Genomic DNA, 144,179 nt, shown 5'->3' on the forward strand with positions numbered 1-144,179 from the left:
CTATCCATCCATCCATTCATCCATCCATCTCTCCATCCATCCACCTGCCTATCCATGCATCCATCCATCCATCCACCTGACTACCATGCATCCATGCATCCATGTATGTCCATCTAGACAATTGTCTAGACATTCCTTCCTCTGGGGGAGGTCCTTTGTTAGTTCTCCTAGAGTCGTTTGTGCTTTGATCTCATCCTGATTGCTCTGATTGTAAGGTCTATCCTCTTGTCTGATCCCCTTTCTGCTATGTCCTGTGACTTTCATGTCTGTGTCCTACCAGCACGAGCAGAGGTCATTCCTCAACAGAGAGCTTCCTGTGTAAAGGATCTGGGGCCCAGGAGACTCAGTAAGTACTTGTTGAATAAAGCAATGGTGCCCAAAGTGGGAGCTGGGCACTTTAGGACTCCTGTAAGCTGGGATGTGGGTGGGGGGTGTTTTTAAAACTTCTGTTTGCATTTAAGATTTGAATAAATAACAGGCACACAGTTAATCATCTACCAGCTTGATAATGGTGCTCATCACCCCTGGTACATGAAATCTTGAGAGGAGGACGGGAGTTCTGGTCTGTGAATGCAGTACTGTGACCCCCTCTCTGGTTTGAAGACTTTTAGGCAGTTGCAACACAAAACTTCCTTACCTGCAAGATTCACCAAGGTTGATTTTTTTAAAAAGTGAGATTTTCAAGTATCAGAATCTCTGTGTAACTTGATAACATGGTCCTCAGTGATTTTGAATTAATTCTTGGTTAAGTGTGTTTAATATCATACCCTGACTTGAATGCCAAATGGCACACTGAGTATTGTGCTTAGCAAAGAATGAATCCTGGGACTCAGGGCATGGGGGGTCCCTGACAACCCAGCAGGACAGGAGAGCTTTCAGGGCAGCAGAGAGCAGTCAGTTCACATGGAGCTGGTAGAGGGAGGGCTGGGGAGCGGCTTGCAGCAGGCCTGAAGCATAGTAAGGATGTGCCAACTGAAGCACTTGAATTGGCTGGCAAATAGCAGCTAATGGGAGCCCCCCCCCTCCCCCCCGCCCTTCTTCCACTGCTCAGTCCCTTCTTAGGATCCCCTCCTCTTCGTCCAGACCCAGACTCTAAGGAATTAATGGCTGGCACAGCAGGGGGCTTCCAACATGACTAGTGCCTTATCTATTTTGATTGTTCTCTGCTTTATTAATCATCCCCACACATTTGATTAAATTGGGTCAGTTGCTAATTAAATATTTTAGTATGATTTCCTACTCATTAGAATATGTGATAAGATGCAATTTTGAAAAATCTGAGGATATGATGTAAACAAATAGGATAAGAGAAAAGAAAGGCAAATAGAATCTCCAGGAGAAACAGAAAGCTTACAGGAAAGGGGCTAAGCTCATAGTACATCACAGGGGCTGGCTAAACTGCCATCAATATTTGCCTTTCAATGTGATTCAAGTTTTAGATTAAGCCTGTAAACAAAGAAAAGAAACCTTACTGGTAGTTAGGGTACAGAATATTAATTTTGAAAACATGAAGTTAATAAGGGTTCCAAGGAAGGGAGAAACATAGTAACTCCTAACCAACAGAGTTAATAGACTCTTTGGAAGGAGAGTGGGCCTAGGAGAAGAAGAAAAAAAGTATAAAGTATTTACAAAGGCATCTGAACGAGGAGTCTGAAATATGGGTATGATTATCTAAACTCTGATTAAGCAGGAAGTTAACATAATGCCCAACATCATTAAGTCTAGAAAGTATGTTCAAGTCCCCTTTCTTGAGGTATGGAGTGAATCACCAGAGAAACACCTGGCAGAGTCCAGAGTGTCCTTTGGGCCCTTGGGGGAGGGTGGCTGGGCCTTTCCTGGTAAGCTCTTCTGTGTGCCTTGATTTTCTAAGCATCCATGGCGTACGCGAAGACCTCAAAACCAGCAAAAAGAGTTTTCTTGTGATCGAAGCAGATGAAGTGCGTCTCTTTGACAGTATTCCATGCACAGACGATTCCTGGAATCTGAAATTTAAGGTAGAGATGCTTCACTGAGAGATCTGTGGCCAATTCCAACCCCTACCCCCACACAAATCCCTTGCTCCTGTCCCTCTTGGGCCTCCTCAAGTGAGGGCTGACGAAGATGGTCAGGAGGGCCCCCTGGGGCCTCCGAAGGGGCTGGAGGGCCTGACCCCTCCTGCACGCCCCTAACTGGGATAGAGGACAGCAGGAGGGGCTCTTCTAGACCTGCTGGAACAGCGGCCTGTGGTTCCCAGCCATTCTGTGGCCCCAGCACCCCTCCCTGAGGACAGAGGAGGGAGCTACACCCCCATCTGCGGGTGGGAGGGCGGCTCAGCCTTCCCTACCCTCTTGACCCTCTTTCCCGGTCTGGAGAGCTAAGGACACTAGTCTTCAGGGCTCCCTCCCACCCCTCCTCTGACTCCCCCTTCTGTCTACCCCAGATTCCCAGCTTCCTCTCCCATCAGGTGAAGGGCCCCAGTTATTCCAAAATAACTCACCGCGACTCTGCCAGGCCCCGACTGTCAGGGTCCTGCTCATCAGTCCTGCTACTCCAGGGGGTTCTGGGGCTCACCCCACAGGCCTCACCCAGGAGCTCATCAGAAATGCAGTCTGGGGCCCCCCTGCAGACTCCCCGCGACAGCACCCAATTCTAGGAAACGCAAATTATCCACAGGCATGCTAACGTTTGAAAAGCAGTGAGTTACAAAAACTGACCTGGCTCATTACTTTCTCCTATTCCCACTGCCTACTTTAGTCCCTCTGCCCCAGGATGTGCGCTGAGACTTTGCACATCTTGTCCTACTTGACCTTCACAAGACTTTACAAGGTGGGGACTCCGCCGAGCCCATTTTACAGATGAAGAAGCCAAAACGGAAGAGATCAAGCTGCTTTGGCAGAAAGGGGCTTTGAACCCAGAAGAGTCTTCTGAAAACTCAGAGGTCTCCCTAGTGAGGTTGGCGGTGACGTCATCCACCCTGGGAGGGTTTGGGCTCATTCCAGAGTCCTAGGAAAACAGTTGAAGATGCCATTCAGCAACTGGGAAGAGCTGGGGACCGGGGGAAGAGGGCTGGGGACCGGGGGAAGAGGGCTGGGGACCAAGAGCCACTTTTAGCAGAGTGACTTTTGGCCAAGTCACTGCATGTCCTCTGTGGATCGACACCAGTCATGTGATTATCCAGTGAGAACACAGGTGCAAATCCCTGAGGAAACAGAGAGCACCCGGCCTGTAGCTGCTGCATCCCGCCCCGTGCCAGACTCTGGGGATGCAGAGATTGGAGATGAGGCTCTGTCCTCTGCAGTCTCAGAGCTGGGGCTGGGACAGGGACCGATCCATCATCAGATAGCACAGTGTGGTGGTTAGGACAGGGAGGCACGGGAGGCTGCGGGGAGGGCAGAGGAGAGTCATAGCTCAGCCTGTGGGGGTGGACACGCTTCCCAAGAGCAGGTGCTGCCTAAGGGCAGTAGTGACGTGGGGCTGGTGGAGCAAGATATTCAATTTGACAGGAACAGCATGTAACCAAGGCTGGACCAGCGGCGAGGGACTTTGTGCTACCTGAGGGACTGGGGAAGACAGTTCCTGCAACACGAGGCAGGCAGGGAAGGGCCAGTGGTGGATCAGAGAGCAGATGGACAGGTTTCCTGCTTTTTGGGAATGTGGGATCCCCAGAGCTTCACCATTGAACCCCAAAACTGACCTGGCTCATTACTTTCTCCTATCCCCACTGCCCACGTTCAGTCCCTCTGCCCCAGGGTGTGCGCTAAGATGCTCTTGTGCTTCTCCTTCCAGGCTGACAACTGCGCACCAAAGTTCACAGCAAAGCATATGAGTGCTGACTGGCTGGGCCCCTTTAGTCAGGGCCTTTGTGCAGTGCTCAATCGGTACAACCATCCATGGTGGTCCCTGATGCTTAAGACCCAGCTCCACTCTCTGCTCAGCATATTGCCTTGCTCATCTCTAATAGGATCTGGCACTCACTGAGATGGGAGGCCTCACATCCATGGCCTCTCGCCCAGTTGACAAAGTGAGAGAAAAGGAATCCAGGGACTGCGGTGCTTGGCGGCTGGGTGGTGCCAGGACTAAAATGGTTGTCCCCAGCTTGGGCTCAAAGCCCACAGATGAACCCCCTTTCTGGACTCCAGTGGGACCCAATCTGGGCAGCGTGTCTGAGGCTTGAGAGGTGAGTGGGGTCTTTAGATCCTTCCGCACAAAGAAAGGCCGAGGAGGCTGGAGGGGCCGGTTCCTGCCGGAGGCAATTATAACCAAGATCAGGTTTATAAAAAGGGCAAAGAATGAACAATTTAAACAGGCAGATCATTTCAGACTGCGGGACACGGGCTTCCCAGATCTACCGGCGACGGCATTGGGCTCCCTCTGAGGGTCCTACAGCTGTGGCAAGCTGGAGGGCTCTTTGAATTACCTGCTTCATCTTAAAAATTCATGATGATTTTTAAAAAAATATTTATTTATTTTTTTAAGTTGGACACAGTAGTTTTGTTTATTTTGATGCGGTGCTGAGGACCGAACCCAGGGCCTCGCACGTTCTAGGTGAGCTCTCTACCGCTGAGCCACGAGCCCAGCCCATTAAAAACTCCTGATGGGGCTGCAATTGTGGCTCAGCAGTGGAGCGCTCGCCTAGCACGGGCGGGACCCGGGTTCGATCCTCAGCACCACATCAAAATAAAGGCATTGTGTTGTGTCCATCTACACCTAAAAAATAAATATTAAAAAAAAACAACTCCTGATGATTTTGCACCCCACTTCTGGGCTCGTTTCCATGTCACATCGATGTCTTAACATGACTTCCCATGAGTGGAATGGAGACTGCTGGCTAAGGCCTGGGTTTACCCATAACTTTGCACACTGCTGGCCCTGTGGGGTCAGGAGATGCTGTTCTGCTCTTCCCCTGTCCCTTTCTGGGACCAGTGGCTCCATTTCTCTTTGGGGGAACCAGCCCTCTCCACTCTCCAGATCCTCAGTTAAGCCCTACCCTGTCCTGGGTGCACCCACACCTACCCCAGGTTGCATCTCTCTGAGCACAGTGGTCTCTTCAGGAATGAACGTGAGATTCAAGCAGAACCAGGGAGTCTTGAGATTTCTGCAGTTACTGCTGGGACCCAGAAGGTTGTTTTCAGCTGGGATGTAGCCAGGCCTTTGAGGCCACCTGGTAGAGAAAGACTGGGTAGGCATGACCTAACCCAAAGGATTATAGAGCTGGAAGATGATGGAAAGAGAAAGAATCCCAATGACATCTTCTTAGTCCCTGCCCGGATCCAGCTATTCCTGAAGCCCTGCTGTTTTTGCTTCAACAGACTTACACTTAGTTGCTGGCACTTGTAACAGAGTCCTGATGGGTTCAGTTTGGAAATACACCCTTAGGGCAAAGAGCTTGGGGGCTTGGGCATGGGAGTTAGCCAACTGAATTTGAGTCTTAGTGTGTCCTTCAATTTTGCTATGTGATTTTAGAGGGTTGGATTAGGTCATCTCCAGGGTTTTTTCCCATTAAGATTCTATGCTGTAGAATCTTGCAGAAATTTAAGGAAAGGTAAATTTCTTGTGGAACTTGGGGTGAGATTCATGAGCTACAAATCTGCAGAGTCTGAGTGAAGCTTGGAAGTCTATGTTTTTAGCACAACGTCCAGGTGAATTTGATGCACGGCCAGGTCCATGAACCACTCCGATTCTTCAGTTCTTCTTCCCAAGGGAGCCATGTGGACTCCACCAACAAGGATTTATTGAGCACCTACTATGTGTCGGTCGAACCCTCCTCTGACAATGGCCTCCTTGTACGGTGGCGAGACTGACCTCTGTCCTTATGCTAGACTTTCTGTAAAATCCTGAAGCTGGTTCCAAGAAAAAAAAAACAAACCTACACTACTGGGGAACACACTTCCTCCAGTCATCGAATTGCTTCATAAACAGAATTTAAAACTTTTATTGATGAATAAGCCATTCACTGTCCAGTTGGTGCCATACAACAGCGAGCAGATGAACGTGCGTATTTATGGGTCCGTTCCTGTTGATGTCTCATTTAAGACCTTAACAAGGCTGCGCCGTGGCAACCGTAACTCACGCGTTCCTAGAATTCAAATAGCTTATTATCGAGATAAGCATTTATGATATTAAGGTACGCAATAGGAGTGTCATATTTTATACATGGTTACTTATAGCATAGTTCAGCTCGGGGCCAACACCATATTGAATTATTTAAAGCCATTTCTCCCTGGGTTATTAAAAACTTCAGTAAAATATATATTAGTGTATAAAATTTTAATGCACGGTTCACTTCGCAGTGTTTGTAAGCTCTTGGCCTTGAGCAGAGGGAGCCAGAGACGCAGAGCTGCAAACAGACAGTGGCTTTGAGAAGGGGCCTGGGCACGGCCAGACACAGCCCTCAGTGCCTCATTTATGACCTCTGTCCACAACAAGTCCCAGCCAAGAAGGCCAGAATGACACGAAGAGTCTGGGAGTCCTTTGGGTCCCCAGCCCCAGTGACTGTGACTCTTGCTGACTTGAACATGGCCGCGGCGGTGGGTGGAGGTGGTGTCTCTCCCTTCTCTCTTCTGTCTAGGACCCTTACATACTCTAGTGGGCAATGCCAGGTGTTGGCCACAGTGTTGTTGATCCATTTCTTGAGTGTCCCCTTCTCTTCTCTGAGTCACACCTTCCCTAGGAGGACCTGGTGGGGCTGCAGGTGAGGAAGGCTCACTCCAGTTCTGCCAAGGTCCCCTCCTCCTAGCTGCCCAGAGCCGCTATAGTGGGCACAGGCCTTGCTGGTCACCATTAGGTCACACCAAGTTTGGCCTGGGTGACCTGAAGCTTGAGCAGGCTATTGCACTCCTGTTTCCCCAACGAGTACCCGAGGCTGGGAATGACAGGTGCCAGACAAGGTGTGCCAGGAACATTGCTCCAGGAATATTGATTTCCCTCGCCTGGGATTGGACCGTCAGCACCGTCTCATTCTTCTCTGTCCCTAGATGGCGGTGCATTAGGCTGGGTCTGCAGGAGGTGTTGGGAAGTCGTGGCTCTATGCAGGAAGACGTCCTGTGCTGTTGGTTTCTCTCCTTCTCCATGGGAGGAGGCTCTGTGGAGGGCGGGCTGGGGCCTGCTCTCAGCAGGGCCGGAGGAACTCTATTTTATAAAGCAGGACTGTGTCCTGAGCTCCTCCACTGGTAACTTATCTGGGCAAATTGATAAGCACTGAACTCACTGAAAAGAATAACCCTCAGCTGCATAGCCCAGGCGATGAATAAGTCAATCATGCTAATCCAAGGTGACCACCTGGGAACTTATCATATTAAATCACATAAAGCACATCGATGCAGAGGGGGTGTCAGACCCAAATCGGAGAAACCAGGCCTGTGAGCTCATCAAACACACCAGGCCACCGAGTGACACAGCCCCTGCAACCTGAAACACACTGAAGAAGAGACACCTGAGACCTCGGTACAGCGGCACATGCCCGGCATCTTGTCAGACCACCTGGTGCACATACCTCGGGGTCACGGGCACCAAACTCCTGACTGTCCCAGAGCTTCTGCTCAGCTTCATCTCCCTGCTTGAGGTGACCCATTTCAAAACTGCCTGCCACCTGGACCCTCGCCTAGAACATGTTCTGGGCCCCGAACAAGTTCTTTGGCTCCTTTGTCATCTGATCTAACCACCTGTGTGAACTGAATGGTATCGCTTTTCTGCCTTTGCTTTCACTTCTGTCTCTGTAAATCCTGTGGGCACTGTTGACCCTTTCTTAGCCCTTCTGGAACCTATGTGTCACTACATGTGACTTGAGAATTCCAGATACTATAGATACTGTCGATGGCATAATGTTATAACTATTAGTAAATTACCTGTTAAAGATATTAGTAATTAAGATTGAAATGGAATAAAAGATCCTGCCTTTGCCCTGCTCATGGCTGCAAGTGAACCATGACTACTTGGTGAATGGATGCCAATGAAAGTGATGCTGAGTAAGAGGGCACCCCCAGGAGATGAATTTCTAGGCACTTCTCGTCTGTGACATCGACCTCCCACACCCCACACAGCATGGAAGTCCAAGGGCCTGCAGGAAGCTGTCCTGGGCTTCCCCAGAAAGGTGAGTTCTGGGGTCAGGAGCATTTACTTACACTGACTGCTACAGCGAGCTGCAGATGGAGAGTGACCCCCAATGGCCCATGTGTTAAAGGCTTGGTTACTAGCACGTGGAGCTTTAGGGAGGTGCTGGAGCCTTTAAAAGGTGGAGCCTAATGGGAGGAAGTTAGGTCTTTGGGGAAGTGCCCTTGAAGGGGACATTGGGATCCCAGATCTATCCCTGCTCTTTTTGCTTCCAGTCACCATGAGGTGAGCAGATTTGCTTCACTCTCACACACTCGCCACCATGATGTTCTGCTTCATTACTGGCCTGAAAGCCATGGAGTCAACTGACCATGGACTGAAGCCTCTGAAGCCGTAAGCCAAAAAAATAAACCTTTCCTTTTTCTCAGTTGTTTATCTCAAGTGTTTTGTTATAGTATTGGAAAGTTGACTAACACAACCTAGCACCCAGGAGCCCCTCTCCATTGGGACTTACTTCTTCATGATTGGGAGGAGTAGAGCTTGACATCTTGGGTGACTCCTGGGGGTGGTGGTGATGAGGCCCATGCATGATCAGAGCGTCATCTCAGCCTCACATCAGGACCTCTGAGGCTGGTACACAGATATTGGTGGCTGGACTTTCTGGGATGTGATATTAGGGAGCAGGAGGAGATGATACTACGCATTTCAAATGGACAGCTTCAACCATGGGAATCTCAAGATGCACTGAAGACCAGAGATGCTTCCCCAAGTTTTCAGAACTGTGCAAGTCCCACTGTCTCCTGGGTGACCCCAAGGAGAGTGTCCCCAGCAATGAGTTATATTGGGCATTTCATTGCCCTGACAAATCAGATCGAATGCGAATGAGGAAGAAAGAAAGTAACGTCATGCTTCTTGTCATGGAGAAAAAACAAACCTGCTCCTGTGTTTGGGGTGAGGAGTTTTGAAATCAGATGCACGGAAAACTTAAAACTTGACAACGCCAAGGCTGAGCAGTTGTGTGGAGATCCTGAGGGTCTGGCACATGCACGTGAGAAGAGCCCCACCCCAGCAGGGAGACCAGCAAGTTTCTACAGGCTGAATGTGGAAATGAAGCCGACCGCGGCTAGGCCTTCGCCTGATTTGGGTTCCATGGGAGGTCCCTCATTATGTGCCCAACAAGCTCATGGGCTGGCTGTGATTGGTGGGAGCTCAGTTTTTCATTTTTTAAGTGCCTTATGAGAATGTCTTCAAGTTGAGCTCCCGTGTGCTGATGCGGGGCTCTGAGCGCACAGTCTCCAGCTCGTGGCCTCTTCCTTATTTGCATAAAACAACAAGTAAAAACTCGATCCCCGGGATCCTTTCATCACCATCACTGAGACTTTTCTTTGGCAGTTCCTCGGCTCTCCTCTTCCTCTCGCCCACTCTTACCAGCCTGACTGACTCCACCCTGAGTGTGGTGGAGGTGAGCATGGAGGGGTCTTGGATGTCACGATGCTGGGAGAGGACATGCCCTGCCAGGGTGCTGTGTGTACAGAGAAAACACGAGCAGTTTCCAACAGAGGCCTGGGCCACATGCTCAGCTCCTCCTTGGCCACATTTCTAAGCCTCCATTTTGTTTCAGGACAGGCTCCAAGCCTCCGTGGGGGGATATTGGGAAGAATAAGGGAGGTGACTGTGTATATAGTGCCCAGTCCCTGTCAGATGCTCAGCCAAGAGCGTTCTTAGCACTGGACCGGCGGAGGCAGTATTGAAGCAGTGACCCAGGTGTGTTGTGTCTTCTCCTGCCTGATCTGCTGCAGGGAAGAGAGGCAGGGAGACCCTGGGAGGAGGAGGAGGCCCTGAACCCTGCTGCCCTGAAATGCAACCTATGGGGCCATTTGTCTGCGTACAGGTCCCATTTATATGCATTTCCTCTTGTTTGGGTCAGCTTTTGTGTTGCTGTGACCAAAGGACCTGATAAGAACAACGGAGAGGAGGAAAGTTAATTTTGGCTCACAGTTTCCGAGGTTCAGTCCCTGGTCAGCCGACTCCATAGCTCTGGGCCCCAGGTGAGGTAGAGCATCGTGGCAGAAGGGCGTGGTGGAAGGAACAACTCAGGACACGGACACCAGGAGGCAGAGAGAGACACGCCCCAGGGACAAAATATAGACCCCAAAGTCACATCCCCAGTGACCTACTTCCTTCAGCCACACCCCACCTGCCCACAGTTACTACTCAGTTAATCTCTATCAGGGGATTAATCCACCGATCAGGTTACACCTCTTGTAATCTAATCATTTCACCTCTGAACATTCTTACGTTGTCTTGCACCTGAGCTCCTGGGGGGATGCCTCATATCTAAACCACATTACACACACACACACACACACAGCCTTCTGCACACCAGTTCCCACACCCAAGAACCCACAGATATGCACTATGGGGTCCCCTGGCCCTGGGCCTGGTGGGTGGGGGGTCTAGGGACTTGGCCTCGCCAGTGTCCTGCAGGCAGTGTAGCTGTCTCGGGAGCTCGGGGTGCAGTGGTTCTTGGTTCATTACTCCTCGCAAGGTGCCCCTAGGCTCCCAGCCCCAGGATTTGCTCAAATGCTGCAGAAGTGTCCACAGGCCTGGTCTAGATCAGCGTGAATTTATTGAAAAATAAAACAACTGGTTGGGAGGGTTTAAAGAGCCATTAACTCTCATTTAACTTCCGTCCATTCATTCACCTAAGCTCAAGGAAACGTGCTTCCAGCCTTTGGTAAAAAGAGAAGCCAAGAGAATGTTCAACAAGTCCAAGAGCCAATTCCCTGTACAGATGCTGATTATTCACCCCCCCGGGGGCTGGGGCTGGGGCTGAGGGAGGCAGCGGGGCCTGTCCTCACAGGAGCAGAATTTTCCAGCAAATGCAAACTTGAAAAGCACTTCTTCATCCTGCAGAGGGGCTGGATCCACCTCAGGCCCCTGGTATCACAGCTGCCCCCAAAAGGCAGCGTGTCTTGGTGGTTGAGACAGGATCTCAGCTCTGTCACTTACTCCCTGTGTGACCTTGGGCAAGTTGCTGCACCTTTAAAATGAGTATAAAATAGTATCTACTTCATGGGGTTTTGGTGAAGATTAGATTAAAACACCATGGAGCATTTAGAATCATATTTGGGGAAAAGTAAGTGCTCATCAAATATTGAATATCATCATCGTCACCGAGGTCACATCCTCCTCTGGATCTCGGGCTGATGGCTGACTTGACTCGGTGGAAACTGGAAATTGAGCTGAGAGCGACTTCAGAGAAGGCTGAGGGTTCACACATGCACTGGAGGAAGCACTTGGGGTCTAATGCTAGGGACAACGAACCCACCTCCCACACCTCTTGTCCCTGAATGACGGAGATGGGGGCATTCTGTGTTCTGTGTGCTTTTCGGTATTTCAGTAAATGTTCTCCTTTTTTTTTTTTTTTTTTGGTTACCCAATATGGGAACCCGCTTTCTGTCTGTAGGGAATCCTCCAGTACATAACTGGTGGGAGAGAGGGCTCTAGCCTGCGTGTGGAGGACTGGAGGACCCTCTTGCAGCCCCTGCAAGCTGAGGCTTGAGCCTGTCACTGGGATTCAGCCAACTGGATATTCCTGCATACATTTTTTATTTTTCTTGGTGCTGGGGGCTGCACCCAGGGCATTCTTGCATGGTGGGCAAACACTCTACCCCTGAGTTCTATCTCCAGCCCTCTGCAAAGACTTTTTAAAAAGTTGTAGATAGACACAATATTTTATTTATTTATTTTATGTGGTGCTGAGGATTGAACCCAGTGCCTCATACATGCGAGGCAAGCGCTCTACCACTGAGCCACAACCCCAGCCCCAACAGACAGGGTTAGGCAGGGCAATTGGGCCCAGTGGTGGTGGCATCCAAAGACAGTACAATAACAACTGGCCTTGCCAGTGAGGATCACCTGAGCCCAACTCCACAGCAGTTTTTCTGTAGCTATTGAGGAGACAGGGTCTCCTAAGTTGCTGAGGCTGGCTTTGAACTCATGATCCTCCTGCTTCAGCCTCCCAAGCTGCTAGGATTACAAGCGGGTGCCACCTTACCTGGCCAATTTAAACTTTTAATTTTGAGTTAAATTTTGAGTTGTAGTTAATTTTGAGTTGTAGATTTATGTGTAAGAAATCATATATAGAGAGAACCTATGTGCTCTTCATTCCATTTTCCCATCTGACAGAGCCTTAGGACAGAATCATAACCCAGACATTGACTCCAACAGGTCAAGGTCAGGATGCTCCCTTTTCACAGCCCACCCTCTTCCCTCTCACCCAGCCTCTGCTTAATCCCTGGCAACCATTAATCTCTTCTCTATTTCTATAATTTTGTCATTTAAAAAATGTCATGTAGCTGGGCATGGTGGCACACATCTATAATCACAGCTCTGGAGGCTGAGGTAGGAGAATGGCATGTTCAGCTTGGGCAACTTAGCAAGACCCTGTATCAAAATAAAATAAAAACAGCTGGGGATGTGGCTCAATGGTAGAGCACTTGCATAGCATGCACGAGGATCTGGGTTCAATCCCCAGCTCCACAAAATGAAACAATGTTTTATAGATATATACTATGTTATATCACCAAAATCATATGTTATGCAACCCCAGAGCCGGCTTTTCCCATGTGGCTTAATGTGTTGGAGATTCATCCAGGTTGTTGCATGTATCAACAGTCCATTCCTTTGTAGTGCTGGGTGATATTCTATGCTATGGATGCATCAATCACTTACTACTGAAGAAACTCTGGGTTCTTTCCAGGTTTGGGCTATAATGACTAACGCTTACTATAAATATTCATGTGTGGGTTTTTGTGTGAACATGTCTTCATTTTTCTGGAATTGATGCTCATTGATGCTCAAGAGTGCAATCACTCTATGTGGTAGTTTCATGCTTAGCTTTTTTTCTTGGTACCAGGGATTGAACCCAGGGACACTCAAACACTAAGCCACATCCCCTTTCTATATATTTTATTTAGAAACAGGTTCTAAGTTGCTTAGGGCCTTGCTAAATTGCTAAGGCTGGCCTTGAACTTGCAATCCTGCCTTAGTCTCCTGAGCAGCTGGGATTACAGGTGTGTGCTGCTGCACCTGGCTTTATGCTTAACTTTTTTAGAGATTGCCAAATCTCAAAGAAGCCCGATCATTTTACATTGCAACCAGCAACATGTGAGCGATCCAGTTCTCTATGCCCTCACCACGTTTGATATTGTCCCTGTTGCAAACGCTCCCATTCTGACACCTGTGTAGTGATTCCCCCTTTGGTTTTCTTTTGCACTTACCCCTCATTTATCCTCTTCAGTGAAACATCCATGTCTTTTGTCCATCTTCTTTTTATTTATTTATTTTTAGTTGTAAATGGACACAATGCCTTTATTTTGTGTATTTGTTTTTATGTGGTGCTGAGGATTGAACCCAGTCCCTCACATGTGTTAGGCAAGTGCTCCTCCACTGAGCCACAACCCCAGCCCCCTTTTGTCCATTTCTAATCGATTATTTTTATGGAGTTTTGAGAGCTCTTTATATTTTCCAAATACCAGTCCTTTGTCAAATGCGTGGTCTGCAGATATTTCTCTCATTCCATAGCTTGTCTTTTTATCCTCTTAACAGGGTTTTTAATTGGAGTAAATATTTTAAATTCTGCAGAAGTCCAATTTATTAATTTTTCCTTTTAAGGATCATTGTTAAATGTCAAGTCCAAGAATCCTTTGCTTTTCCCAGGATCGGACTGAGACACTCTGAGAGCAAGTGGGAATAAGGGCAATGGACCCCTCTGGGCGGGCAGATCAGGGCAGGGTAGCACTATCCGCAGCGCATGCGCGATCTGCTTGTGCTGGGGCCTGTATGCAATGCGGAGGAACAAGCTGGGATTTAGGTGAAGAGCACAGTGGCAGAAGCCAAGCCTGTGTGGTCTATGTCTCTGATCCCGCCCACTCGGGAGGCTGAGGCAGGGGAATTGCAAATTCGAAGCCAGCCTCAGGAACTTAGCGAGATCCTCAGCAACTTAGAACCTGTCTCAAAATTAAAAACAAACAAATAAATAAATAAATAAGAGCTGGAGATGTGGCTCGATGGTTAAATCCCTTTGGATTGTGAACTCGCCTCTTCTCAATTCACCAGTTTTCCTTCCTGTGTTTCAGAGCTCCGGGGTTAGTTAGGTGCACATCTCGTGCACCACGCCTGTCTGAGGAACTGGGTGTTTCATCCTATGAAGTGTTTACATTTATCTCTGGTTACACTCTTGGGTTAGGAATTTATTTGTAGGATATTGACACACACATAGTTTCTCCCCTGAACCTCCCGCGTCCATGGTTTGTCTTCTATCATTTTACTTTCACACGGTTGCTTTAAATGTGTGAATTTGGTTCAATGATTGGCAGACCCCTTCTTATGTTTGTTTATATATATACACACACACACTTTGCCTTCTTTTATGTGCATTTTCTTTGTTTTCACATTTCTTTCTGGCAGATCCTTTTAATCTTGGTTAGTTTTCATCTTTTATATAAATTTGTAGACATTGCTTTGGTTCCATTCCTTCTCTGGTGCATTCTTGTGGGTGTACTTTTGTCTTCTTGGTAGTCCAACATCTCATTTTTATAGTTCGAGGAATCTTGTCTTGCAACTTTCCATATCCTGAATGAGAGCAGACCGTGTACAATGAAATGCATCCGTTTAAAGTGTGCACACCAGTGGCGCCAGCACCTCATTCAAGACGCAGAGCTTCCTACCACCCCCACCTCCAATTTCTTCATGCTCTTTGCAATCCATCCACCAGCCCCAGGTGAGGACTGAACTGTAATTATAGGTTAGTTGATGTTTTCTAGAATTTCATGTAAATGGAATGATACAGAATAGACTCTCTAAGCATGACTTTTCACTTCACATTTTGAGGCTCATCTGTATTTTCGTGTTATCAGTAGTTTATTCATTTTTACGGCTGAGTAAATCTCGCTGAATAGAAACACCATATTTTGCTTATGCATTCATTCGCTTATTGATGGATGTTTTTAATAAAGCTGCTATAAATATGTGTAACATGTCTTTCTGTGGACATGCTTTCATTTCTCTTGGGAAAATATCTGGGAATTGAATGACTCAATTGTATGGTAAGGGGACACTCAGTTATTAAACATTCATACAGACTTTGTAAGGTAATTTGGCCAGGGGACATCTCACCAGTGGAGTTTAAATTTCAAATGATCCACATCCTTACTAACACTGGGTCTTGTTAGCATTTTTAACTTGCTTGTTAAACTTTAGCTGTTCTCCTTGTACTTTTAATTTACATTCCCCGGAAGCTAATGGTATTAAGCATCTTTTTGTGTGTTTACTGCTTATTTGTAAATTATTCTGGAAGCTTCTTTTAAAATACCTTATTCATTTTGATATTGGTTTGCTTAACTTTATACTAAGTTGTTTGTATAAGTTCATTGTATATTCTGGATATAAATTTCAGGTACACGGATAGTAAATTCAACCTGCTTCTTCTTCTTCTTCTTTATATTTTTTTTTAAACCATGCCCTTTGGAGAGAAAAGATTTTGGTTTTGATCAAGTCCAATTCGTCAACATTTTGCTTCATGGTTCACGCTTTTCTTGCCCTAAGTAATCTTTGCTTATCTCAAGATAGCACATTTTCTCATGAGTTTTCTAATAGAAGTAAATTTTTGTGTATGGTGCAAAGTAAGCATTGGGTTTTTTTCACCTTGTTTGCTGAAAAAAAAACCTTCCCTTACTCTATTGAATTGCCATGGCAATATTATAAATGGGTTGATGAAGAATTGCTCTTTTGGGAACAGTGGAAGGCTGGGACTAGATTCGCCTTCCTATGTAAAAAAAAAAAAAAAAAAAAAAAAAAAAAAAAGAGAGAGAGAGAGAGAGGATAAAACAAAGACAAAATATATGAAAGAAGACATCATATATCTGGCAACAAAGGACAGTGACATCTGAATAGCAGGAGGCAAACAATGGCTGCAGCTCACTGCCTTAGGAGAGTCTGCAGGCCATGGTGCAGAGAGAAGGATCAAGGGGAGTCCAGAGACCCTAAGGAGCCTGAAGGAGAGCAACACAGAGGGAAAACCTGGTGACCTCCAGAGGGTGCACCTCAAGTATGCAGCAGAGTGTCTGGATGAGCACGTGCATTTGAAGGACCACCCGAGGCCTGGGAAAGAGCCACCTACAGCCTAAGAGAGACCAGCACCGCACTCCCACAGGACAGGCAGGAGACTGCTCCCACAGCAAGACTGGGGGAAAAACCCCTCATAATTCATGAATCACTGAGTAGATCTCAGAAAGGTCTTGCCTCAGGCATGGGAAATAATTAACCTCAGAATAAATGCTGCTGTGGTACCACTTACCAAATCTTAAGGAAAAACCAAAAGGATTGAACTTTTCCCACTTAATTGCACACCCAGAACAAATCCCCCAAATATTTATAGGAATACAAAAATACAAATGCTCCTCAATGGTCATATCCTCACAAACCCATTGTAAGTCAAAAACATGGCAAGTGGAAAATGTGTCCATACACCCAACCCACCCAATATCGCAGCTCAGGCTAGCCTACCTGAAATGGCTCACAGCGCTTACATTGGCCTAAAATCATATAACTTGGGAAAAATCATATAACTCAAAGTCTTTTTTTATAACAAAGTTGCTGCAGTCCGGCTGGCTGCAGCAAAATAACCGGGGGGTGACGAATAACTTGTGTACGTTGATACAGCAGGAGTGGGAGCCGTTTATTGCAGGACAGGAGCAGTGTTTATACATTCCACAGAGCTTATCTAATTAGCATAAACTAGATACATCAGTCAACCAATCAGGAATCTCCACACTTAATAGCTTGCTTTTGTTACTTCTCAAACCACTCCCTCTGGCATTTTGCCAGGCACCATCCAGACTTGTTTACGAACTCTAACATTCCCCGGGCAAAATGCCAGGTGTTATTTTGACTTGTTTACAGACTCTAACAAAAGTGTTGTATATAGCATGTAATTTATTGACTACTGCCCTGAGAATGGAAAAATGAATAGTCATATGGGTACAATTTCACACCACCAGAGAGTTGGAAAACCATTGAGTTGAACAAATGTTAGGTCAGGCCCCTTCTGTATTCTTGAATGTACAAATTACATGCATAGCTCACAATCAAAGATGACCAGGCATGCAAAGTAGCAGGAAATCACAGCCACCATGAGGAGAAAAATTTTAAAAATTCAATCAACCAAAATTGACCACAACTGACACCGATGTTAGAATTAGCAGACAAAATTTAGACATAAAAAGAAGCTTTACTAACTACATTACACGTATTCAAAAAGCTAAGTAGGAAGATTTTATGTGTCCTTATATACGCACACACAATAACACATTCATTCATTGTTTCAGTCAATGTATATAATGGTGGTTCCATAAGATGATGTCACCTTGTAATGGAGCCATCTTAGTTTGTAAGTATACTTTATAATGTTCACATGATAACAAAATTACTAAATGACACATTTCTCAGAGTATATCCCCATCATTAAGAGATGTGTGACATATATAGGATAAAGCACAAATAACAGATGTAAAATATAATATGGATGTATATTTAGATATGCATAGGTAATTTGAAGGAGCAAACAATATTTCTGGGATTAAGAGTTAACTGTATTAGACACTGAAGAAAAAAGGATTAGTGAACTTGAACACAGGGCAATATGAGCTATTCAAAATGAAAATCACAGAGAAAGATAATTCATAAAAATAAAATGAACACTAGTGAACTGTGTAGTGATTTCAATCAGCCTAAACATATGTGTAATTATAGCTCTTGAAGGGAGAGGGAGCCAGGAAAAAATAAATAAAAATAAATGACCAAAAAATAAGCAAAAGAAACATGAAGGAAACAATGCTAAGGCACATAACAGTCATATTGCTCGGAATTAGGAATAAAGAGAAAATTTTAACAGTAACCAGGGGGGAAAGGCATGTCACGTGATGAAGAACAAAGAGGGCTGGGGTTGTGGCTCAGCAGTAGAGCGCTCGCCTCGCATGTGTGGGACCCTGGGTTGGATCCTCAGCACCACATAAAAGTTAAATAAGTTAAATAAAGGTATTGTGTCCAACTACAACTAAAAAATAAATATTAAAAAAAAAGAAGCACAAAGATAAACGCAATAGATTTCTTGTTTGAAACAATGCAAGCCATACAAGAGCGGGAGAACATCTTCAAAAATACTGTAAGAAGACACCACAGATCTAGAATCCTTTACTATGAATGAACATACCGCCTAAAAATAGAAGGAAAACCAAGAGCATTTTCAGATACACAAAATCTGAAAGAATTAATATCACTGGACCCAAACTGCAAGAAGTGCTAAGGGAAGTCCTTTGGATAGTAGACTGAAACCTAACCAGTTCAATAGTCACACTAAATGTAAATGGTATGAAACCCCAACTGAAAGGTCGAGAGATTGTCAGAGTGAACAAAAAAGCAAGTCCCAGCCATACACTGCCAAAAGAAACGCACTTTGAATACTAAGGCATAGAGAGAGATAGAAAGATATTTTTTTAAATATGGAAAAAGTTAACTATGCAAATGCTGACCAAAAAGAAGCTGAAAATTCTCTAAAAATAAAATCTAGAATAACAATAACAAAAGTCAGGAATAACTATATTAATATCACATAAAGCAGATTAAAGAGCCATGACCATTACCGTGGTTAAAGAGGGTCTTTTATAAAGAAACATAACAATCCTAAATACTTATGCATCTCATAAAAGAATTTCAACATAAACTGATCCATAAATTTGACAAGTCCATAACAATTGATAGAATAAGCAGAGAGTGGGTAAGGGTGGAGAAGACGTACGCGATCAACTAACTTGGCCTCATTGACATTTAAAGCTCATTCCATAAAAACCAACATAATAACCACCCTTCTGATGTACCCATGGAATATTTATTACAGTCCATTATATTTTAAGTGCAGAATATTTCTCAATTTATTTAAAGAGATTCAAGTTTTAAAACGTCCGTTTCTCCTCTGCTGGTGGCACGATCAACCCAGATGTTTTCTGACCCCAGGTGTGTGGGGATTCTCCCCACCAGCCAGCGAGCAGTTCTGTGGCTGACACCAGCTGCCAGTTCTGTTCAGACTCCATCTATTTGGAGACCGTATCAGATCCTATAGGTCCAAGTTTCCGTCCCCAAGACAGTCCTCCTCCCCCACCACTGTAGATGCCAGTCCCGAGCCCTGGGCTCTTTCATCCATGCTCCTGACAGACAGGCTATAGATCAGGGGTCCCACCTTTCTCTCTTTGGGTTTGATTAGTTTGCTTGAGCAGCTCATAGAAGTCAGGGAAAACCAGCTAATTATAAAGGATATTACGAAGGCTGCAGATGAAGAGATGCATAGGGCGAGGGTGGGGGACGAGGCCCAGAGCTCTCATGTTCCCCCCCCCCCCCCGGGCATGACACCCTCCAGGGAACTCCATGGGTTTAGCTGCCCCAGAGTTCTCTGAGCCCCATCCTCCTGGGTGCTTATGGAGACCATTGCCTGGGTGTGCTTGCTAATGGACGGGTGGGGAAGCCCACAGGTGCTGTCTCTTTAGGTTGTTGGTGGTGCTCTGCACAGTTTCCTCCCTCCAGGGGATGGGGCAAGACCCCTCTGGATTGAGGACGGTCTTATGACCTACTCTAGAGGGTGGATCAGAAGAAGTCTTTATGGCCAGCTCCAAGACAGAAAGGTGGGGGAGACCGGGGTGTGTATGGCCCACCCTGAGAAATTCTGGGTCCTACAGTCTGCTTTGGGGAGGGAGTTAGGAGCCCGGGACTGTGGAGGAAACCCAAAATATTCTATGATATCACAATCATGTTCTCTGACCACAGTGGAATTAAATCAGAAATCAACCCACGGAAAGATATCTGGAAAATTCCCAAATAATGAGAGAGTAAATGTGCTTCAAGGACACATCCCCGTGACCCACTTCCTCCCCCTACACCCTCACCTCTTGGCGGTGCCAAGGGTGGGTGACTAAGTCTTTGCACATAACCTTTGGGGACATGTCAGATTCAAACCATAATAATGTTAAAACTGGACCCCCCCAAAAAAAATTCAAAGAAAGGAAACTTCCAGGATAATATTTCCTCCAAACATAACTGCAAAAATTCAAAACAAAATGTTAGTATATTCAATAAAAAATGTGTGATGGGGTAATCCATCATTGCTAGGTAGAGTTTTTCCCGGGAATGGGATAACACTGGTTGGTTTAACATGTCACAATTGATCAGTGCAATCCATCACATTAATAAACAAAACAACCACCTCAACACATTCAGAAAAACATGATAAAATCCAACATCCACTCCTGAGAAAAAGTCACAGCAAACAGCAGTTCTTCTTCTTTTTAATATTTAATTTTTAGGTGTAGATGGACACAACACAATGCCTTTATTTTTATGTGGCCCTGAGGATCAAACCCAGGTCCCGCCCGTGCTAGGCAAGTGCTCTACCGCTGAGCCACAATCCCAGCCCCAAACGGCAGCAGTTCTTCTAAAGGGAATTTTCTCAATCTGTTAAAAGATGTCTGTGAGGCAGGGGATGATGGCAAGCACCTGTAAGCCCAGCGGCTCGGGAGGCTGAGGCAGGAGGATCACAAGTTCAAAGCCAGCCTTGGCGACTTAGTGAGGCCCTGAGCAACTCAGAGAGACCCCGTTTGTAAATAAAATTAAAAAAAGGGCTGAAGATGTGGCTCAGTGGTTAAGCACCTGTGTTCAATCCTCAGTACCAAAAAGACTAAATAACAACAAAAGACCTCTATTAAAAGTCTAAAGCAAACATCTTAGATCAGGAGAAAAGCAAGAACAGGGTCTCTCCCTGCTTCTATTCAACAGTGCACTGCAGGGTCTCACCAGTGCAATAAAGCAAGGGGGAGAGAAGGCATCAGATGGGTGATGGAGAGGAGGGTTATTTTTATTGGCAGAGAGCATGATTATTCATGTGGAAAAACCAATGAAATCTACAAAAAGACACTGGAAGTGAGTGTGACCATGTTAAAAGACATAAAATCTTACATAAAAGTCAACTGTGCTTCTGCATACTAGTAACCAGTGACCCAGAGGAGCAAATTGTTTAAAAATTTTACAAGAGCACCAACAAATATGAAATGCTTAGAGCTGAATCTTACAAAAGATGTGAAAGACTTGTCCACTAAAACGACTAAACCCTTCTGAAAGAAAAATTAGAGAAGAACAGAGTGAACGCAGACCTAAACCTCTTTTTCCCACAAGTCAAAAGACTCAATATTCTTAAGACTTTGACTCTTGCTAAATTGGTCTATCAATTCAAGGCAGTCCCTACTGAAATCTAAGTGAGTTTTATTTTTCTTTTTTCAGGGTTGGGGGCGGTGGAGAAATTGACAAACTGATTCTAAAGTTTACACAGAAAACAGGTGACCTAGAATAGTCCGGATGACTTTTATAAAGAAGAACAAAGTTGGGGTGCTAGTACTACTGACTTCAAGAGTTTCCACAGAGTCACAGTACAGAAGACAGCAAAGTCCTGGCTTCAGGCTGGACAGATAGAGCAGAGGAACAGGCAACCAAGAGTCCAGAAGGAGGCTCCACGGTCCATGAAGATTTCACCAACACGCAAAGGCGACTGGGTAGAGAAAGGCAAAGTCTTTTCAGCAAATGCTGCTGGAAGTATTCCAGATACCTAAACGTCAAATATCCGCATGCAATAAAATAGCCTTGACCAATGCCTATAAGGCAAAATACAAAAATTAACTTAAAGTGGATTAAGAACCTAAGTGTAAAACCCCAAACTAGAAACTTCTAGAAGAAAACAGATGGAAATCTTTAGGATCATGGGTAAGGTAAAGATTTCTTTCATATGACACCCAAAGTATATAGTTCATAAAAAAAACAAATTAGCTGGGGATGGTGGTGCACACCTGTAATCCCAGTAACTTGGGAAGCCAAAGCAGGAGGATCACAAGTTCAAAGCCAGCCTCAGCAACTTAGTGAGACCCTGTCTCTAAATAAAAAATATACAAGAGGATGTGGCTCAGGACTGAAACACCCCTGGGTTCAATCCCTGGTACAAAAACAACAACAACAATAAAAAACAAAAATAAACAAATTAATGACCTGGACTTTATCAAAGCTAAAGAAAGTGTATCCAAAATATGTAAAGAGCCCTCAAAACTTAATAAACAACAAACAACCCCATTAAAAATAGACCAAGGATTCGAATAGATATTTCAGCAAAGAAGCTATATAGATGTAAATAAGCATACGAAAAGATACCCAACATCATTCATCATCAAACCTCAATGAACACTACCTCACACCTAAAATGACAAAGGCTAATCACGTTGCCAGGTGTGAACAAACTAGAACTCTCATGCGCTATTGGGAGGGGGGCGGGGCAGGGTGTAAAATGACAATTTGGCACAACAATTTAGCAGTTTCTTAAAAAGTTCAAAATACACCTACCATGTTATTCAGTATTCTACTCTTAGGTATTTACACAAGAGGAAAGTAAGCCTGTGTCTCAACAAAAAAGATCCTAGCAATTTTTTTTTGTAATAGCACCAAACTAGAATTAAGCCAAATTTCCATCATTGGTGAATGGATAAACATATCCTTGGCGTATCCGTCCAATGAACTAGTACTCAGCAATGAAAAAGGAATCGACTACTGCTACACATTAAAAACATGAAAGAATCTTAAAACACTGACACTGAATTATTTATCTGGAAGAATCCAGATTAAAAATACATAAAAACCAAATATGTTCTTTAGCAATCAAAAACAGAAATAAAACACGATCTAACTTTAAGCCTGGATACCTGTCAGTCAAGAACACATTGATGGCAGAGAAAATTGACTCGGAGATCAAATCAGGGGGTCTGATCTTCGTTCTCAAAGCTTGATGAGAAGTGGCAAGTTGATTTCAACAGACAAAATCTCCCTGATTATCACATGGTCACTCATGTGATCAGATGTAAATATTCCTCCTTCCAAAGAAATACATCTGCAGATGATCTGTTCCCGTTTTATGACAGACAACTTCAAACTAAAAGGAGGAAGAGCATAATAAAGGGAGCATCCCGTCACCCAGCTTCGACTACTTTCAGCCCTTGCCCATCCTGTTCTATCGATTCATCACCATCCCTGTTCCCTTGCCCCCAACCCCAATATCACGTCATCCATCTGAAAATATTGGTTTGCTTTTCTACAAGAAAAAGGATCCTTTTCAGCTCTGTTTTAAATTTCTAATAATTTGAAGCCAGTCCTGGCAAGTTCATCTGAAAATCTTGGAGGAGCTGGCGAGGGACGTGGTGGGACAGCTTCCACCCAGAGAAAGAAAAAGCCATTGATCTGCCAAGAGATTTTCTGAGGAGAAGGAGAAAGAGAGAGCTTATCTCCTCTGTTTCCAAAGAAAGAGGCTGAGGTTTCTGTAGCGAGGGGCAGCGGTGTCCTTTTGACTCTCTGTGGAAGCCCCAGAGGCTGTTGTGTAACGTGACCGTAATCCTTGGAAGGAATGTACATTTTGGATGGAAATGTGCAATTCTAGAACCCACGGCCAGCACAGCACGGCGGGCTTTGCGGGAGGCCACTTGATCCGGTGGCACCGAGCAGATGTTGCTCTGTGAGTGGTTCCAGGACAGAGCCCTGGGGAGGCGTCTCCAGCAGACAACGGGATGCTTTGTTCTTGAAAGCCCTCACATCTTTTTTCTGCTGTAGAACCAATTCCTTGCTCCATGACCTGTGGAGGGAGACACTGCACTGAATCCAAAGCATTTCTAGTGAGAAGGAAATAACTTGGGAAAAACAGAAGTTTGGAGATCCTACTCTCTCTTTCCTCCTCCTGCTTCTTTTTTTAATGTGGATATACTGGGCTGGGGATGTAGCTCCACGGTAAAGTGCTTGCCTAGCATGTATGAGGCCCTGGGTTTGATTTCCAGCACCCTCCTTCCACACACACACAATAATAATTTGAGTATGTAAACACACATACAAAACCCCCACATGAATTCTAAACATATAGTTGGATGAATTTTTCCATATGTATTTATTCATGAAAAAAAATCACCAAATGTTAGACAACTTTCTGACACTATAACACAATCCTGGAGAAAATTAACTTATAAAGAGAAAGGGTTTGGCTCACAGTTTTGGTAGTTCCAGCCCATGATCAACTGGCCCCATTGTTCTTGGGCCTGTGGCAAAGCAGCGCATCATGGCGGGAGGACATGGTGGAGAAAAACTCCTCACCGCGTCATGGTCCAGAGAGCAGAAACAGAAAAGGGAAAGGTGCTGGGTTATGCAATCCCTTTGAGGGCAGAGTCCTGATGACTTACGGACCTCTCTCTAGATGCCCCCTTCTCAAGTCTCCACCACCTCCTATGGACCTTCTCTGGGGATCAAGCCTGTGACATATGGACTTTTGGGGATACTTATCTAAACCATAACACCAAGATTTTTTTAAAAAGTGTAACTTTTCAGCAAACTCTTTCATGCTCATTCCCCAAATCAAGACAGCCTTCTCTCCTCTGAGGTGACACTCCTCTGGCATCGACCGATGACTTTTGCCTGTTCCTGAATCCCCCCCGAGTGGAATCCCGCATTCTGTCATGTCCAGTTCCTCTCATTCCCAGCCTTGCCACGAGATCCGTCCACGCTGTGCACAGCAGTGGTTCGTTTCTTTTGTTAAATTATTATTCTATTTTTGTCCTGTTGCACAAATATGCCACCATTTATTTCTTCTCCCGTGCTCTTGATCCTATTTGGGTTGTTTCAATTGGGGCTATTAAAAATGGTAATGAAGGGCTGGGGATGTGGCTCAAGCAGTAGCACGCTCGCCTGGCAGGCGTGGGGCGCTGGGTTCCATCCTCAGCACCACATAAAAATAAAATAAAGATGTTGTGTCCACTGAAAACTAAAAAATAAATATTAAAAAATTCTCTCTCTAAAAAAAAAAAAAATAGTAGTGCTACCCTGGTCCAGTTACGTTTACTTCAACTCTGCTCCCACATGGTGTCCCGACTCTCCCCTCTTAGTGTGTTCTTTGATGGACAGGAGGTATCCGTTTTGATGACGTTCAATATGTTCATCTTGGCTCTGTGGTTTGAGTTCTCTTTAAGAAAGGGTTGCTAATCTGAGGCCCTGAAGGCTTTGCTTGTGTGTTCTGGGGATGGATCATTATTGCTGTTTTGTCTTTCAGGCTTATGTTCAAAGCCACTGCAGACTGGAGTTTTGTCTGTGCTGTGAGGTCAAGGTGAAGATCCTTGTTTTCTCGACATGGATATTCAGCGATAGAGCACCATATATCGAAAAGACCATGTTTCCCCTACTGAACTGCAGGAGCGCAATTCATTGACCACAAAAACATAGTTCTGTTTCTAGGCCCTATTCCGTTCCTGGTCTGTTTGTTTATGCTTAAGCCAATGCTACACTTTCTTAATCATTATGTCCTTAGTAGATCTCCAATCATGAAGGCTCCCTGTGGGAGACCAACCTTGCACATGACTGAGTCACACTCCCCAGCTGGGTGCTGAGGCGCTCAGTCACAGAAATGTGGCAGAGCTTTCCCCAACCTTCTTGGGTGCGAGGGTCGGTGTCTCCTGCATGGGTGTGTCTTGCTACAGCCCCAAGGGTGAAGCTACGCTCACCTGTTCTTTTGTAATATAACCCCTTGCCCTGTTTAGGACAGAATCTTCCATGGAAGTGACTTGTGTGTGTCCCCTTCTCTTACTGTGCCCTTGGGTGTGGCCTACCCAGGTGTCAGTCAACCTGCTGAGAGTGGACATCATGAAGATAGACTCAGCCCCCTGAAACCTGACCCCTTGCCTCATTTGAATAGCTTCTCCTCAATAAAAAGGGGTCAGCGCGTGCTCTCGCTCTCTCTCTCTTCCTGCGGACCCTTAAGGTCAGAGGAGTCGTCACAGCAACCCCAAAGAAAAAGGTATTTGTGTCTCTTGTGTGGTTATTTTGTGCAGCCCAGTCAGCCCAGTTCAACTGGAGTGACCCCTGAGCCTTTTAGTCACGAGAACAGAAACCCAACAGCTCCCTATTTTGTTTTTATTTTCTCAGATAGTTGTAGATATTTTAGGTGCTTTGTATTCTCAAATGAATTTAGACTCCACTTACCAGTTTGCAAAGGAAAACAAAAAATCTTATTATTGCATCAGCTTTATAGCTATTTTTGGAGAGAAGTGACATCTTAACTCTGTGGGTTTTCCCACCGACGTGGTATACGCCCAATTACTAGGGTTTTCTTCAGTGTAGGATCTTGCATAGTCTTCATCAGATGGTCCTGTTTTTTGTGACTATGAAGGGCATTATTTTAAATTTGATTTTTAAACTGTCACTCATGTGTACGTACCACTTTTTAAATGTTGGCCTTGGTGTCAGTGAGCTTTCTAAATTCCTTATTAGTGCACACACTTTTCTAGATTCTTCTCTCTGTGTCCGATGGTGTCATCTACAAGTAATGATGGGGTTATTTCTTCTATTCCTGTTTTCATAACTTTTCAGTGCTCCTGTGTGTCTTATGACACTGCCTAGGACCTCCGGCATGAGGTTGGGTGGAAGAGGTCACGGTAGACAGACTTTCTCCTTCCTCATCTGAAAAGGAAGACGTTGGACACTTCATCATTAAATACGATGTTAGCTGTACGTATCTTATAGATGTCTTTTACTAGATTAACAAAGGTTACCTCTTCCTAGTTCATCAAAGTGTTTTAATAATCGTCCACCAGTGTTGACTTGTGGCCAGTGCTTTTTCTACATCTATGGATACTATGGCTCCGGTATGGTTTGTCCCCACCAAAACTCACATTGAGGCTTGGTTCAATGATGTGGGGAGCTAGGGCCTGGTGGAGACAGCTGGTGTGTCTGGGCCACAGGGTAGAATCCTCCTGAATGGATTAATGCCTTCCTCATGAGTGAGTTCTTGCTTTCACAGGATTAGATTAGTTACCACAAGAGCGGGTTGTTTTAAAATGAGGCTGCCCCTCATATCTTGCTTCTTCATCACACGCAGGTCTGCCCTTTCTCTGCGGGAGTTGAAGCAGCATAAGGTCTTCACGAGATTCAGACACCCAATCTTGGTCTTCACAGACTCTAGAACTGTGAGCCTAAAGAAACCTTTCTTGTTTATAAATTATCCAGCCTGTGATATTCTCTTCCAGCACCAGAAAGTGAATAAGATAAATGGGATGCTGTTTTAAACCTTTTGATGAAATTCTGTCACTTCTTGGTTATTAAGCCAAACTTGAACTCATAAAATAAATCTACATGGGTTGTGATAAACCTTTTTACATTCACCTGAATTTGATTTGCTAGCATCTTAATATTTTTTTAGCATCTGTTTTTGAGTAGTGTCTGGCAATGTGGTGTGTGCTGTGGGCACTCAGGAGTGGTCAGATGGATAGACTTCTGATTGCACATGGGTCCAGCTCTGCGTAGGTCACCGTTCACTGAGGACTGGTTTCCCTCACTCCTCTCTGTTCTAATCCAGCTTCTCTTTATCTCTTGTCAGGGGCACTATAGAAAAGAGGCCACTTTCATGTTAGGCCCAGTGAAATGTGTTCAAGTTTAGGAGAGCTTTTTTGCGGGGTGGGCACTGGAGATTGAATCCAGAGGTACTTTATCACTAAGCCACACACCCCCGTCCTTTTTATTTTTTATTTTAAGGCAGGATCTCACTAAGTTGCTTGGAGCCTCACTAAACTGTTGAGGCTGGCTTCGAACTTGTGATCCTCCTGCCTCAGCCTCCCAAGCTGCTAGGATTACAGGTGTGCGCCACCACACCCAGCTGTGACTCCTAAGCCCCCATCATTTATCACTGTGTCCTTGCTCCATGCAGCTGGTCCCCAGAGACCCCCCCACCAACATTCCCTCTATGTGCTAAGCCCTTCCCCCCACCTCCAGCCTTTGCTTCTGCTCTGCCTTTTCTGCTCTGGCCTCGTCCCTCAGGTCATCAGCAGTCAAAGTGCACCACACTGCCCCGTGTGCACGTCAGTCTCCCACTGAGGTGTGTGGGGGCCCTGGGGTCAGGGACAGAGCTTGATGGAACCGTTTACTGAATCCAAGTGATGCTAAGAAGTAGCTCTTCTCTTCCAATAAGATCCTTGTGCATTGGTCACCAACGTTTTATCTCCCTTGGATGGAAAGGTCCCCAGGTCCAGGGACAGTGCTCCCAAAGCCCCTGCGCTGCTTGAAATGGAGAGAAATAACCTACTGTGACCCTCCTACCTGGGCAGACTGCCCTGGGCTCCTCAGAGGGAAAGAGCCCTGCTGGTTGGGCAGACAGAGCCGGTGGGGACACTGCTGTCACATCACGGTTGGCTGGCTTGTCACTGGCTTACCTTATTCGCATCAGGGAAGTGGAGGCTGATGTGGTCCTGATTGGCCGTGTGCGTTCTCCTGCTTAAGGAAGGGAGGTTTGGAAATGCTAGCAATCAAGCTCTTGCCAGCTCAAATTCTTTTATTTGAAACAGCCTATTCAAGACCAAGCCATTCCCAGTCTCCTCTTTACTTACTATTCTGACGTTATTCCAGTTGCTCATCACAGTGGCCTCTGGGAAGCTCTCCACAGAAAACTATGATCTCAAGGTCAAGAACTGTGGTCTCAAGGTCAGGGAGCAGGTGGGCCATGCTCAGTGCATCGAGATCTTCGTAGCATGGGGACAGAAGTGGTGTCCTCCCCCCTCCCTGAAAGCAACAGGCTTGGCATCACTGGAAATAAGAAAAGAGGGGCTGGCAGGACTCCTTGGCTTTGGACTTGAGCATGCTGGTGATTGGACCACGCTGGGTCCTCCCTTCTCTGGAAATGCTGGGTTGGGCTGGGCACGGGTCCCTGGTCTAGGTTGTGCATTCTCACCATTATTGACCACCTCTCCACGGAGACCCCTTAACCAGGCGACCGGTGCAGCGGTTCTTGGCTCTCCCTGCAGGTTGGAATCCCCAGAGGAGGTTGAAAAACAGCCCTGCCCCCTCCCCTGCTGGAAATCCTGATTTAATTGGAAGGGCCCGTGCACTGGGGACTTCTTACAAAGTATGTCATGTGACTCTGTTGTCTAATCATATTGTGCAGTCCATTAAAAAGGGGCTTGAGAATTCTGGTCCTTGTCCTCCAGGAGTTCACAGTCTAACAGGGACAGGCCCATTGTCTCTGGTGGCTGAGTCAAGACTGAAGCCTCTGTGAGCTCCTTGAACTTCAGGGCCTGTGAGACACTTCAAGGTCAAGTGCAGAGCCCTCCCTCCCTCAGGGCGTGGGCCTGTGTGTGAACACATGGGTGTGTATTTACTATCTATTTTAGCTGATGAGCTTTAGAAGCTCTTAGGGGAGTTAACACCCTAAAGCAGTGCTGGGTGGGTGAACCACAGAACAGAGGCTCCTCTGCTCCTGGAGGGGCCGTCACTGCTCAGCGGTGGCCAACATCACCATGAAGGAATGCGGCCTGGCTTTGCCACTTCTCCTTCTTTTCCAAGAGAAGTCGGACATCTGGACTTCTTTTAAATGACTTGAGTTTTCTTTGTCGGGATCAATTTTATTAAAACGTGCACACACACAAAGCAGGACAGCAGAACACACCGCAGACTGGAAGGAGCCTGGGGCCCCAGGACTGGAGGGAACCCGAGAACAGCCTCTTGTGTTTGCAGCTAAAACTGGGCATTTCCACCCTGTCGGGCACCAGAAGAGGAGTCAACACGGTCCCCTGTCAGTTCAGGGGCTGTGGCTGGGGGTGAGGCCTGGGGAGCAGAATCAGCTGCCCTGACACAAATCAATCGCCATAGAACCGGGCTTCCTGTTACCTGCTGCTGCTGTATGTGTGTGTGTGTGTGTGTGTGTGTCATTGTGAGGGGTTGAAGTCCTTATTTCTTAGTGAAAGATGGCCCACAAAGGGGCCAGTCCTGAATGCAGATGTCCCATGGGAAAAGCAAGGAGAAGAGGGATGGCTTTTACCCAGAAAGAGGAAGCATTAGATGGGTAAAGAGTGAACCAGGAACTCACCAGGGACAGGGCGGGGCGGAGACTGTGCCCCCTGGTGCCCGCCATAAGCATTCTGGAACACAATTAACCCCTGCCAGAAATGGGTCACAAAGAGGGGGGCCAATCCGAGAACATGCCCTGGATGGGAGGCGGCCGGGTTAGGATGGAAGGTGGTCAAGAAGCTCTTGGATGCCTTCCACACCCTGGGAGCCTGGTGCACGTGTGTGAGAGCTCACGTGTGCGTGCACACACGCGGCGCTGATCCACAGGAACCCGGCAGGTGTGGCTCACATCCACAGTGCGCTGAGCTGGGCCTGGGCTGGATGGCAGCCTCAGCTTGGTGCAGCTCACTGGGGTGCGGGGCCTCCCGCCTTGAGGAGGTTGGTGGATCCCAAGCTCCCCCACTGGAGAGCCCCCTCCCCTCTCCCCTGCCTGATGACTGGGCAGGACTCAGAGCTCCCAAGCCCTCCCTGATCACAGTCAGGAGCAGGGGTCCTTCTGCAGCCCAGCCCTGGCTGCCCCATCTCCTCCCAACATCATAGCCTTTGCTGTGCGTCTTGGGTCTCCCCAGCTGTGATCTGACAGGGCAGGGCCTGATGTCCCTCTTCATGTTCCCAGGACAGTGCGGGGGGGGGGGGGGGGGGGGCTTGCAAATGCCCAATGAGTACCTGAGGCGATGAAAGGGCAGGAGACCCTGAGGGATCTCAAGGCTAGGCCCTGGGCTTTGGGCTCCTCCCCCTGGGGACTTCCTGGGACTCGGGCACCCCAGCCCCAAGGGCATTTCCACACACTCCTGCTCCACGGGCCTTCCTGAGCCCAAGTGTCTGGTCCAGGGCCATGTGGGAGGTACAGGCAGGACCCCTGCTCTCCTGAGGCACTGGGCTTGCTGGGTAGAGGAGGCCACAGGGCAGAGAGGGGCTCTAGCCCAAGTGCTCAGCACAGTCCTGGGTACTTGGAAAGGCATCCTTGGGCTGGAAGCAGGAGCTCAGTGCTCAGAGCAGGCAAGAGTTGGTAGGTAATCAAGGAGGACTTCCTGAAAGAGGGCCGATCCAAGTCAGATCCCGGAGTGGGTGAAGGAGATGGGGACATTGTTGGGGTGAGGGAAATGGCATCAGTGAGGCTAGGAAACGAAACCAAGACCCATACATGTAGGTTGGAAAGTGGTGTTGAGATGGGACCCTGTGAGTTGGAACAGGATGGGTCCTCGGTCACTGGCTACCTGGTCCAGCTCCCTATGCAGAGGAGAAAACAACCTACCAAGGTCTCTTGGACTCCAATCCAGGCTTCCTGACTTCAAAGACTGAGGCCCTGCCTCTGCCTGCAACTCCTACAAAGAGCTACCCCAAGACGGAGACCAAGCCCAGACTGAGGGTAGGTGGGAAAGAATACTGCCCCTGGGGTCAGGTGCCACAAGTCTGGTTCTTTTCCCTTGTCCCCAGGAGGGGTGTCATCCCTTAAAATAGCAGTCTGGAAAGGGCCTCTTCCTCCAGGAAGCCTTCCTTCACACACCTCCCCCACCCAGGGTTGAGCTGTCTCGCCTTCTGAGGCTGCACTAAGAGGTCTCCCCCCCGAAGGGATCCATCGGCTGGAGTATGGCTCCTGGAGGCTGGCACAGTGCACGTTGCTGGCTGGTGTTAATGAATGAATGCAGAGCCAGTCTTGACCCTGACCCTCGCCTGACCCTGACCCCAGCCTGACCTTGATTCGTAACCTGCCAGAGCCTGGCGCTGCCTCACACTTGCCCTTCAGCAATTTGTATGGTTCTTGGTGAGGATGTACACTTGTCTGGGCCACATCCAGTCCCACCTCCAGGTCTACAGGTGGCCCATAGGGTTTGCCCTGCCTGCCCCTGGACCCCTTGGGCATCACAGCCCTGGCATCAGGAGCTGAGTTGGTTTTCTATGGTCATCCAGGGGAAGCCTGGGATCACTGGGGTCTGGGAGCAGCAGGGACCATACCCAGAGGAGATGAGGGGCTCCGGGAGAAGCTTGTCACGCCTGGCTTCTGTGGGACTGAGGACAGACCAGCCAGAGATGGAAGGCGCTCTCCTGCCCCTCCCCAGAGAACACTTCACAGCTGAAGGACTGAACTGCAAACTTTATTAGAAACGCTCCTCATTCATGGTCAAGTTCACATTGACGTGGGTGGTGGGGAGGCAGTGCCAACTGGGGCTCTGGTGTCCCACTGCTGTGACAATTTCCAGTTACCAAGGAGTCTGGGTGCAGAGTGTCTGAAACACACCAGAGATGCCGGACAGTGGGGGCAGCAGCAGCAGCACGGCTTTGCAGGGGGACAGACTCCCATGGGTGGCTGAGCAGGGCCCCCCCACATCCACCCTCCAGGTACCCGCTAGGTCCCAGACTGATAAATAAACAGCGCGCCACACACACGGTTGAAACAGGAAACAAACCTGTGGGACTCTTCTCAAGAAGTGAAAAAATAACTCGCTCATGGATGGCTTTGCTACAGCGACAGCCAGGCTGCACCGGGAAGGGTGGGCAGCCTAGAGGCCCTGGGAGGGCAGCTCAGCCCCAGGACCTCATCAGACTTGGGTGTCACAATGCCTCTGTCCCCTTTAGCACCTGTAGACTAAGGGCTGTCCTCCACACACTCCTCTTTTAAAATGCAAACACAACTTAAGATAATCATCATCACCGAGGCTAAACTGTCCTGGGAGAATCTGTCAGAAGCATCCTCCCTGAACAGAGGGGACAGCCGAGCTGCACCTCAGTGGGATGAGGGCGTGGTGGTGGTGGGGGGGGAGTAAACAACGTCAAGAGGTAAGCAGGAGGCGTCTAAAGTTGCTTTGTCCACTCGTCCATTCTGCTGTTGGGCATCCCTGGGGAATAGTCTCTCAAAGTGGCCTCAAGTCCTAAACTGGTGTGACAATCCTGCTAACCTTGGCCAGAGGTGGGGCCAGGAGGGGTGTGGGCAGCGACTTCCCTCCTTCTTCTCAGCCCTGGCTGGGTTCCCCTGACCCTGCCTGCAGGGGACACGGAGCAGAAGTCTCACTCTCTTGAACAGGAAGCGGCCATCAGTACCGATCAGTACCGGGGGCCACGGCGTCCCGGCGGGTGGGTGAGTGGCAGCGCCTTAGGGAGGAGTCGACTGGCAGGGCCGCTCCAGGCGCAGCCGAACCTGCGGCGACAGACGATTCTTGTCCGAACTTGTCCCACGTCCTGGCCTTTCGGACCCCTCCTGCGCGGGCTGCGTGACCGTGGCCGGCGGGCAGGCCGGCCACCGCGCTGGGTCACTGGTACTGCAGGTAGTTTTTGAGAGACTGCGGCAGCGGCAGGGACCCGATGTCCTGCAGGCGCCGGCGGCCCAGGGCGGCGCGGATGGATCTCCGGCACAGGTCCATGAGTGGCAGGGGCTCGGCTGCAACGAGAGGGCAGAGGTGAGAGGCAGAGGTGAGAGCCCAGCGCAGCTCCCCGCGCTGCCCAGCCCCGCCCCTGCGCTGGCCGTCGGGGTCCAGCGAGCTGGAGACCGCGACGGTGTGGATCCAACTTGAACGAAGCCCACGAACAAAGGAGCATGGAACCACCTCAACAGGGGTGACTCATGCTATTTAAAAAAGAAAAAGAGGAGAGAGAGGGGGGAGAGAGAGGGAGGAGAGAGGGAGAAAAGAAAACAAGGAGGAAGAAAGGAAAGACCCAGTGCCCATGGCAGGGGTGACTGGAGTTCCATGAGCGCGCTTTGGAGCAGGCGCTGAGCGTGTCCTGACTCTGCGTAAAGACGCCCCTGACTGCAGAGGGGGACAGAGAACGGCCTTGGCTGGGTCTGCAGCCCGGCTTCCTCCAGAAGCCGGTCAGGCCGTGGGCACAGCAGTCCCTGATACTCAGAGTGTCCCTTCAGACCCCATCTCCAAATAAATAAATAAAGTTAAATTAAAAAGATCAATTTCCGGGCTGGGGATGTGGCTCAAGCAGTAGCGTGCTCGCCTGGCATATGCCGCGCGGGGCGCTGGGTTCGATCCTCAGCACCACATAAAAATAAAATAAAGATGTTGTGTCCATCTAAAAAAAAAAAAAGTAAAAAATAAATATTAAAAAAAAAAAAAGATCAATTTCCCCTATCGCTGGCTGTGCCGGTCAGGGGAGGGGCGCGTCGTCTCATTTTCCTCTTAACAACTGGTTCTGGAAAAATTAATACACGCAAATCCATAAGTGACAGAACCTTTGGACAGAGGACCAATGACACCAAGTTGAGGCTTACTGCCGCACCTGGATTGGGCACTCCCTCTCTTCCAGGCCCTCTAACTGGCCCTGGGGATATGGAGATGACCAAGACAGGGCTCGGGCAGCCCTGGAGGTAAGAGAGGGCGCCCATCCGGGATTTAAACAGGGGAAGGGTTTTGACAGAGGGCAATATTCCTAAATGCACAGGGCAGAAACGGGGGGCACTTCCTGGGTGGAGGCAGCTCTACTGGAAACTTCCAAGAGAAGACATCTGAACGGGGTTTTGAAGGGTGGATAGGAGTTGCCAGCACATGGAGGTAGGAAGGTGGTCAGCAGATAGAACAGGCAAAGGCCCAGGGGCAGAGAATGGGAGAGGCTGTGGGGATAGGGACAGTGCTGGCCAGCAGGCACTGGCTGGATGGGGAGTGAAGATGGTCTCCTGCTGTCCCCTGTGGCTTGCACAGGCCTCATTTTCCTGCACCCCAAGAACATGCCCGAGGCTTGAACCTGCATCTTAACAATTGTTTGGTAACAGAATACGTGATATTTTAAAAATATTCCAAGTGATATTTTAAAAGCATTCAAATCGTAAGCAGTGAGCACCAACTCAGGAGTTATCACAGGAATAAATGATACCACAGGGGACAGGAATGTGGTCAAGAGCGTGGTTCACAGGGACTTTCATTGACTAGAGCCACAGAGGTTAGAGGGGAGCTGTCAGGATTGAGGTGGGACTTGGTGCTGCGACAGAAGCCACACACCCTACATTCAGCTCCCCTCAACTGGAGCAAAGACCCCAAGTCCTAGAGGCTTCAAACACTATCATTTCTCTCTCTTTTTCTCTTTTTGCAGTACTGGGAATTAAATCCAGTGACACTCTACCATTGAGCCACGACCCCAGTCCTTTTTATTTTTTGAGACGGGATCTCGGTTGCTGAGGGCCTCGCTTATTTGCTGAGGCTGGCCTCAAACTTTCGATCCTCCTGCCTCAGCCTCCCGAGAGGCTGGGATTACAGGTGTGCATCACTGTGCCAGCCTAACTTCTTTTGCTCCTCATACAACAAGAGATTAGTCAGGGGATCTGGGCATGCCCTCTTTCCAGACCCAGAGGCCCACTGCTCACCCCAGCCACAGGGTCAGTGCCCAGGCCCCCTCACCCCTCACTCAGAGCATCCCCATCTCTCCTCCAGAAATATCACTGTTCCCTGCCCCCACCATGGCTCCAGAACAAATTTTGCAGTGCCCCTGCCAGTCAAGCCCCTGTGGGCCCCTCCCTTCCCCTGACTGAGTCCTGTGTTCAACATCTTGCCAGGAGCTGATCCTCCCTGCCGCAAGTCCCACCATCTCCTTTTGGTTCCTGCAGCCCCAGTGTCTGCTGTGTGCTGCTGGGTGTTGGGGAAATAAGAAAACCAGCCAGTGCTTATTTAATGAGCAGCTACTTCTTACTAGGCAGCATAAAGGAGGAAAGCTGTCTTTACTGAAGGCTTATCAAGTGACCAGGCACTTTACAAAGCTCTTTATTTATACCAACTCACACACATGTACATACCAGACTCATCACAATAACCCCTTGGGGTTGGAACAATTACCCCATTTTAAGGGGGATGATACAGAAACAGAGAGAGAGTGAGCCACCTGCTTAAGGATGCACAGCCAGGAGTTGAATCCAGACAAATGGAAAGTGGAACTTGTGTTATTTCTTAACTGCATTTATTGAGTGCCTGTTCTGTCCCCATTGCTATGCTAGGTTTGTCTCATTGAGGTCTCAAAACAATCCTGTAAGGTTAATGTGACCGGTTCATTCCTGCTTTACAGAGAGGAAACTGAGGCTCAGAGAGGTAGGGAGGCTTGTCCAGAGCTGCACAGCCTACATTTGGAGGCGCACACCAGGCAATTATAGAAGGAGGCCTCGATGAAGGAGGGTCGGTCACCTGTGTCCTGGGCTCCTGGCAGACTGTGACACAACTCCCAGCCTCACTGTCCAGCTCTGGCCACTTTCCGGACCACCACGCCCCCCTGTCCTGAATTACTGCACAGAGCCCAGTCAGGGTAGCGGTCTGCTGTCCCTCCAGGTGGACATGAAGTGCATGTCTCCATCTGACAGGACCCCAGCCAGCCATGAGGGGAGGGAACCCCCGGCAGGTGGGGACATGGGGAGCCCACACAATGCCGGGGGAACGTAAAGGGCATTTTGTGCAACTCCTGCGTAGAGTTCAAAAGTGGGGTCACAGACTTAGGGCAGGAGCCCCTGGGGAGCAGTGTGGGGAGGGCCTGGACCTGCCCCTTGACTCCAATCTGGGAACACCCCTGGGTCTGGTTTGTGGACACCACGAAGCAGCAGCCTTAAGATCTGTGCGCTGTTCACGCCAGACTTCAAAACAAACTCAGTCAACAGCCTCGTCCACTGAGTGCCTCGACCTGGAATCCCCTCCACTTCCATCTGGGTGGCCAGAGACGGCCAGCGCCTCTCAGAGCCTCGTGCTTCTCATCCGTAAAATGGGAAAGCAACACCTCCATCCGTGGGCCGTGGTGACCGAGGTGTGACCCAACAGGCACCAGGCTTCATCTCAGGCCACCAGCCCAAGAGGTGCCCTTAAAAAATGGTCATGGTTCCTTACTGTGTTTCTAAAACGCCTCCGATGTGTCACCCTAATTGAAAACAAAGTTCTGCTCTTGATGAAGATTTCTTGGAGCCAGGGCCGGATGTCACAAGGCCATCATGTCCCAAGTTCTTGGGTGACCTGAATTCTCCTTAGTCTTACTCCACTAACCCCTCGCACAACCCCGGGCGAACCACCCAGGACTTCCAAGGCCTCTGCTTTGCCATCCATGAAATGGGGGGTCAGCTCATGTGGCTAGAATGTCTGCAGCTGTGATGGCCTCCTGTGTCCCCAGGCCCTCTAAGGGCTTCCTGCCTGCCATGGGGTGAGCCAAGATATGAGGCACCCCACTCCCCTCACCCCCATATTCACATTTTGAAAACAGATCCACCTTCTTAAGGTCCAAATGTGAAATTCCCCAGTGGGGATTTTGGACAAGCGCCAGCAGATGGGAAGGGAGTTGAGTGACAGCTTTGGAACAGGGACTCAGCTGACCTGGGCACTGCATGTTTTGAGGAACATAAGTGAGAAGACACACGTGGTCCTCACACACACACTGCGCGTCAGAAGCGCTGCTCTCTTATCCACAGACCTGGTGTCCACGACTGAGGACTCAGAGGGCTGCTCCCCAGCCCCGGCCCATCTGCTGTTCCTTTTGCCTAGAACGCCCTCCCTGCACTTCCTGCCAGGGGCACACCTTGTCTCGAATCAAGTGCCACTTCCTCCCCGGGTGACTTGGCTCCTCTGTCCTCTGGGTCTACCCGTCCCGTGTCAACCCAGCTGTTTAATCATGCAAACGGGCAGGTGCATCATTAGCTGCAATAAGGCTATTTCTCAAATACCGTATTCCTGGTCCGGCGGCCCTGGTGCGGCCAGCGGAGACCCCCACTGGCGTCTAGAGAGCACTTGGAATGTGAGCGTCTTCCCGGGACAAGCTTCTCTGCTCCCCAGCAAAATGGTCTAGGAGTCCTCCGAGGCCACAGCGTCTTCGCATGACCTGCGAGCCAGCGAGCGTCATGGGCACAGATGGTGCCCGGCCCAGGAGGGGCTGTCACTCCTGCCTGGAAAGAGGGCTCTGAGCTCCTCCGTGTGCACAGAGGAGTGTCCAGGGGAAAAGAGCCCTAAATAACGCACAGCCTCCCAGCACCGCTGCAGAGAGGGGCGTGGGAAACCCCAAGGGAGGGCCCAGAACAGCGAGCGCTTGAACATGTCCCCAGAGTTCTCCACCCAACTGTGTGGCCTGTTTGACAGACAGTGGCAGTGGGCTCAAGGGAGCAGCCAGGACCCGCACCTGTACCCCTGACACCCAGCATCTCCCTGGAATGAAGGGAAGGTGTGCGCATGCCTATTGGAGGCGCTTGGCAGGCCAGTAACTGCTTCAATTCCAGAGGGGCAGGAAGCAGGTGGGATAGGAAGGTGGAGCACGTCCACCAGGGTGAGCCAGGTCCCCCCTTCCAGGAGCCCTGAGAATCTCCAAGCTCCATGGAGCAAACACTGGGGTGACAGCCAAGGACCTGTAATCCCAACACTGGGGGCACCCGTGTTGAAGGCTGAAGCAGCTCTGTTTGGGGGGCAGCCTTTGTGGAGGACATGCTCAGCCTGGAGATCCAGCGGAGGCACAAACAGCAGAGGTGGGGGCTCCTGATGGGAAAGGAAGGACACTTCTATTTAGAGGAAGAACCTGAGGGTCCGGCCCGCCCACAAGCTCCCTGTCTCCATATCTAGTAAGTGTGTCCGGCAATATTCTCAACCAAAGACTCGTAGTCCTCCCAGGCAAAGAAGAGCCACCCTGCTGCAGAGCACACCGAGGCCACCTGTTCAGATGGGCCCCGTAGCTCTGAAAGAGCCTCTACCCACCTGGTCTGAGAGCTACTCAAGGAGGTGCTCCAGCCACATGAAAAAGGAAACCGAGCCACAGGACGGGAAGAGAAGAGAGAACGGACTGCTGAAGTGAGGGGCAGTCGTGCATCCACAGGACGATCCCTGACATCTCAAAGCTTGGGAGAACCTCCTTCCCAAAGCTGTCACTTCTGTACGAGCCGTCACCAGCCGTCCCCCATGGTGCTGTGCTTCCCTGCCTCCTACCCTGTCCCCGTCTTCCCCCCACTCAGACCTTCCTTCCCCTGAGCCTCTGGAACAGCTGCTCACACAGGAAACTGTCCTCCTGCCCGGCCTCCTGAGTGCTCCCTCCCCTCGGCCTTAGCTGGACCTGCGTCCCCTCCCAGGAGACCACTGCCCTCTGCCTTCCCCGGGACGCGACCTCCTTGCACTGCCTCACCCCGCTTGTGACAGTCCCACTGCCTCTGGCACCCGCCACTTGGCTCGGTCCCCTCCCTACTCCTGACTGATGACATCTTCTAACTTCTGGCCTCCTGGACCTTTCCACCCACACCTGCCTCCCCCAGGGGCGGATCCTCCGCAGGACAACCCTGTCGTCACTCAGGTCCCGACCGCCATCCTCAGGGACCCTCCCCACTCTGAACTCAAGAGTGCACTTGGCCTCTGCTCCCTGAGACTGTCGGGCAGCTGGGCAGAGCAGAGGAGCCTGGGGCCGCAGGCTGGCCTCAGGCCCCGCTGGCAGAGTGGCCCGGCCGGCCTTCTCAGCCCGTGTCTCCATCAGAGTGGCAAACAGCTGGGCCTCCAGCTCAGGGGCCTTTGCACAGCTGACACTGGGCAGAACAGAGCCCTGTCCAGTCCTGGCTTTGACGCACCAAGTCACATCGGGTTGACAGGACAAACCACAGGAAATGCTCCTGGGAAGGCAGGTGGTGCCGGGGAGGTAAATGTGGGACAGGCCTTGGAGACCCAAGCTTCCAGTGGGCCAGGCGGCTTTGGCGGGGCAGGGCGCGGTGGCCCAGGCCCAGGCCGGCCCTCACCTGCATTATGACCAAGGCAAGGCCGGCTGCTCAGAGCCTCACTCAGCTCCAACACGCGAGACCCACCTCAGCCGAGGGCTCACAGTTGTGTTGTCAAAGGCACAGGGATCTGCTGCCCACGCTTCACCAGGGGCCTTGGGTCCCCAGGCGCCCTCTGCCCTTCCGGCCAGGACCTCAGCAAGGCAGGGGCAGCCTGCCCTCCCCTCGCTCTGGGCCACAGCCCGGCCTTGCTGGAGCTCCCCGACTCCTCCCGCTGGCTCTGGGACTCGAGTTCTCCTGCTGGGCCTTCTCAGTCCCCAAGTGGGCACAGCTGCAGAAACCTCTGTGTGAGAGCTGGGGAGCAGGGAGGAAAGGGTGGAAGCCCATCCCTCGCCTCTTCTGGGAGAGCCTGGGCTGGGGCGTGGGGAGCTGGAGTGGACGAGAAGCTTAGCTCAGCTCACCCCAGTACCAGGCCAAAGCCAGACTCTTTCAGCAGCAAACTTGACGTTTCTCTCACCAATACCAGACATCTTTAATGACCCGTTTTGCAGACGGGGGAATCGAGGCATGGAGAACATCCCTGCTTCAGTTAAGGGCCTCTCAGGAGGGTTGGGAGGGATACCCGAGGTCCAGTGCCTTTTGTAGACACTGGGGATGAAATCAGGTCCAACTGCCCATCCTAGCCTGTTTGTGATGCTATCACACAACACTCGAGACTGGGTAATTTATAAACAAGTAGTTCTGGGGGCTGGGGAAGTTCAAGACCAAGGTGCCAGCAGGTTCACATCTGGTGGAGGCCTGGTCTCTGGCCCCAAGGTGGCCCCTTGTTGCTGCATCCTCACATGGCAGAAGGTGGAGGAGCAAACGGTGGCTGGCTACTTCCCTCCAGTCCTTCTATGAGGGCCCCCATCCCACTTCCTCGAGGCCCCACTTCTTTCTTGGTATTGTTGCATTGGGTTTTTGTTTCAGTATGAATTCGGGAGGGAGCAGGCACGTTCAGACCACAGCCATGCGCACGTTCATCAAGCTCTACTTAAAACTGCTGCTATGGCTGGACTTTTAAATGTCCCCAAAGGCCATGTGCTAAATAAAGTCTTGGTCCCCAGCTGAGGCTACTGTGGGAGGTGGTGAAACTAGCAGGTGGGAAATTAGGCCATCAGGGTGTGCCCTTGCAGGGGACTCAGGGGCCTCAGCCCCTTTCTCTCCTGTGTTCCCGGCTGCCACGAGGGGAGCAGACCTCCTCTGTCACACGCTCCCTGCCATGATGTTCTGACTCACTACAGGCCCCAAAGCAATGTGACCAGGCAACCATGGACTTGAACCTCTGAAACCATGGACCAAAGCCAACCTTCCTATCTTACAAGTTGATGGTCTTAGGTATTTTATCACAGTGACGGAAAGCTGTCTCATACATTTGCAGGACCTGGGCACATGGAGCCTCCTGGGGCTCAGGCAGCCTGGGGAGACCTAAATAGCTGGGGATACTTTAGAGGGGGCTGTGATTAGGAGAAGAAATTTTGAGGGGAGCTGGCAGAGCCAGGAGAAGGCACCTAGCCCAGCCTCGGGTGTCTAGGATGGCCACGAGGAGGACGAAGCTTTAGAGGATGAACTGGCTGCACCACAGGGTGAGAAGGCTGTTTATTGGTTTCAAAGTCACCCCTCTAAGGGGTATTTTAAAATTCTCTTTTGTGTTTAACATTGGAGAAAATTCAGAGTTTTCCCAGATGATATTTTGAGGAAACAATAACAAATTGGTGGAGAAAATCTGGTTTGTTTAAAAAAAAAAATGTGAGTTTCCCCACCTTACTGGGAGCAGGGGCTGTACCTGAGGTACCTTAGCCAGGTGTCTGTGGGTGCTGGGAGTGTTCAGCAGACCCGTCCACACGTTGTGATGCTGTGTGCATCACCTGAGACCCTGGGAAGGCCAAGGTGGACAGGGAGGGCCATGGTGCTCGGCAGGGCTGTGATGGGCCCACGGAGGGCCTGGACTTCACTGAGAGCCGAATGACTCCTCCCAGGGCCAGCCGGACCGCCTGGTGTGGCTTAGCCACGAGGCGTCCCCCAAAAGCTCCTGTGAGACAGCGCAAGAAGGTTCAGAGGTGAAGTGATTGGGTTGTGACCCTGCGACCCAATCAGTGGATTAATCCCCGGATAGAGATTAACTGGGTGGTCACTGCAGGCAGGTGGGGTGTGGCTGGGTCCCTGGGGGAGTGCTTTTAGGTTTATGTCTTGCTCTCTGTTTTCTGATCATCACGTGGACGGCTTCCCTCCGCCACACTCGCCCACCATGATGTCCTCCTCACCTCCGCTCGGGGAAGGGAGCGGCCTTCTGTGGACTGAGGCCTCTGAAACCTGAGCCCCCTAGTAAACTTTCCTCCTCTGATTTTCTTGTCAGGTTTTTTGGTCACAGCAGTGGAAAGCTGACCAAACCATAGCCCCTGGGCCACCAGAGGAGCTGGCGGCCACATGGATCGGGGCCCATCCAGGTTGAAGAGGCCTTATAGGGTCCCCCAGTCACTCTGCCCCCACCTCTCCCTGGGCTCCCCAAGCCCGGGCTCATTCTGTCCTGGGCTGTCCCTGGCCATCGATACTTCTATCTCCTCCACAGAGGGTGAGTTCCCGGGGACGGGCCAGTCTGTGTGGGAGGACATGGAGAGGAGCTCTGTGTGGGAAGGGGTGACACATGGCGCGTGAGGCCCTGGCAGGAGGGACACCCCACAGATGAGAGCCTCCTGAGGAACACAGGACGGTTCTCAGGAAGCCAGGGCCGCACTGCCCCTTCACGGGTGGTGGGAGGGTGGGCTGGCTGACCTTGGTCACCCCCATAGGATGGGAGGCCTGTGTCAGCATGCCACGTCCGGCTGGGTGCTCTGGACCCAGGCCACCCATGGCCAGGGACCCCACCAGCCATGTCACAGCCAGCGAGGGGCTGAGCCTAGTTCAGAGTCGGGTGTGTCTGGCTTTGGGGCCCTGTCCACTCCCCAGCCAGGGGGTCTTGCAATGGAGCACAGACCAGGGGGCCACCACTGTGACGCCCCCACCCCAGACCAGGCTTCGAGACCTTTTTTCCTCTCAGAATGCACCTTTTGATTTCTGTCCTGGAGGGGCAAATCCTAAAGACTCGTGTCCCTCAATAATAATTTATTAAAAACAACAACAGCAACCGACGACCTTGTGGTGCCACCTGACAGGTGTGAATAGACGTCCCCCAGGACAGGCTGGGACACACGCTTCGCTCTACTGAGACCCTCTCCTGGGGGGTAGCCACCCCAGCACAGAGGCAGTGCCCCCCACCTGCCAGGCTGTCACCAGGTTCCCAGAGTGAGGTGGGCCTGGGAGAGGCGAGGAGCCAGGCACCCTGTGGTTTCGGGCCTCACTCTGCCTGGCGGCCATAAGGAAGCCCCCACCTGAGGCTGACCAGCCATCCCTGTATGCATGGGAGGGACGGTGGGTGCATGAGGGGAGAGCAGAGAAGGACGTAGCCTGTCCTGAGAAGTCACTTGAGGAGAAATAGAAAGAAGAGCGCAGTTCTGCTCATCCGCTTGCAACCCAAGACATCCCTGTGGAAGTCGGAACAATCAGCTCTCGAAATGGCAGCACTCTGCAAAGGCACCGTGGTAGATCTCTCCTCGGCTAGTTTCATGTCCCTAAATTCTGATCCGAATGAAGTGACAGGACACGCCCTCATGGGTTGTCAGAATCGAGATGGAATCATTTTTTTCAAATCCTCAACAAAAATAAAAGAATACAGCTGGAAGGTCACCATGGAGGGGACCTTGTGCACCTGTGTCTTCTGACAGAACTGCTCACAGAGACTGCCACACCGCCACCTCCCGCAAAGGCCACACAGCCTGACCCAAAGAGATGCAAGGAGTCTGCCCAGCAACTGGCAGCCCTCGTGGCTAATCCTCGGAGCCAATATTATCGCTTCCAAGTGTCCTAAGTGTCCTCATTTCACACGGAGACACCGCCCCTGCGTTAAGCTCCTTAAGGATGCCCACCGTGTACGACGGCCTGTGTGCTCCCCTGGCAAGGCTCTGCTGTTCCCAGATGGACGTCACCCCCTGTGGAGAGTCTCTGACTGCTGCTCAGCTTGACGTCCCCAATTCCACATGTACTTAGCTCCTGCTCTTATACAAATGAGGGCCCTTGTCACATGGACTTCTGCCGGGGCTGGCTCTGCTTTGGGATTCTCCTCAACCCTGCCCAGCGGTCAGTGGCCAGCAGCACTGGCTTCATCAGGGACCGTGAGACGCAGGACCCTGAGCCCCACCCAGCCCCACTGCACAAGAGTCAGCACTGTGACAGGATCCCCAGTGATTCTGACATGGTGCTCGACAGGCCTGGGCCATGGGGTGCCTTCCAGACACCCCGATATGCTGTGAGTGGAACCAAGTTCCCCTTCCTGCCTGTGGGCCATGCCAAGACACACTCCCGGCCTTTCCTCGGCCCTCTAAGTCCGACCCCCTGAGCCCTTTCGCCTCTACACAACTGTGTTGGGTCTGAGCTCTTGTCTTCATGTCCAGCCCCCTGGTCACCCCCTGACTCCACTATGCAGAGCAGCCTTGGGTCCCCATCCCCCCAAAACACACCACTTACCCCACAGCACACCTCCCTGGTATGGGCTTTCAGCCCTCTCATCACCATGGTGGACTGAGCCCCAGGATTCTTTGGGACAACCCCAGATCTCATTGTCCTGCCTTGGTGTTTGGGAAACACGGTCTTCCTCCCCAGCCTCCCGCCAGTCCTGGACCACCCTGGACCACCCTGGGCTGCTGTGGGATCATCTCCCGTTCGTGGTGGTTTGGGGTGCTGTGGGCAACCGGTTCCCAGCCCTGGCCACTCCGCAGTGGGTATTGTGGCTGCAACAGCAATCAAAGCCGAAGGTCTGGGGATGGGGCAGCTGAAATGAGCCTTCAACTCTGCAGGGGACAGCCCGGCTCCTCTGAGGAAGGTAGTGGATTTTTTTAAGTAGCCCTTTCATTCTACCTTAAATTAGCTGGGTCCCTTCAGCAGGGTTCCCTTAGCAGATGGATTAGTAATGGGCTGCACCAGCTCCACGGTCGGGCAGAGGGGTGCTCCTGCCCCAGCTGAAAAAGTACCCCAAATCCAACTGAATGCAACTCGAAGCCTGCCCCAGGGAGCTGCTTGATGGCTGGTGACCCTGGCCTTAGAGAAGGAGCCCCGTCGCCCGGGGGTTGGAGCGGGGGTGTCTCTGCTGGCATGCACCCTGCACATGCATCTCCCCAGTTTCCTCTGCCCCTGCAGCCCTGGAACCACTGGCTGTCCCCCAGGCGGTGGAAGAAGCACCCCCACCCTGAGCGGCCAGACACGGGCAGAACAGTGCTTGCAGACACAGCTGTGCTCCACCCACCCACCCAGGACAGGGCCAGGGTCCTCAAGGAAGGGGCCCCATCTCCAGGGTGCACCCCTCCCAAAGAAGAACGTGAAGCGTGGGGCAGCCTGGTGTGCCACTAGCTGGCACGTTACTTGAGTGGACAGTAGTGACCAGGGAGGAACTGGAGTAAGAGTTTATGAATTAGGGTCAACAGAAAAATCAAAGCATTGCTGAGGCGCACGCACATGAAAACCCTGTAAGAAACAGCAAAGGAAAAGAAACTCCAAGTTCAAAACTCAGGGAGTGGTGACCTCGACACGGGAGTGCAGGGGAAGTTCAGCGTCAAGGTCTAGCCTTTGGGCTGCGTGGTGGATTCAGAAATGCCCCTTCAGCTATAAAGGAGCAGATAAAAAATGTTAGAGTGAGAGGGGGCCGTGGGTGGGACCGACAGCAGCAGTGCCCTGTAACCGAGGGTCCTGTTTAACCTGACGCTGCGCATCCGAAGGCCAGTCAAGCCCAGAGAGGGAGGGAGCAAGAGTGAACAAGGACAGTCACGAGTCGGCCCCATCAAAATCGAACCAGAGCCGGGCCAGACGGGGGACCACAGCAACTGACGTTGGTGTCATCATGGAGACCCTGCAGGGCGAAGGACGCTGGAGGAGGGACAGCCCAGACCTGGAGTGAAGGCCTAGAGCCCAGGCCTGGCTTTCCAGGGCAGCTGCTTCCTCTGGGAGTGGGGAGCGTGGGAAGAGGGGCGAGGGGCAGGGTCAAGGTGCCAAGCAAGGCCCTGACCTTGGTGGACAATCAGCCAATGACAGGGCATTAGTGTCCCTGGGGACAAAGTGAAAAAAGAGGCGGCTGGCGTAGAGACTGAGGACCAGACACCCCGCGAGGACGCCTCTGTGCTGAGAACCAGGTCATGGCCAGCAGGGGTCTGGGCAGGTCAGAGCAGCTGCACCCAGGGGACCAGGGGCTCCAGCCCCACCCATCAGCCCCACTCACCAGCCTCTTCTACTGCTGAGGATCTTCCTTTGAGACACCACTGGGGAAACCTGGAGTGTCAGCATGTCTCAAGTGTCCATTTGGGGGCTCTTACTGGATTCTTCAGCTGAATTTTTGGCAATAATAATAAGAAGAACGTGAAGAGCTATAGCGGGACGCAGGACGTCCCACGTCTGTCGCAAGCACTTGATCCTCACAACAACCCAGGAGGTGGTTACCATCATGGATGTCCAATTACTGGAGCCAATGGAGGCACAGAGAGGTCAATTAACTGGCTTAAGTCCACAGTGGAGTGATGAAAATGGACTTGGGCTCAGGACTCGGGCAGTGTGGTTTGGGACGCACTCTCCGCTGTGGCTCTTCTGGAGGGGGCGGGGCGAAGGTGAGGTGCCAGTCACTGTAAAGGGCACCCTTCCAGCAGCCCCATGGGTTCTGCTAGCCAGTCTCAGTGGTCCCCCTGCCCTGTTCCACGTGGTGGTGCTCCCAGTTTCCTGGGCAGGGGAGATCCCTAAAGGGACTGGAGGGGACACAAGCCACAGGTGAGCTTGAGTGGCCCAGACAGTACAGGACCTTGCTGACGGAGGACAGTTACTAATGGGTCCAATCTGCCCGGCTTCTCCTGGGATTCCGACTCTGCGAGGGGGTCTTCCTCCCAACCCCTGTGGCCGACCATCTGAACCACCACCCTGAAGCCCCTTCCCAAAGGAACCTGGGCTCTGCTCCCCCTCAGGCACTGAGGAGAGCTGGCCCCGCTGGCTTGGGCTGTCCAGCAGACAGCCAAGGTCAGGCCCGCTTCCTCCCCAGGGAATGTGGCAGTGCTAGCCTCCTGTTGAATGGCGTAAGCCCCAGGGGGTCACATGAAGGCCTTCTCACGGATTTATCGTGTTTACTTGACCTTTCCAAGTGTGAGCTCAGAAACAGGCCCAGAGGAGATGGTGGGAGCTTGTTTTTCTTAAGTTAAGCAAAACTGATGAGTAAACTGAATTCTTGGACAGAGTCCGCCTGGTTTTCTCCCCAGCTCCCTCCCTACTTCAGTCCAAGGATGCAGTTGGACTCACAGAGGCACCAGTATTTATGGGATAGCTCCAGAAGAGGAGAACGGCGTCCACTAAAACACGGTGAGCCACGAGGCCTGCGGGTAAGTATTTTCAGTGTGCCGGCAGCCATGGTGCAGAACAGGGGCCGGCAGGTGGGCAGCTCTGACTCTATTCCCACTTCTTGTTTCAAGCGGATGGTTTCTTGTGTTAGGTAACTTCTAAAACAGTTCATGGCCAATGCACAGAGGAGAACCAGCTCAGGTGGCACAAACATGTTTGCATCTGAGACCAGAGGTCGTAAACCCCAGTGTAGGTGGGGCCAGGCAGGGACCTCAGTGAATCCTGGGGGGCAGGGGGAGTGGGGCCTGTGCAGATCCAAAGAACTTAGCTCCTGGGAGGAACGCCCTTCTGGTGTTACCAGATTTCCTGCTCTTCCAAAAAGGTTAGAAACGCTGACTTTTTTATGTGACACTTAGGTTTGGTGTGACCCACAGAATATTTCTAGGCCTAGGCACCCTCAGCTGACACTGTGGCTCCTGTTGCAGGGCGAAGCCCATCGGCCACCTTTATTCGAAGTTGGCCCCCCGCTGTTCCCTGAGGGGCAGCCCTTCTGGGGTGTCTAGAGTATCAACCACAGAAGCACAAGCTCTACAGGAGCCCAGAATGTCATCACTGATCTTTGTTGGGAACGAGTCTAACTAGCTCTCTAACTATGGGACAAAGTCAGGACAGCACTAAAACCCCTCTTCTCTCTCTGTGGTGTCTAGATGTGGATTCTGAGTGCGATGATGGGAGTCCCCACCTGACTAGTAGCCCAAGACCCCCAGTTTCCTTGCATGGGCTGCTGTGACCACCTGGGCATTAGGGGGCACTGCAGAGACACCAGAGACTAGCGGCAACACTGTCACCACAGACACACAGCCAACCCACTTCACTTTGCGCAGAGGGGGTTGGGTGTCTGTGCCTAGCACTTCACCCACAGTGACTCATTCAGTCCCCACAGCACCCTGTGAGGTGGGGACCTTTGTTACCCCCACTGCAGAGGTGAGGGGACTCAGGAGCAGAGCGGGATGAGATTTCCAGGGTCACCCAGAGAGTCTGGGCGGAGCCCTTGGGCTGTAGGTTCCTCACCTCACAGGACATTATTCAGCACCCAGAACACCTGACATGCCTACATCTATTTTTTTCCATAAACTCAAACATCTTATCTCTTATTTTACCCCAAACAAGGAAAAGCAGACATTAGAGGTTTATGGACAAAAATGTACCAGCAGAGAAAAAATGACAGATAAAATCAACTTTTTCTGTTTGTGTGTGTGTGTGTGTGTGAATTGGAAAAAGGCAGAACAATACCCTAGTTCAGGTAGTAGCAGAACCAATTTCCCAGAGGAACACAGACTAGGGTCTCCTTGGCCCTGGGTAACAGCAGTCATCATCCAGCCCCAGGAGCAGGGGTCCTCTCTGACCTTCAGATGCACCTTCTCCCTGGGCCTGCACAGCCAATACGAGGAGCACCACCTTCCCATGGCGTATGCAGTGAGGAAAGCCCTCCTGGGTCACTCTGGGGGCTTAGGGAGCAGGGTTTGGTACCCCTGAAACCCGTGTGGGGTCACTGATGGATGGTCATGGTAAGAAAATATGCATAGCAGCCAGCTTTTCGGGAGGGTCCCCGCCCCAGGCGCTGGTTAAAGAACTTTCCACAAATTAGCTCATCCTGACAACAGGCCCTCATCTCTTCCTTTACAGAAGAGGGGATGAGGCATGTGAGTCCTAGGGAGGTCCCTACTGCCCAGGGAGCCTGGGAGCTGGGTAGTGGTCAAGGTCACGGGCAGTCCCACCCACCTCCCTATGCCACTCTGAGCTGCGCGTTCCAGATGTGGAGTGAAAGTTGGTTTCTCTTCGGAGGCGTGGAACCCTTTTGCCCAGTGACACTGCAAGAGAACCGGGGTCTGTTTGGCAGACAAAAGAGAAGCTGCTCTGGTGGAGGGGCACCTCGGGCTCCCACAGTGGGGCATGGCTCTGAGGTCTTCCAAGGAAAAGCCTGTTGGAGTGAATGATGTGCCAAAACCGCAGACTCGCCGACAGAAAGGGCTCACTCTTTTGGTTTAAATATAATAAATGTGAGAATACAGGGCTTACACTTACAAAGCACTTTGTCTTTTCCAAGGACCTTCACAAACACCCCATTTGCTGTCTGAGTGAATCGTTCCAAAAACACACTCAAGGATTAATGACGCCCTATGGAACCGTGAGTCCTACGACAGAATACCCAGGAAACTGGGAGAGCTGCTGATTTCAGCTCTGTGCACACCGGAGCGTTCCCACGCTTTCCTTGGTTGGGTTTCAGCAATACGTGGCAGACTGTCACAGTGCCCGCCTGCCTCATCGGTCCAACCTGGGGGCCAAAACAACCAAGTACCAAGCACTCACTGCACGCCTGGCTCTGTGCTCAGAATTTTTGACACACCATCTCCTCGATCCGATCCCCTCGTCTCTGAGAGAGGCGCTAGGGGTCCCTTGTCCCAACAAATCAAGTTCCAGAATGGAGAAATGAGGCTGCTCATGTCGTGCACTGCATAGCATCCCCCAAGGTTGGGGCAGCGCCTGCAAACACATTAATATTTCTCCAGTGAAACCTATGAATATTCACAGCGAGTGAACCAAGGAATTCCTATAAATAGCCGACACCAGTTCAGGTTGAGTCTTGCTGTCAAATGAGTTCGCCCCAAATTATGAATAAAATTCTGGTTTTCAGAACAGAGTCCAGAACTTGTATCTTCATTTCACTAGCAGATGTGGTTCTGAGAGGTTCAGTGACTTGACTAACCGGGACCACGGCTGGCGAACACTGGAGATGGGATCCAAGTTGAAGACCGGACTTTAGGGCCCGAGTCTTCAGCCACTTTCTGCATGGGAGACAGCAGGTTTGGGAGAGGGGGTGGGCAGAGAAGAGCCGAGAATTCAAATCCCTGCTCTGCTCTTAGGAGCTAAGGGATCCGGCAAAGCACTTCCATAGAAAATAGGCCTCCCATTTTCTATGGAAGTCATTAAGGTTGTTCTCAAATATTCTAGCTTTCACCCTCCAGGGATGTGATCAGTTTATGCTTCTCTACCAAGTTAGATGTGGCCATGAAATGTCAATGAGAGGCATGTGTGTCACTGCTGGCTGGAAGCTTTCAGAGCCAGCAAGGAAGTTTTGCTTCCTTCCCTCTTTCTCCATCAGTGACCTTTAGGGGCTGCTCCTCCAGCCCTGGACATGAAGTGAGGGTACGAAGCTTGAGAAGAAGATCCTCCAGCTGACCAGCAAAAGGCACACAGAGGGGGTGAAAACCAGGCTTCGAAGTCAGTGAGATTTGGGGGTGTCTGTTACTGCAGCAAGACCTGGCCTATCCTGACTGATACAGGTTCCTTCTCTATAAGACACATGTGCAGAGATTGAGCAAGATGGAACCCAGAAAGCTCCATGACAGTGTCTGGCAATAGATGTCTTTGATTCTCCCATTCTCAGCACCAATTTCCCGAGCTGTCAGAAACAGGAGTAATGGCTAACTTGCTCTGTTTTAATTAGTGAGACTGTGTGTTAACCATGAGGTATTAGTGGAAAGGATTTTCTGAATGTCTACAAAAATATTGGATGTTGACTTACATATTGTCATATGCATCCCTCCTGATTTTGGGGAGAGGTGGTGGGAGTTTGGGGACAGAATCCAGTCCCTGTTTGGGAACAGTCAGCCTCCTGAGGACTCCAGATTCCTAATGGAAGTGAAAGTTGTGGAACAATAAATATTTCCCAAGGCGGGGCTGCAAAGGGTCTGCCAGTGTCTGGAGGAAGTCAGAAGGGCCAGCTACCCTGCGGCCAGCTGCGGAGCACACAGGCGGCACGGATTCCTCCTCAGGCCAGCAGAGGGAGGGAGTGAGGCTGGGAGGGAGGCGCTCTGTGGGGCTGTGAGGTTGCCAGGGGACTTGCATTAGACCCCATTTAGCAACACCGATTAAGGAGCTATAAATAGCACCTGGGCTCTCTCCCAGGCCATAAAACACACTTGCCTGCCCTGCTCCCAGCCTTCAGCCTGCCTTGCTTAATTGGGACTCAAAATAAAATACCTGGAAGGCTGCGTTCTGATGGAAGGCCTCCGTTGTCATGGTGACCATCACTGGGCCCAGGATGGGGCAGAGGCCTGACCTAGGGCTGCTGAGGCAGAGGAGGGAGCAGGAGGAAGGCAGGTGGGGTGGGGGGGACAAACATGGATAAGGTCATGATAGATGCTTTGCATCTCACTTGGAGGGGCTGCTGGGCGCGTGGCCTACATCCCCTGATGCCTGCAAAGAAATGGCAGCTTGTCCATCACCTGTTCCACCCAACGGCCTGATGCACGAGGACCACTGAGGCGAGGAGGAGGACCTGGCTATGAGAGGCAGAGATTCAAGTTTGAACCCTGGCTCAGTCCCTGAACAGATCAGCTGGGTGACCGGGGTCTGCTGCCACCTTCTCTGGACCTTCTACTGTAAAACCATCCAGTCTTTTCCACGGCAAACGAGGAACTGAGTGACAAGGTCTCTGAGCTCCACAGCCAAGCTCCCGGCATTGGCAGGGAGAAGGCGGAAGCTCTCTTGTGCTGAGTCACCTCCAAGATGCAGGGAGAACAGGAGGGGTGCACATCGGGGGCGGGGGTGGGGTGCTGCTGTTTGTGTGTTTGTGGGGAATCTCTTAGAAGAATGTACAAGAATGTGACAGCCTTGGTGGCCTCTGGGGAGGGTGGCTGGGAACAGGGGTGGCAGGAGACTCATCACTGTCAGATTTTAATTAAACCATATGCACGTATTTCAATAGATAAAATCTAAATTTAAAAAATATTCCGGACTTCAAAAGACCCTGGTTCTAAGGACTACGTAAATGATCAGTTGGACCCACAGGGTTGCCCTTCATGATCTGGTCTCTTTGATGATGACCACCGTCTCTCCCTGTGCACCTTGGACTTCTTGTCAGGTCCTGAGCTCTGCTGTGTGTTTTGGAGTTCGAGGCAGAGGTGGGAGGACCAACTGAGGGAGGAGGGAGAGGAGGAAGGGGAGGTGGAGGGACGGAGCCTCCACTAGAGCTGTCCCCTCCCCTGAAAAGCCCTGTGGCCTCCGTGTAATAGCCACTTTACATCTCAGCTCCAACATCCCCTTCTGTGCCTGCCTCCCCCATACCACAGCTGGGCCACTCGCCTGCCATCTTCTCCCCGCTGCACTCCCCCCGAGCCCTCTCCCAATGCTCAGCTCCCCCCGGGCCATCAGCGATTGGTGGCTGCCCCCATCAGCTAGGACTGTTAGAGGCACACGTCTCTGCCTGGGGGGTCTCACACACTCTAGGCTTCTATCCCCGTGTTCCCTTGCTGGTTCTGAAGCCTCTGCTTCCTCTGCTGGGCAAGCTACTTTTTGACCTTAGCTTGAGCAGAGTGCACTCAGGGAGGGAGGGAGCCAGAGGCATCTCAGTAGATGCGCCCAGACTCTTCGCCTGCTCCACGGTCTGCCTGATGGTGGAGAGTTGATCTTGTGGCTTGCTGTGGAAAGGTGTCATCTGGGTGTTTGGAATCCTTGGGAACCAGGAACTCAGGAGCAGGAGCTGCCAGGCAGAGGGCCCTAAGCTCTGCTGTGTGGCCTCAGCAAGACTCTGACCCTTGCTAGTCCCCACCCACAGCACGGGGGGGGGGGGGCTTAGACCAGAATCCCTAGGGCCTTGCCCCCTTGGACACTCTATCCGGAGTTCTAGCCCAAGCAGGGAAGAACACAGAGAGGAGCCATGAAGACAGACAAAGGGAAATCTCCAGGGAACTTCAGAGACCAGAGGAGGGGCAGTAGGGATGTCCCACTGGGCCCAGGTGACATCCACATGTAAGACACACTCCCAGGGGAACCCCAGTGAACTCCCTCTCTTCTTCCAGGCCTGAGCGGAGGTCAGCGATGACGTGCACGTGCGTGTCCCGACTGATGGACGGCAGTGCGGGGGAGGAGGGGTGCGGGGTCACGCCCAGCCCCCTCTCTACTACTGAAGGAGCATTTCCAGTGAGTGAAGGGACACCGACCGCCCGGGCAGCCTTGAGTTTCACTCCGGCTTCTGTGGAAGGTTAATCATTGATGACCGTCCTCCTGCTGACCCTTCCGTTAGTTATTGATGGGTTTCTGACGGCTCGCCCCCTGCGCCCTCTTGGTCCCTCTTTCAGTAACGTGTCCGTAGAGCCCCTCGGGGAGGCTGTCTGTTCTGAGGCCGTGCCCCGCCCCTCCAGGGGCTGAGCCAATCAGTGCACGCCAACCCAGTGGCCACAGCCATTGGTTCACGGGTGGGCATGTGAACCAAGCAGAGCCAATCAAAATGCATCCCAGGCCTTGCCCCGGGCAAGGCGGGTCCAAAAGTTCTGGATCCTGCTGGATGAGGAGGGAGCAGGTGGTGGCCTCAGGAGCTCCTTTAAAAGTCATTTGGGATCTTTGATACCCACCAGGGCGCCTGTAAGAGGTGCATGAAGGGGACAGGCTCAGGGTGGCACTCTGGGACGGGCATCTAGGGATCCGTGTGCTATTTCAAGTAGGTTGGGCGTGAGGCCTAAGGCCCATAAGACATCTCCCCAAGAGAAAGGAGAAGAGATGGGAACTAAAGACCGGAACCTGGCAATGGTGCTGACCCAGGAAGCCGAGGTTGGAGCAAGATTTGCCTAAACTATTCAGTAATAAAAACACCTTCATTCCCTTTTCTGACGTGGGGCAGTTTGGGCCAGGTTTTCTGTTCCTTGTAATAAGAGAATACCACCACTACACCGCCCCACTGTGCTAGGCCCATTCAAGACCTTGAACTGATTTCCTGGACTATGAGTCAGACTTCAAAGTCAGACTGGCCTGGCATTGAAATGCCACTCTGCCTAATGGAGACACATGCTGTGTGGTGGAGGATTTCTGCTCTGTGGAGAAAGGCATGGGGTGAGAAGTGACCTAAGGAGACGGGAGTCAGAGATGGTCCCCAAGAGGGCAAGAACCCAGAGTGGGCTGCACTGGGCCACCTGAGGCCAGGCTGAGGAACACACTGGGAAGAAAAGTGCAGCTTTTATGGAAGAGCTGAGAGCTCTGGCAAACCCTCCTTACCCAACGTCACTCCCTGAGAGGACCTGCAGACATATTACTGAAAGAGGGATGAAGAGGGTGCAGGAGGCCAGCCGTCAGAAACCCATCAGTAACTAACGGAAGGGTCAGCAGGAGGAGGGTCATCAATGATTTACCTTCCACTGAAGCCAGAGTGAAACTCAAGGCTGCCTGGGCAGTGTCCCTTCACTCACCAGAAATGCTCCTTCAGTAGTAGTGAGGGGGGTGGGCGTGACCTTACCCAACATCACTTCCCCTATTGGTGCCTCAAAACCCACGGGGGGGGGGGGGGGGCTTTTTCCTCAAGTTCAATGCATTCCAGGGAGGAAACAGTCAAGGAATGTCCAGGTTAGAAGGGAGTTTCTGGAAGAGTCCAAACAGGAGCTGCACAGTCAAGCATCTGTGGCCCAGGGGGCTCAAGTGCTGACTCAGAGCTGCCGCGGCCAGTCTTGAGCAGGGCAGACTAGGACCCTGGTCTAGTCTCACTTCCAAATCGGAGTCCCTTCCACTGGCCGGTCGCTGATGTCTAGTCATCTTAGCTCTTGGGAGTCACATTTCCTGTTATGTACAAGTGAAGCCACCAGGTGGCGATATAGAGTCACCTCCCGAAGTCACCTAACCTTCATAGATTTGCCTTAATGAGAATGTATCTTTATTTTATCTCAAAAGGTAATTAGCATATAGAACTATGACCAATTGGATGATCATTGAAAAACCAGAGAATTATAATCGGGGTTACATACAAGGTCTCTTCCTGCTTCTTTTTAACCTTGCCAATGAGTTTACAAGACTTTGAAGTCAGACTGGCCCGGCATTGAAATGCCACTCTGCCAGTTATTTGCTGCATGTTTTTGGCAAGTCATCCCTCTTTGTCCTCCAACTGCCCATCTGTAACAACAGGCTCAGTACTTCTCTGAATAGGGTTCTCGTGAAGGAGAAGTTCATTGTGTCTGCAGGGCTAGCATGTAGTAGGTGTTCAATAAATCTCGTCTGAATGAATGAATGAGGTGCCGACAGAAATGCTTGGCTTAATACAGCAAGTGCCCAGCAAATGGCCATATGACCACAGGTAAAAAGGAAGCCCATCTACCAATGAAACTACAGGCCACGGGCAGGGAGAAAGGAGGCTTTGTAGGGGATGTGGGAACTCACTGGGAGGCCAGAAGTCACAGCGCCCAGGTGGCTGCTGCTGATTCACTGTGCGACACCCCCTCCCCACCGCACATCTCGGTTTGGAAGCCCCTCTAGACCTGCCCTGCCTTGCGGCAGAGTTCACTGGCACACTCCCATGCAGGCTCTGCTGTGGTGACTGGGCCCCAGCAGCCCAGAGGTGACACCTCAAGGGACATTGCCTGAATCTGACTTGTGTGTGCCTCCTGGGCTGGCTGCCCAGGCTCAGGGACCCCTTCCCTGGGTTGGTGAACCCTGCAGATGGCTTGGTCAGTGCCACGCCCCTTCCAGAGCTGGGGTCCCACGCCTCCCTTCCCCCAGGCCTGGTCAGGGGCACAGAGGTCCTCTCAAAAAGGAGCCTTGCTTCCCCTCAGAGCCCTCGACTGCTGCGCATGTTCCGCAAGGCTCTATTTCCCAGCCTGAGCGGGCAGAGCTCACACCTCGTAAAGCCACAGGGAAAATATTTGGCTGGTTTCGTAAACCGGGGCCACAAAGGCTCACTTGTGACAGGAGGCCGTGCAGCCTGCGCCGGCTCCCAGGTCTGGGCAGCGAGACCCGCAAGACACCACTGCCCGCCCAACACCGGCCACCTGCGTGCAGGCCACGGGCCTGGCAGCCTCCCCACCCGGCCAGGCTGTCCCCCACAGACTTCCAGAACGCGAGCTGCCCAAACACACCAGGCCAGGGCCGGGCCAGGCCGGGGGGTCCTGGGGGCTGCCTGGGAGGCCTCAAAGAAGCTTCTGTGCCCTCGTCAGTGACAGCCTCCCAGGAGGGGTCTGCAGCATGTCCTGGTCACAGTCTGGTCCCAGCAGGCTCCTCAAGGAAGCCACCCACAAACTTCTCCTGCCAAACTGCACTTTCTGCCCCTCACCCAAGAAGTGTCCCCCCAGCATCACCCCTGCTGTCCCCCTGCTGTCCCCAGACCATTCCTGCCCTGTCCCGGCACAAGGACCTCTCCGTGTGATTCTGATCCCCAGGGACCCTTCCCGCCCACAGACAGGCCATTCGCTGCCGGCACCCCTCATTAGATCATTAATCAGTCCCTTCTTGACTGGGGGCCTTATTATTTAAAGCTGTGATTATTTATTTCAATGACACCTTGTTATTTGAAGCTGTCAGGGAGAGAGCTTTTCCAACATCAGTGATTTTTTCTGATCTAGTCTCCTTTTAAGTGACCCCTCGACTTTGAGTTGGATCCTTCAGTGGGAACCTCTAAAGCGCATTACGCCCTGGTCTGAGGCCCATCCGCCCTAAATACAGACGCATCCCTTCTGGAAGACTTGGGATTGGAAGACAAAGTCACCTCTGGCACTGTGACCTGGGGTGGGCCGCACGCCTCTTTGCTGAGTGGCTGGGCTTGGGGAGTTCTTGGTGTTGCCCTTGGGTCCCTCCGTCCCTCCGAGGGCAGGCAGACCCTGGGACTTGGTTGAGGTGCTTGCCCGTGGCCTCCCCTACCCGGCCTCGTTTGCAGTTTCTGCTCTGTCTGGGGAGGGAGGCCGAGGGCCAGGTGGGGTGAATCTGAGTCGGTGTAAATGAACTGCAGACAGCATCTCAGCCCGTTGATACGCTGCCGAGAAGGAGGGTTCCTCCATCCACTCTCAGGATCGGCTTGTGTGGAGCTAAGGGCGCCAGACAAGAGCTGTTCCCACGCGGGTGTTCCCTTGGGGCCACGCCCCACTGTGCCCACACTCTGCCAACGTGGTGCCCGTCAGGAATCTGCCCCATCGGACTTACTTTGGGCTGTGGCCTACCTCAAGCTCCCTGGGATGGCCCCTTGCCTTGGGATGAACTGGGGACAGGGGGCAGGGTGGGGTGCTCAGTGGTAGAACTTCCTTAGAGCATGCAAGGCCCTGGGCTCAAGCCCCAGTATCACAGAAGGAACCAAAATAAATGTGCATCTTGGGAGGACGTGTTGCTCGGCCAGCGGAGCCGGCTGCGGGCAGCCCACGGCAGCTCCAGGCAGGTGGCAGCCACTGTCTTCTGAGGATGCCTTTGGGGACGAGAGGGGATTTCTAAAGCCTTGTAGTGAATACTTGTCCCGTCTGATCTCCGTTCTCTCTTGGAACAACAGAGATGTCAAATGGCTATGCCCAGCGCAGGGGCAGATGCTGCTGCTTGGCATGCGTCTGGTCGGGGCTGCAGGGAATCCCCTGAACAGAGGGGCTGGCTAAAGAGCGGGGTTGGGTGCAGCCAGTCAGGATCCAGGGAGGCAGGCAGGAGGGCCCCTGGAGTCCAGGTGTCAGGGGACAGAGATGTGGCCACCTCCCCCAGGGGCAGGGCAGGGAGGGGCTGCCCTGAGGCCCCGTGAGTTCTGCCGGGCAGAGTTCTCCTTCTTGGGGGAAGCTTTCCTTGGCAACCACTTTGACCACAAGGCATCTCAAAGATGCCACCTGCCTGACCTTGAACCCTGTTAGTGAGTTTGTGACCTCGCCCACATCCTAAATCATCCTCACTCAAAATTCTTATGCGGTCCACATTTGACTTCTCTTTGCTTGCTTTGGCAATTGGGAGACAATGCCTGCCTCTCCAGCCCCCTTTTCTGCCACGCTCCCTGCATGCCACTTCTGTTCCTAAATTGTGTCAGGCTTCTTATTACCCCAGGACCTTTGCACATGCTGTTTCTTCTGTCTGGGATACCTCCCCCTCCTGCCCCTCAACAGATACCTCACTAGTTAGTTTCCTCTCTCTGCTCAGAGGTTCCCTCAGTTGACCTTCACTGACCCCAAGACAGATCAGCCTCCCTTGCATATTGGCACCTAGTACGTGCTCAGTAAACCTTCCTCAGCCAGTCGGGAGTGCACCTTCACTCGGGCCCTAGCCCCGCCCAGCTGCTGCCTGTCCCCAAGCCCTGACACACTCGCATCTCTTTGTCTATCTGCCTGGATAAACCTGAGTCATTTCTGGTGTTTGATGAAGGAACGAATTACTCAAATCAAAGCAAGAACGATTTGACGTTCGGATACGGATGTGAGAATCACTGCCCCGTTGCCAGCCTGGCACGGCCGGGCACGGCCCGCAGGAGCAGCATGAGGCCCAGGGGGAGGTGCTGGGCAGATGTCCCCAGGCCAAAGGCCAGAAAGCTGCCATGGAAACACGCACCAGCTTCTGGTCCCGCAGACCTGGGGCTCGAGACTTTGGCCAGGCCTCCCGGCCCCAGCCCAGGGTCTGTAGCACCCAGGGCAGGGTGGCCCGGGGCCACTTGGGCCAGGCAACTGCAGCATGGCAGGGTTAAGCTGCGGGGGCTGTGGCCACCTCCAAGGGGACACAGGTTGGGCTCTAAGTTCCACCTGCCCTTCTCCGCGGGGGCTCCTGCACTGCCAGCTAGGAGAGGCCTGGGTGGCATTCGTCAGGCTCAGTGACATTGGCTAATGACAGCCCCCGTGTCCCTCTGCACTTGTGGAGCCGCAGGCCTCGGGGAGCCTGGCCCTCTGCCTCCTGCAGTTTCCCGCCCCGGCTCGGACACCATGGTCTCCCCTGCAGAGGAGCAGCTGCTGCCTGGGACCTGACCAGGGCCTCCGACCACCCCCAGGACCCCTTGTTGGGTTCACCCAGTGAGCATTCACCAGCACCTGTCGCATGGAGAGCCCTCTGGTCCCCAGGGAGCCAAGGACGGTCTCCTGGCTACCAAGACCAGGCCTCAGGCTGCCCACTTCTCCCCGCATGGCCCTCCCACCTTGGCCTCCCCTGGCCCGGCCTCCTGACCACCCACCGCAGCACGCGGAGGGCCTGTGTGTTGGGCTGCTGGGGAAGTGCCCTCACCACAGGCGGGGGTTTCCTGGTGCTGCTGTGACCAAGTGCCACGCGTTCCCTCCCAGCTCTGGAGGCTGGAAATGCAGGGCCAAATGTCCCCGGCAGAGCTATTTCTCCGGAGGGCAGTGAGAACCTGTCCCACGCCTCTCCCCCAGCCATCTGGGGTGTTCCTGGGATTGCAGGCACGTGGCCCCGCCTCTGCCTTCAGGTCACATGCCCTCTCTCTGGTGTCCAGATTTCCCCTTGTCATAAGGAGAAGGCGGACCAGGGACCAGCCTGACTACAACCACAAAGACTTGATTTCCAAATAAGGTCCCTAGTTGAGGTACAACCTGGGGATTAGGACTGGATCACAGGAATTTGGGGGGACACACAGGGCTTGTGAGAGTGGCTGGTGGCCACCATTGCCATCGACTGGTGGCTTCTTGGGCCTGGACAGGACCAGTCAAGATACAGGGCTGAGGGCTGTGTGGTTGATGACAGTCCCCAACAGAAGGGGATTCTCAGAAGGCGGTAACAGAAGTGCACCTTGTGACCTCGGCTCGCGGGCCTCGAGAGGCCTGCCCTGGAGCAGCACCAGCCCATTCTGAGGTCTTCACTAAACCTGAGTTCACAGTGACACCGCTTCCCTGAGAAAGTCACAACCAAGCTCATGCAATATGAAGTCCCTGTGAGCCCCGAGCCTCGCCAGGGCATAACCAGCTGGAAAGCTCTGCCGCCCTCAGCAGCAAAGACCTGAAACAGCTCCCCAACCTCGACCCCCGACTTCATTTCCAACAACCCACCATGCTGCTGTGAATGCAAAGCACAGAAGAGGTTTAAGAAAAGCATTCTCTGCAATGTTATCATAAAAGGGAAAAGAAACAAACTAAATATACAAAACAGAGACAGTTCATTGGACAGTGGTATAATGAAATGGTGGCCTACTATCGAGTCATTCAAAATGACATTCTCCCATCAACACCACTCACTTACTGCTGTTTTGGAAGTATTGGCCAATCAACTGGATGGGAAACTGTCATTATCTACAAATGATACAGGGGTTTGTCTAGAGTGTCCCAGAGAACCCAGAGAGGGCCCACTGAAGAAATAAGAATGCAGTAAGCAGGTAATCACGACACCGGTCATCAACAGTCGGTCCCTCCAGACAAATACCCAGTTAGGAAGTATGGAAGATAGGATTCCTTTCAAAATAAAAATAAGAACAAGGAAATACCTAGGGATAAATATGAAAAAAAAAACTCATAACAGTTAAAGTTTAAATACACCAAAGGATATAACAAAAAAACTTGAATAAACCAAAAGGCTTTTTTGTGCTTGGATTGGCACAGTCGATGATTCAATATGTCACTGTTTCCCTCAAATAGTCTACAAGTGCAGTATGATCTCAATTAAAATACCTGAAGAATTAAAACTACACTGAGATTCCATCTCACTCCAGGCAGAATAGCAATTATCAAGAATACAAGCAACAATAAATGTTGGCGAGGATGTGGGGAAAAGGTTCCCTCATACATTGCTGGTGGGACTGCAAATTGGTGCAACCACTCTGGAAAGCAGTTTGGAGATTCCCCAGAAAACTTGCAATGGAACCACCATTTGACCCAGTTATCCCACTCTTCAGTATATACTCAAAGGACTTAAAAATCAGCATTCTATAGTGACAGAGCCATATCAATGTTCATAGAAGCTCAATTTGAAATAGCTAAGCTATGGAACCAACCTAGGTGCCCTTCGATAGAGGAATGGAGAAAGAAAATGTGGTATATATACACAATGGAGTATCACTCAGCCATAAAGAATAATGAAATTACGGCATTTGCTGGTAAGTGGATGGAACTGGAAACTATCATGCTAAGTGAAATAAGCCAATCCCCCAAAATCAAAGGCCAAATGTTATGTCTTATATGTGGATGCTAATTCACAATAAGGGGAGGGGGATAGAAGTTCATTGGATTAGATAAAGGGGAAAGAAGGGAGGGGAGATGGGAATAGGAAAGACAGTAGAATGGATGGGACTTAATTCCATGTAAGCAGTGTAAGCCCACGTCATGTACAACTACAGAATGGGAAATTATACTCAGTGTATATATAAATGTCAATACACTCTACTGTCATTATAACTAAAATAAATAAATAAATAAAATACCTGTGAGATCTTTGGAGACCTTACCAAATTGATTAAAAGTAAAGGAAAAAAAGTAGAAAAAATATTCAAAGAGTAATGAGGAGGAGTGATCATCCTGGTTATTAAACATTTTTAAACACAGTGCTTCAGTAATTAAAACCCTTGGGTACTGATGAAGGACTGGTCAGCGGTCAATGGAACGTTCCTTTCTCTAAGAATCGGGAGACACTGGCTGATTGGTAAGAAAATGGTCTCGTGAGACAGAAAGGGCTTGGGTCTTAGAACCAGGCAGGACTGAGTTGTCCTCTCAGCCTGTGACCTGGGGCATCTCTGAGATCTGCTCTGAGCCTGTTTTTAATGTATCCTGTGAATTAAACAAGGTAACACATGTGAGGTGCTCAGAGGAGGGTCTCCAACACAGCGAGGACACTGTCACTATCACTGAGTTTATTATGGGAATCTGCCCTTCTTCGCGGGAAATATGTTCCAAGACCCCGAGGATGCCTGGCTCCACAGAGAGCATGGAGCCCAGCAACTGAGCACCTCATTCATCTTAGCTCAATGCTGGTCATCACTGGGACCGCAAGTTTTGCAAGACAGCAAAGCTAGCATAAATTTCTTTCTTGTCCTCAACTTTGCAGATAAAAGATGCACTAGTGGGGCTCAGCAACTTCAGTGTGTGTTTGTGTTTATTTCTCTCCTTATTAAGCTGAAAACTTGGATCTTTTCACTTAAATGAGGCACTGATGACCTGGCCTTCTCTGAATTGCCAGGATTGTTATTCCTGCGCTTCAGGGCCATTATTAAGTAACATGAGTGACATGAATTCAGGTAGCGCTACTGTGACGGTGACCTGATAAATGAGATGGCCGCTAAGTGACTACCAGGCAGGTACCCCGCGTGGACCTGCTGGACAAAGGAATGACTGACGACCTGGGCTGGCCGGAGCTGGACGGGATCCCAGCGTGCTGCCTGACGCGGTGAGCACTGGGGACTTTGGTGGGTCTGCTGCTCTAACTGTGCCTGTCACCCTCTTGGACTGTGGTCAACTGCAGGTAACTTAAGCTGAGGAGTCAACATGCCACTCTGTTGGTTATTTTTTCTTATAAAATCATTCTTATTACTGCATATCATCGCTTTGCTCGCTGGCCTGCTCTGTGGGTCAGCCACGTGCCAGCTCTCCCTCTGGTCCCTCCCAAATACAGACCCTGCCAATCCCAGAGCCCGTCCCTCCTCGTTTAGAGGTGGAAGGAAGGCCAGTCTCTCCCTGGGGGAGGCCGGCACAGCACCTCAGCAGACAGCCTCAGAAAGGTCCGGGGACAGGGAGGCATGGGTCTCTAGAGGGAAGCACAGGGAAGCACATTGTCCCTGTCCCTTGAAGGCCTTTAACGCGGGTCCAGGGGTGCTCTTCAAGCTCTTCCCGTGCCCAGACTGGTGAGAGCTGATTATGGGCCCCAGGGCCACAGGACCCTGACTGCACTGCAGCGATGACTTCGGAGGACCACAGGACACTGGTTCACGGGAGGCCAGAGCTGGTGTTAAAAGCCCCCATGCAGGGGAGGCCTGGCCCCCGGCACCGTCACCGTCACAGGCCATCAGGGAAGGAGGGTACGAAGACAAATAGTGCTTCGGCAGGGCGGGGGGAAGTGTAGCTCTGGAAGCCACGTACAAAGGACTACAGGCGGAGGACAGGGACAGGAAGGCAGATCCAGGAAGGTCACAGGATGCTTCTTCAGCTGACCTGCAAGAGCCAGTTCCAACCAGGGACACTCGTTCCAGGCACTGGGCTCTGGATTGCAAGTTTTTCAAGGGTCTGAAAAAATATCTGAGACCTGGGCTGAATTTATTGGTTCAAAACTACTGGGGAAAAAATGTGAAATTAAAATTGATACATGTTTAATGAAACATCTACCCCACCAAAGGGCTCGTCAAGAGGTCAAACACAGCCCAACACAGCCACCGGCCAGTTACATGGCCACGGTGCTCCAGGGATGTTATGTGTTTTAACATGTTATCAAGAGCTCAGCAAATACGTGGGCTGAAAAAGAGAAAATACAAAGAACATGGCATCAGAATCCCAATGCCCTCCAACTCTAGGAACGTCGGCACCGTGCAGTGAGACGAAACCCATTAGGGACCCCCTCAGGTCCTGCTTTTAGGACTAGGAGGTCCGTCCAGCCGGCAGGGCAAGGAGGGCTGACCACTCGGTTAGGTAAGACCCACGGAGGCTGCATCAGAAGTACGAGGGTGAAGGGAGGCGAGGGTTCCCCCAACCTAGGCCTTGTCAGGGCCACTGTCCACCACACCAGCTCTCCTGGGTCATGGAACTCACTGACCCTCTTAGTACCACTGCTGGCTGCTTCCCACCGGGGCCCTGGCTGGGCACCAGATGCTCAGAGCGGCTCCTCCTCCAGAGGCAGCCCAGAGGCCAAGGTGCCCCTGTACCCTTGCCCCAATCCCGGGCCTAGCTCCACCCCAGACATGCTCAGGGGAGTCCCCTGGCTGCCCCCCCTGGTTTGGATCCAAGGTCTTCACTGATGCCACATCAGCTCCCTGGTCCTCCCTCACCCTGGAGGGGCGGCAGCCCTCAGGGCAGGCTCCCCCGGCCATCTGCAGGCCCAGCCTCTGGAGCAGGGGTCCCAGGTGGGCTCCCCAGGGTGCTGCTGGGAGGTCCCAGCCATCCCTGTGCCCAAGGTCCTAGCTGCTTCCCAGGAAGGTGGGAGAACACAGACCCCCGCATCCATCCTTCCTCCCCAGCTGGGACACTAGTGGGTGACGGTGGGAGCGGGTGGGACAGGTGGCTGGAGGACTGAGCCCCCCCCCCCGCCCCCGCAGCCCCCGCAGCCCCCGCCTGCAGCAGCTCTGTTTGGCGTAGCCATGGTGCTGGCCGCTCCCGGCAGCCGCCCAAACAGCACAGAGGACACAGCTGCTCAGGAGCTTATGGTCTCCAATTTTCCGCCTCGGAGCAACCCGGCAATCCTTCCAGAACATGCCCTCCACAGCCTGGGCCTGGAGACCCTCTTGGGGCTCCGCACAGGGCTGCGTCCCCTTGCACCCAGCACCAGGCACACTTCTGTACAGTGCCCAGGGACTGTCCCCACCCAGCCTGCCCTGGCCTCCACCCAGCCTGAACTCAGACAGGAGCTGTGCAGCTGTGCTGCGTGGGGCCAAGCTTCCTGGCCAGCTCCCAGCGGAGGTTTCTCTGCGTCCCCACCTTCTCTGTGGGACAGCCCAGCCACAGGGACAATGGCTGAGGACTGGGACACAGGACAGCTCAGGCAGGAGAGCAGGAGGGGACCTAGGAACATCATCTCAAGGCGGCTATAGGAGTGCAAACCCGGGGACAGAGGGCTGGTCCCGCGGGGCCGGATGTGCAAGAGCAAACTCCAGACCAAGAACTGAGGTGCCATCAGGGCTCTGGCACTAAGGGACAGGGTGAGTCTGCCTCAGGCCCCTGGGGGTGGAGGGTCCTTGACCAGCCACTGTCTCGTCCCAATGAAGGGCCAGCTTCCTCCTGAGAGGCAATGAGTGGTTTCCACCTAAAGTCTTCTGTCACTGGACTTTGGGGTAGATTAAGAGAAGCCAGGCCTGGTGGCACCCACTGGTGATCCCAGCTACTTGGGAGGCTGAGGCAGGAAGATCGTAAGTTCAAGGCCGGCCTTGGCAACTTAGTGAGACCCTGTCTTCAAATAAAAAATAGAAAGGGCTGGGGTGTGGCTCAATGGTGGAGAGGACCCCTGTGCAAAAGGAAAAAAAACAAAACAAAACAAAATAACAAAGGTCTAGAAACAAAAACAAGGTCCAATTTGGTCTCTTCAAGAGCCTGACTCAGAACTCATTCCGCCCAGAGGCCTGCCTGGCTCCACCAGCCACCCTCTGTGCTCAGGCCACAGAAATTCCTGACTTGGCAAGGATGGGGAGAGACTCCTGGGGACATCCGCTGGTGGCCAGCATAGCTCTGAGACCCCTGAGCACAAATTCAACGATCCATTCACCCCTTCCCAAGCACCTGCTCCGTGTGGCCCCCAGGCTACAGGTGCTGAGATCCGCAAGCTCCCGGTCCCCTGGGAGGTCCTGGCAGACAGGGCCCGTGGGACCCGGAGGAAGAAAGGCAAGTGGACCCCAGAGGGCCCTGCAGCCAACCACCACGACCAGCCTATGGCAAGTCCCCTACAGACACTCAGCAGCATGCCCAGCCACCAACCCAGGGAGCAGGATGGGCCCGGTGGCCCTGGATGTCATGTCACTGAATCGGCAATGCCAGCTTCCCTTCCCACAAGGGGAACTGAGACTCTGAATGTGGCAGTGACCAGGAAGGACCTAGGAGGGGAGGGGTCGTTTGGCCAGGGCTCAGCCAGGGGTGTGGGCACTGGGCTCTTCATGCTGGCCGAGGGGGAGGCCCTCACTTCCTGGTCTGAGCCGTTGCACACTAACATACGTGGCAGGCAGGGGGGGTAGGGGGGACAGCACAGGCCTTGAAGCTGACAGGCTGACCTTCCCCAGCAGTGCCGGTGGCCCAGTGGCTCTGGAGGCCTGTAAGACGGTAGAAGTGGTCGGTGAGGCGAAGGGCTTTGGTGGGGTCGGGCCTGGTTTCCTCCTGAAAGCGTCCCTTCCCGTCGCTAATGCCGCCAACTGTCACATGGCTCTTGACCAGGCCCGCCGGGGCCACTCGCTCTGCGGAGGTTATTTCTTGTCCTCACTCCATGCAGAGAGCCAAGGGTGACCCTTGCGTCTTGCAGAAGAGAGGGCTGAAGCGTGGAGATCATATGACTTGGCCCCGGGTCTTCCAGCCGCGGAGGGAGGAAGCTGAAACCTGAATCCGGTTCCACCGACTCAAAACCATTATTCTGCATCCTGCAAAACCAGGCCATCCCCGCGCCTGGGCTGCTACCCTGGGCCTGTCGCTTCTCCCGTGTGTCCGCCCCACTGACCACTAGGAGCAGCAGCAGCGGGCAAGTGGGCCCCGGGGGCTGTGGAACCTCCTGCTGTGACGAGTTTGTCAGTCAATGTCACGACGGGCGGGTCTGCACTGGGACACGAATGGGCCTCTGCGGACCTCCTTTGTGGGTTAGATGTGAGGTGTCCCCCAAAAGCTCATGCGTGAGACAAGAATGCCTAGAGTTGAAGGGGGGGTTCTGAGAGCTGTGACCTGCTCTGTGTATTCATCCACTTGAGTGGACGGAGTGGTCACTGTGGGCAGCTGGCTGTGGCTGGGGGAGGTGGGTAACTGGGGGTTGCCCCTGGGGGTTACGTTTAGCCCCTGGTCAACTGAGCTCTCTCCCGCTCCCGGCCTCCGGCACTCAGGTCCTGAGCGGCCTTCCTGTCCCGAGGCCATGACGTGCCTCACCTGGGCCCAGAGCAATGGCCCGGGCCAACCGTGGACGGAACCTCTGAAAGCCATGAGCCAAAATAAACGTTTCCTCCTCGAAATCCTTCTCATTAGGCCCTTTGGTCACAGTGACGAAGACCTGACTAACGCAACCGCTCAGTCTGTGCTACTTTTGAGTGTCCCTGGCACCCTCCCCTGAAGTCGGGGCTGACTGCACCTGCTGTCCTTGGGGGGCGGGGGCAGCTGCAGGCCCATTTCCAAGACAGTTCCGGGTCCACGTGGAAGCTGGAGTTCAGGGAGCCCTTGGTGGCCGTCCACCACCCAACGGCACAAGTCTGGTCACCTGGCACTGGTCCCCAGCGAGGAAACACAGAGCCGCCCTGCTGACCAATGGGCTTTCGGTCTGTGCTGGGGTCACTTTCATTTTCCTGCTCGCTGAGCACAGCCGCACCCCGAAAGACAGAAGGACAAAAGTCTGTCCTTGGAGGTTGTAGGCACAGAACTGCGTCAGCCCCACCTGCCACAGACAAGCAACCCCCAGTAGGTGGCTGGGGACACCTGCTGTCCCACCTGGTCCTCTGTGGCAAGAGGGCTCTGCAGTGTGGGGCTGGTCCTGGCCGTGTGACCTTGCGCAAGCCACATGGCCGCTTATGTCTGAAAATGGGTGCCATGCACGGGAACCGCTGAGACCAGTGAGCTGCCCCTGGGGACAGCTTCCCAGGGCAGAGGGGCTTCCTCACCCCAGCCTGGGGGTCGGTGCATCTGCCTCCTCCGGCCCCATCAACCCACCCAGCTACGTCCACACTGCTGGCCACCCAGCCCAGCGGGGCAGCCTCCTCCTGGACAGGCACAGAGAGCACCCTCCAGGCTAGGGCAGGCGCCGCAGGAGCACCAACCAGGAAGGCTCAGACCCTGGCCCTGCGCCGCGAGTCACCCTGGGCAGCGGGCCCTGAGCATGGTCCTCTCCACCTTGCTCCTCTGCAGTCAGAGGTGGCCCCACCAGCATGGGACCCAGCAGGTCTCCATGTCTCTGTTCCCCGGGGAGAAAAGCCAAGAGCAACTGACCGGTGGCATTGTTATGAGATGACCAAGGTGACCCGTGGAAAGTGGCGTCCACCAAGCCTGGCACGTGGCACCTTGGTGTGTGCCATTTTCACTGGTCCAGCTGCCGTCACAGCTGCCCTGTCCCTATGCTCACTCTGCGTGGGAGAGGAGGAGGAGCCACCCAGGGCCACAGCCCAGGCCTGCCTGAGCCGAAGGACTGTGCTCTTAAGAGTTGTTCCCACCTGAAAGCACTCTCCGTGTGCCCTAAACATCCACTGACACATGTAGGTGTCACATGTCACAGGTAGTCACATGTATGACCTCAAGACAGCCCCCTGTGGTAGGCACTGTTGCTATCATCCCCACTGCACAGATAAAGGAAGGGCACAGAGAAGTCAAGTAACATGTGTAAGGTCACACAGTAAGGAAGCAGCGGACCTAGGATGGGAGTCCCCACATTCAGAGGGCAGATGCTGGGCCCCTAACTGCTGCCCCCTGTGTGTCTCCCCTGCTCTGCCCCCTCTTATTCCATGAGATGCTCCCAACAACCCTTCAAGGTAGGCAGCCTCAGCCCCATTTCACAGCCCAGGAAATGGAGCTTGCCGCCCGCAGGGCAGGGTGAGGTGTGCAGAGGAATGATGGAACGTTCCTCAACTGCTTTCTGGAGGATCATGTTCCGAAACACCTCTCACCAGGGGGATGAGGCCCAGCTGCCTCGGGGACACTGTCCTTCTGTCCTGTCCTCCTGGTCTGCGCCAGCCTCTTCTGCAGAGCAGACTCTGGCCTTGCTGAAGGTCATGGGCGCCTTCAGGAGGCCATAGATCAGAAATAAAATCAGCCTGCAGAACACCAAGCAGCCACCGCCCGCATTCTGCTGCGCTCTGCGGCCGGCCGGAGGGAGGCTGGCCCCCGCCCAGCTGTTTGCAGGAGTGCACCATACACCTTGGGAGCCCTGGGGAGAGACCACCAGCAGCAAAGCAGCCAGACAGACCCTGGGGTGCGTGCTGCCAGCCCCACACCCATGTGGGAGGGAGAGGACACTAATTGGTCACAGTACTCTTTCCCTCAGAGACGAGCTGAGGTCTCTGGATCCTTTGCAGAACCGTCTGCTAGGAAGTACCTATTGATCAGAATCATATTTTCTAGCTTCCTTGCAGCTAAGAGTGGCCATGAGATAGCACTGTGGCCTTTGAGCTATGGGAAGAAAGGGTATATGATGTTTCTGAGCCATCTTTTTAAAGAGAGGGAGTATGTGGTCCTTTAGCTACTCTTCCATCCTGCCTGGGCTGTGGATGCAGGGGTTGGAATTCTAGCAGTCATTCTGGACCATGAGGCAGAGAAGCTAAAAGCTAGGAGGGTAGAAGGAGCAGCAGTCAGAAGGGGTCCCACAACACCCGTGGACTGCCCGTCTCCAGGCCTCTCTTCCGTGAGAGGGAAATGGACATGTGTTCTCGTCTAAGCCTACCCTATTAGGTAGGTTTGGTTGCAAACAGCCAGACTGTTTCTTACTGATAGATTTCCATCCCCTCTACCTGTCCCAGGGGCACCTCCAGCAGGCTCTCCCTCCCACAGGTCCCCGGATCCACGGAGTTGGCTGCCGTCTGGGCCTGTGCCGTCCACTGTCCCTTCCAGCTGGTCAGCCAACACAGACCCATCCTTCCAGACTTAGCTCGGGTGCTTCCGGCTAGAAAGCTGACCCAGACCCCGAGGTTGTAGGGCCTCCATCTCCTGGGTTCCCACAGCACCTGGGCCTCCTGCCTGCCTGTGGGCGTCCCCTACATCATCTGTGCCCACAGCTATCTGTGGGGGCACTGGTCAGCCTTCCCCAGGGTCCAGGCAGAGGAGGGATAATAAACATTTGTAGGAAGAATAAACAATGTGTGAAGGAGTCTCCGGGGGGCCAGGCACGCTGAGCTCTGAAGCCCCAGCATCTGTGTCCTGGGAAGGCTTCCTGGAGGAGGGGGGAGGCAGTGGCCGGGCACCAGCCAGGGCGAATGTCCCGCAGACCCTCAGGGGATCTTTACACGACTCAAAGGAATCTCTCCAAGGTGCCCCTGAACATCGTGGAGCGGTCACCCCCCCCAGCTGCTTCAGCGCCAAGTGGTGGTGACTGACAGGGCAGCTGCCTGCGGGGGCTCCAAGCCCGGGCAGGGGGGAGGGTCAGCATTGTTGGAAGCTGAGCTTACCCTTCCTGGCGCAGGGCGGCCATCTGGTTTGGGTCAAAGGTCTCCAGGGACTGGTTTGATTTATAGGCCGGTACAGCCGCCCAGGCGGCACGGAGGGCACAGGGCGGCCAGGGCTGGGGTAGGAGGGAGGCCAGCCAGGGGCCCAGACACAGGGCAAGCACCCTGCTTCTGCTCCCAGCCTCAGGTTGCTTTCTAATAGAGAAATCCAGCAGAGGAAACTCCACCACCGAGAAAGCCAGGAAGCATTTACTGCATGCCCAGCGCGGTCCACGCGGTCTGCTGGTGCGCTGCATTCTGGAAAGGGAACAAGTCCCCGCGAGCCCTGTCCAGCAACACCTGGCATTTCACATCCACGCGCTCAGGGACCACTGAGCCGCATCTCATAGGCAATGGCTTCAAAGAGCAGAGTCCTGTGACACTGGACCTAGGAGTCGCACCCAGCCTCTGCCCTCTGAAGCGTCCTTCCCCACAGTGGGCGCATCTGGAATCTGGGGGACAGGGAGGTCACAGGGGCTGAGGCAGCACAGGGGGCCCTCAGACCCCCGCCCCCGCTGCAGGTGGGCTCGGGCAGCAGAAGCCCCACAGTCAGGGTGGGCTGAGGTTTCCAAGGGGCTTTAAACAGCAGCTGGCCTCGAAGAGCCTGGCAAGAGGACCACTTAGGCCACAAGCAGACGTGGCACCGACCTCGAGGCAGGCAGAAGTACAGATGCAGCGATGGGCCTGGGATGCTGGGTGCTGGAGAGGGCTGGGAGCCTGCACTCTGGTGATGGGGGAGCCGGAGAAGTGGGCTCTGGTGAGGGAGGCCGCACATGGGGCATCTCCCTGGGTCTGACCCCTCGGCCTCCAGCTGCAGCCTCCCCACTGGCAGAAGCCTGAGAACATCAGTTGAAGTGGGACTGAGGCCGTACCCATGTCCTCTGCAGGACATGTCCCAGGACTGCCAGGGGCCCCACCAGGAGCTGGAGGAGGGCATGGGGGCAACATGGGAATAACAGTGACTGTCCCCTCTGAGACACCATGGTGCACAGTCCCAGGGCCCCTTCTAACCAGCTGGGGGGCCACACACCTGGCACTGTACCCAGAGACCCCCGCCTCCCTAGAGACATGAAGCGCCAGTCAGGTGTCCCTGCCTCTCGCCAGGGCAGCCAGGGCTCAGGCGGTCCCTGGGCTGGCTCCGGTCACACAGGTCAAAACACACACCTGAAAGCCACATCTAGAGGTGTCCAGGTCACCATGCTGAGACCAAGCGAGGAAAGCAGGGTGTCACATAACCTGCAGCGTCTCGGGAGCACAAGAGGCAGAAGGGGCCCTTCAGGACACACTGAGCAGGAGGCACCGAACCTGGGACTCCAAGTGCCAGTTCTGGTCTGAGGCCTGCTGGCCGCTCACAGGCTTGGCTTTCTCATCTGTGAAATGGGAATATTAAGGTGCCACTACAGGACTAAGGGGACAAGAGGAACTTCATGAGAGCAAGCGGCTGAACTGGGGCCCGGAGACAGGCCCCCGCTGGTCACTGTGACTTAATTTCGGCATGCAAGTCCTCCTCTCAAAGCTCCCTCCGTCTGTGGTGGGGGGGTTCATGAAACCCCAGAGCCAGAGCTGAAGCTGGGAGCCCGTCTAGGCTGAGGTGGGGACCATCCATCACCAGGGAGCCCGCCAGAAACGTCACCTCCCGGCAAGGAATGCAGATGAGAGAGCTTTTGGGAGGGGGGCGGTGATGAAACCTGACCCAGGGGCACTTCCTGCCCGGCCACCCAGGGGAGATGCTGGCAGCCCCGGCCTTTGACCCCGGCCCTTGATCTGTTCACCCCTGGCAGGGTGGGGGCAGAACCCAAGACGGGCCCTGGTCCAGAAAATGACAACCAGACCCAGCCATGTGCCGACAAGACAAGTGTCCAACATCTCCCAGGCATAAACGTGTGTGACCAGAGGCCACCGGGTCAGGAGGGAAAGGCAAGGAGCCAGCACGGGCTCCCCACCCAGCGGCCACCAGCGCTGCTCCGCTTGACTCCAGCCAGAGAGCAGGGAGGAGAGCTGCTGTGTGCAGGAGTGTGGGGACACAGGATGGGCGACTGGGTCCCCTTCCCAGCGAGTCTCCTAGAGCACCAGAGCCCTGTGAGCTGGTCGCCAGCACTTCTCGGGCCTTGCCATTTACCAGGGGCTTCCGCGGGTGGGTCACCTCTCCCCCTTTCACACCCCCCCCCCAGGAAACAGGGCCTCAGGCTCCGCGGCTCAGGAGCTTCAGAGCTAGGAGGGAGCAGGACCTGCCTCCCCTCCACTCCCCACCCTGGAATCCCTGGCATCCCTCCTGTCCGTCCATCCCCCTGCTTCCCACCCAGGACCTCTGACATTCTCTGAAGGTTCCCAGGCCTGACTGACCCAACCGCCTGCTCCAGGTTTCTGAACTGGCCCTGGGGCCCTGGAGGAGCTGGGGTGAGCGCTTCCCCTCCTCGCCACACTGGCCCCAGAGTCATCCCCAGAGGGCAACAGTGCCCCTGCTCTCTCCATCAGGCTCCCCAGTTACCCCCCGTGGCCCTAAAGCAGCGCGGCCCAGAATTTGTGCCGTGGTGGAAACGGTCCACTTCCTATGTTGTCCAGCGTGGCGGCCACCAGCTGCATGTGGCTAACGAGCATGTGAACACAGCCAGAGCAACTGAGGAACTGGATTTTTCGTTTTATTTAATGTTACTTAATTTTAATTAAACAGTTGCTTAATGAAACACACGTGGCTAGTAGCTACCACGCTAGACAGCCCCCTCCCCAGTGCAAAGGGTGTCACCACACTAGATAGCACCCCAGTGCAAAGGGTGTCACCAATGAACCCAACGTGTGTCCCTCCATATTAGAGATCATAGAAATGCAAAGATTCTTTGAGGCCTTCTTGTCCAATCACTTTCTTCCTTTGGGGGAAAAGCCAAGGTGCAGAGGGAGATGGTGACTTATCCAATGTCACACAGCCAGGGGCCAAGCTGGAATCTGCTAGGTTCCCAGTCTGGTGCCCTTTTCCGACCTTCCCTACCCCGGCCTCTCGTACACCCAACACTAGACTCTTGAGAAAGTCCAGTTAGTCCGGGTCAAGGATGCGTGTGCAGACTCCACACCTCTGAGCAATCCATTTTGGCAAAACACCTTGAGCAGCCTAGCAGGGTGGCCCATGACGGCCAAAAAGGACATAAAAGCACTCAGTCCACCATGCACCTCCTGGGTAGCTTGCCCAGCCTGGGAGTGACTAGAGCCCAGGCCAGCCTCCGGGCCCTGCCATCCCAGGGGACACCAAGGGCAGGCAGAGCTCACCTGTCCCAGTGATGCCTTCCTGGGGTCCAGCCAAGAACATGGGCGAGCCAAAGCATGGAGACGGGGTGGCCTGTGCTTTGGATTTGGCTATTGGTGTGGGGAGGCTCCAAGCCCTGGGTCCCCCACCCACCACCTAGGTGGGAGAGACTGAAATGCAAGTGCCCTGCCAAAGGACAGCGCTGGGCTGGGGGTGGCGGAGGCCCCCCATCCTCTTATAGAGGCCCTGCTCCTGGCTGGGCTGCCAGAGGCGGGCTGAGTAGATCCAAGGAAACCTACACTTAAAAAAAAAAAAAAAAGCCCCAGAATCAACATAGTGGACAAGCAAACGTTTCCAATCAGCTCTGCCACTCACAGGGTGACCCCTGGTGAGTCTTCCCCCTTCCTGGACCTCAACTCACTGTCTAAAACAGAAAGGTACGCCCACCAGAACCAAAGGCCACCCCACCCGCCCTCCAAGCAGGCCACCCGAAGACACGGGAGGCCTGGTCTTCGGGAGGCCTGTGCCCATGGAAAACAGACTGTGGACAGCATTTCCTGAGACAGTGATCGGCTGGAATCTATAGGGCACGGTGGGCCAGAACCCAGACCCTGGGCCTTGCGGTGCACACTCTCCAACACAGACCCAGCCTTGCTGGCCGCCCTCTTGGTCATAGGCTCGTCCCCACTGACTTGCTCAGGACCACCTCAACCCCATCAGTGGGGCCTCAATTCCCCACCCCAGAGAGGACCACGGCCAGTGGATGCCCCCCACCTTCTCCAATTCTGTTCTCTTAATCACATTTCTCTATATCTGGATTGATCCAAGGCATTTTTTTTTTCCTGTTCCCATCTGTCTCTCCCTCAAATTGTCATCATAACTTCCCCAGGGCCCCACACATAAGAGATATTCAAAAAACATTCACTGAGTGACGGTTTGGCTAATCCTCTGACCCCGACCACGGCTCCCACCAGACCGAGGGCTCCAGGGCCTGCCTCGCTCACCCCCACAGCTGCTCTGGCTCAGGGTCAGCAGGAACAGAAGGACAGGCGAGCAGGTACCACTGCACCTCTCAGGCAGGGCTGAGTGTGGCTGAGGAGCCAGCAGTGGTGCCGAGATCCATGTCAAAGGGGCGGCCATGGGCAGGTGCCACTGATGTTCATCTACAATTCCTAGCTAACTGGAAACTCCTCGGGACCGATTTCCACCATGTCTTCTCAAGATGCTCGCAGCTTGTAGTCTTTCTGTTTTGTGTGGATGCTGCAGGAAGCAGGAGCTCTTTCCCTGCTGATGACCTGACAGGTAACTGGGTGGATTCTCAGCTGTGGCCACTCATTCAACAAGGCTTACTGAGAACCCACCAGGTGTCAGGTGCTGAGGACACAGGGCAGAGGGATGGCCAGCCCTCAACTGTGAGTAGAGACACTCAGGGACCCGAGAGGGCTCGAGGCTGCACCCACACCTTCTGAACTGCCACTGCGGTTCCTCCCTGTGCTGAAGGTCAAGCTGGAGGCCTCTCAGGACATCCTGGGATGCAACAGGTAGAATAAGACACCCAGGATGCCCAGTACCGACCGCTCAGGCTGGGTGCACGCATTTTTTCCTTTGGAAAGGGAAGCAGCTGAACCGTGCTAAACGCATGTTTCCTTAGTGTCCGGACCCCCAAGCTTGCTCCAGCCCAGACTGCAGGCAGACCCCTCCTTCTGCCTTGGGCTGCGTCTCCCACCCAGTTCCTGGAAATCCAGGGCACAGCTGCCTGTGCCCTGGGCCCCCACCCACCCAGTGGCCTCCTCTGGGCAGGTGTCCCAGTTGCTGACCATGGCCAGCGCGGGGCTAATGGCACCGGCCAACTGGGAAGCTTATAACCAGAGCCGCTGCAAGACTTGTGATTCAACAGGAGGATGACAGAGCTGCTGTTTCCCAGGCTCCAGGGGATGCTGAGGTTCTGGCAGGAACATGAAGGGACAGACTCCAGGATGCCACAGCACTCCCAGAGCTCAGAGGCCCAGCCCAGAGGCAGCCAATCAGAGGGCAGCAGGGGCCTCTGCCAGCACCCGCAATTCCTGGAGCCTGACTGGCCTTGGTGAAGCTTGTGATCCTGGGCCCTCACTCCAGAACTGCCACCTCTAGGAAGATGAACAGAATCCCACATGCCCCTCCTAGCAGGGCTCACACATCCAGTGGAGGGCTGTCACCCACCTCACCAAATAGCAGGGACAAACCTGCTCGTGTCTGTGTCATGAAACGTCACAGAGGGGGCAAGATCTGGAACTCAGCTGTGGCTGCAGATGGAGCCACTCAAAGGAGACTCCTTCAATGACTCAGAGGCTGGGACAAGGCAGAAGGAAGGTCTTTGCTGGCAGCTCTGGCCCCTGCACCTCTCTCTGGGGGTCATGGGCTAGGAGGCAGCAGGGAAGGGCTCAGGTGTGGCCCCGGGGCCCCTGGCGGGGCAGCCCTGCCTATCAGAACTCCCAGCAGGCAAGTCACAAATGGGGGCTCTCGCTGCGCTATTTATAGGAAGCAGCCACTGAGAAGGAGAGGAACCTGGAGACCGTGCGGCCGTATTTTCCAAGCCCACGGCTGTCTCGGCTTAATTTCATCCCAAGCAAATAAATCATTAAGGGGGCACCGAGTCCTGGAAGATCTGACGAAGAAAGGCCATTAAACGGCACAGCCTCCCCTTGAATTATGGAAGGCCTCCGACAGCAGCCTTATTAGTGTCTGGGCCAGCCTGTAACTCACGCTAACTGCCCCCAGCCTTAACCAGGGGACAAGCCTGGGCGAATCGGCTGCTCCCTGACCGTGGGCAAGTCAGCGTTGCTGCCCGCCTGGCAGGCCGGCCGGCTCCTCTCTCCCCCTCATTTAAACATCCCCCTGAATTTCTCTTGCTCCATCCACCACTGTCCCAGCACCTCCCACTCAGAATCATCACTGATGCTGATCAGGGGGTCGCGATGAGTGTAGCCCGGGGTGCTTTGTTCAGGGGTACTTAAGAGCCGGGGAAGGGGGGCGGGCACCAGTGCCAGCTTGGTAAACTCCTTTGGTAAGCACCCTGAGCCCCAGGCCTGGCACCGCTAGCAGCCACGGGAGACATTCGATGTGACCACACGAGTGCCAGCGGAGCCCAGGTGGAGAGGCGCACGCAGGGCGTGAGCAAGGACGAGATTCCAGCCCTGGGACAGCCACCTCCCCAGCAGGTGCCATCTGCTGGCCCTTCACCTCCTTCAGCCTCATGGGAGAAATGGGCTGAGAGCATCTCCTCCTTCTCCCTGGGGATTCATGGAGCCACAGGGCTGCGGCCTGCGGCCTGCGGCCTGCGGCCTGCGAGGGTGGGAGGTTTTCATGAGATGACGCAGGAGAGGCGCTGAGCAGCGCTGGGCCCCGGGCGAGTTTAACAAAGAGCTGTTTCCATTTGTAGTAATCCCTTCCCAAACAAAGTCACCCCCGCAGGAAAGCTCCCGGATAATCCCGTGGATTTACTGTGTTCGCCGCATGGGCAACTGGGACAGTAAACTGAGTCACCTGCTGATTGGGGGTGGTGAGGACCAGAGAGAACGGGCTGGATAGGGAAGGGAGGAGACTCAGAGGCACAGCTGGACTGCTGGGACAGGGAGTGAGGCCCCAGGGGGATGGTGGACAGAACCAGGCCTCTGGGCAGAGCCGGGCCCCTGACATCGGGTTTTACTGGCGTGGTGGAAGTGGGCCATTTCTAACAAAGAGGTCAGCGCAGGGCCAGGCGAGGAAGAGCAGATGGGCCCGGCTGCAGGATCACCCAGTGTGGGGGAGGGGGACGGCAGGGACAAGCCCTGATGGAGGCACCAGCCCTACGCCACGCCTGCCACATGCAGTATCCTCGGCATCACCTGGGAGCTGGTCAGAACACAGGTTCTTGGGCCCGGCCAGCCCTGCCAAGTCAGTGGGCACTTGACCAAGACCCCGGGGCCTGAAGGCACACTGGGGTTCGGGAGGCACTGCTGACGATTCTGTGGGATCAGCGCCATCCCCAAACCCACAGGAGGCTGATGCCCACGTCACCCAGGGAGAAGATGGCAGAGTCCCTGTGACTGTGCTAATCCCCTGGTTCTGGTGTCTAGGAGGGGATTAGGGCAGGTTCCAAAGACCTCCTCCTTCCTGGTCCCACGGGTCCCCGCCCATCACTGTCCCCAACCCCCAGCACCACATCCTCCATCATGTCCACTGGTTTCTGATACAGAGGCACGAACCGCACGGCTGCCTCTCTCTCTTGGTTTTGGGAAGGAGCATTTTCAGTGGGGACTGGAAGCCTGGGTTTGCATTCTGGTTCTGCTGCTGATTGGCAGGTGACCTTGAACGAGTCCTTATGGCTCTATGGTCCATTCAGCTCCCACCTGTAAACTGCAGGTCTTGCATTGTCTGCTGGACAGTGTGTCTTCTAACTCTGGTCCTTTGGCCCCGCCTTTGTCCCTCCACCATTCCTGAGAATGCAGACCCTCCTTCTCCTCCCTTTCCTTCTCTCCGGTGGTCTTGTAGTGGCCAGCCCTCGGCCAGGCCTAGCACCCGTCTGCTCAGAGGCAGATGCTGCACCTCAGGCCTGCCACTATGGGAGCTTGTCCCTGAGGAGTACACATGTGCACAGCTGCTGAGTTTCCTTGCTGGTAAAGTCCACCAGGCAAGTGCCCCTGGAGCTACAGGCTTTCAGAGAAACACCCAAATAAGACACTTAGAAGGAAACTTCTAGATTGCTAGTGGAGAAAGCTAAATATTCCTGGCTCATTTGTGACAGACTCTGATCTCAGGTATTTTAAAGAGATGAGTCAAAAACCTCCCAGAACCAGCGTATGCCCTTGTGTGACATCCCTCTGATTGGGATTGAGGTTTAATAACAACAATTATTTCCACATTTAACAACACTGTAATTTACCAGTCTGTGGAAGCAGAAATAGTCAGAAATTAGACAGAATTACTCAGAAAATAGTCAGACAGAATTCTACCTACTGTTTTATCAGCACCTACTATGTGCTATATACTAGACCAGTCACTTTTCTGGCTATAATCCATGATCCCAACACTGTTTGGCAAAATAAATTGTCCATTTTTCAGATAATCAAACTAAGGCTCAGGGGTAAAATAACTCACTCTGGATTACAGCTAATTAGAAGCAAATTAGAATTGGTGCTGGGCTCCCTGAGCCCTGGATCTGCCAGGAGACCACGCTGTGGCCTGGGGTGACCACGCCTGATTTCAAATGCTGTTGCCTGCATTTCGAAATCCCTTTCCTGCAGGCTGGGCTTGCGTGAGCCTACTAATGAGGGTGCTAAGTGTGAAAATCCTCCTCAAAGTCTTTTCTATTCAGCCGACGTCTGTTGCTTTTGTGGGTAACAAAGGGTGAGGGCCAGTGTGTGAATTGAAATGCCTGTCCCATCACACAGCCTCCCTGGGCCTGTGTGTGGGGACAGATGTGCCATGAGGAGCGCACAATGAGAGGTGGGAAGGGTCACACAGGGGTCAGACGTGGCGGGCAGCACCCTCTGTTGCAGCCAACTGTGACTCAGATCCTGCCATGGCAGGCGGTGAGAGGCCAAGATGTGAAGATGAATTTACTAACCACCTACTCTGCACCCTGTTCCGCGGAGCGCCCTGAGAGGGGAGACCAAGAAGACTAAGATGCAGTCCACCTCAAAGAGTACCTCCAGCACAGCACCAGCAGAACCTCGAATCACATCACATCCATTGCGGCCCTACTGTGTGCAGGTAAGTCTCCTGGGTATTTATCATGCAGACGTACATCCTACGTGAGGGCTGACTGGGCTCTGCGCCTCCAATAATTTTAGTGCCACAGTGTCTCCACCCTTCTTGGTATCAAATTCAAGTGATTCCACTGTTTTTTTTAACCTAGAAACCAAGTCAGTCACAAGCATTACAGGTACCCAAGATGAGTTCAGAGGTATGATTGGAGAAACAGGACAGGCACGATATTGACAACCCCCTCCACTTGGCACCTACAGGGGACCACATGCTGGGCCACGCTTCATTTCCAGTGCAGAACTTGGCAAGATACGGATAATTATTCCCACTGCACAGATGGGAAAACTGAGGCTTGGGAAGGTTAAATAGACAGATGGGGGGAAGAAAGGGGATTCAAATTAAGATCAAAGGTTTATTCTTAAAGGAAACTGCCTAATTGTCCCAAATAGGGATCTGAATAATTAAATGATGATAAAAACCACACCATAAAAACGCACGCAGCTATTAGTACAATGAGGCGGCTCTCCATTAACTGATATTTAAGCCATTAAATATCTGTGGGGGGAGGGGTGAGATACAGAGCAAGGTTTACAGCGCGGTCTAAGATTCCCTGTCATCAATACTTCCAGAAGGACGTGGTGGCTGCCAGCAGAGAGCCCGGCTGGAGACGGGGAGTATGGGTGGGGTTCTTCATTACACCATGGTTTGGAGGGTGTCCATTTGCTACCAAACACACAGCTTGCCTTTCAAGGGTTCATGTGCACACACAAAGCCCCCCTTCCTGTTGTCCACACGTGGCATGTCCCCTGGGCGTCATCCTGCTGGGCTCCCCTGCACTTGAGGGCTGAGAGGGTACCCATCGTGGGAAGATACTGAATGGCGACAGGGGGCACCCAGCGCTGAGCTGACGGTGTAGAGACAGCCCTGGAAGGAGACCAGGGAGTGAGCTGGGGACAGGATCAATTGACAGAGGAGGGGCCAAAGGGGAGGGCAGGTGAGGACCGTGGCAGAGGAGCCAAGGACGGATACAAGAGGCTGGGGGACCCGCCACCCCAGGGAAGACACACAGTGTCCAGTGCAGACCAGGAGGACAGCTCTGGCAAGGGGACGGTGTCCTTGCAGGCATCTTGGTAGAAAACTCTCTCTGGCCTTCATCGACACTAGAAGCCTTGGCTGGCCGCCAGCCTCCTCTGCTGCGCTGTTGCGCCAATAAATACTTGTTGGCAGATCGATTAAACCATCTAGGAATGACGTCTGGAAATACGGCTTCCTCTGCCTGGAGCAGACGGACAAGCGCCGAGACCAGCTAGCCCCAAGATGCCTCGTTTCCACGGTCCTCCCAGGGCAGCCCTGAATGGGGACATATTGGAGGCAGGGCTGGCCCAGGCAGCAGGAGGCCAGCAGAGGAGTGGTCACAGCTCTCCCTTATAGGTCTGTAGCCTTGGAAACCCAAGACTCAGTTTCCTCCCTTATGAAATGGGGATAATAAAGTGACACTGCCTCACTTATTATGACTAAATTATTTTAAATAAAATGAATAAATAGTCAGCCTAGGACACAGAACATGGGTAGAATCCAACAAAAAGTGTAACTATTAATACCTCGATATCAAAACTGCTCCGGGACTGAGCATGGTGGCACACACCTATAATCCCAGCAGCATAGGAGGCTGAGGTAGGAAGATGGAGAGTTCAAAGCCAGCCTCAGCAATAGCTAGGTGCTAAGCAACTCAGTGAGACTGTGTCTCTAAATAAAATACAAAATAGGCCTGGGATGTGGCTCAGTGGTCGAGCGCCCCTGAGTTCAACCCCTGGTACTCCCCCACCCAAAAAATAAAACTGCTCTGGGGCCCCAGGGCTATGTGTCTGTCTGGGGTGCTTCCCCTCTTCCTGTGTCACTCATCACCGGCCACCAAGAACTCCACAACCTGAGAAAACCACCAACGTGTAGAAAGAGGAGCCTGAAAACCAACTCAGAGCAGATTCCAAAGGACTGGCCTACCCCGGGGGGGGGGCGCCCAACCTCACAGCGGTTGGGACGTTTTCAGTGACATTCCCCCATTAGCGATCAAGCACGCCTGATTCCAACCACCGCTGGGCCTGTCTTTATATGACTTAGCTTTTCAGAACACCCTGCAGAGTGCTGTACTAAGCCAGGGCTTTGAGAGGTGGAGATGAAGGGGTAGGAGGAGGAACAATAGCAGAGAAGATGTGTCGGTGCCTCATCCAAACTCACTGCAGAAGGCTGGGGTCAGCCCTGGCTGCATGGCCACCCAGCCGGGTGAGCAGACCCTGCTGAGCCTTCTCTCCCTGCCTTGGCAGACGACTGCCATCCAGGCTCCGGCAGGTACTAGCTGGGCAACCTTGAGCAGCTCAAGCTCTCTGTGCCTTAATTTCTTCATGGCGAAGTAAAGATGATATGACAGGCATTGGCTCAGAAAGTTGTTACAGGGATGTGGCTCAGTGGTAGAGTGCTTGCCTAGCCTGCAGGAGGCCCTGGGTTCAATCCCCAGTGCTGGAAAAACAAAACAACCCCCCCCCCCAACACACACACACACAATGATCCAATGAGTTAAAATGTGTGAAGTGCTCAGAATAGAGCCCAGCACAGGCTGAGCACTGCATAAGTGTTAGCTGGTGTTCTTATTGCCATTATTATTATTATTATTATTTGGGTCCTTGACAATCTGGGACAGCTTCCCATTTGCCTGGTCTAGGTACCATGCTTCTCAGCTCACTGGGATGCCAGAGCCCCTGGGCATCCTGCAGCTCTTTGCAATAAACTCCCAGATGCGGGGCCCCATTTCACTCCACGCTGCAGCAAAAGAACAATTTCACTTGCAAAATTGACAACAGACATTATGTGTTTGCAATATGAAATCGCATCTTGTTTGCAAGAGGAAATAGCATCGCCAGGAGCTCCCGTCCCAGCAAACACGTGCTTCCGAGTTCACTGCGGTTAAGGCCTTTCTAAGCCTTGCTTTTACAGTCACAAAAAAATTCAGAAATTAAAAGTGATATCCATTAACTGACTTCCGTCTCATTAGAGGAGAAGCCTCTCTGAAAACCACTTCCATCTGATTCCATAGATGAACCCCAGGACCTACCCAGCTCACCTAGTTAACTGAAGCAGTGGGCCCCAATTGCTGAGAGTCTGCTCTGTGCTGGTGAGGTTTTATTTTTGTTTTGTTTTGTTTTGAGGTACTAGTGATAGAACTCAGGGCCTTGCACATGCTAGACAAGTGCTCTACCTCTGGACGCCACATCCCCAGCTCTTCGTATTTTATTTCGAGATAGGGTCTTCTTAAGTTACTCTGGCATCAACTCGGTGGTCCTCCTGCCTCAGTCTCCCTGCTAGTGAATTTTTATCATCCCCATTTTGCAAAGGAGAACACTGAAGTTTGAGAGAGGAGGTCAGGATTGCTGAGAGCCTCCTGCTGAGTGCTGCTTCAGTCTAGCCCAGGCCTTCGGGGGCTGCTCCTCTTCCCCCCAGCAGAGCTCTCTCTTCCACTATAATCCTGGGGGGAAGGAACCCCAGGGAACATCCCTGTCTTCTTTCTCCAGAGCATGTCTCTGACCCTGATCCCCCACTTCCTAGTCAGGGCTATCTGGGGACCAGCCACCATGTCCCCAACTAACACTGGCTCAGAATTCTCCCTATCCACAGGTCCCCACTTTGGGTCTCCTTCCCTGCCCAGAGCCAAACTATTCCCAGTCCCTAGAGATCCATGGTGGACTTCGGCCCCAGTCATTCACTACAGGGACTCACAGCACCTTCCCAATCACTACCCCACTCCTGGGACTCCATTGCAGCCTGTCCTCTGGCCACTCTGTGGTCAGGGCTGGGCCCATGCTGAGCTGACCCTTTCTGCATCATGTCTCGCCCAAGGCTGAAAACAGTATCCTGCCTGCAGAACAGGCTAGCGCCACACCAGACATGCCAACCCTCCTCACTAAATGGGAAATGCCAGGTTTGTTACAGATGACACCCTGGCCTCCCTGGCCTCCTGGACCGGTCCTCCAGATTCTGCCAAACTGAAAAATCAAGGCCAGGGGAGAGGAAGTTGAAAAGCTCCAAGTTTTAGTCCCACTGAGCTTCTCCAACTATTGCAAGGACCTAAGCTTAAAAATGCCCAAACACAACTGTCCCTCCATACCCAGCCTCCCTGATCGTGTGTCTAGGAGGAGACTGCCTCTGACCCTAACATCCAGGAGGGAACCACTGGTGGCCGCCCTCCTCACATCTCAGCTTCATATCTGAAGGCCAAGCCATGGTCTGAATGGTGTGAATTAACCACCAAGAGGAAGCCCATCTAGGGGTCTCACCTTTGGCTTTGGTAGCTCCCACTGCCTATCAGGCCTTTAATCCTGACTACCATATTATTGGTGCCAACATATATGATGTCACCACAGCTAAGGGAGTGGCCCAGTACTGTCCCATTTTTACAGATGAGTACAGTGAAGTTTATGGAGTTAGGTGGAGTCACCAAAGACAAAACCACTAAGTGTTGGGGAGACATACAGGTGGAAATAAAGAACATCAGACTCCAGAACATTGGTATACCCGGGCCACCCTTCTGGTCCAGTGACTAATTCCAGCAAGTAAAATTTCCCATTCCACTAAACGGTGTTTGTTGTTGCTGTTGGTTTGCTCACCTCTGGGGTTTGCCTGGTCACCCTGTCTTAAGAGGACCCCAGACACTTTCCATTAAGACTAATTCTGCCCTTCTCAAGATGTACTCTTCTACTCCAAGGTTTATCCAGTAAAACAAAATGGAGTAATGCTTTGCCATTCCATGACACTCTTAGTGCAACAACCACAAAAATAAAATATGAGCAAGAACACCACCAATCATACCAGACAGCTGAGCGTACCAGCTGGTAGGCTGGTGTGTGGAATAAGCAGCCATCAGTGCCTGACTCCTGGCCCAGCTCAGCCTAGATTCAACTGGGGACATATGCCCTCCTGGGGCCTCTGTCCAGAGGCCACCCTGCCTCCCCAAGCTAGCTGGTAAAGTTTCCAGTAGCTGCTAACTTTAAAAATCACACAATTTTTAAATTGGACAGTTCACACAATCTAGATTTCTGGGTTCTTTTGGAAAAATCCAAAGATGTGACAACATTGAGTTTCCATTCCTATGGGGAAATCGTCAACTGGGGGATGAGAGACAGTTACTCCTTTAACAGTTCACCAGTAAGAGCTGAATTTGGGGGTTCAGCCCCTGCATACAGCAAGTGGTCAATACATGACTGATGCTACCGTGGCTTATCAGTAACTGGGGTGCATGGCATTTCAGCCCAGGGAAGGTCTTCCTGTTACCTTCCTCCTGCTATAACTAGCATGGATTGTTCTGGGTACCCCTTGTACAGCCAGAAGGATGGGTAATGAACATCTCCACGCAAAGTCACTGTGCTAAGCACACACAGCATCGTGTTTGATCCTCACCACAACCCTGAGCTAGATTGCTCCCACCACCATTCCGCAAATGGGAAAATGAGGCACAGCCCAAGCCACCAAGCCTGCAAAAAGGTCAGGATTCAAACCCATGGCTAACCACCGCCCCTGAATGGCAGGATCATCCCAGCGGCTGCTGCACTGGCTCTGCCTCCGGCCTCCTTCCCCAACTCCCCGACCACCGACAGGCAATCTCTGAACCCCGTGCACCTCACCGAGCACACTTACGGTCAAGGCCATTGATATAGCGCATGGTGACTTCGCAGTGGCCCCATACGGCACTCACCACCGGGTACAACTTCTTGCCCTTGAGGCCTCGGAAGGCCACGCCCAGGTACTGGCCGTCCACGATGAAGCTGAGCGTGCCTTCATCCATGTCCAGCACCACCAGCAGCGAGTCGGGCAGCGCGAAGGCCTCGTCCGGTCCTAGGAAGGCCGGGTAGGCGACACCCGGCCGGTTCTTGCCGTCGTGGTAGAGGCGGCTGCGGCCCAGGTCCCAGCCCCACGACTCGGCGTCACTGCCCACCAGCGCCGTGTAGCCCACCGAGTGCAGCGGGGCTCGCGCCGTGGCCACGCCCACCACCGCGTGGGTGCCCCGCTGTCGCGCGGGCCAGTGGATCTGCCAGGCGTGCAGGCCGCGCGCGTGGCCCACCTTGCCGCGGATGCCGTCCGTGCTCTGCGCCACCGGGTGCCGGTGGAAGGTGAGCCGATCGTCCTCCTTGACGAAGACGTTGAGGGAGCGGTCCTCGGGGTTCCACGCGTGCCGCAGCTGCACCGCCAGCGCGGCCGCGGGCATGTCCAACAGCTGGTCCAGCCGGGCGGGCCGCCCAGGCTCTGCACCTTGCAGCTCGCGCTTGGCGGGTCGCAGCGCAGGCTCCCGCACCTCCACCGACTTGAGGCTCCCGGAGAGCTTCTGGCCCATGGCTCACTGTGGGGAGGGGGGCCACTGCAGGCCACTGCTACCTCGTGGGAGCCTCCACTCCCCGTAGCCAGGGACAGACCACGGGGCTGGGAACCCGGTTTCCGGACCGCAGACCTCCACAGCCTCCACTGGGCTGCGGCAGGGGCCCAAGCTCCTAGAAAGAAGCAAAGGGCACGGGTTATAACAGCAGCATCAACAGCCAGTTACTATTTCATTTATGCCCATGCCTTGGCTGAGCCCTTGTGCATGCATAGTAATAATGATAATTAATATATTCATATCTGGCATTTATCGAGCACCTGCCATATGCCAGACACTGTTGTAAATGATTTAGATATTAGCTCATTTAATCCTTAAGACCTCACTGTAAGACACATAGGTTATTATTAATAATACATGGGTTATTATTCCAGACATAGGATAAATAATTAGCCAAAGTCCACTACTAATAAGTGAAAGAGCCAATATTCAAGCCAAGGTCACCTGATTTCAGAATCTGTGTTCTGCATTAGAGCAATCATAAGTAATCATTTTAGAAATAAGGGCTGAACCCAGAGAAGCTGGGGCCATAGATATTTAGGGTGTGGTCCATGAGTTCCCAGCCCTGGCTGCCCTAGGGAGCTTAAAAAGCATCCTAAAAGCCCCGGGTGGTGATCGAAGTTACTCCAGAGGCTGAGGCAGGATCACAAGTTTGAGGTCACCCTTGGTAACTTAGCAAGACCCTGTCTCATAAGTAAAAAAGGCTGGGAACATGCTTTGGTGATAGAACAATTGGTGGGTACCCTCCCCAACACACACAAAAAAGCATCCTAAAATATAGCCAGGCGTGAGAAGCAAAACAACAGAACCAGAATCCACAGGATCACTCAGGGACAAGAGCAGGAGGCACCCCTCTGAGGATCAGGTGCCATCTCCATGGGAAGACCAGTGGGGACAAAGTGGGTAGTGTACAAGAGCTGGTGTCCGAGCTCTAGAGCCAGACAGACTGCACCCAAATCTTTCCTCTCCATGTTAGTTTTGTGTTTCTAAGCCTCTCTCAGACTCTAGGTTCCTCATCTGTAAAATGGGGATAAAATACCTCCCTCCAGGTGGTCTAGGAATCTGAGAGACAATATTATAAAGGGCCACTCTGGACCTCTGTGGTGTTTCTCCTCTGGCTCTATTCTCTGGGCATCCTGCGTGGACCCTTTTCCCTTGGATGTGCCAGTACTTTCTTTCGTTTATAAACCCTGTTAACAGCCTTTACCCCCTATTTGCATTCCCCCATGCAAGATTCTGGTTTTCAAGGAGGAGAAATCGACCACTAGAAGACCAGCTAGAACCCAGGCTGCTTGGGCTGCTTGGACAGGCCCTGGGTGTTGGGAGAGGAGAGCTGAGCCTTGCAGACCAGAGGCATGTGCCCTCCCCTCCCTGATCTGAGAGCTGATGGGCTTGGAACAATTTCCCTAAGAAAGATAAGGAGATAGGGATGTTTTTCATGCCCTCCCACCCTAACAGTGGCACACCTCAGCCAAAGTCCAGGTGGGGAAGGGAAGAAATCTGAAACCACACAGCACGGACAGGGATCCCCTGGGCTTTTTTTTTTTTTTTTAACCCTCATTTTATTCTCGACTCCCATTTTCTTTCCATTCTGTTGTTAGACCTCAGCTTCAGCTGATGTTGACCCTATTCAGAGAGTTTTGGCTAATGTTTGACCTGAAGAATAGCAGAGCATGTGGAAATGTGGAGCACTAGACAGTTTTAAGACGGCGGAAGAAAGTTACTCATTTTCATATCTGAAAGCACCCAAAATGAAGAAGAAATAAAAACAGAAATGCAAACTCCCTCTTCAGCAAAACTAAAACACATTTGTAATCCCAACCACAGTTTAAAGGGAAGAGCTGTCAAAAGCGGTCAAGGGCTGTCCAAAGCAGTGAAGATCCAAAATGGGGGGAGGTAACACCTTGAGAACGACACCTGTGGCTGGAGAGTTGGCAGAGCTACCCAGCAGCTGATATTCCTGAAGGAGAAAACCAAGGGTTCCAGGAGCAGCAGGAACAGTCTGGCAGGGGCCCCTGCCTCTGACGTTTTAGGGGATGATGAGGGGCAGGACTGGTGGAGGAAACCACCAACCTGCCATCTTTGCAGGAATCCGTGTGTTGGTGAGGTGGTTGGAGGAGGGTTCTGAACTGGAAGAAACCACAGCCACAGACCTCTGCAAAGACTTAAAGAAGTCACTGTAACAATCCTGGGAACAAAGTTTCTGTGAATCAGAGAGTAATCCTGCCTTCCTAAGCTAATTCTTAGATTGTTTCCAAAATGCTTGTTCCTCTTTCAAGGAAGAACCAGTACAGGATACAGTTAAAGAAGCTATTAGAGAAATAAAGGAGTTAAAAGAACAGGGGAAAAAAATGGCCAGTCAATACCACTCATCATAAAAAAATGCTGTCACAAAGCAGATATAAATTGTAACCAAATTTGCAAGCTAATTTTGTAGTTGCTTATTTTAGGAGGGAGACAACTGGAACAGTCTAAACAAAACATTAAATCCATTTTATATAGTTATTATAAGAATAACCTCCAGAAGTAAAAATAAAATACAAACCTTCCAAACTGTCAGAAGGAACACAACACAAAACCAAATAGACCATGTACTCAAAGATTTTGTTTTATGAAGCAACTGAAGCAAAAAAGACATAGAGACATAAAATGTGGTAATAAAACTAAGACCAAGGTAATAATTATGTCAGTGTATGCCCATAGAAACTACTAGAAGAAAAGATCCTAAAATTGGGAAATAAGACAAAAAACCCAACCACATGCTACATGCAAGAGACATCCCCAAAGCAAAGAGATTCAACAACTGTGAAAATAAAGGAAGAGAAATATATAAAAGGAAAGCGTAAACTCAAAATAAGAAGGAACTGTACATAACTATATTATGCAGGTAAAGCTGATTTCAGGGAAAAAGATTTAAAATGAGACAAAGAAGAATACGTTAGTATTCTTTATTAGATTTTATTGTATCATATTTAACATTCTTTTTTATATTACACTTTAATGTATTTTTTCTTTTGTTTGTTTTGTACCAGGGATTGAATCCAGGGACACTTAACCACTGAGCCACATACTCAGTCCTTTGTATTTTTTATTTTGAGACAGGGTCTCACTAAGTTGCTTAGGGCCTTGCTAAGTTGCTGTGTCTGGACTTGAACTTGTGAACCCTCCTGCCTCAGCCTCCTGAGCTGCTGGAATTACAGGTGTGGGCCACTGCACCCAACTTTTATTGTATTTTAGATGAAGAATATGATCTGTTGTTGAAGATATAACACACCAAATAATAGCACCAAAATTCAGAGCAAAAACTAGAGGAAACATAGGGGAGGGAACTCAGAAACACATTAGAGGTAGGTAATTTTAATTCCCCTCTTCTACTCATGACAGATCAATAGATCAAATTAAGTAAAGACATAAAAAAGCCAAACTTGCATAATTAATAAGACAGATCTAATTGATGTGCATATCCAATGCTATACCTTGAAACCAAAGGAGGCATGTTCTTTCAGGTGTTCCTGGAACCATAGAAAACATTTCCCACATGTTAGGCCACAAATAAAACCCTATCCAAAAGCAAAAGTAATACTGTCTGATAACAGAAAATGTAGAAACAAATCACAAAATTATGAATCACAAAACCCTATCACTTGCACATTTTTTAAAAATCTCTTTGAACAACTCGGGGAAAAAAATCCATGTAAAATTGCAGAATAGCTGGAAAAGAGCAATAAGGAAACATTCCACCCCTTAGAACCCAGGGGATGCTTGTAAGCAGCACCCAGAGGAAATCATTGCTGGAATACCCAATGTTAATAAATTTTTAACAATGAAAATATATGAATTAAACATAATGAAATGGAGAAGTAATGGAACTAATCAAAAACCCAAGAGCTGTTTTCTTTTTTTTTTTTTTTGGGGGGGGATGGGGGAAATGCCACACAATAACAAAAACAAACCAATAAAACATATAAACCATCTCATCCAGCCTAACCTGCCATATTATCTGCTCTTATTAACCATTATATTATTACTGTTAATCTGTCATGTTTAATAACACGTCCCCTGAGTGTGAGATAATGAAACGTCACTTCACCTGTGTGCACTTCCTTCCCTGTAGTCCAATCATGAGAATAACATTGAACAAATTCCAGCTGGAGGGAGTCCAACAAGGTACCTGACCAGTGCCCCTCCAAACCATCAAGGTCATTAAGAACATGGAAGGCCTGAGAAAATGTTACAGCCAGAGAAGCCCAAGATGACCAATAAGAACCACACATAACGTGATATCCTGGATGGGATCCTGGAACAGCAACAGAACTCTGGGTAAAAAAAATGAAGGAAATCTGAATACAGTATGGACTTTAGTTAGTAACAATGTGCAGTATTGGTTCATTAGTTCTGATAATGTGCACCACTAATGTAAAAGGTTCATTATAGGGAAAACATTGTGGGTATAAGCAGAGAGTATATAAAACATGTCTGCACTATTGGTTTTGGTTTGTTTATTGGTTTCACTTTTTGCAGTGCTGGGGATTGAACCCAGGGCCTCGTGCATGCTAGGTGAAGTGCTTTGTTTTACTTTTCCCAAAATCTAAAATTATTCTAAAAAAAAAAAACCAACCCAAAACTATTAATTAAAAAAATAATCAATTTCTCAATTTTAAGACATATCAAAAAGATGTTGAAAACTAAAATTCACCCACCTCTTGCCTCATTAGTCATTAATCTAATGTACACATTTAGTATTTGGTTGAATTTTATTTCATTTTTCTGTCTATAAAATATTTGTGAATTTTCTTTTAAAAATTGTTATTGTGGGCCTTTATTCAGATTAATTCATCTCAAAAGATTAACATGTTCAAATATTACTAAATGTACTTTAAATGCATGAGTGCAATGACTAAATTTAAAAATAAAAGCTTACAAACCACTTAATCTTATTATTATTATTATTATTATTATTTTGTACCAGGGATTAACCAGGGGTGCTTAACCATTGAGTCACATCCCCAGCCCTTTTTTATATTTTTATTTAGAAACAGGGTCTTGCTGAGCTGCTGAGGCTGGCTTTGAACTTGCCATGCTCCTGCCTCAGTCTCCAGAGCAGCTGGGATTACAGGCGTGAGCCACTGCACCCAGCTAATCTAATAATTTTAAAAGGGGGGCCCCCCGAGAAGGCATGAATATGCAAAATAAGAAAAATAGGGAATAACAAACTCACAGAGCAAAAAGCACTCACAAAAGAAATTAGGCTTTGCGATTAGCAAGAGGAATATTTGTTAGACAAGTTATCAACAAATATGTAACAAATTCCTACAAATGAGTAGGAACAGACCATCCCAACTATGAAATATGAGAAGATGTCAACAAACAGTGCACCCAAAAGGAGAGATCAACGCTCCCTTGAAAGAGGCTCTATGAAAAGCATCATAGGCAAGAAACAAGTTGAACTACAATGAAATGTCATTTTTGTATCATCACACAGTGGAGGAGCTGTGGAAAAGAAGGCAGGTTCATATGTTGCAAAAGTGAATACTGCCACACATGGTGGTGCACGCCTATAATCCCAGCAACTCTGGAGGCTGAGGCAGGAGGATCACAAGTTCAAAGTCAGCCTCAGCAATTTAGCGAGGCCTCAAACAACTTAGTGAGACCCTGTCTCAAAATAAAAGAGGCTATAGAGTTGTGGCTCAGTGGCTAAGTGCCTCTGGGTTCAATCACCAGTACCAAAAAAAAAAGTGAATGTTAACTGGTGCATCTCAGTGGCTGTCAAATAAGCACCATCTTTAAAATTGCAAATGCACATATGCATGTACCTTTCGAACTTACAATTCTACTTCCCTCATTTACTCGTATATGTTCTCAAAGGTGCAAAATTACATTTCACATACGGCATGCATATACAACATTGTTTATAATAGCAAAATATTGGGGGGGATGGGAAACAGGAGATAAACTAAAAGAAAATGATGAATCCATGTAATAGATGCTATGCTGAAGAAAATAATGTACTGATACAAAAGGTTCAAGAGATTAAGTTGAACAAACAAGGTGCAGAACAGTGTGTCCCCTGCTGCCATTACTGGAGGAGAAAGGAGAAGGAGGTGGCAGAAGGAATAGGACAAAGGACAGGGTATTTAACTCAAAGGGCCATGTGGAATTGGGGACCAGGTGTGTCTGTAGGAAAACTGGAAGCCCCAGAACAGTCTAAAAAGACAACTGGCTTTCCTCTGCTCCCCACAGAACCTCACCCTGACTTTGCCCAGCCCTCAAGCCTCAGCCAGGTTTTGGGGACAAAGCAGGATCCCGTGCCTGAAGTGCAGGCTGCATAGTGGGGAGCCCCTGCTGGACCAGCATGCACCCAGAAACACCGTAAGTTTGTTCAGGATGTCAGCAGGGAGGTGAGGGGGCTGCCGTCTGCGAGCCCTGTTTGGTAATTCACTGAAAGATGCCTTCTATTCCCATAATAACAGACCCAGAACCTGAGGTTCTGAAGAGAAGCAGCCTGACCAACGTCATGTGGCTGAAAGGAGAGCTGATCCCATCCTGGGCAGCCAAACTCAATCCCCTCTGCTTCCACTCCTTTCCACTCTCTCCATCACCAACCTCAAATGTCAGCTCTTCCTCTGGGGGCGGGGGGGGGGGGGGCTGCCAAGTTCACATGTCCTGTGAGGCAGGCATCCAGGGATCACAGCTTCTTCATTCAAAAGAGGAAGCAGCCTCAGAGAGGTTGCGTGATCTGTCTGGGGTCACACAGCCACTCAGTAGCAGGATGGAGGATGACTTGATGGACAACACTGTCACTCTCACATCTTCCTCCACACTGTTTAGAACAGTGCCCCCTGCGTGGTGCCCACTGTCCCCAGCTCCGAGTGGTCACCAGCTCCCCCTACCACACACTTTGTTGATGAGCACACCATGACAGCTTTGGAGGCATATATAAGACTGTCCCCTTGATGCTCCCCCAATGCAGGGTCCAGAGCAGTGTGCATGTCCTCTGATGGCGAGTCATTCATTCAGGAGGACCAGAAGCAGACCATATAATGAAGCACAGGAGACCTCCCAGGGCTGGGCTCCCTGCCTGTTTATGGGGTCCTGGGCAAAGACTTCACCCCTGAGACGCATCAGGAAAGTGCTGCTTTGCCTGCTTTTGCAAGGATGGAGGCTGTCACCAGCATTTACCTGGTAGAGGGCGGGGCAGCCAGGAGACCCAGCAAAAGGTGAGAGCCCTGTCGACATTTCGCCACGGACAGGCAATCTGCCGCAGACTGATTTCGACTGATTTCCTTAATGAGTGTCCAGAACTCTCCGTGTGAGGGGGTTTGTGGAGACAGAGCCCCTGGGAGGTGGTCAGTTCATGAGGGCGAGTTCCCCCTCCCTCCAAGAAGCCTGCCCTGATCCACTGGGCATCCAGCAGCCTGCTCAGACCTCTGTGTGCCCCAGGCCAGTCGGGAGACATGTCTTTCTGGCCCTGCTTTTTTCCTCCCTGGAGGGTATTTCTGAGGAGAGGAAGGTTTTACCTGCACATCTGTGCCCAGGAAGTGTGCAAAACCAGGCAGAGCACGCACATAAGGGTGGTGGAGAGAAGGTGCCAGGCGCAGGAAGGGCTCACTCTAGGCTCCTTTCCAAGGACAGAGCAGTGAAAGGTCCAGGGCTGGAGTTAGGAGAGGGGAACACAGAGCCTGACTCTGCACATAGTCACCCTCTCTGAGCAGCTGCCTCTGGGCTGGATCCAGTCCGTCCCATTGCTAGACATTTCTGTGCACCTTCCCTGCTTGTAACCTTCATTTTTTCACTCAACAAACACTTAGTGGGTACCTGCTATGTACCAGGAACTGTGCACCTGAGAGCTGGGGACACAGCACGTGGCACAGGGCCAGGCACACAGGACCTACAACAGAATGTAACTTCCTTATGGGAAAAACACCATCTCCGAATTGCCAGAGGGGGCCTCCCCCACACTCCCCCAGACCAAACTTAATGTCTTCTGCCATGCTCGGATGGGGACGCTTAATGACATTATCCTGAAGGGTCCACTCTGGGGCTGTAATCATGGCTGAGCAAGAAAACAAAACTCAGATTGCTCAGTGCCCTTCCCAGGGCCCTGGCGGTGTTACTGTCACAGGGAAGTGAGGTGTCAGGGCGCAGCTATGGCATGCTGTTTAAGAAGCCTCGGTGCTTTGAAAATCGTGACTCTCTGTCTTTAGAGGCCCAGGAGTGTCTGGGTGGGCTCATCGGGCAGGGGGTCTGCAGGGAGACATGTCTGCTGCAGGCACTGGCGATGGCTGGGTGACATGGCCTCTCTCAGTGTGGCCTCAGGCTTTGGATTTGATGGGGCAGGGGCAAAGGCAGGCTTCCTAGCTTCCTTTAACCACAGTCATGATAGCCCCCCTGGGGATCCGCCACTGCACAAGAGCAGGAGAACCAATCATTTTCCTCTAGGGACAGCCCACAAAGGGGAGAGGCCTGGTGACAGGTGTGAATAATGGCAAAGACTGCAAAGAGAAAGGAGGCCCTGAGCGCCCGGAATCCCCTCAGCAGATGCACATTCCTTTCAAATACATGTCACCACACTTGTAAAGGCGACAGGCCATCTAATCCTGCTCCCTGCCTCCAGCCCTCGGAGGGCTTGCCTTGGTCGACTCCTAGCCCTAACCCTCCCAGAATGTCCCATGATGCTTCCCCAAACCATCTCCCTCAGTGAATCTCTGTCCTCTATCCCTTTAAGCTCCCTGCAGTTCCCTAACTTGCTACTGCCACTGGCCCTTCCCCTCCCCCAGGCACACATCTGTGCAATTCCATTGGGCCTGGGCACGGCCACCTCAGGGGAGCCCCACCCCCCTTCTCTCAGAGCTGCTGGGATTGTTCCCACCACAACAGTTATGGCAAGGGGCCAGGCTGGGGACAACTTCAAGACAGAGGCTGGATTTCCCTTATCAGAGTCCCCAGGACTCCATCCACATGATTTAGAGAAAACGGTGGGTGAACGTCTAGGGACGCACGGTGTGAACAGAGGAATAAAAGCGACACACTGCCTTGAAAAATCACCTGCAAAGAACTTGGAAAGCAGAGCTACAAGAGCTCACACCATTCATGTCATGCCTTTCTTCCTCAATTTGCACCTGTTTACAGTGGTGCCAAGAATGTCTTCCTGGGCCTGGTTCCGCCTGAAAGTTTTTAAGATTTTCTTGATACAGATATTAAATAGAGGGTTTGTTTTATTAAAAGATGCTCACTCAGAATGAACCCACCATCAGTGAACACACTTAGGAACCTCCAAGGTTTTATTCACAGGTGTCCATTCCCTCTCCCCATCACACACACACACACACACACACACACACAGGGAGTTCACACTCTGACCGGCTGGGCAGCCCTTTCATCCCCAGCACCCACAAAGACAGCCATCTGTCCAGTTCCAGGTGGATCCGACTCACGCCACGTCTTCCTGGAGCGGAATCAATGAGGCTTCCCCGGGGCTCCCCTCCTCCTGGGGTTTCCATGGGAATCCTCCCACGCGAGACTGAGCCAGGGGCCCCCAAGGTGGAAGCTCAGCTGTCAGCCTGGGAGGAGAAGGGGATGGATGAGGGAGGCTTGCTGGGCGGGGACCAGGCCAGCCTGCTCTGCAAGGTCATTTGAAAGAGACATAGCTCTGAGCTAGTGAAGCCCACGTGCAAGCCTGGTCACCATGCAGCTACCCCAGTACCCAGAGGGCTGCCCCAGGACAGCTGGCCTCGGTGAGGCCCAGCATGGCTCAGGCTGGGGCAAAGCATGAAAAGAGGGGCAGGAGGAAGATGCTCCTTCATGGGACCCTCTGGGGAGATTTTCTATTAGGAGAACAGGACCATCCTCACCTCTAACCTCTTATTTATCTCCCAAGATGAACTCTGCCCTTCAACTCAACTGTCTGAAATCAGAATGCTTGAAAGAAAAGCACAACTCTTCCAGCCTCAGGGTTTATGTAGGGGATCATAATAGGGATCTGCTAGTGTTTCTGAAGGTCCCTCATCAAGCCTACATGTCTCTGGGGGACATTGGGATGCCAGCTATAGAAAGAGGGAGAAAGGGAGACCCACGGTGGGGAAGCTGCATTTGGGAGGCAGCTGCTGCAGCCCCAGGCCTCTGGGACTTGCATTTCTCCCAGAATGTGGCTAACAGGTGGTTGTGTCTGCAGAGCTAGCTGGGCCGAGCTGGAGAAGGCAGAGCTCTGGTTTATCCTAATTTCACAGCATTTCAAGCCTGGTTGGTGACGCTGGCCCTGCTCTGGCCTCTCCCTCTATACACACCAACACGTAGAGGTGCACAGCTTGGAGCAGCAGCTGTCCTGCCTGCCCATAAAGGGTGCACCCCCAAGGTCACATCTTCAGACACAGCCCCTCTTCTCTCTGTGCAGGTTCACCTAGGACTTACATCTCTAGGCCTCTGCAGAGACTCCCAAACTGGGGCTCCTGCCGTGGCTTCCCTCAGCACCAGGCTCACCTACTAGAAGCTTCTGGTCACCCTAGATAGCATGCTCCTCGGGCCACCTTGTAAAGTCATCTGGCCTCTTTCCATCTGAAGCCCCCGCCCCCACCATGGATACGCTCACTGTCTTAATGCTGGTGGACATCTGGGGACCCACTGGAACCTCAGAATCACAAGTCCTAGGCTGATCCATGCCCTTTCTCTTTCCCATGTCCCAGGTTCCCCTCTGCACACCCCTGCTTTTGCTGTGGATCTTCTTTTCTGGGCCTCCCTCACTCAATCAGCACTGCCCTAGGAAGGTCTTTGCCTCCCAACCCACCATGCTGCTGAGAGGGTAAACCCTACCACCTGCCTCTTCTGCCCTCCAAGCAGCTACCCCTTAGGTTGGCACTCAAGGGTCCCTGAGACCTGCACTTGCTTATTTCTCCCATGCTCAGTCTCTCTTCAGGGCCCGCCTCAGAGCATTCAGGGCACATTCTTTTCATACACTGGGCACCCTGGGCCTTCCCACCCTCCCATGCCTCACTCTCCCTGTCCCTGTGTGCAGCCCTTGGTCCCACTCCTCCACCTCACTGTGCCCTCATTCTAGCTGATGTCTCCTGGACCACGTGCTGCAAGTCTTGATGCCAGGGCAGTGCCCAGCCAGTCTATTTGTCTCCCAGACTAGCACACACCCTGCACCTGCTACATCTGGCTGTGTTAAATCCTTGCCAGTCTGAAGAAGGAATATCTGCTCCACACCTCTTGTATGGCTTGCATTTTTACCAAGAAGTTTTTTCACTATTAAAGTATGCATTTTAAGTGGGGATTAAGTTCTAAACTCAATGTGTGAAGCAAAAAAATCACATGCAATCAACACTGCCCTAGGAAGGTCTTTTGAAGGTCCAGAAAGTTCAAGATAAATGATTTGGGATGTGTCAGTCTCTTTCCCCAAGTCAGAGCCAGATAGCTGTTTCCTGCAGCCTCTGAACACATCCATATTTCTGAGCAGCAGCAGGAAAACCCAGTTAGCTTATTTAAAAAACATGTTTTATTTAAACTGTGTTGCTGAATTTTTAATTTTTTATTATTGATCTTTTTTGCCAAGTATGTTTAGTCATGTTCACATAAGTTAAGTGCACACATTATGCATTTTTTAAAAAAATGACTACCTGGGAAGACTTCTGATGACCTTGATCTAGGCCTCTCCGCCCTCAAGAATTCCCACATCGAATGGTTCATTCTAGCTGGGGTGCTGCTGCCTGAGACTCCCTGTTCCTGTACTAACAGAGAAGGGATGGACATTCCAAGAGCCTCGATTTGTGACAACAGGCCAGAGAGCTTAAAAAAAATTAACTGTGACATGGTGAGTTGTACTGGGTTCTTTCCCCAAAGAGCTAGAAACTCAGAGCTCTGGCCTGGGACCTGGCCACTGCCTGGGCTAGAAATGAAGCCCCACAAGGACAAATTTGCATGAATGATAAGAAGGTTCCAGTCCCATGAAAAGCTAGGGAGACAAGTATGCTATCAGGGAGACCAGCAGTGAATAAGCCCATGAAGTGCTGGAGTAAAACTAAGAAGGCCAGGAGGTTAGAGGGTGGCCAATGGGGACAAAGGAACACAAGGGAACCTGGAAGACCCTGGGAATGTCTAGAGTTTACTCAAGAAGTCTTTGAGGAGGTTCAAAAAGTGAGGAAGAAATTGGATGTTTACATATTTAAAAGAATGCTTCTGAAAAATGGTTATTACTATTTGATAAACTGATACGTGGAAAAACTATAAAAGCATTAAAGCTATGAAGCTTTAGCCTGCACTTTTCTTCTTCAGTGAGGTAGGACACCCTGTCATAGGTTACAGTTCGTTTCCCTTTCGCTCTCTCTGTGTGTGAATTGTCTGTGGTCTTCAAGCCTTTGGTCATGTGCTTGTTGACTTGAAGACTTCTCCACATTCGAAGAGATGAGCCTGTTGCAATAGGAGTGGCAATTCTTTGGACTCTTTATAGTGATTTCTTTTCCTTTCAGATTTTATTTCTACATCTTTGAATTTAATCCATCCTTAAAATAAAAGAGAAGTACAAACTGGAGAGATACTTGAGTGAAATGGCTGGTAAGTTGGATTTTGTTTGCCATTCGCCCCCCCCCCACACCTCCCCAAGATGGCTTAAATTCATTTTATTACCATTTTAAGGAAGTTTTAAGGAGGGAATCAGAAGGTAATTGTCTCAGAGGAATGTGGCCTTCTGTAAAGCATGTTCCTGACATGCTTTTGACACTTTGTTTTTCTGCAAACTCATTTTATCTGCAGCTTTCAAAAAACAATGAAGGAAAAAAAAGAATTCAGTCTTTAATCTAAAAAATAAATAAATAATAAAGGTCTGGGGGAGAGAGATTTGAGAGAAGGATTTGGGGGAGCTCCCATCAGCCGGAGGGATGGAAGCTGCAGAGTTTAGCTGGAGGATAGAGGTGCCAAGGTGGAACAGAGAAGATGAACTATCTCTAATGCTATGATCTCTTCCCACAGGGCTGGGGTGGGCAAATTCTGAATCATTTTAATAGCCTTCCCCTGAGTCATTTCACATTTTCCAGATTTAGGCTCATCAAATTGGGGGGGGGGGGTGGACAGAAAGTGAGTAGGTGGATAGGGGGCTCAGATTCCTAAGGAGAGGGGAATGCCTATCTTCACCCCCAAATCCCAGAAGAGGGCAGAGTGCCAAAGAGCTGGGAGAGGTTAGATAACTTGTTCAAGGTCACACTGCAGGCTGGTGGTGGAGGCAGAATTTGAACGCAAGCCCAGCTCCAGAACCCTGAGTTTCCCATCTCCTCAAGACAGAGGTACCAAAGTGTCCTCTTCTCCCTTCCTGTCGGCAGTAGCCCGCGCTTGGCCATGGGGCAGCGGGAGCAGCCACTCCTCCAGCTTCTCCAGCCAGTCAGAGGTCTGGGGCTGGGTGTCCTCTCCTGGCGCGTCCAGCGCGACCAGGGCGGACACATTTGCCGCGCTCTCAAGGCTCTGGCCTCCTCTCCCCTTCCCGGAGCCCCCATTCCCTCCCTTCCTAAGCAAAGCCAAGTTTGTATCCAAGCAAGGCCGGGAACTGGCCCCAAGTAGCTCTCCGGCTAGGCGATCAGCCTCCATGTCCCAGCGTCAGGAATAAACCGTGACAACAGCCACCACTTCACCAGTGCCTACTCGGTGCCAGGCGCTTTACTTTCACTGCTCCGAATCCCCCGGACTAACATATTTCTCCTCTCAGCCCGCCCAGGAAGTGTTGTCCCCATTACACAGACTAGAGAGCAGCTCTGGAAAGTTGGATGACATGCATGGACTCGCACAACTAATACTAATGCAAGCTAACGTATGATTGAGAGCTTCCCCTGTGTCGGAACCGGTTTCCAAACCATCCCACAGATCCTCCAGTACCCTTCGAAAACTGGCACAATTCTCATCCCCATCTTATGGATGAGAAAAGCGAGGTCTGACGCCTTGCCCAAGGTCACCCAGCCAGTGAATGACGGACATCGGACCCATACCCATGTAGGGTAATTCTGGAGGGTGTGTGTGTGTGTGTGTGTGTGTGTGTGCTGTCTCCAGTACACCGAGAAGCAGCGGACTTGGAACCCACCGCTCTAGGAGGGCCCCCAACGTTCCAGGGCTGCGCGCATACCAACCGCCTTGGACTGCCACAATCCGCAGAAAGAAATTCCCGGGGACAGGAGCAAGACCGACATCTAGATCGCTGACTGTGATGAGTGCCGGCCCACATGAAGAGCTGCTGGATTTCAGCTCCCGACCCCCGCGCGCCCCTCACCAGGGGATGGAAAATACTCACCATAAAAGAGAGGACGAGCGCCTGCCCCGGAGGAATCCCCAGCGCTGGCAGGTCCCGGAATCCCGGGAGAGAAGTCTGCTGCTGCCGCTGCCGCCCACTCAGGGGCGCCCGAGTGACCCCGCAGATGGTGGCTTCCTCCCCAGAGCCAGCGGCGCGTCCTCGCGACTGGTGCCCGGCAGCAGCGCCCTCTCTGCCCGGCAGGGTGGCCTGGAGTTGGGAGCGTTCTTGGCGAAGTTGGCGCTCAGACGCGGCGAGAGGGCACCGGAGGTCCGGCCCAGAGTGGGGAGGCGCCTTTACTGCGCCGACCCTAGGTGCGCGCGGAGGCCCGCGCTCTAGCCGCTCCGAAGCTTGGCGCCTGACCTGGAGGGCGGCGAGTCCCGCGCTCAGGGCGCACGGGCCGCACCTCGGCAGCCGGCCACCGGCGCGCCCAGCGTCTTCCCCAGATTCGTGGGCGCACGCAGCGCTGGTTGCAGCGGTGGCTCGGGCCCGGGCTGTGGTGCGCTCATCGCCTTCCCCAGGGGCTGGGCGCCTTTGTGCGCGGGGCGCGCCGGCCGCCACGGCCAGCCCTGGATGCTGCAGCCGCCGCCGCCGCCTCCCCCTCCTCCTCCGCCGCCGCCCGCTCCCCGCCTTCCCGGCCGGCCCGGAGGCTGCAGCTGAAAGCCGATCCGGCTGAGCTCATCCCTGAAGGCCACTAATCCAATAGCCGCGGAAGGCGCGGCCGCCGGGAACGCCCCTTCCCCCACCATCCCGCGCCCCGGCCGTCCCAGCTAGAGCCGCTGCCGGCGCCGCCACCTTCTCGAGGCCACCAGCTGGCGGGAGAAGGAAGTGGAACCCGCGCCCGCTCCCCTGTGCCGAAGCGGCGCGGTCGCCATTCACTCACCCGCCCGCTTGCCCGCGCACTCCCTCACTCACGCACTCATTCATGCGCGCGGTCCTCCCCCATTCATTCAAGCGCGCCTGGAGCGCCGGGGTGGGTGCCCTGAGAGGGAGGAGATACCCAGTGACTAGACAGCTTCTGTGCCTTTACTCAATGCACGTGGGAAACAGCTGCCGGGGAAAGAGAATTATTTAATAAGCCCCTTCCGTAGACACACACATGTCCACACTTTATTTCCGAGACCAGGCTCCAACTCATCTTTTAAAGTCCAATTTCATCCCGCACCTGCTTCACGGCGCCTTCCGAGCCCATCCGAGGCGCTGGGAGATGGATCTCTGCTCAGCTGGCTACCAGCGCAGATGGTGGGCGGCTTCATTTCGAGCTTGAGCTCAAAGATAAGGCAGAGGGCGTGGCCAGAGCAAAGGACCCACACTGATTCTGGTATCTTTGCTTCCTTGGGCAAATTGAAAGCTCCTGGCCTTGGCGCCCTGCCTGTGATCCCAGAATTGACGTCAGGTCCATTCCACAGTCATTTGCTGACCCCAACCCTCTCCGTGCCAAACACCTGGCAGAGGGCCTAGATTGGAGAGGGCTGATTTTATCAGCGACCTGGAAGAGGAGTATAGACAGTCCTACCCCGTGAAGGCAATGTTTTCATGGGAGCTCTGGTGTTCCTTTCCTAAACTGGGAAGGGCAATCTGTGAATGCTTCCTATTGGAGATGGCTACATGAATTAGCCACTGGAAGTAAGGGGACAGCATAGTCGCCTGGACAGATACTTAGCACAGCCCAGAGCCTATAGATGACGATGCTTGAGTAGGTGGTAAGATGAACTGGAAGGATGCTTAGGGTTTTGCAAAGGGTTTGTTCTTTCCCCAAGATCAGTTAGGCAAGACTTTTGACCTTGCCTTCCAGAAAAAATCTCTCAGCAGTAGAGGAGATGGGTGGATGGCAGAAATCAGCTTGGAAGCTACTGCAGGAGTGTGAGGAATGGATGGTGCTTCCTGAACCGAGTCAGCCTGGCAGAGTGGCAAACAGGGTGTGTTGATAAAGTAGTTATCGTACTTATTCTGCTTCATCATTGTCGGTTTGCATGACTGTCTCCCTCCTGAAACTGTGGTCCCCCTGCTGGGCAAGCATCTGTATCCGATATGTCTCTGGATGCTCTGTGCCCTCACAGACGAGCTGCTAAGGGAATGATTTGAAAGGATCCAGGTAGCAGTGCACATTGATATCTTCCCTGGGTCTCCTACCTGGAAGCTCCTGAGGCACCTGTTCTCCTGGCCACTGTCGGGTATGGTCGTGGCTGGGCAGAAAGAAAAGAAAATTTAAGGAAAGATCAGAAGCAACAAGACTTTTGAGCTGATGGTTTCTCTGCCTGGATCTTACTGCAATCTGGCAGATGGGGAGGGGGATGGTCTTTATTTCCCCTCCTTGCTGGGGAACATCACAGCAGCTTCTAGAACAAGGCAGGGAAAGGGCAGTGGCCACGATTTGAGAAATTAGCTCCCCTGGGGCCTCCAGATGGGTTCAGTATGCTGGCCTTTTCAAATGAGACTATGCCTAGGGCATAAAAGAGTGGCTCCACAGCACCCTCAAGTCTCCTGAAGGCCCTCAAGTCTTCCATCCCCTGAATAGCAAGGAGCCCGGCCTGCTATTCAGGGACCAGAGGGTGCTTAGCACTTAGATTCTGTTCCTCTCCCCAGCTCGGGCACCACCATCCCTATTGTCAGGGCTGTCTTCATAAAAGAAAAACCACCCCTGCCACTCCCTTCACTCTTGGCATTTCAACTCCCTGCATCTGGGCTCTGGGACAGGCCACACTGGGACCCCAGAGCCCCTCTGTGACCACACTGCCTCTCTCCGACATGAGCCTTTGCACCTGCTGACCTTGCCCCCCGTATAGACTCCCATGAAACCCCAATGCACCTTTCAGCTCCCCACTTGTGCACATGTCACCCCCTCCAGGAAGTCTTCCTGTCACACCAGGTTTGACAATGGTGCCCTCCAGAGTGCATCCTCAGCCCCTTTTTTCTCATGGTCCCAACCTCATGGTCGCTGTTGTCTCTTTTCTTGCCCCCATTCCAAGACAAGGGCAAAGCTGTCTTTTCCAGCTTTAGAGACTTTGTAAACCACGTATATATTTCCTCTTGCTAAGAGCTCAAAGCACAAAAATATGCATTCTTCCCTAGCCGGAGCTGGGGTGGGGGCTCCTTCTCTAAGCTGTAGAGCACAGTGTCACCTGACCTCTGTCAGAGCAAACACTTAGGGAATCGCCAGATTCCTGTGTTAGACGGTAACTCTTTTTAAACAGTTTAATTGCATGTATTTATGGGGCACAGTATGATAATTCAATAAAGGTGCCTCTGTAGGGTAAGATCATGTCTGATTCATCCCAATGCCAATACAGGTTTGTGGGGTGAATGACTAAAGACAAAGTAGAAGAAAGGAAAGACAGGTTAGGCAGGTAGGCAAGCATGGAGACTCCATGGCCTCTTTTTCCTTCCTTCTTTCATTGAAGACATTGAGTAGTCAGAATTGGGTCAAACATAAATCATTAGTTCTTGACCCACTGTCAATATTACCCATGTGTGGCCCTTAATTTGCTTATTTATGACATGATGAACACCTGTGCATCCAACCCAAGAACTGGAACATTCCCAACACTATGTGCTCCTTTTCTGGCCTCAATTAGTAAAAAAACAGAAGAAGAAGAAGAAGAAGAAGAAGAAAGAAACAAATCACTATTCGAATTGTTATGGCTTATTATTTCCTTGTGTTATTTTTTTCTATATGTGTGTGTGTTTGTCTCCTAAAAATTTATTTTATTTAGTTTTAGTTGTTTCTTGAAATTTACAAATAAAACATTAACTGGATATGGTTTCTAGGGACCCAATAGGACTATTTGGACTCAATAGGACTTATGCTTTAAGGATGGTAACTGTAGCTCATTCATCTTCATGGCTCTATAACAGTTCAGTGGATGAAGATACACAACTTATTTTCCCAGTTTCTTCCATAGCCTTGTGAATTAGCTCTCTTTTGGGGCTTCTAGGACTTAGGACCTAGAAATGTAATGAGAAACAGCGCCTCCACTGGCCCACCCAGGTATATCAATGCTAATGCTTGGAGTGGAATAGTTGTGAGTCTGGGTGTCCTCCTCATCGCAGTTAGTCTGGGTCAACTCATCAAAATGAAGTGTTCCAATCCAGCTAAAGAAGAGCTGTATGTAATTGCATCATTACATACAAAGTAATCGCATCATTCACTGGGGAACCCAGGGATCCCTGACTCAATCTATTCCCTCAGAATCACTTGTATACAAAAAGGAGATTGGCATATTGTCAGGGCTGCAGATTACCCAACCATTTCATCCCCTGTTCCATTGTCCTTTTCCTTTTAGATAATTAGTGAGGCCCGGTGGTCTCAACACCATAGGAAGAATCTGGAAAACACCCGAGAGCCTGCAATGAAACAGACATTTTACCTTATTCGTCGTATATACGACCGCATGAACAGTGTGATTCTACAACCTGTACCATCAGAAAAATATGCCACACCCCATCTATAAATGCATTCTATTGTCATGTATAACGAATTAAAAAAAATTTAAAAAGAAAGAAAAAGACAGGTGAGTTCAGTGACAGAGGCACCCAAATTCATCAGTAAGCATTGCACTTGGTGTAGGACAGGATATTAGGGACACACACACACACACACTCACACACTCACATGCACATAGACAAAGGCCTGGAGGTTGTGTTACAAAATGCCTTGGCACACTGGGACAAGGTGGTGGGGTGTGTGTGGCAGATCATGGTAGGGCGGCACATGTCACAGGACTTTTAGCTCTTTAATTTCTATCATCTTCATTTTTCTCTTGTATAAATCCAGATGATATAACGACTGCATAAGGTTGTAAAGATGAAAGGAGACGACGTATCCAATGGTTTAGCCAACGTTTCTTCAAGCCATGATCTTGCATAAGTTGCCAGACATCTAGGAGGTTCAGATTCCAGTCCCTAACATGGAACGAATGGAACCTTCCTCTGTGTCATTTGTCACTTTGGGATGTGGAGCAGCTGAACGACTCATGAACCTGGCAGGAAGCAGAGTCACTTCCTGTGAATGCACCTAAAGCCCAGCATTCAGCCACGCCTCCCCCAAATCTCTTGAAAACCCTCTTCACAATTCGTTTTTGGTGAAAGCGGACAAAGGAATCCCCCTCATTTCTTCTTTTTTTTTTATTGGTTGTTCAAAACATTACAAAGCTCATGACATATCATATTTCATACATTTGATTCAAGTGGGTTATGAACTCCCATTTTTACCCCAAATACAAATTGCAGAATCACATCGGTTACACATCCACATTTTTACATAATGCCATATTAATGACAGTTGTATTCTGCTACCTTTCCTATCCCCTACTATCCCCCCCTCCCCTCCCCTCCCATCTTCCCTCTCTACCCCATCTACTGTTGTTCAATTCTCTCCCTTGTTTCCCCCCCCCTTCCCCTCACAACCTCTTATATGTAATTTTGTTTAACAATGAGGGTCTCCTTCCATTTCCATACAATTTCCCTAAGCTAGCCAATCCTTAAAAAACAAATGCCAAATGTCTTCTTTGATATAAGGAGAGCAACTAAGAACAGAGCAGGGAGGAAGAGCATGAGGAAAATATTAACATTAAACAGAGACGAGTGGTGGGAGGGAAAGGGAGAGAGAAGGGAAATTGTATGGAATCCCCCTCATTTCCCAGGCTCCCTTGCCCCCGGCTGCAGGTGGACTCTGGATTCTACTGAACAGGCTCAGTGGTCAGACTCGGATACACTGCCTAAGGAAACCTTCCAGGCCTCGGAATCCACTCTGGCTGGTGCGGGGAAGCAGAGGCTCAATGGCAGGAGCTTCCTGATCTCCGTGGTAGCAGGAGCTCCCTTACCAGGCGGTTCTGCAGAGTAAGTGAACTTCAGGTGTATTCCTGAAAACTCGGTCCAGAGCCCAGTTGCCACCTCTCACTGATCTTGTGAACTCTTTGATCTTTCTGGCTAAGTCCTGACCTGCATGAAGTACCTGGAGGGATTCTGTTGTCAGCCGTGGAGAGCAACTGCTATCACCACACTGTGCCCACCTTCCTGACAGCTTTTCCAACCAAAACGACTCTCATAGGTCTTTGAAGCTAGAAGCTTCATTCCAAAAAGTAAGGTGGAGGAGAGATGGTTCTAATGGAATGGAGTTGGCAGCCCTGAAATGCAGTCCTCAGGACAGCATTCACAGTGGTAACACCACCATGTCCAGGGACCAGTGCGGAGAGTGGCACGTGTCCTCAACGGATGTGGTTCTGCTGCCCTTAATGTGTTGTTGTTTCTGCCTGGTTGTGTGTAATTTTTTCCCCCGTATCTGATTTCCAGCCTTCCCATCCACTCTGTATTCCCCAATTTCCTTTATTTTTGAGTCTTTTCATACAGTGAATGACATTGATTGAGTTTTGAATATGGAAGTAGTTTCATATTCTTGGTCTAAATCTCACTTAGTCATGATGTATTTATCTTTTTACTATACTGCTGGGTTCAACTTGCACGTATGTCAGTGAAGAATAGTGATCCGGGCTCTTCTTATAACACTTTGGTTTTTAACACAAAGCTAATGCTGACTTTAAAGAATGAATTAAGAATAGCTCCTTTTTCTTCTAGTTTCTATAAGTTTGTGGAGAATTGATGTTATTTCTTCCTTTAATGTTTCTTAAAACTTAATAGTGAGGTAATCTGGCTCCGGAATTTTCTTCATGGGGAGGCTTATTTTTTTTTTAAGAAATCTATTATTTTTCATAGATACACAGCTGTTCTGCTTAGCTGTTTTGGAGTGAACTGTGGTTTTTTTTTTTTAATGCCTGTTAAGAAATTTGTTCATTTCCTCTTTTTGTAGAGCATATTAGCATTAAGTCACTCTTATGATGTCCTCAACATCCTTTTTTTTAAAAAAAAAAATTTAGATGCTGATGAACTTTTATTTTATTCATTTATTTATATGCAGTGCTGAGAATTGAACCCAGTGCCTCACCCATGCTAGTCAAGCGCTCTACCACTGAGCCACAACTCCAGCCCTCAATATCCTTTTAATGCATTTGGGTGTGATGATGCATGCCCATAAACCCAGTGACTCTGGAGGCTGAGGCAGGAGGATTACAAGTCTGAGGCCAACCTCAGCAACTTAGTGAGGCCCTAAGCAACTTAGCGAGGCCTGTCTCAAAATAAAACATTAAAAGGAGGTTGGGAATGTTGCTTAGTGGTAAAGCACCCCTGGATGAGTACCAAACAAAAAAATCCTTTTAATGCATGTGGAATCTGTAATAATGTCACCTCATTCCTGATATTGGTAATTTGGGTGTCTTTTCTCTCCTTCCTTCCTTCCTTCCTTCCTTCCTTCCTTCCTTTCTTTCCTTATTTTCCTTTTCAGTCTCATTAGCAGTTCCCCCATTTTATTGACCTTTCCAATGAATCCATTCTGGTATCATTTATTTCTGTTTTCCTGATTTCTACTTAATTGATTTTTTTTTCTTTATTACTTCTTTTATTTTGCTCCTTCAGGGTCCATCCACTCTTCCTAGTTTCTTAAAGTGGAAGCTGAGACCCTTGATTTAAGAACATGTTTTTTTTTTCTTGCTTATCATGGACATTTAATGCTACAGTTTCCTTCTAAATACTGTTTTAGCTTCAGCACACACAGTTAGCTATGCTGTTTCTTTTTTTTTTTTTTTTTTCAGTTAAAAATGTTTTGTAATTTAAAAAAAATTTTTCTGTGACTCACAGGTTACTTAGAGTTATGTAGTTTTGTTTCCAAATATTTGGAGATTTTTCCATATCTCATCCTGGTAGGGGTTTCTAACTTAATTCCATTGTAGTCCAAAAATATTCTTTTTTATCACTGGGGTAATTTGAATGTATTGAAATTTACTTTTGGCTCAGAATATGTTTGACCTTTGTAAATGTTTCAAGTTCCATGGAAAAGAATGACTATTCGGCTGTTTGTTCTGGGAATGCAATGAGGTGCTATTTAAGTTTCCCTTATCTGTAATAATTTTCTGTACACTGTTCTGAACACAATTGAGAGAAAGATGTTCAGGTCTATGACTAAACTTAAGGTTTCAGCTACTCTTGCAATCAGTTTTTCATAATGTGTATGTTGAAGCTTTGTGTTAGGTGTGTACACTTTTGGTTTGTTATGGCTCTCTATTAAGGGACCCTTTTTATGCCTGTGAAACCCTATTGGACATTTATATAACTATTCTAATTTCTTTTTAAAATTAGAATTAACATGGTTTACCTTTTCTCATTTTTTTAAAATTTATTTTTCAGTTTCCGGTGGACCCAACATCTTTATTTTATGTGGTGCTGAGGATTGAACCCAGCGCCCCGCGCATGCCAGGTGAGTGTGAGTGTGTTACCACTTGAGCCACATCCCCAGCCCCTCTCATTTTTTTTTAACAACGATCTAAAACAGGTCATTGGAAGACAGCTTATGATTGTGACTAGCGTTTGTTGTCTTATTAGGTAATTTCTACCTTTTTTTTTTTTGGTACCCGTGATTGAACTCAGGGGCACTTAACCACTGAGCCACATCCCCAACCCTTTTTTATATTTTATTTGGAGACAGGGTTTCACTGAATTGCTGAGGGCCTCACTAAGTTGCTGAGGCTGGCTTTGAACTGGCAATCCTTTGCCTCCCAAACCACTGAGATTACAGGCGTGAGATTACACTGTGCCTGGCTAATGTCTGCCTTTTGGGGTTTTTTTTAATGAATATTTTTCTCCTTCATTTATATGTGGTGCTGAGGATTGAACCCAGTGAGTCACATGCCAGCCAAGTGTGCTACCACTGAATCCCAGCCCCAGCCCTTAATTTCTGCCTTTTGATTAGGGTATTTAGACTATTATGCTTAATGTGAATATTGATTATTGGGATTACATGTTCCATCTTGCTATTTGTTTTTTATTTGTCCATTTTTTCTTTGTTACATTTCTCCTCTTTCCTTGCTACGTTTTGATTATTCTTATAATAATCGATTTTAAAATTTTATTTCATTTGTTGCTTTTTTGCCTACAAGTCATTGTTGTGTTATTTTAAAAGTCGCTTTAGAATTTACAGTATTCATCTTTAATTCATCACAGTCTACTTTCAAATAATATTAGACAATTTCAAGTATAGTCTAACAACTTTTGAACAGTATATTTGTTTCTCCTTTTTGACTTTCATGCATAGTTTTCATACAAAATTTTATTCCTACATATGTCATAAACCCCTTAATATATTGTATCGTTTGCTCTAAGCTGTCAATTATTGTTTGAAGAGATTTAAATAATAATCTTAAATCCTTTATATTTACTCACATAGTTATCATATCAAATGCCTTCTTCCCTTGTACACATCCACATTTCCATCTGGATTAATTTCTCTTCTGCTGGAATGATCTCCTTTTAACATGTCTTCTTTCACCTTTTGTATATCTAAAAAAAAAAAAAAAAGTCTTTTAATTCTACCTTGATTTTTGAATGATATTTTCACTGGGTAAAGACTTCCAGGTTGATGGCCTTTTTTTTTTTTCTTTTAGCACTGCTATGGTTTGAATATGTCCCCTCCAAAATTCCAGTGTTGCTCATGTGACAAGAAGTGATTAGGCCACAAGGGCTCCTCCCCTCTTGAATGGGATTAGATCCTTATAAAAGAGCTTTGGGAAACAGTTCTCTTACATTCTGCTTCCTGCTGTATGAGGACATAGTTTTCTTCCCTTTGGAGGACATACCTGTCACCAGACAACTGAACTTGTCAGGGCCTTGATTTTGGGCTGCTCAGCCTCTAGAACTGTGAGAAAATAAATTTCTGTTCTTTATAAATCACCTACTCTTGGAGATTTTGTTGTAGCAGCACAACATCAACTAAGACGATCTCCTTACAACCACTGCTTCATTGTCTTGTAGCTTCCATTGTTTCTGACAAACAATCTGTTGTCATACTTTTCTTCCATCTGTAACAAGTTCCCCCTTTGACGTGGCTACTATTAGCCTTCTTTTTCAAGGGATTTCCTACCCTTAATTGGTTTTAATCAATGTAATTATGATGTGCTTTGGTATAGTTTATTATGTTTCTTGTACTCAGGCTTCATTGAGCTTTTTTGGATCTGTGAGCTTACAGTTTTCATAACTTTAAGGGTTTTTTTGCCATTATTTTTCAGATACTTTTCTGTCCCCCTTTATTTCCCCTAAACATTTCAATTCCACATGCATAGGCTTTCTAAAGCTGTCCCACAGCTGTTATTGTGTATGTTATATTTGACTGTGCCCTTCATTCTCAACAGTTCCTATTTTTGTATCTTCACCTCTTCCTTCTGCAACATCTAATCTGATATTAATCACATCCAATGTTTTCCATCTCATATGTTGTGGTCTTGTGTCTAAAAATTCCCTTGGGCTTTTATTACATCTACTATATCTTTATTTAACATGTCCAATTTTTCCTCTAGCTTCTTGAACATATGGAAGGCAATAACAATACTCTTCTTAATGTCCTTGTCCACTAATTCTATTATCTGTGTCATTTCTCGATCACTTTCAATTGGTGGGTTTTCTTCCTCATTTTGGGTTGTACATGCCAGCTTCTTTACATGCCTGGCAATTTCTTCCCACTAGGAAGGAAGATCCTTTGAGTATTCCACCCAAAGTCTGCTCTGGCTGGTGAGAATTGCACCATTCTTGTCCTATGTGAGTCCTATGAAGGTTGTTCTTTCTAATCTTTTGGGTCATATTTTCCAGGGTACTTGGGTACTGATGATCTGTACTCACCTGAGTCCTCCAGGTGAGATCCTTTGTAAATATCCATGGCCCTCTATTAGTGTAGCCCTTTCTTTTTCAGTATTCTGCCCTGCAAACTTAGTTACCTTGGCCCCCTAATCACAGCTCCACACTCTCAAGTCAAAGAGATTTCCAACCATGGTCTGGCTTCCTCTTGTTTGCCCAGCAGCTCAGAAACTTTCTCTAGGTAGTTAGCTGGGTAGGGTTTATAAATCATGCTTGATCCCAGCTCTCAGAAGTCACTGCCCTACATTGCTTGTTGTCTAGTATATTGTTTCATATATTTTTTTCTGGCTTTCCAGTTCTATGAGATGGGAAGGCACATCCAGATTCTGTTATTCCATCTTGGTTGCAAGGACAAGTCTTCCTTTTGTATTTCCTTCTGCACACAGAGTAATTTTCTGATGTTTTCAAAGGAGAATCCTGGCTGAAATACTGCTTATGTGATTAGTGTGGAGATTGAATGAGAGAACATATGTAAAGGGCCTAGCTCAGTCCCCACACAGAGCAAATGTTCAATTAATGCTGATGTATTTAAGTCAGCGTTTGCTGTGGCAACAAACAACTTCCATATCACAGTGACTTATAAAAACAAACATGTCTAGTTCCTGGATCTGGCAATCAGTGGATCTGCTTAACTCCATCTGCCATGACTCCGTCTGCCATGCCGCTCTGCTTTAGCTCATCCATAGCACCAGGCTTTCTCTTTCTGGGATCTGAGCTGATAGTAGCATCATCTGAGACATGCTATCCTCCTGGTGGAAGACAGCATGAGGTCAAATCAACCATGAAAATGCATTTAATGTTTCTGCTCTGATGTGGAGCCTACTGCATCCTCTCATATGCCATTGGTCAAGGCCAGTCGCATGGTTATGAATATGCATGGGATGCTGTTGTACTCCACCAACGCAGAGTCCTGAAAGGGAAGGGAAATGTGATTCTTTTACAGGACTGGAAGCTGATCATCGAGACCTATAATATAACTTACCGCAGCTGGTCAGAGCAATTAACAGCTTCTTCCACAAGTAAATTTCCCTCTATGCTCTTGTTAAAAGCAATCCTTTGTCAAGAATATCGGCATGAACATATCTCTGTCCATTTGTCTTTCCTTTATCCCAGGCATGGATCTATCCTCAACTTAGGCTGTTATTGTCCAGGGGACTCTGGTTTCTCACCCTGAAGGGGGAACTATGACTCCATTCATAACAGTCTGGAAGCCACTGATGCAGGTGAATGGTGAGAATATAGTTTGACTGCAACTAGTATCAGGTCTGGGCACTGGGAGATAACAGGACTGCTTTCTTCAGTCTTCCCATTGTGCCTCTTCTATCTTGGACACCTGAATCCTTGTTCCTTACCTTGGTGCAGAACCATGGCTTGGGGCCAAGGCTCCCTGGTCCATCTGAGAAAATCAGCCCATCCCTGGAGGAGGTGGGTCACTTCCCATTTTCATCCGGGAATCCACACCCACTTCAGTCTGACTGGCTTCACCCTTCCCTAAACTCTAAGTCTTGTTTGGTTTTGCGGGGGCAGGGGAGTCACTTGGTAAGTGAATTATAGCCTGCTAGTAATAGATCTTCTGCTGTGTTATTTAACTACCATGTGTCTTGAGGATGCAGGAACTCGGATTTTCCAATTGCCTACTCTGTGCTAGGTCTCTTACATGTAGTGGCAATTTTAAACCTCACGACGACCTGCTGATACAGGTCCAAGTGTCTCTGTTTTACAGACTTGGAACCAGAAGTGCAGAGAGGTTAAATGACTATTTCAGACCACGGAGATAGTAGGTGGCAGAGCTGGAATTTAAATCCAGTTCTGTCGGCTTCGCATTGTGTTTATTTTGGGTCCTCGAGAGTATTTTAAGTTCCTGGAAAGCGGAGACCATATCTTCTACTTTTTATATCACCCGCAAAATCCAACACGGAGATTGGGCACTGGTAGATGTTTTAAAACATGTATCGTTTTTTTCTTTATAAAGCGAGAAGCAGGCGGCTCAGAGTTCCTCAAGTCCTAAAAAATCATGCTGGGTGGAGGGTTGTATAGAAACATTATTCCTCTTGGCTCCTGTTTCTCTGGTGGCCCAATCCTCAGCTGGCTCTTGACACATTAGGCTGCCATCACTATGGGCTGAGAAGATACTCAGATTAATAAACTTCATCAGGACACAGAAGTAAATCCATGGCCATTGAAGAGGGAGAAGTTTGCTCACATTGCTACCTCTGAGCTTTGCTTTCCTCATCCAATATCTCGGCAAAGGCACATAACATCTTTTGGGAACAGAATTTCATGTCCCCATTTAACTACCCAGTGTCACACAGCAATAAATATCAGAGCTTGGATTTAAACTCAGGTCCAGCCGACTCTGAAGCCCAGACCGCTGCCATGACATCCCAATACAACTGTGGTTAGGACCTCCCTGTTGAGAGGAAGAGGTCAAGTCCTCAGTGGGGACAGCTGGCCTAGGGAACACAGGCAGTTGGTAACTGGAAATGTATTCCACCCACACACCGAAAGGTACCCACTCCATTCTACCTGGTCTATTGCCACCTGAGCCAGTTTTTATCAGCTATTACCTGCATGGTTGTCAAACAGTTCATCTTTTTCATTATCTTAATGAAATTATCTTAAATGTCCTTGACATAGTCGCTCATCTCTCTAAAAACAAAGTGGTTTAAGATGAAAACTGCAATTATGATGTCACCTGTTAAAAGGATCTGAGATTCCTGTAACATTAAAAGGAATATGCAATTGCCAATTAAAGAAAAACACTCGGGGGATCCAAGATGGCGGGATAGAGGAGGGTGCCGTCCTGGCCGCTCCCTGGCTTGAACCAAGAAAGGAGACAGGCAGCTTCTCCGCAAAGTGGGTGAACAAAAACAGGGGGTCCGGCTTGACTGGAGCCTAAAACTGGACATTCAAACAGGTCGGGGACACAGGAGGTTGGATATAATAAAATAAGAAGACATCCCCAGTGGCAGAGTCACTGCCACAGCCAAGCCAGAAGCTCCAGCCAAAGATATCCCTCTGTGAGCACAGTAGAGGAGTAAGGGGATTAAAGGAACCCACCTTTTGGGGAGGCCCAAGGTGTGTCTGGGTATGGAGCATTTAGAGAACAGGGATATTGCCCAGCAAACCTGAAGGACTCACCACACAATATCCAAGTGCGGGGGAAAAGAAGCTGCCATCTCTCCAGGTGGTGCACAGAGGACAAAGGAAGGAACCATTTTGCATCTGCGGGCACAGGGGCTGGCAACTGAGGGAACTGATTCTTGGCAAACCCAAGTTTGGCCTGAAATACAGGCCCAGTGAACACACACTGCCTGACATAGAGCGTGCTTAATGACCAGGAGAAAATCGAATGTGGAGAGAGGTTTACACAGGGGACAACTGGGAGGAAACCCAACTGGCTCTGCCCTCCTCCTCCAATCCAACTGCTTGCAGGACCAGCTAGGAGAGATGAATCTGCTGGACACTCAGAAGGGCGGGGGTGGGAGAAATTGTTTGGAGACTGAACTCAAGACCAGGAAACGGTGGAATCTGCATGTAACATACAGGACTAAGAATTGCCTCCCCCACTACACGAGTGGAACCCAGGGGAGATTCCCGGGGTAAAGTCTTCTAGCGTGGACCAGCAAGTACTGGGTGCTGGAGGTGTGCTGATTTAAAATCCCCAGACCAATTGGCACTCAGCAAAGAGCCTGGAGCCTGCGTAAGCCTTAACTCTGCCTCTAGGAACTCCACCTACTGGATTGCCTCTCTCACCCCAGCAATCCAGAGGGTGGAGCATCACACTCCAGAAGACCCCACCAAAACTGTTGAGAAGAGAAGCTGAGACTATTTTGAACTCCAATGGAAAAAATTCTTTAACTTTTCATCAATATATTTTTAAATTCTTTTTCACTGTTTAATTGTGATCTTAATAGTACATACATTTATACAGTTTCCTATTTTTTTCTTCTTATCTTTAGCATTTTTGAAGCCATAATTGTACATGGATTAGGTTTTTTTCTTAAGTAGGATGTTTGATTAGTATATTTAAATTTTGTTTTGTATTATTTTACTTTCATTTTTAATTTTTTTTAAAAAAAATTTTGCTTTATATATTTTCTCCTACCTATGTTTCCCTCGATTCTCTCTTTTCTTCTGCTAACAGCCAATCTCTGTTGTTCTCTCTTTTTTCTCTTCCTTTAATCTTTTACTCTGTCATCTCTCCTCCCTCATAACCATCACATCCTATATCACTTCTGTTCTCTCCCTGTCCACCATTTGAAAATGTGAATCCTTTTGCAAACTTGCTGTTTTTATTAAAGGCAATAACTGACCACATCATTTTTTATTGTGATAATTAACATTGTACATATCATGGTAGGACCTATTTGGTTTAATGCTGTAAATTGTTTGCATTGGTCATTGTTATTTGTTTTCCCTTAGAGAGTGAGGTACTGGAAACCTTCAGGGACACTATAAGTCTACAGGGTAGAAACTCTACTGCCTCAGATCCATACTATTAGGGGGTTAGACACACAAACAACATGAAAAATCAAGGGAACAAATCGCCCCAAACAAACCAAGATACTGCAATAACAGAATCCATTGACACTTCAGTCAAAGAAATGTCAGAGAAGGAGCTTAGAGTGCATGGGGTTAAACTGATCTGCAAAGTAAAGGATGATGTAAGAGAGCAAAAACAGGTAGCAAAATATCACTTCAATAATGAGATAGAGATTCTGAAAAAAAACCCCAAAATCTTTGATATTAAGGAAACAATAAGCCAAATTAAAAATTCAATAGAAAGCAGACTAGACCACTTGGAAGACAGAGTTTCAGGCAGTGAAGACAAATATATAATCTTGAAAATAGAGTTGACTATGGAGAGAAGATGTTAAGAAGTCATGAATAGAACTTTCAAGAATTATGGGATATAACGAAAAGATTAAACTTAAGATTTATCGGGATAGATGAAAGCAGGAAGATATGAACCAAAGGAATGCACAATCTTTTCAATGAAATAATATCAGAAAATTTCCCAAATCTAAATAATGAAATGGAAAAATCAAATACAAGAGGCTTATAGGACACCCAATGTGCAAAATTACAACAGACCCACATCAAGGCACATTTACTAGCATACAGAATAAGGATAGAATTTTAAAGGCTGCAATAGAAAAACATCAGATAACATATAGGGGGAAACCAATATGGATCTCAGCTGATTTCTCAACCAGCTAGGAGGTCCTGGAATTAACATATACCAAGCTCTGAAAGAAAATGTATGCCAACCAAGGATTCTATATCCAGCAAAATTAAGCTTCAGATTTGAAGATGAAATAATAAATCTTCCATGATAAACAAAAAATTTTAAAAATTCGCAACCAGAAAACTTGCACTTCAGAATCTCAACAAAATATTCCATGAAGATGAAATGGAAAAAAAGTGAAAATCAGCAAAGAGAGGAACTACATTAAAAGAATAGTCAATCAAAGAGAAACTAATTCAAATTAAAAACTAGAAATAAACCAAAATGACCAGGAACACAAATCATATCTCAATAATAACCTTGAACATTAATGGCCTAAATTCATCAATCAAAAGACACACACTGGCAGATTGGATTAAAAAACAAGACCAAATAATATACTGTCTCCAAGTGACTCACCTCATAAGCAAAGACACCCACAGACTGCAGGTGAAAGGATGGGAAAAAACATATCACTCACATGGACTGCGTAAACAAGCAGGGGTTTCTATTCTCATATCAGATAAAGTGGACTTCAAGCCAAAGTTACTCAGAAGGGACAAAGAAGGATAATTAATACTGTTTATATATATGTATATATATATGTGAATATATATGTAAAAATATACATGAAAATATTTGAATGGATATGGATTTGTATATAGTTATTTTTCTTTTGAGATGGATGTTTACAGTTTTGGTAAGTTATAGATATGATTATGTAACTGAATATATATGAAAATTTATGGGTAGGATTTGGGTTACTATTAGGGTACATAAATTTATATATGAATATATATTCATACAGAATACACATGTAAAAATACATATAGATATTCTGTAATATTTATAATTTTTGTTTAAAAGGCTCCTGATTATGGGTAGGGTTAGGTTTAGTTCTGAGTTACAGCTTTGGTTTAGGGGATGGGTTACCTGTGAAACATATATATCAAGATATATGAATATGAATATAGAGGTAATGTTATATATCAAAATTCATATATATATATATATATATATATATATATATATATATACTTTTATCTATGGATTTTTTAAGGGTAAGGTAAGCAATATTGTTATGTGTGAAATCTGAGTTATGCCTATGGAAACGAGTATATATATACATATATGTAAAATATCTATGAGTTTTTATGTAAATTTATGAATTTATATCCCCAAATACATAGGTACATTCATGTAAAATGTTATGGTGTGTATGTATAGAGGTTTCTCTGTGGTGTACTGGTAAGTATAGGACTAATGTAGAAAAATAGGGTTAGTTTAGGGATTGAACATTTTTATCCTACATAGGAATACATATATGAATATATATGTAAAAATATACATGAAAATATTTAAATAAATATAAATTTGTATACAGTTATTTTTCTTTTGAGATGGATTTTTATAATTATAGTTTATGATTATATAACTGAATATATATGAAAAGTATGAGCAGAAATTTGGTTGCCATTAGGGTGTATTCTATATATATGAATGTATAGGAATATATATGTGAAAATATATATAGATACTCAAACTATATAAATAAATAAATAAAGTAACTAATATATTGGAAGAAAGAAAGAAAGAAAAGCATGCTATTGGCTAAAAACCACTGATTAGAAGTAAATGTGGAAAAATTCTCTGTGCAACATCATGGACCCATGCCCTTTCTCCTAGGGTCAAAATGAGCTATGTGAGCCTCAGAGAGGTGAATGACTTGTCCAAGGTCACACAGCAAATATTGCCCTGATACTGGAAGATGCACATTTGAAGTGTATGTTATCTAGTCGTTGTATGGTACCAACTAGAATGTGCAAGAATCTAGCAGGACTCGGGTGGTTTTACCAGCAACATGTCTCTATCAGGCTTCCCTGGTTCAGGCTCTCAGCATCTTTCCCTTGCACCTCTGCAATACCTGTTCCTCTCCCTTTTCTTACTCCCTCCCCCCAGTGCTCTCTAAAGCACACCCAGAGTGATGTGGAGATTGCCTCTGGTTACACTGGAAAGCCTCCTCATCCCTTTTACATTAATAGAAGGATAGTTTTAGATGTTGTCCTGTAGCAATACATCCAGCCTCGGGAGGTACATCCTGATAGGCCTCAGCCATCGCTGGTGACCACATTCCCCTTTACCAGTGATTGATTTAGGAGTAGGCCAATGACCCAATTCTGGTTAATGAAACCGAAGGGGAAGTCTACTGGGGCTTTCTGAGGATGATTTTTCTCCCTTTATAGAAAGTCTTAGGAAGAGAAATCTACATTATTTTTCCCTTTCTTCCAGTATGAGATTTTAACATGAAAGAATATAATGCTTTCTGGGTGCAGTGGCAGACGCCTGTACTTCCAGAGGCAAAGGAAGCTGAGGCAGGAGGTTTGCAAGTTTAAAGCCAACCTCAGCAACTTAGCAAAGCCCTAAGCAACTCAGTGAGACCCTGTCTCTACATGAAATATAAAAAGGACTGGGATGTGGCTCACTGGAACAACTGAGTTCAATCTTGGTACCAAAAAAAAAAAAAAATAGGATGCAGGCATCTCTCCACCAAGGTGAGGAGAATCGGAGATGCCACTTTGGTGCCCTAATGTTGGCCATTGAGCCAACCAAGACTCCGTTCATGTATTCCACAAGTTCTTACTGAGCAATAACAGGTGCCAAGCACGGCTCCTGACATTAAGGGTTTATCAAGAAACATCAGTGTTTTTAATGAGGTGAGTGAGCCACACAGGAAACTGAGGAAAGAAATTTCCAGGAGGATAGAAGTGCAGAGGTCAAAACTTAGGAACCTGCTAATTGTGGTTCAAGTTCAGAAAAGACCAATATGTCTGGTCCCTCCACTGGGAATATACTCTCTCTTGAATAAGGGAGGTAAGAGTGGAATAAAAATTAGGAGGCAATTGCAGTAGTAGTATTTTTGTTACTGTGAGTTCTTGCAATAAAGGAAATAATTGCACATTTTTCCTAGCTGAGTCATTGACATTGGAGAAATCTATTGTTGTCAGTCAAAATGATTTGCAGTGTTACCTCGATCCTTCTAATACATAGTCTAGCCATGTTACTACCTTGTTAAAACAAACAAACAAAACAAAACCCCTCCTCATTGGCTTTTCCTTAAATACAATATTAACTTCTTGACTTGACATAATGGTTCTACATGAAGTAATGAATTTCCCAGTCCTTGACTTTACTCCTTTTCTCATTTCTCTTGAATCCCAACTGAAGAATATCTCCTGCCTAAATACCAAGAGAATTTGGCTACAAAGAAAACTTGTCACACTTATTTCAAGTAATAACAAGAAGTGATAAGTTAGTTGTTACTCTCACACATTGCTGGTAGGAATACAAACAGAATCACTCTGTAGAGAGAAATTGGCAGCACCTAATAAAATGTCAGAAGTGTCTAACATTTGACCCAGATAATACTACCTTTAAGAATTTACCCCGAAGACACCTCAAATGGTATGAAAATACATCTGCACAAGGCTACTTATTGCAGTATTTTTTTATTGCAAATTCTGAGATATCACCAAAATGCTAGGAAATCGGTTGAATAAATGGTGGTGTATCCACACATATCCACACAATTGAACATTATGCCACTGTTAAAAAAAAAAGTATGCAGATATTTATGAACTCGTGAAGTGTGAATTCCAGATATATTGTCAAGCAGGCAAGGAAATTACAAAAGAATATGCTACTTTTCATATAAAGAAGGGTAAACAAGCAAAGATATATGTACCTGCTTGCTGCTGTTGTTGTTTTTTTTAATCAATAGAGGAATAATAACCAGAAGCCATTGAAGTTGGTTACTTACACAAGTGAGGAGAAATGGAGAAGAAGGCGGCAAAGTACTTTACTGAGTGCAATCTTTGGTAGACTTTTGCATTTTTTGATGAATATATATATATATATATATATATATATAGAGAGAGAGAGAGAGAGAGAGAGAGAGTTTAATATACATTATATAATATATATATTAAAATGGAACACAAAAAATGAAATACAAATAAATGAATTCAGCTGTATTTCCAAAGAACAACATAGTGAAGGTTAAAAAAGAATTAGTTTAAATAATATTTAAACATAGTATTTGATTGTAAACCTTCAGTTTACCAACAAAACAGAACTGTAAAAAGCAATCCGCCTTGTCTTTGAGTTGGATTTGGGTTTCTGTAATAGTATAACGATTCTGAAACCATTTGCTCTGATTTTAGGTCTGAACAAATAAATAGATACATGCATGTTCTTGGGAACCAGGTTCTCACTGTGGAAGAAAGAAGACAAAACTATGAACCAGGAGAGGTGAGCAAAAACCTTACAGAGTTGGCTTGGAATCAGGGATACCATGTTTCCCTCACTTCTATGGCGTTTTGGCAAAAAGAATGCAACCTAAGTCTAATAATGAGAAAACATCAGACAAGCACAAATTGCAGCCAAAGAGTCTACAAATCAGTCAGCGTGACTATACTCTTCAAAACTTTCAAGGTTATAAAAGAAAGGATGAGGAATTGTTCCGGATTAAAAGAGACCAAAGAGGCATGACCATTAAGTGCAATCAATGACCCTAGATGGAATTCTGGAACAGAAAAGAAAAAAAATTGCTGTAAATGATATTATTTGGATGATTGGTAAACTTGCAATATGGACTTCCGATTAGCTAATGGTAGTTATCAATATTGAAATTCCAACTAGACTGTAGATATATAAAGGAATTCTCTATTAGGGGGACAAATATGGTAAAACAGAGGAAAGTGGACTTTCTAGCTGCTCCGTGACTTGCAGTTGAAGCAGTGGGAGATCCAGGTCTCAGAGAGGTAGGTGGCTGATGGAATTCACTGAAATTCAATGTTGGACAGAGACTCGGAGAGACCTAGAAATTCTGGTGTTTCAAACAGATGTCAAGAAAGAATATATGGGTGCCAAGCCAGTGGAGGGTGGTGCTGGGTCACTGCAGAGGGGTGATGTAGCACAAAGGGAAAGAGAAATACCATGGACAAATTTATCCCAGGAACAGGAAGACAGTGTGAACTCAGCTGATACTGGAGCGGTGCAGAGAACTGGTGTTGGCAAAGGGCTTGGTGTTTCTCAACTTGTCAATGGAGAGCCCAGGTAGGAGCCATCTTGGGGAGGTCACCCTGGAGTTTGCTGCTGCAGGAACCTGGGAGATCTTAGTGAATATTGCCACACTGTCCCAGCAAGCACTTACTGTGTGGTCTAGGGTGCACCCTGCAGAATGTTATTGAAATAGGCACAGAGAAGGTTGTGTCTAGGAGATTCTGGTCACAGATGTGGAGGGGAGTGCATCTTATTTTCCTTTGGGTCTGGAAGAGAGTTTGGAAAATGAACAGGCAGGTGCAATTACACGTGGGAACTGAGGCTTAGAAGGTCACATGCATGGGCTGTAGAGTATACAAGAGCTGCGGTGCTCCCTCCACCCAGGGTGGTTGGTTACTCCATCTTACAAGAGGAATTTTCAGGAGTCGAGTTCCAGACACCCAGCAGAGACTGGCATCTTTCCTGGATCTAGGGGTATGTTGATCTAATCATTCAGGAGGAGACTGTACCTGAAAAGGTTCTGATCAGACCTAGAACCCAGCCATTGGAGCTTCCATTTAGCACTCTTCATCAGCCCCAGCCTAGGAGAGCATCGATCTAGACGGTTCAGACAAAATCCCAATAATGGTACTTCCCATTCCATCCTACCTTGTACTGGTGAGCAGCGTAGCTCAGAACCATTTCAACCCGCCTGGGTCCCAGGCCACTCCAGCTGGCAGCCTGGCAAGGAACACAAAAGAGGGGAGGAGGGGTTTAATAACTTCCATCCCTTGCTTTCTCTGAGGGGTGAATAGCCCAAGAAGAAACAAAAGTCAGGCATAGGCAGTGAGTGTCTATCCTTGTCCACAGTTGGAGACAATTCTTTCATTTTTCATTAAGAATTATCTTGTTGTTCTTGTATTTACTGATTGGCTCATGTATATACATATATACAGACATACTGTACTTTTTAATTTTTTAAAGAAAAATTATTTATTTTTTATTTTTTTAAAGAAAAAAATACAAAATAAAATAAAATAAAGAAAAAAATACTTTTTTCTTTATTGTCATCTTTATCTCTTTATTATCCTTATATTATCCTGTTTTGTTGTTACCCTCATTATTGTTATTCTTTTTCTCCTTTCTTCTCCAGTAGTCTCTTGTTCTCTTTCTTTCTATATTTTGTTTCATTCATCATTATTATTTTTTCTCCTTCTTTATGACCTTCACGTTCTACCTCTCTTTTGCCTCTTCTCCTTTGACACTTTGAATATTTTAACCTTTATTTTCTTTCCAAATTTCTTTTCTCTTAATGAACTCTATTTTCACCATATTTTAAAACTAACAAGTTTGTGTCATTTTGCCCCCACCATCCATGTTGTCACAGTTATTAGTTTTGTGGACATCATAGTTGACACCTGGTGTTTACTTCAATGCTGTATCTACTTCAGATTTATTGTTGTTGTTCTTGTTCGTTTCTGAACCCATCTATCCTGTTTTTCTGGTTATTAGCGTTGTAGATGTCATAGTCAGTACCTAGTATTTACTTTACTGCTGTATATTGTCCACTGCTATTGTTGCTGATGTTCATCTCCCCACCTTCTGTGAGGTACTAAGGATCTAGAGAGACACTTCAAGTTCATAAGGCGGATACTCTGCTCTGAGATACATCCCAACACAGCTAAGAGAGAGTGTACCATACACTACACATAACCTAACCTCATTCAAACTTCAACAATACCTCAAGACAAAGAATAGGGAAAAGAAAAATCCCAAACCAACAGCCAAACCCAAGTAGGAATGACTGGAGACAGGATCAGGAACCACTTGTGGACTTACAGCAATAGTACAGAGAAATAGTACAAAGACTGTGAGCACCACATGTATGAGAGACCTCAATACAGATTGCTCCCAAATCCTTTTAGAACATGCAGAGTCATAAAGTCCGTAAGAGCAATCACAGAGGGTGTACTCCATTTACTGTGCTATATACAGACAACTGTCTGACCTACTAAAAAAACTCCATTTTTGTAAGACCTACACAGAAAAAGGGGTCCTCAAGGTTTGACATGAGACACACAGTGTCAAAGTACACTAATCATCACCGAAGGACTAACAGTGAAACTATATGGAATCAATTTGGGAATATATTCAACAATTTAAAACAATCTGATAGTTTAGGACATTTCACCAAAAGAAAGTTGTGCCTTTTAAAGACCCTCACATATATGTGAAAGATAAATCCATCTCAACAGATGTGCATATTTCAACCATGGAATATGAGTAATAAGAAAAAAACAAGGTTGACATCATAACTCCAAGGTTAATAAATTGCCATCCAGTAATGCCAAAGACATCAAAGTGGATGGAAATACCAGATAAAGCATTCAAAAGAATTGTTATAAAAAAAGATTAATGAATTCCAAGACAACACAGAAAAACAACTAATTAAAGAAGTCAGTACAGAATATGATGAGAAATTCAATAAAAAGATAGAGATATTTAAAAAACAAATAGAAACCTCAGAAATGAAAGGCACAACAAATCAAATGAAAAATCCAGTTGAAAGTCTCTCCAATATATTAGATTATGTAAAATGCAGAATCTTAGAGCTTGAAGACAATAAGTTGGACAGCCTTCAATATTCAAAAAGTAATGAAGAAAAAAACAAAACAAGAATTCTGGGGCAATATAAAGAGACCAAACTCATAGAGGCTCATAGACAAAGATAACAGACTAATAGCATTGATAACCTATGCATTGAAACAATATCAGAACAATTTCCAAACATTGGGACCAAGATGAATATGCAGATACTGGAGGCATTTAAAACCCCAAATAGAAAAATAAAACTGCAAATAGATAAGAACAGAAAAAATTTTCTTCATGACATAATTAAAATACCAAAATGCAGATCAAAGAAAATTTAGAAAGCAACAAAAAGAAATGCCAAGTCACATTGAGAGAAAAACCTATCAGAATAACATAAGATTTCTTAGAAGAAGTCTTAAAGTCCAGGAGGGTTTCAAACAATGCATTTTAAGCACTGAAAAAAAATTGTCAATGAAAATTGTTACATTCAGCTAAGATATCCTTCAGAATCAAAGAGAAATAAAAACTTCCCAAGATAAGCATAAACTCATGGAATTCATAACAAGTAAGCCAGCATTGCAGAAGATATTTAAAGGAATCCTACACAGAGAAGATTAAAAACAACCAAGAGAACTCAAATAAAAATAAAGGTCATTAGAAAAATAGATAAACAGATGAAAATTAGGATCAAAGCAAACATTAGAAATCAATCAAATTACAGGGAGGAATACTGTATGTAAATGATCTTAATTATCCAATTAAAATACATAAACTGAAAGATTATATTTAAAAAATAAATAAGACCCAACTATACAGTGCCTGCAAGAAACATACCTTACAGGCAAAGATATCCATAAGCTGAAATTAAAAGGATGACAAATGATATTTCATGCAAATGGAACCCCAAAGCAAACAGGGGAAGCCATTTTCATATTCAACAAAGCAGGCTTCAAACCAAAATTACTTTAAAAAGATAAAGAAGACATGATATATTGGTAAAGGTAAATCCAACAAGATAATAAGACTATAGTAAATATTTACATCCCAAATGTCCGTGCATCAAATTACATAAAACAAACACTACTTAACATTAAGGCTCACATATGTCCTGATTCAATATATCTCTCTCACTGATAGAGAATTCATTCAGACAAGAATCAATAAAAATAGTACAGAGGAGAGAAATCATACTATAAATCAAATGAACTTAATAGATAATCTGCAATAGATGAATACATTTTCTTTTCAGTTGCTTATGGAAATGTCTCCAAAATAGAACATACTGTAATCCACAAAGCAAGTCTCAGAAAATAAAAAAAATTGAAATATTTCCATGCATATCATCATGTATAATGAAATAAAATTAGAAATCAATAGCAAGAAAAACTACAGAAGCTATAGAAACACATGGGAATTGAATGATACACTTTTAAATAATCAGTAGGAATCAGAGAAGAAATTCAAATATTTTTAGGCTCAAATAAGTATAGAAATACAACATTTCAAAATCATTGGGATATAGTGAAGGCACTTCAAAGAGGAAAATATATAGCTATGAGTGCCTACATAAAAAAAACAGAAAGATAACAAATAAATAACCTAATGATGCATCTCAAGTTCTTAGAAAAATAAGAATAACCCATTCCCCAAACCAATAGAAAGAAAGAATTAAGATCAGACCTGAAATCAGGAAATAGAGAATAAAAGATCAATAAAAAAGAACAATGAAACAAGAGTTGTTTTTTTTTGAGAAGATAAGTAAGATTAATAAACACTTAGCCAAACTAACCAAAAGAATGAGAAGAATCGAACAAATGAAATAAGAGAAAAAAATAGAGATTTAACAAGAGAAACTACTGAAATCCAAAAGATCTTTAGAGCTAATTTAGAAAACTTATACTGTAATAAATTGGAAAATTCAGAAGAAATAGATGAATATCTAAAGACTTATGACTCACAAAATTGAACCAAGAAGATATAGAAAACCTAATAATAAAATCAATAATAAGTAATGTGATTGAAACAGTAATAAAGAGCCTTCCAACAAAGAAAAAAAAAACAGCACAAGATAGAATCATAGTTGAATTCTACTAAACATTTAAGGAAGAACTCAAATTATTCCATGAAATAGAAAGGAAAGGAATACTTCCAAACTCACTCTACAAAGCCAGAATAACACTAAAACCAAAACCAGACCAGGCACCTAAAGGAAAGAAAATTACAGATCAATATCTTTGATGAATATAGATGCGAAAATCTTTAATGAAGTATCAGCAAATTGAATTCAACAACATATTAAGAAGATTGTACATCATGATCAAATTGGTTTCATTCAAAGGATGCAAATTTCAACTTACTCAAACCAATTAATATAATCTACCCTATAAATAGAATGAAGAACAAAAATCACATGATAATCTCATTAGATGCAGAAAAAAAATTCTTTCAAAATCCAACAACCAATAATGATGAATTCCCTGAAGAAATTAGGTATAGAAGTAACTTACCTAAACATCATAAAGGTTATATATGACAAACTCAAAGCCAATATTATACTGAATGGGAGAGCTGAAAGTATTTTCTCTAAAATCAGAAACAAGACAAGGAGGTCTACTTTAATCATTCCTATTCAATATAGTCCTTGAGAGTTTTGCCAGAGCAATTAGACAAGAAAAGGAAATAAAAAGCATACTTATAGCAAAGGAAGAAGTCAACTGTTCCTGTGTGCAGTTGTGTGTAGTAAACTGTTCCTGTCTTCTATACTTAGAAGTCCCTAAAAGCTCCACTAGTAGAATTCTAGAGATGACAAAAAAAAAATTCAGCAAAGTAGTATGATACAAAATCAATATACAAAAATCAACAGCTTTTCTATGCAAAAAGAATGGATCCAGTGGGAAAGAAATTAGGAAAACAATTCCATTTACAATAGATATTTTAAAAATACTAATGAATAAATCTAACCAGAGGAAAAAGACCTCTACATAAAAAATTACAGAACACTAAATTAAAAACTTGAAAATGACACCAGAAGATGGAAAGACCCTGTATGTTCATAGATACACAGAATTAATACTGTTACAATGGACATTCTGAGCTGGGCATGGTGGCCCAGGCTGAAGCAGGACGATCACTTTGTGAGGTCCTAAGCAACTTAATGAGACCCTGCCTCAAAAAAAAAGAAAAGAAAGAAAGAAAAATGGCCAGGAATGTAGCTCAGTGGTCAAGAACCCCTGGGTTCAATCCCTAGTACCAAAAAAAAAAAAAAAAAAAAAATTAAATGGCCATTCTACCAAAAGTGATCTATAGATTCAATGCAATCCTCATCAAATGTTTGTAACATCACAGGACTGAGATCCATGCTCTTCATTACATGAAAACCTCACAAATCAACAAGAAAATTAACAATATCCAGTAGCAAAATGGACCTAGACTACAAAACTTTAGTGCAGAATAAAAGAGAAAAATTGCGTATAAATACACAAAAAGATGCTCAACTGTCCTCATAATTAAATATGAAAGTAAGAAAAGAAGCATAAGAATTGCCTATCATATTGGCAAAGATTAAAAAGTTGGAAAACATACAATGTTGATAAAGGTATGAGGATGCTGGCTATTTCCAAAGTGGTTGGTACAATCAAAGCCTTAAAGACCTTAGGTCTCAGGCACTCTTACTTTTGGAAGCTGTGCCCTGCATCATACAAAATACATTAAAATACACACATCTGGGGCTGGAGTTGTGGCTCAGCGGTAGAGCACTTACCTAGCACATGTGAGGCCCTGGGTTCGATCCTCAGCACCACATAAAAATAAATAAATAAAAATATTGTGTCCAACTAAAAAATAAATTTTTTTAAAAAATACACATATCCAAAATGAGTATGATTCTTACTGGTATTGAAATATTGAAAGAGTTTTTATAATTTCACTTTTGAAATGACTTGTCTATAAGTAATTCTATGACAGGCTATTTAATTTATGGTAGGCTATTTGATTTATGATGTGCTTCTTGATTTATGAGAGGCTATTTCCAAGCAGTCATCATACATATCTATAAATGCTTACAAAGTGAACAAAATGCAACCTACAAGTTATTTTCAATTAAATGAACTTCTTATGAATAATGATATTACATGTAATATGTTATAGAGATGTTAATTAAATATTTATTGATCTGAAGTTTGCCATTTCTACTTGTGTTGCCCCAACATTTTCCTAGATCTCTGCTGACAAGCTATGCCTGGAGAACATTTTAATGGTTAAAAAAAAACAACCCTGGATTATATCTCTGAAAGACAATTAAGGAATAGCTATCAAAATTATAAATGGGCATACATTTTCACCAGGAAATTCCACTGAAATGAATTTATCCTACATGTATGTTTACATGTGTACCCAAATGTCTTTATAAGAATTCATTGCCACATTATTTTTTTTGATAACAAAAAATGAAAGAAACATTTTTTTAATTCCATCAATCAGAGATTGCGTGAATCATCATAGTGCATCCATGCATTAGAGTACTGGGCATCCTAAGAGAGACTTGTACATCTGACTGTGCTGGTGTAGCTGTTTTTTATAATGAACTAGATGAAGGAAGACACTGTGCATAAGATCCCAACCCCATTTGCCACACACACACACCAGTTTTGTTTCTTAAGAAGAAACTCTATTTGTACCCGTGAGTTTGTGTTTGTGGAACAGTTCTGGAAGGGTATGTGAGAGACCTTTATGGTGGCATGTCTGTGCAGTGGAACAAGCCTGGTGTGGGGAGGAGGGGCCAAGGAGTTATACCCATGAGGAAGTTCCATAATAATTTAGTAAGGGGCTAAGAGGAGAAGGAAGATGAGGAAGATGTGGGGAGTCTCCCATGAGCTACTTGAGGGGTCTTCACTCCGTACTGAGCCATGGAGACTTAGGTATTTTCCTTAGGAACTACCCCGGCTCTCCTGTGTGCATCAGATTGCCCAAGGCCCGAGATCTCTGTCTTTGCTCTATAGTGGGACAGCTCTCTGAGCTCTGGAATTGGGCAAAACCCGTTGGGAAGTGGACAGCCTACCTCCTGCCTTATTTGGCAAAGAACATTCCATCGAAACCTTTTATATTCCCCTATATAAATAAAGTAAGTGCGGGCTCCATCTCCCTCTCTAGTGTGGAAGCTGGATCCTTAGTATTGGCTACCTGTCCTTCCCCCGCTGTTTAAAAATGACTTTCTGTGTCCTGTGGTTTTCTCCACTGCCCTCTCTTTCTCAGCCTTTATTTCACAGCCAGCCCACTCCACGAACAGGACCCCCAATTCTGTCACCTGCGTGGACATGGGTGAGAGGAAGGGGAGAAGAAAGAAAAACAAATTCCTAAACTGGACCACACAGTTTGCTGAGTGGCGCCCTGTCCTCTGAGAGCCCTCTGTGTTTGTCATGCTCTAATCTGTTCCCAGGTCTTCAAATTGTCAATCTCCCCTCTTACCCTGGGTCTTGGCACATGCTGGTCCTTTGCCAGGAATGACCCCACTCGCACAAACACTTTGCTAATTTTTATTCCTAAAATAACTTAACAAGAGCAACAACACAATTAAAAGACAAGGAAGCAAAACCTCTGTGAAGGAATCTGTAGACTTTCTGTCCTGAAAAACTATGACAGAGTTCAGGGCAATGGTAGCCATTGAAAAATGAGGAAGGACCCCATAAAGAAGACATCTAGAGAGGTAAAGTCCCACATTCTGTGCAAAATTTCTACTCAAATCTCAGTACAATCCCTAACCCATGCATCCTGGATAGATTGTGAGCAGCCTACTTAAGAAAAATGGAAGTGAACTGGGATTTGAGCTTCCAGTCAAGCAATAGAATTTGTAATTTGAATCCAACAAAGATACTTGCCCACTGAGAATCAAACAAACATAGAAACCAGAATCTAACGGTCTCAACAAGCTTGGGAGTACAGACTGAAATTAACTGACATATGAAAATAAGGAAAATCCCATCAACCAACAAGGAAAATGGATAAACAAAATACCCCCAAGAGGCCAACGTTCAGATAACCTAGATGTTCAAATAATCATATAAGATTTTATTTAACTACACTCAAGGATGTAAAGGAAAATATACTCACAATGAATGAAAAATACATGAACTATCAGGATATATATAGGAACACATAGATAGTCCTCAACTTACAAGGGACTGACTTCACAATGAGCTTGTCGGGACACAACACTTGTAAATAGAGGGACACTAGAAGGTATGATTTTTTAGAGTCCCAAAGGAGCAGGAAAAAGGAAATGGTGCAGAATGTGTTTATCGGGGTATTGAAGGTATTTGCAAATCAGAATATTTTCAATTTATGATGTATTTATCAAGATAGAACCCTCTCATAAGTCAAGAAGCATTTGTAAACATGGACCAAGTGGAAAATCTAGAAAGGAGAGGTATAATATGTGAAGTTAGAAAAAAAGGACCAGTTGGGCTTTAAAAAAGAATTCAAATGAAAGAAGAATCCATGACCTTGACAATAGCTCAAGAGAAAGCACTCAGTCTTGCTATGGTTTGTCCTGGAGATTTAGTTGTCCTGATGAATGGCTTAGGTTACTGTCATGGGGATGGGTTAGCTATTGCAGGAGTGGGCTCCTTATCATAGAATGAATTTAGGCCACACGGATTGCTCCTTTCTTCTTCCACCATGTTGTCATGCAGCCAGAAGTCCTCACCAGATGCAGTCTTGGGCTTCTCAGCCTCCAGAACCACGAGACAAGTGAAATTCTATGATTTATTTATCTGATGTGTGGTATTTTGTTATAGCAGCAGAAAATAGACTAATACAAATCTGAATAAGAGGAAGAGGGAAAAAAAAAGAAGTGAACAAAGATGCATGGCCCTAGGAGACTATACAAAAGGTGTCCTTGTAGTTGCAGAGGAGGGGAAGAGAGAAAATAGGGCAGAAAATATACTATAAATAAATATATTTATTTCTAGCAAATAATTGGTTGCTGGAAATGACTCCAATTTGGTGAAAGATATGTATTTGAAGATTCAAGTAGCTCAGCGAACCAACAATAGCATAAATAGTTTTAAAAATGATATCTAGGGCTGGGGATGTGGCTCAAGCGGTAGCGTGCTCGCCTGGCTGGGTTCGATCCTCAGCACCACATAAAAATAAAGATGTTGTTCCACCGAAAACTAAAAAATAAATATTAAAAAAATTCTCTCTCTCTCTCTCTCTCTCTCTCTTAAAAAAATAATATCTAGGCATACCATAGTCAACTTGATAAAACCAAAGATAAAGGAAAAATTTCTGAAAGAAGATTGAAAAAAATTGACATACTAGCTGGGTGTGGTGGTGCATGCCTATACTCCCATCAACTCAGGAGGCTGAGGCAGGAGGATCCCAAGTTCAAGGCCAGCCTCAGCAACTTAGCAAGACCCTGTCTCAAAATGGAAAATAAAAAGGGCTGGCAATGGAGCTCAGTGAAAGAGAGCCTCTGGGGTCAATCTCCAGTACCAAAAAATAAAAAAAAAAAAAGTAATATAGAGAGGGGAAAATGATTCAAGTATCAGTGAGTATCTAGTTAGAACCCTATATCCAGTGAAAGTATTCTTCAAGTAATGAAGTGAAAAGAGAGATTTGTCTTAGGTATAAGAGAACAGATCACTGGCAGACATACTTGATAAATCAAAAACAAAGACAAAACTCTAGGAAATTCTTCAAGGTGAAAGGAAATGAGACTACATGGAAATTTGGACATTCTGAAAGAGATGAAAAGTATCATCCCTGTAAATATATGGGTAAATACAGAAAGCTATTATTATGGCTTTAAAACTTATTCACTGTCTAAACAAAAACTATATTACCTTATAAGGTTTATGATATGTGTAGAAGCAATATATGTAACAACTAAGGCATAAAGGATGAGTTAGGAGGTATGAGAGTAACCCTAAGTAGACTATGAGAGGGAGAGAGGGACAGGGAGAGAGAAAAAGAGAGGGAGAGTGGGAAAGAAAGAGAGGGAGAGAGGAGACTATGAAGAGTGAAGAATGAATATTATAGTTCCTACTGAAACTACAAAAAGAACTGCAAAGCTGGAAATGTAGCTCAGTGGTAGAGCACCTGCCTTACATGCACCAGGCCATGGGTTCTGGGTTCTACCACCATCACTGCAAAAACAAACAAACAAACACACAAACAAACAAGACATTTAGATAAAAGTCAATTGATAAATCAAAATGGAATGTTCAAAAAGTAAAAGTTAAAAAACTCTGAACTCTTAAGTTCAGAGTTGTACATGCATGTAACCCCAGCCACTCGGGAGGTCAACGCAGGAGGATTGCAAGTTTGTTCAAGGCCAGCCTGGGAAACTTAGACCTTGTTTCAGAATAATTTTTCTTTTTAAAATGGCTGGGAATATAGCTCAGTGATAAAGCACTTGCCTGGCATGTCCAGGGCCTTGGGTTCTATTCCCAGCACGGAAAACAAAAGCCCAAAGTCCTCTTCTTCCCTCTTTAGGAGGTAGAGGGAAATAGACTCAATTTGAAAGAAGATAGGAAAAGAGGGATGGAAAAATTCTCTTAAAGTTTAAAAATAGAAAAAACAGAAAAGAAATAATAAAGTTATTGACCTAAATCCAACTATGATGGTTTGAACCTAGAATGGCCCCCAAGAGCTCATGTGCTGCAGGGTTGGTCCCCAGCTGGTGGTGCTACTGGGAACTGTAGTGGGGGGCCTTGTTGGAGGTGTAGGTCACTGGGGGCATGTCCTTGTGCCCAGCTGCATTCTCCCTCTGCTTCCTAGCTGCCATGAGGTAGCTGCTTTGCTCTCTCACATCCTCCCCTCTATGATGGTCTGCTTCACCACAGCCCCCAGGATCAACAGAGCCAAGTGAGCATGGTCTGAAATCTCTAAAACCATGAGCCAAAATCAACCTTTCCTTCTTTAAGTTATTTTTCTCAGGCATTTCATCACAGTAATGGAAAGCTGACCAACGCACCAACTAGATAAACAGTCCTATCAGATGTTTTGACTATCTCTTTAATTAAATGATAAAAATTGTCAGAGTATATTTTTTAAAATACACTCAAATAAATGCTGCCTATAAGACAGGCTTTAAAATAAAATTCCAGAGAAACTGAAAGAAAGTAGATTTTTAAAACTGTAACAAGCAAACACCAAGTACTAGAAGGCTACAGTGACCATATTAATAGTATAAAGCCTATTCAAAGCAAAAACAAAGAGTATTGCAGAGATAAAGAGTATTGCAGAGATAAAAGGTCCATTAATAATTATAAAGGGGTCATCAATCATGTAGACATATCAATCATAAATATGTACAGACTTAATAATATAGCTTCAAAATTCATGAAGCAAAAGTATGCATTAAAGGGGGGAAAAAAGGCAATTCCAAAGTCACAGATGATGATTTTAACACCTCTTTCCAAAAAAAAAAATGATAGAATAACTACCCCCTGAATGAGGAATGATCCGACCAGCACTGCTAGCTATGTTAACCTGGCTAATATTTATAGAACACTGTATTTGATGCCTATAGAATATACACCATTCAGTCTCCAGGGTATGTACTTTAGTCAGCTTTTTCACTGCTGTGGCCAAAAGACCACACAAGAACAATTAGAGAAGGAAAAATTTATTTGGGGGCTCACGTTTTCAGAGGTCTCAGTCCATTGATGGTCGACTCCCTAGCTCTGGGTCTAAGATGGAGCAGAACACCAGAACACAAGGTAGAAGGGTGTCACGGGGGGGGTGGGGAACTGCCTGGGACATGACCTCAGGAAGCACAGAAATAGAACTCTCAAAGGCACACCCCCAGGGACCCACCTCCTTCAGCCACACCCTACCTGCCCATAGTTACCACCACAGTTAATCCATGCAAGTGGATTAATGCACTGATCAGGTTAAGGCTCCCATAACCCAGTCATTTCACCTCTAAACTTATTGCATTGTGCCACACATGAGCTGTTGGGGGATCCCTCCTGTCTGCACCACAACAGTATGTTCACCAAGGTAGAACATACCAGGGGCCATAGAACAGGCTTGGATACATTGAAACCACAGAGATCAACCCACATGATCTCGTTGACATTTATAGCACATTCTACCCCAAAGAAGAGAACATATTCTCTTTTCAAGGCACATGGAACAAACATGCACAGAGACCATATTCCCAGCTGTGAAACAAACCTCAAAATGTTTAAAAGACTAGACATCATGCAGAGTAAAATCATTTGAATGAGACAAAGTTAAACCAAAAATCAGTAACAGAGAATGTCTGTAACATTCATGAAAAATTGGAAATCAAGCAACATATTTCTTAATAATTCATGGTTAAAGAAAAAGTCACAATTCATAGTTAAAAAATTTTTAAATTTCAAAATTGAATAACATCATAAAAACAATATACTGACATCTATGGATTTTTAAAATTAAAGTGAAAGGATTATGAGAGGTGTATCCTAATCGGTGGATTAATCCACTGATATGGATTAACTGGTTGATAACTGTAGGCAGGAAGGGTGTGGCTGGAGGAAGTGGGTTTATAGTCTGTTCCTGTGAGTGATGCACTCTCTCTCTGCTTCCTGGTTTCCATGTCCTGAGCTGCTTCCTTCCACCCCAGTCTTCCGCCATGATGTCCTGCCTCCCCTCAGGTACACAGCAATGGAGTTGATCATCTATGGACTGAGAGACCTCTGAAACCCTGAGCCCAAATAATCTTTACCTCCTCTATGTTGTTCCTATCAGGTCTTCTGGTCACAGAGATGAAAAAAAAAAAACTAAAACAACAATTATTCCAAAAGGCTTTTCAGAATTGACAAGTTGATTCTTAAAAAATGAAAAAAAATTAAAAACTCAGAATAACCAAGAACATTCTGAAAAGGAAGAACAACCCAGAGGACTCGCACTACTTAGTTTTATAACTTACTATAAAGTCATAATAATCAAGCCAGTGTGGTATTGGCCTATGAATAGACACAGATCGATGGAACAAAATAGGAAGCATAAATAGACCCCATAGATAGTCCATTGATTTCCAACAAAGGTGTCAAGATCAGCCAATGAAGAAAACATGATCTTTTTAACAAAGAATGTTAGAACGTTTAGATATCCACATGCACAAAAAAGAAATTTAATCTTAAATATAAACGTTGATTCACAATGGACCGGAGGGTTTATGTAACATCTTCTTGAACTTAGATTTCGGCAAATATTCCTTAGAGAAGTACACAAAAAGAAAAATAGGTAAAACTGGATTTCATCCAAGTGAGCAGCTGTTCTCTGAAAGATTCCACAGTGACCGGAAGAGGACAAGCCCTGCTGGAGACCTTGGCTGTTCTGGGGATGGCTGGGGAAAGTTCTGGAGAACCAGTGGGTATATGTGTGAGCTGCAGGGCACCCAAGGTCACTGTGGTCTGCTCTCTTCCATTTATGCACGTGGCTCTGTCCCCAGGTTCTGAGTCATCCCTCTGCTCTAGCCTGTTGTGCCCACCTCCACCTCCTCATCTTCCTCTCCTCCTCTTCCTCACCATGGGCTTCTTCCTCTTTAGACCCCCGTGGTCACTCTGCTGGCCAGAACTGCCTCCTTTCACCCCCCTCTCCCTCCGGGAGACACGGGAGCCATGATGGTCCACACCCCCAACTCTGAACGCAGCCAATTAAAAGAAGTAAAAGGGCTCATGGGCCCAGGATAAAAAGCAGCATTCACACAGAGACATCCTACTGTATACACTGTAAGTTCCTCCCTGTCTGTTATCTCACCTAAGGCTCAGGACCACCTTGGACAGCAGGTGAGTAATACCCCCACTTTACGGAGAAGACGACTGAGGCCCACTGTGTGATACAGCCCACCCATGAGCAAGTAGTGACAACGCCCTACAGCCGCTGTGCTCTGTGTCTCACAGGTGCCTGCTGAGACGAGCACAGCCTTTGCCAGCTGTGTGACTTTAGCCAACTCACCTTCTCTCAGCTTTCCTCTGTTCTGCTCAGGCGATGACACTGCCCGCCTCACAGGCTTATGAAGGATGATCAAATGCACAATGTAAATTCTTTTGTGAGGCCCTCATTTGATTTTCTTTCTCTGTGAAGGCAAATGTGCTTATTTTTGATGATGATTATTATTTTGCAAGACTTTTTACTCATTTTGTTCTGAAACATTAAGACCTAAATGTCCCAAGTCTCGTGTTATGCATGCATATCAAAACGGAATGATTTCCCCTAATTATTTGAAACGATTCTTCATTTTTTCCTACTTCCTCTGCCTCTCCCCTGGGCTGCTGTACATAATCACACACCCCTGCCCACACGTTCTCCTGGACAGAGCCTCACTCAGAAAATACCCAGTCAGTAGGAGAAAATTCTATGAGAGATGGAACTGCCCTAATAAAACAGAGTGTGTGAGCTGACGTCCAAAAATGAGGAAGGAAATGGCTCGAAGGAGACAGATGGGCTGTGGGTAAAGTTCTCATAAATCCAGACACTATTGTGCCTGGGCCTGGTCGGTCCCACACATAGTCTGACCCATCCCTGCGGGGAGACAGTGCTGGGCAAGGCCTGGTGTGCACATCGAGGGAGCCAGGTGTCCAGATCACTGTGTTTCCCCAGGGCCTCGCTATCCTCCTGCCCCCCTTCTCCTTCCTCAAGGGCCCATCTGGGCTTGGCTCTGAGGCTGACAGGCCACACAAAGGCCAGGCCTGACCGGTCCCTGAGGTCCCTGAGGTCCAGAGGCGGCCTGGGCATTGTTCTGAGGGAAGCCCTGCAGGCCTAGGCTGGAGGGCGGAGCAGGCTGGGCTCAGATGGCAGGCGCCTTGGCCTGACAGATGGCGAACAAAGGGGACACACAAAGGAGGCCAGCCACAGCCCGGTCCCTACCAAGGACCTGGACCTCAGACAAGCATGGATGGGAGGGGAAGGGCGCTGTCATTTGTGGAAGTCCTGAGCCGGGGAAGAACCAGTTTCTTCCTTTAAATTTCTCAGCCAACTTCTAACCCCCATTTTGCAAATGAGGACACTGGTCTCAGAAACGCTTGTCCAAGGACCCCAAGCCTGTGTTCTCCATCCATGCCACCAGATCTCTCTGTACCGTGAAGGCTGAGCTCCTGGCCTCTTGCACACGACTCTCTCCAAGGTCAGAAAGACAAAACACTAAAAATTCCTCAACCTGTGGTTTCAGCAGCCAGGAAACATTAGAATTCTCACTGGAAACCAGAGAAGGGATCTGTCCAAGAGCTTGGGGGACAGAGTCCTATCGCAATAGAAATATTTTCAGATGTTTTAAATCAGTTTTTCTTTAAAAAAGAGCTTAAACTGATTTCAGTGGCTTTTGCTTGTAGCTGATCTGGAGGCTGAGGTAGGAGACGGCTGGAGCCTAGGAGTTCAAGGCCAGCTTGGGCAAACACAGACCCTAGTTCAAAAAAAACAACAAAAAAAAGAATTTTTGACCATTAAAAAAAAAAAAAAAAGAAACAATTTTTGACCGTATACTTGGTCCAAGTGACTGGTGGCTCCGCTGAACACATTTTGCAAACTCCTTAAGGTGGCCTAAACCCCACCTCAGTGTCTTGCTAAATCTCGGCCTTTCTGATGCCACCAAGGAGGACTGTGGTGACATGGTGGCTGTCAGGAGGCACACACCTGCCGTCTCCAGGGGAGCCTGTGGTACCCACTGTCTCCATCCGCGAGGGTGGAGGAGGAACAGCCACACTTGTGTTGCTGAGTGCCAGGAATTCTGTGGGTCCCACTGAGTCCTTGGATGGGCAGCCCCGTCTCCCTGTGGGGTTGGAGGCCCGTGAGGGCGAAGGGAGAGGGAGACATCTTTGTGTCTTCTCTGGAGGATCCAGCCCCTCCTCTGTTGGTGACAGCAGCCTGGTTTCCCTGCTCGGCTCATGGCCTGCTGGGATTCAGGTGGCGCTGCCTGGCTCTGGGAAGGACAGCCCACTGAGCCAGACTCTCACCATATTCAGTCCCTGGGTCACAGGGATGTGGAGGTGACCCGAGCCAGCCAAGGAGAGGCTATGCTGGCCCCTTGAGAGCAGAATGGCAGAGATGATGGCCAACCAACTTCCAGGGGCCCAGACATCCCATTGAGCCATCACGGAGCAGGGCCAGGAGGTGAATGAGGCCCAGGCCCGGGGCCTCTGATCCGGCTTGCTTGAAGCTTTTCAGGGAGGTGAGCAAACAACAGGCAGCTGGGATTAGGCCCCTGGTTCTCCTTCCCCTGTTTCACCTTCACATCCCCGACTCCTCTTCTTTTAAACCTCAAATAAAGATGGTGGGCTACTTGCGTTCCCCAGTCCTGATGCCTGGCTGCTCCAGGCAGGCCTCAGGGGCAGAGGACAGCCCACAGCAAACTGCTCCCAGCTCCCTGTCCCAACCAGTCTCTCCATCCCCACTTTTTTCTTTTTCTTTCTTTTTTCCTGGAGCATTTTAAAGTAAATCTTAGACAAATATTTCACCCTCAAATAAAGACTTTCAGCAGGGCGTGTAATCCCAGTGGCTCGGGAGGCAGAGGCAGGAGGGTCACAAGTTCAAAGCCAGCCTCAGCAACTTAGTGAATCCCTGAACAACTCAGTGAGAACCTGTCTCAAAATAGAAAATAAAAAAGGGCTGGAGATGTGGCTCAGTGGTTAAGCATCCCTGGATTCAATCCCCTGTACCAATAAATAAGTAAATAGATACTTTCAAAAAACATTTGCAAAATACTATTATCATATCCCCCAATTATGCTAATTTCTTACATACCCCAAACATGTTCATGTTTCTCCCATTGTCTTAAAATGTCTTTTTGTAGTTTTTTTTTTCTTTCCTCAAATTGGTGTCTAATGATGTTCCTTCCATTGCATATGGCTTAAGGGTCTTTAATGTCCTTTACATTAATTATAATCTCTGACCATATCCTCTCCCACTTTTTGTCCCACATCATGTGTTTGCTGAAGACCTGGAGCCACTAATCCTGCAGAACTTCCAGTCTTCTGGACTTGGCAGACTGTGTCCTCAGGGTCTTTTCTCTGCCCCTTGTATTTCCTGTCAAGTGGTGGATGCGCTAGAGGCTGGGACAGATCGCTCTTTGGCCTTTGGCTAACATCAGGTGTAGGGACCTAGTTAGAGCCAGGTTCAGGGACTTACACAGAACTTGATGGTGGTGGTAGGTATTTTCCACAGCATTGCAGCTGGACGCACAGGGTCCATCACGGGACATCTGGGTGCTTCACTTGGGGCAGTGTTGAAATTGGCCACAGGGTCCAGGTGGATCCTCCCGGATTACCCCTCAGGTGCCCTGGTCTTTAACCAGGTGGTTAAAACCATTTGAAGCAGCATTGATTGTTGCTTTTCAGATCTATTATTTCAATAGGGGCTGCAAAATGGTGGTTTTCTAATTCAATTATGTTTCTTGCTTTTATTTTTTTTAATGATTCTTTTTTAAAGATAAAATTTTTGCCCATCAACTAATTGATACTTTGAAATACAGTCCATCCAGTAAAGGTAAGATACCTTTTTTTTTTTAGAGAGAATTTTTTAATATTTATTTTTTAGTTTTCGGTGGACACAACATCTCTGTTTGTATGTGGTGCTGAGGATTGAACCCGGGCCGCACGCATGCCAGGCGAGTGCGCTACTGCTTGAGCCACATCCCCAGCCCTGGTAAGATACCTTTACTTCATTCTTTGGTCTACCTTTTTCTCAGAATGATGACTTATTCCCTATCAATCTTTTCCTTCCTATCAATCTTAAACAAAAAACCCCACGATAAGTCTCCAGTATCACTTAAAGAATATTTTAAAATATATATTTCCATATGTGTATATTTTAACTATTTTTTTTTAATTTTTACAGTGCTGGGGATGAAACTCAGGGCCTCACGCATATCAGGTGAGCACTCTCCCACTGAGCCATACCCCAGCTCCTCCATATATTTTAATCATTATTCTTTCTGATGCTCAAGTCATCTTATTTTGGCCACTGAGAACTCCTTCCCTTTGTCCTCTGTGTCCTTTCCACGGGGCCTGCCTTCCTGGTAGCTTCTGTGCTCTTTGGTACAAGACATCACGGGCTTATCTTGAACATGTCCTGTACCAGCCCTAGAAGTATCAAGTCCCCAGGTGGCGCTGGTTCCTCTGGCCTAAGTAGCGCTGGAGAGAACAGTCATTTAAAAGCCGGTCCTCTCTGGATGTGAAGTGGGCCACCGTCTGTCACAATCCACTTCCCGGTCTTTCTGGTGGCGCCCGGGGGAGGCAGATGCTGTAAACCGACTTCACTGCAGTCAAGATCCTGGCCTCTGGCTGGCCCTGCCGGAAAGGATCATGGAGAAAAGCCCAGAAAAACCAACCCCAGCTGTCTCCGCATCCTTCCCGCAGAGCTGCTGGCCAAGAGCTAACAGGTGTGAGGCGAGGGTTTTCCTAGGGACCTGCTTCCTCTGCTCCCCACGCTCTATCTGGAAGAGCGTGCCACCTGTCCTATGGAGGACCCCTGGGTGCTGTTGGTGAGTGAGAGAGGGGGTGGAGGAGGGTGAGTGGGCACGAGGGCCTCTCGTAGGGCCTTTACAAACAAGTTCGCACTTAAACCTCATGATGACCCCAGGAGGTAGGTGCTGTTACTGCCACCATTGTGCACAAGAGGAAAATGAACCTCAGAGGTTAAGTCACTTGGCCAAGGTGGCCACACATCAGGGGGGCTTCAATTAGATCCTTGTCTCTGGACTTCATGGGCTTTGTTCTTTGGATGACTCCCTGAGCCTGGGAAGGGCCATCCTTCTACAGATCACCAGCAGCAACAGCAGCTCAATTTGCAAAATGACACTCCACTATCCTTCCCTCCTTTCTTATTACCAGAACTACTTAATTTTGGAGAACAAGTTGCTCGCCTAAAAAAACTACATTTCCCAGCCTCCTTTGCAGGTGGGGGTTGGCCAAAGGACTGGAGCACAGTTGTGGATGGGACTTCTGGGTAAGCTGCAGGGACAGACAGCTGCAGGGTCCCCCATGGCCCTCCTCCCATCCCCAGCTTCCTGTCTGGACTTTGGCCACAGTCATTGGAGCTCTAAAGTCCTCTTGGACCCAGCCTTGAAAATGGAAGCCTGGCACAAAAGATAAGGACACAAGCGTAGGAGGAGGCCGGGTCTCTGATGGCGGCTGGAATTGCCCTGCCAGCTTCAATTGCCTTTCTGTGGACTTCATTTCGGAGAGGCAGAAACAGACCTCAGTCTTGTTTCAGACCTAAGTCTCACTTAGGTAGTTTGCTGCAGGCAGGTGAGGGTCAAAAGTAGAAGCAATGAGAATTCTAGAACTTCACTGAGTTCCCCATTCAGAGGCTTTCCACCTCCCTGATTAAGACTTCCCCTATCGTGACTTTGAAATAAAATTCACATGAAATAAAATTCACAAATCAACATACAGATGCTATCTGAGTGCAGTGGCACCTACCTGTAATCTCAAAGACTCAGGAGGCTGAGGCTGGAAGATCACAAGTTTTTAGTGAGACCCTGTCTCAAACACACACACACACACACACACACACGCTCCTGCATTTAATATAACTAACCCACCAAACATCATAGCCTAGTAACACAGCTCACTGTAGGTATTGGTTGTTTATCCTCCTGATCCTGTGGCTGACCAGGACCTGTGGCCCACTGCTGTTGTCCTGCATCACAAAAGATTATCCTACCCCTCATTGCTAATCCAGGAAAAGATCAAAATTCTAAATTTCCAGTATGGTTGCTACTGAGAAAGTACCAGTTCCATTGTAAAGTCAAAAACCAAAAGTCGAGCAATTGTCAAGTCAGGGAACATCTGTAATGACAGATGAAAGAGGCTTCTATTATAAAAGAGAAATAAAAAGAATTTGTAAAAATATGTATTTCAATGTATGCGTGATTGGGGGCACAGTTATACTTGGATACAATGAAGAAACCAGATGCCTACCCCTCCAACTAGACTCACAGCCAGCTGGTGTCTCCAAATGCAGAGGTGGTTGATTTGTGACTCCAGTAGACAGTGATATTGTCACTGGTCTTGTGACTTTCTGAAATGCAAATGAAACAAAAACCAAGCTTATCTTGATTTATACAGTAGAAAACATTTCTAGAAAATGCATTGTATATAAAACCCACAAAAATATTTTATGTCTACATATAAAACAGAGCTCAAGGGTCAGATCATCATGACCAGACTGTTCATGGATGCAGATTTCTGGCAGGAGACTGGGAACCCTTGTGGAGCGCAGGACAGTTGTGTCATATGGGACTGTCTCACACCTTGCAGGGTCTCCAGCACCTGGCCCACACCCATCGGGTGTCCTTTCCAGCATCCTGATGACTAATCGTATGGCTCAGACTCCCTGAGACCCTGGAAGCCAGTGGCCTGCCCAGGCTGGACATGGCTGGCAAAGAGCCACCCCTGGAATGCAAACACACACTTACCTTTTCCTTCTGGATGCTTCCTGCTCCTCTAGATCTCAGGTGCAACTCCGGGAGGACAGACATCATTGTCCTCTTTTCCCAGATGAGCTAGAAGACGACCCAGGAAATTGCTGGTGCCACACCATCGTATCTTGGGCCTTCAATAATTTTACCTCCAGGGGGCTGGGGTTGTAGCTCAGTTGGTAGAGTGCTTGCCTTGTATGCACAAGGCCCTGGGTTCAATCCCCAGGACCACCAAAAAAAATAAAATTAAAAAAAATAATTTTACTTCCAAATCTCAAAGAGACCTAGCAAAGAATAAGGACTATCGTCAACGTGTGATCTCTGTTTTACACAGAAACACCTAGCCAGTGGCGTGCATTTTTTTCCTAAGGTACTCACCAATGAACTTGGGCTGGGTAATGAATGCTTGGTAAACATGACATCATAACCTAATGAGACTTTGCTCATATCGTAAGGACAGAGAGGGAATGCCTCTGGTACACTTCTGCTAATAGCCACTCAGCTGAGATGTGACACAGCTGAGCAGGAAAGAACTCTCTCTTTAGGCACACGGTCCCACTGCCAGCCCTTGGCTGATAATCAAATGCAGGAAGGAGTTCATTACGGCCATTCCCGAGAGCAACGGCATGAGAGGAGTCGATATGAAATGCCCAGCAATCCATATTTCTTCTACCAGAAAAACTGACCCACTCTTTTGTCTTCTAGCACTAGCGTGGCTTTGCGGAATGTCAGGCAAGGGTCCGATGGACACTATGATCTCTCTCCCTCGCAGGCACCAGATAAACACTCAAGCTACTCTCCCGATCCCTCTTGTTGCTTTCCTATGCATTTTTCTCTTAAAAATAAAGAAAATGTTTTCTCTACCCAATTCTTTCCTTTCTGATGCAATATTTTTTTTATTCCTTGAAAGAAGAAAAACTGAGACTTCCTCCTTAGCTGTGCACTCGGTGGCTGAGCTGAAGTGCGGCCCGCACATCCAGGAGGAGAGACCTGAAGGAGCTTTATAAAAGTTTGTAAATATCTTCTCATGCTGACTTTTTAGTCTTTTTATGTTGCTGAAGTTCACGGTATAGAGTTTAATGCAAAGTGAAACCATTTTATTTCAATGTTATTAAAAAGATTTGCTTTATTAGGAAGTAAATATATTGTTGCAGTGTTTTGTGCCTATTTAAGGGCTTTTGTTTAGCAAAGTGAATGTAAAATACAGTAAAATGTTAAGATTGTCATCTCTTCTATGAACTACGTCAACTTGGAATTTTGAAAAGGCTCTATCCAGGAAGTGCGGTGTGCAATAGGTAGCAGATCCACAGTGGTGTTTTTATGTCATGTTAGAGATTCATCAAATCATTCCATTCACTGTATTTCTGTTGATGGCTGAATTCTTATTTGTGGATTAATAATAGGATCATGCCCTTAGCAAATACTTTTAGTTTTTTTTTTAATTAAGAGACTCCCAAATGCCTTCCCCCACCCATCTTGATGGGATGAGTTTTTATATATATAAGGAATATTTATTTAACTATTCTATAAAATTATTGAGTGCCTGCTAAGGCCTTTAAACATTCCTGACATTCCTTTCCATCATTCTTAAATGACATAAAGTGATAGTGCAATGTTCCTGATGAGGTACCCAGCAAGCTGCATCCAAACTCGGAATCTGTTGAAATGACTAATCCAACAAAAAGCAATTTGGATCAGATCTTCATCCCTTGACTGTGTGAAAGAAGTACTCTCCTTCCGGTGAAGGATTGTCACAGAGGGTCACTGGATGAAACTCTGACCCAGTGCTCTTACTGTATTTTACATGTGCCTGGTAAATTATTTGCAAAGAAGAAAAAAAAATTTTTAAACGGTAACTTAACATGGCAACTACCAAACTTCCTTAAAAACAAACGTTGGTGACAGCCAGTTAAGTATCAGTGAGCCTCCTCTCTGTGGTCTTACCTGTTTCTATTGTTTCAAAACCATTTCATGTACACTACTGAGGTAAGTTTATAACTTGAAATGTGAACTTTTTATTTTTTAGGGGTTAAGAACAAACTACATAAATGTTTTTAAAAAAAGTTTTAGAGTTCTGCTTCACGTGCTACTAGTTTAGTTGTTACTTTTAGCTGCATTGTATTTGAAAAGCTTTTTAGATCTTGCTCCATTTACAGTACATTCTTAGGATGTATGTAGTAAATAAAGCTTTCTTTAAAGCAAAAAAAAAAAAAAAAAGAAAAAAGAAAAACTGAGACTGGCAGAAGCTCCTCTAAACACAGGCCTAGAAGACAGAAGGTTTAGAGGAGGGGACAGTGATTGTCTTGCTCTAAGGGGACCAGGCAGGGGCCATGGAGGACCTACAATTCCTGGCTTCCTATAGATTGAATATCCAAGCATCCCTGTGGGTGGAGGCTTCAACATCCCTATTTGGTAGTTGGAAGGTTTCCACTGAGGATTTGGACTAGACCCGTCTGAACGAGCAGATCATGCCGAACCTCTGGCACTCTTTGGGGACACTAGTTTGAATGATGTGCCCCTCCCCTATCTCACACAGGGACAAGGCGCTCACGGCCTCCTTGGGCATCGTTCTCGGTGTGGCACAGTGACTTTGGAATCAGTCTCAGTTCCCAAATGAGAACCTTCAGGGGTGCGGCGGGGAACGCCAGCGCTACCTACAGATCGTTGCTGTTCTGACCCCCACAGAAGGAACCAGGGGCACAAAACAGTGGGCTTTCATGATATACCTTGAAGAACTGCTGCAGAGGGT

The 144,179-nt window shown here is 48.5% G+C and overlaps 1 protein-coding gene and 1 non-coding gene across 2 annotated transcripts; one reads left to right on the forward strand and one right to left on the reverse strand.

The window, feature by feature from the left end:
• Window positions 1–32,105: 32,105 nt before the first annotated feature.
• Spsb4 (splA/ryanodine receptor domain and SOCS box containing 4) lies at window positions 32,106–99,947 on the reverse strand. Its single transcript, XM_046431812.2, has 3 exons — window positions 99,429–99,947; window positions 84,433–85,280; window positions 32,106–33,406 (listed from the first exon to the last, which is right to left on the reverse strand). Exons 2-3 carry the CDS (start codon window positions 85,124–85,126, stop codon window positions 33,279–33,281), a joined length of 822 nt encoding a protein of 273 aa, XP_046287768.1. The 5' UTR covers window positions 85,127–85,280; window positions 99,429–99,947; the 3' UTR covers window positions 32,106–33,278.
• Window positions 99,948–141,591: 41,644 nt separating this feature from the next.
• Trnat-ugu (transfer RNA threonine (anticodon UGU)) lies at window positions 141,592–141,664 on the forward strand. Its single transcript has one exon. It is a non-coding gene; the product is annotated as a tRNA-Thr (tRNA).
• Window positions 141,665–144,179: the final 2,515 nt, after the last annotated feature.

The sequence above is a fragment of the Marmota monax genome, unplaced genomic scaffold (assembly GCF_021218885.2).
Source record: "Marmota monax isolate L192 unplaced genomic scaffold, Marmota_monax_Labrador192_F-V1.1 WCK01_AAM20220418_F8-fsc00022, whole genome shotgun sequence".
Classification (NCBI taxonomy): Eukaryota; Metazoa; Chordata; class Mammalia; order Rodentia; family Sciuridae; genus Marmota; species Marmota monax.

Bases quoted from the DNA above. Each gene is read 5' to 3' on its own strand.
- Spsb4 (XM_046431812.2), bottom strand. From the start codon at position 85,126: ATGGGCCAGAAGCTCTCCGGGAGCCTCAAGTCGGTGGAGGTGCGGGAG. The intron at 33,407-84,432 runs GTAAGTGTGCTC...CTCTCGTTGCAG, and splicing joins CTATATCAATGGCCTTGACC to CCGAGCCCCTGCCACTCATG.